Here is a 109,190-nt window from a genome sequence, read left to right as displayed (position 1 = left end):
ACTTATTTCAAGTAGTTAAAACAATTCTTGTCATAATCAGTAATCCTTGACTATAAAGTAGAATGAATAACGACTGTGGCTTCACTGGAATGCAGCACGAACAACAAATAGTTCTCAGCTCAGAGACTTTAAAGCTTCATGTGGTGATGTCACATCTGCAGAAACACAATTCTTCAGCTTCACAAACTCACACTCGGAACGAACTCGGACTCCAGCATATAGAGGCTGGGTGAACTTGGTCTGGACTCTGTGGAGGAGGGTCAAGTTCTCCGAGACGCTGTAGAAGGACAGAAGACCTGCAGAGTGATCCAGGTACACGCCCACTGTGGAGCCACAGGCACTGGAAACTCTAGATGTGATGCCGTTGTGCATGAATAAACAACCAGAGTCACCGTAGTATAAACCCCAAGATTTGTCATTTTGTCCAAATTCGCTTTGCATTCCTGATCGGCTGATGTTCTTGTATGAAACTGCTACTATGAGAGCTCCTGTCCTCTTCACCTCCCAGTAACAACGTCCAGTCAGAGACTCTTTGCTAAAGACCTGATATTGGAAGAATCGGTCAGGATGATGAGGAGGAGACTGATCTTCTCTCATGTTTGTCACTTTCCTGTTTCCTTCAGACAACATCAAGTGTCGGTCTGCAGTGTCTGGATTCAGAGTGATGTCCTGGGAGCATGTGAGGAACTGCTCTCTGGTCTCCGTCTCTGGATGGATCATCAGTGAGATGTTGGTGCATGTGTCCCTCAGAAGGTCCTGGAGTCTGTCTCTGCAGGAAGACACGGCTGCTGTCACTTCCTCAAAGCAGCGGTGAGTTTTGTCGTTGGTCGTGTAGGACGGCGTGTCTTCACTGACCTCTGACAGTGAGGACAAGTTCTGGAGGAAGACGGTGTGACTGTCTGTGTTTAACAGCTGCTGCAGCTCAGCATCTTTCTTCTTCAGCTCAGAGATCTCCTGCTCCAGCGGCTTCTGAAGTCCTCGGACTCGAGCAGCTTCAGTCTGCTGCTGAGATCTGATCAGCTGCTCCACATCAGACATTCTTCTCTGGAGGATCTGGATCAGCTGCTGGAGGGTCTCCTGACTGGTCTTCACTGCTTCATCAGCAGAGGCACTGAAGATCTTCTCCTCCTGCTGGAGCTTCTTCACGTCTTCCTCTCTCTTCTGGATCCTCTGCTGGATACTTCCTCGACTCTGGACCACGTCTTTCTCGCGCTCCCTCCTCTCTGCTGCGGCCGAGACGATGTCATGATGCTTGTGTTGGTCCAGAGCACAGAGGTGACAGATGAGCTGCTGATCCATGCGACAGAACATCTTCTTCTCCTCGTCGTGTTGAGGGCAGATGATCTCCTGGAGCTGCTTGGACGGGTGGACGAGCTTGTGTCTCCTGTAGACCGGGGCTTCTAAATGAGTCTGGAGATGTTCCTCACAGTAGGAGACCAGGCACATCAGACAGGACTTTTGGGCTTTAAGCTTATTCCCAGTGCAGACATCACAGGAGACATCTTCAGGTCCAGCATAGCAGATCTCATCAGCTGCTCCTGTCTTCTTCAGCTCCTCCACTAACTCTGCTAACACGGTTTTCTTCCGCAGGAGAGGTCTCTCGCTGAAGATCTGTCTGCACTGAGGACACTCATGGATGTTCTTGTCATGCCAGTAATCTTCAACACAGATCTTACAGTAAGTGTGTCCACAAGGAAGAGAGACGGGATCCTTCAGTAGATCCAGACAGATGGAACAAGAGGAAGATTCTCTGGACGGATCAACTCCGGTCTTCTCCATGTCTCTGCCGACTGAAACCCTTCCTTCTCAGGTGAACTCTTTTTAAAGTCTCCGTCACATGATGCTGCCACGATCTGGACCAACCTGCCGACTCACATACTTCCAACCGTCCTTGAAACCACGTGATGGTTCTTGACAATGACCTCGACACACCTTGATTCTCTCTCACAATAAACTCTAGTCATGGCGCCACGCCTCATTTTTGTGTTTCATTGTCCGCCATTGTTTCTTGTTCTTGTGCTGCAATTGTATCCTTTAAAGGGTCTTGTTTGATTGTGTGTTTGGACAGGTGTCTTTCATAAAGGTAACAGGTTCAAACAGCTGCAGGTATTACAGGTAATGAGAGGAGAAAGGGAGGCGTCTTGAAGAAAAATAAAATATCTCTGACAGCTTGCGCAAATGTGTTATTTAAAAATCAAACAATGTTATTGTAATTTTTTTTTATAATCCATCTCTCACGGTTGAAAAAATGACAGACCTCTACTTGCTTTGTAAGTGTGAAGACCTGCAAAATGGGCAGTTTAACAAATACATGTTTTCCCAAGACACATACATAAATAGACACATGCACAAATAAACACATAAGTACACAAATGCACACAGACACACACAAATACACATGCAAACATACAAACAGACATACATGCAAAAACACACACACACACACATTTTAAACAGATCCACATTCACGTCTACACAGGTTTTAATACACACACACGCAAAGATACATGCTCAGACATTTTTAAAACAGTCTCATACATGTACACACACATATGTACACACACATTTATGTACACAAACACGTCACACAAACATGTACATGTACACAGAGACAAAACATATGAACACACACAATCACACATCATACAGACATGTACATACAAACTTACACACACACAATTACACTCACACACATATAGACATGTGCACACAATCATCACTGTTGATGAATCTTGTGGGTGTGTTTGCGTGCTTGTGTGTGTTGGTGTGAGTGTGCATGTGTTTGTGTGTTTATAGGTGTGTGTGTGTGTTTGCACGTTGTGTAGATGTTGGTGTATTATTGTTCCACACATCTGTGACTGGATCAGCTGAGCCGGGTCACTGTGCATGAAGGCAGAGAAAATAAGGCGTGTGTTTCTAAACCTGCGTCTGAAGAGATCTTTGTTACCTGAGGACTGAAATAATGACTCATTTACAACACGACTGTGTGTTGTGCTTGATTAATTAATTGTCCACAGCATCAGGAGAAGAGAAGATTATCAAGTCATTTTCACACAAGAGAAATAACTTTGAGTTGAGCTGAGTTCATTTGATTGTTAAGTGGCTCTTAATAATATCTTTCTGTATCCAAGCTTATCAGATCTAAAGGGAGTCGCCAGCTTTACCGTCTTCTCTGTCATTATCTTTAAAGTTATTGTGGATCTATTTCTGGATCATTTTGTCTGAGAGGAAGCGTAGAACCTCTATTTCCAGGAGAATTAATGGCATGTCCAAGAAAAGGAGGGGAACATGTAGTTCAGACCAGGATGGGTTTCTTAGAAGAAATGGTTGTTAGCTAGTGAGCTAAAATGTGGCCGAGGGTCTCAAGATTGGAATGACTGAGATGGTGAAAACACTATTCTAGCAGTAGACGACTCTTTGTATGTATCTTTAGTCCGACACCGATCCTTCTATTTTTCTTACAGATGATTGTATTTCACACTTGAGGTAACGTGAGATTGGTGACCACTTCAAATGTAATGGTTTTATTGATAAAACGAGTTCATCCAAAGATAATTTACCTTTCTTGTGAATAATGAATCCATTTAAAAAAAAGAAACACTGAGCAAGCTCTGGAAGTCACGCTTGCCTCGGAACACAAGATGTTTTCATTATTGAGCAGATAAAATCGTTCATTGATTTGAACGTAGCAGCTGGCAGTTAGCGTGGCTGTGTCCTCCACATCCCTCACTCGAGATGCTGACATGTGTCTCGGTTCATGCTCTTTCGTTTCAGACGATAATCACCATGTGGCCATGTTGTTTCACACTGAGACCTCACCTCTGGCACCTTTAATGATCACGCTCGTGTCGCTGTAAGTGGCTGCAGCCTTTGTGTGTGATGGAAGCTCCTGTGTTATCAAACCCGGCGGAAGATTATTCTCTTAAACATCTTCCTATAGTTGTTGCTTTTGTTATTGATAGTTTTTGTACAAGACAATCACAAGAGGAAACGTATTTCTCTCAGGGACCAAATCAATCTTTTAATAATAAAAAGGGTCATTTTTCAGCAGATTGCAATAGATTCTGAAAAAGTACGGCTACAAGATGACTTTTAAAAGACTAAAGCTTGCTTGATATTTGAGCTACAGGGCAATAAGTTTCAAACGTTATGGGTTAATAACACAAAAAGGAGATATTAGGCTTTTCCAGACACAGAGAGGTATGTGGTGCCCATCGAGCCCAGGAAGAGCTCTCAAGGACACCTGTAGAACCCTAAGAGGGTGACTCAAGTGTTACCGTTTATTTAACAAAAGACTCGATTTCGGAAGAAAGTTAAATAACAACAGCTAGGTAATGATAAAATACACAGTTTAAAGTACAAACAACAAACGTTCACAAGATAAAAGTGGTACTCTAGAGTCCCATTTCTTAGTTCATAAATAGTTGTCCGTGAAGTCCAAAATGTCCGAAAAGAAAAGAAAGACAGTTCAGGGCTGACATGGCTGCAAGGCACGAGATCCACTAGGGGAGAGGAGAAACAAAATTGGAAGACAACTCAGCGAGGAGAACAAAAAACAACGACTCAAAAAGTAGTCACGAGAGGAACAAGAACAGAATAGTTATCCAGTAGTGATGGGTCCAGCAACACCAATGCGTCAAGCTCAGGGAGCAACACCTGTGTCGGTGCGCGTATCGCTTTAAGAAAGTCACGTGATCGATACACGGACTGTATCGTTCTGACCTCAACGAGCCATAATGTGTTTTAAGGAAGCGCATCTGTCAGTGCAATGCTTCTGACAAACTGATCGTGGATCGTTTGCATAGAAACAGATTGAATCATGGAGCAGCCCAACAATAAAATAAACCTTTCCACAGTGCGGGACCACTGGAAAATAAGGTATTTGTTTTCATTTTCGTGTCGTTTCGCCCTGTTCCTCTTAAAGTTTTCTTTGGTCTGTTTTAATTCAAATTCATTTAAAAAGTGGGTATTAACTATTCATATTTTTTCTGCAGGTTATGTGTCGAATCTGTTCGACAGAATTCGTATTTGAATAAATCCACCTCCTCAATGCTGAAGCATTATCAGGCCAGGCACGAAAATGAAGTCCCACAAACATCCAGGATGAACTCAGGTGTACTGCCACTTTACAAAACATTCAAGATTGCTTCATTCATAATTCATTTATATTACTTTATTGTCTCATTTTCACCATCAAGCTTCCAGGAAGCAGGTGCTGGATGAGGCTCTGCTGAGATTCATCCTGAAGGACTGCAGAAGAAGTTTCTTTTTTTGAATAGAATTTGTAAAACAAAACAAAAAAAACATGTCCACAAGCATCCTCATTCACAACACATTCACTTGGCTGTTTACATTATATACATATTTACTTTTTATTCACTGTATCAAAATGATTTAAAATGATGCAATATAAAATACAATGGCTTAAATTATATTATTTTATATACAGGGGTCATCTAATGATCTAATCTAATGATTTATAAGGGGAATGTGGCATCAAGTGCCATTTTTACATATAGATTTCAATATATAAAGTAAAATAATAATGAGAATTTACCTTTAACTGCAGGGTTATTTACTGTAAATGTCTGAAACTGAAAGCCTGGGCCAGATGTTACCCAGTTCTACATTAAGAATTCACCTGATCAACTCATCTATTGGTAGCAACAATACAAGAACAAGAATATCTCTTACTTTTATTTTGTTTTTAGCTCCTAACCTTCCCTTGTGACCCAAGACCAGAGTCAGCATTTCTGCAATAACTCAAACTACTTCACAAATCTCTAATCAATCCCAGTTATCTTTTGTTTTTTACATTGAAAGTAAAGACCCAGACATCCGAGCCTCATTGACTGTTGTTCTACTTCATGTTTGTTTATATTTGACATTCTGTTAGACAGCAGGTTAGAAGTTGCTCCAAAACACCAGCAGATAATCATAGAATGGACGTTGCACAGAAGTAGGCCTAGTGACAGATGATGGCACAACTCCAAGACTCTCAATGTTAAGGGTTTTCATCCTCTTCCTCAAAGTCAGGAGACCATTCTAGAATATTTTATTGCCATGATGTGTACACAGTCTCCTGGTCATCAGACCTGGAAGAGGGGGGGTTATTAAAAAGCATTTGTAATCTCTTCAAATTTAAAGTTTTGATGATTCCCAGAGAAAAATGTGTGGTTACAAATTTCAATCTAAAACATTACATTCTTTATAAATGGTTATTTTCCAGCTTACATATGCAGCACTTTAAAGCAAAGTTCACTTTAACATGTATTACAGTTTTCAGTATACCAAGTGAGGACATTTGATTTTTGTGTTAAAACTAAAGGAGTTTTCAGAGATTGAAGAAAGATGTGAAGGCCAATGCAGCTCTATCAATTTACTTTTTATGGTGATTAGAGTGTGACTCAAAGCCAAATATATCCTTTTGCTTCATGAAGTCGTTGCTGTTCTGTTGGAATACTATGGGACACACCAACACAGACGCAGAAACATGTTTTGAGGCAAAATAAGTCGTTGTTGATGATTATCTGATCTTGTTACATTCTTGCACGTGTTGCTTGGTCATTAGCGATATATTCTTTACATATGTCAGTCTAACCCAATATAAAATCTATATATGAGTAAAACACAGTTAAGTGAGACTCAAAACATTAATGAATCCCATAAGAGCCAAAGGATGACGTCACGTTAAAACCAGGCTTCTAAGGTGTTTTTCTATACTTCACCAAGTCTTATCTCCGGGGGCAGACTGTTCCAGAGTCGGGCCGCCCTGATGGAGGAGGCTTGACCACCTTTTGATTTTAGCCGGAACTTTGGAACAGCGAACTGTGACCTCCTGGACCAGTTGGTCTTCAAGACAGAAGAAGACGACGGTACGGGTGAGTTTTTCCAGGTTGGCTTCATTGACCATTGGTTGGATTTTTGAAATTATTTCTAGTTCCTGAAAACTAATGAGAAAGCAAAATGAGAGTTATGAGTATAGTAGAACACAGATATTCCTGGAAGGCATTGATTTTAATTTATTGAGATTAAGAACGTTTTAAGATATCTGACTGGTTATGTTGTCCAAACAAGCTAAAAGAGCAGCTAGGCCTTCAAAGTCTCTACGTGGAAGGTCTGTGTGTTCACCGCTTAAAAGTGATAAGAGACTTTATGTCCAAGAGGAAGCATATGAATAGAATTGGACCTAAAACTGACCCTTGCGGTATGCCAGAGGAGACACTGGCTATATAACTCGAGATGTCCCAAATGGCTACGTCAAATGATTAAAAGGTAGGACCAAAACAACCTCAGTGTTTGATGCCAACCTCTGATGCCAACCCAGGAGCTCAGATGTGCTATTAAATGTTTGTTTTCAACAGTGTTGAAGGTCTCTTATATAAAACCCTCACATGACCAACTGTGTGTTGTGGAAACTTCTCTATCTGGATAATCTCTTAGTGATCAAGCTCATCTGCAGATCCTCCACAAGAGCCTTTGTTCCCCACAAGCATCAATAAGGCTTGGGCCAAGACAACCCTGCTGTCACTGCCGCCCGGGAGCACTTCAAAAGATATGAAACAATATTGAGCTATTTGTCATCGTGCCATGGTTCAAGTGTGAATTTCTATGTGGGAACAATGAAGTCATTTGCAATATGTGCGTATTGAAATCCCTCAAACCTTTCCCCTTCAATCTACATTAGCCTCGACTGGCTTTGCCAGGATAGAAAAGCAACTGTTAGAAATCACTGTCGTCTTCTCTTGGCCGTCAACTTCAAGTTTACCGTCTGGCTTGTTCAAAATTACAAGCTTAATTAAAAATGTCTGTTGAATACCAATTGAATTCCATTTATTTTTAATTGAATATCAATCAAGGTTGCAAACACAAAGTGGAATTGGAATTAAAATTGACATTGCCAGTGAGTTCTTTACATTAAACAGTAGCTTAGTAGCTCAGAGTTTACATAAATGTAAAAATACGATTGAAAATAAAAACATCTACAAAACAGATTGTCCAATTTGACGAGAGATAAATTCAAGGCTTTTTCCTTATCTATTATTAGAAGGTTAGTCTTTCAAGACATTTGTTTGGAAGCATTTGATGGTCCCAGAAAAGTAGTTGAAAAATGTTTGATAGCGGCAACTAAGAAAGAGTAATAGAGGTAGGATGTGTAAACTTTACGTATTTAAGCCAAAACCTTTTTCTTAACGTGATCAAGTCAACCTTTGATTTGGCTCTATGGAATTCCTGTAATTCCAATTATTCTTTTTACCTACTGTTTGTGATTTTAAAAAGGCATACCTCTTTCAATGATCTAATCACACATGACCTCATAAAAACACAGCCTACAATGATATATATAAAAACGAAATCAAGACATAAACTCAATGAAAAAAACCACATGTTATCATTAGCTCCTTGTTATCGTTTTGGAATCTCTGTGCATGATTTGTTGGATATTTCCCAGCCAGTCAGGGCCAGTAAACAAACAAGTGGCCACAGGGATTCTTGGAGGAACCACTGAGGATGTTTAATTGGAGGGAATCAATTAACCGGTTGGTTGGTTGCTGCTGTAAACTCGCCTCTAATTATCTGTGTCTCGGTCGGTCTAATAGACTAGAGTTTAAATTGATTCCAATTAAATTCTCTTTGCACCTTTCATTAGATTTGAAGGTTTAATGAGGAGCTACAAAAACAAAACCTGGATTCTGCTCTTGAATACTGATGTGTCCTGGAGAAAAGTTGTCAAAATTATAATAATAGTAATAATCATTGTTGTTCTTGATTCAATGTGTTTATTTAAACAATCTCTAGGGCGTTTAAACTTTGAATATACATGCATGGAACACATATGGTTTGGGTGGCTCCAGCCACAGTGGGATTAAGTTTCACCTCAAAAACAGCAGCAATCCAATTCTAAATGACAATAATTTCTTGTATTATGATGTATTATTATGAAGGTGACATGGAGACACTAACACATCTGCACAGTCTATTTTCTGCTCTTCTGATAAGCTGCCACCAAATTTTACCTCATTTCATGTGGTCCAAGGGTCCACCTGGAAGGCACAGAAAAGGCTACAACTGTATCACTGTTAGTTTAATGACTGTGAACAAAAACCCTTCACTGACCTGCCAGTGACGTCTTAAACATCACCCACCAGCCGTACACTTCATCCTCGGATGAAAAATTGCCTCGAACAGCTTGTCACTTCAATCACAATCCAGTTGTAGATGTGCACTTCCTGGGTTTACAGCTCCTGGCTTCTGTCGTGCTGCTGCTGAAACATTGAACCACTATCAATGAGTGTTTCCATTCTGGAGGGAAATGATTGGAAATAAGAGTAAACCGTCATTTTTAACCCCATCCATAAAATAGCTTATAATGTATACGATATATAGTAAAAGTACATTTTGAAAATTCAATTTAATGATACTATTACATTTTATGTAAAGTGCAGTAGAAGGAGACATCAAACACTCACTTAATCTGAGGACAAAAATCCCAGAAGAATATAATAATCCTTCTTTTCATTTTGTTGGCGGGAGCTTGGACTCATTAAGTTTGTCTTTTATTCCCAGGATTAGCAGAGAGAATGTAATTAGACGGAGCCCAATAAGAAAAGAGACTGTTTGTTTCACCTCTGTTTTCAAGCCCTGGCGATGAAGTGGTGTTTGATATCTGAGATGGTCGTGAGGAGGGAGACCACGGGGGTTCTCCTCCCGGCTCTCGCATCATCAGTATGCAGCGGCAGAGAGTCGTGATGTGATTTATCTGCATCTATAGGCCCACACATTTATTCCTGGGAACATCTCCTGGCTGCTATTCAACATCATTATATCCTCCTCTAAATGTCACATCGGTCTGGTGGCAGAGGAGCAAATGCCGAGCTTTTACACTAATTGGCGTCTTTGTGAGCAAGACAGCGAGAGAGTGTTCCGATCTATGCTTGTCCTCCTGACTTCAGCCCCCCCGCCCCGTCCCCAGGACGCCAGCTGATCACCAACCTTGATCGTAGCCAGAAATAAAAGCTCTGCGTGACTCCAGCAACCACTCCATCCCAGCGAGGACAGTCTGTCTGATCGCACTGGTCGGCCATCAACAGACAAACATCCCAGATATTTATCTCTTGGTTCAAATGCTGCTAAAAATGCCATTTAAATGTGAAGCCCACGAGAGAGTGCTGAGAGGAGGTATTTGAAAGTTCAGAGAAATGTCGGCATGTCCGGAACATCAGAAAACAGATGGAAATATGGACACTCTATTTAATGTCTTCATAAGTTTAAGAAGTATAACTTTTCACTTTAACTTTTAGCAAATACTGAGCTTCAACATTGCATTTCACAGATATCCAGTACATCATCACTATTGAACATCATCTGAGGAATTCTATCATTGATGGCAGGTTACGATATGAGCAGTGAAATCCTAGAGAACGTAAATGTTTGAATCACATTTTAATTCTAGTTTATCTTAGGGGGCTAGAGTATTATGTGAGTTTCTTTTATCTTGATACTGTATAGAAAAAGTTTACCCCTTGTGTTGTCCCTGTGTCAAAGTGAACGACCTCCACCACTGCATTTGTATTTCTGGAAGCTCACCTTGACCCAGAGACACAAGGGAAAATGATATATTTTAATCAATGTATACGTTCATTGTAAACATTTTTTCCAGCTTTTTTTTCAGTTTATCATTTTATGGTCACACTATTTTAGCACCATATATTGTCTTTGCTTTTTTTTAGGGTGTATATTAAGTTTGGGACTTTGTGATGGACACATCTCAAGTATATTGTCATTATATACACTTTAACGTGATTATAAAAACAGTTTGTGCGTACTTAACCCTTTGATGAACCGGTTTCTCTTCACTAAAACTAATATTTTCAGTTTAAAAAAGGGCAAATAGTGTGTACAGATAAAACATTTTTCTGGAATGTGACAAAAGGATTGTAATAGGTTTATTTAGTGCTGAACTGTCAGTTTTGTGTGAAAAAAAATGATTTCAACTATCTCTGTGTTTGAGTGTTGTTAATAATGTTGATGTTTGGTTGCTCTGATTTTTTGTTCCAGTGACATATATTTAATTCATGTTGTTTTCATGACTGAAGAGTCGTCAAATAACTCTATGCTGCTGCACACAGGAAAACACTCTGCATCTGTTTTAGAATTAACATGGACAAAAACCTCTAGTCTGACCACTATTTCGCACAACAAAATAAATCAAGAAAAACATGTAAATCATTTTTATTTTTTCTATTTTGTTTGAAACTTACAAGTTATCAACAGATATTGTGCACATCTCTGCTGTGACAGTCACTCTACACACAGCTTCATCAGCCACGTGTTGCCTTCAGGGTTTTGAGATTTTCAATCCAACAAAAAAAGAATATCCTGGAATTGTAATGTCACACAGCACGGAAACTCTTAAAATTCAAACACATGAATAAAAACCGAATTTTTCAATTATCTCTGAAATTGTTTTCATCGTTCTTTTGCAGCGTCGACCTTCACGCATCTCAATGATGTCAGCTGAACACAAGGCCTCACACTGGGCTGTGGTTTGAAGTAAAAAAAAAAAGACTGCTTCAGATAGATTTGATTTTACGCCTCGTCCTCCTCAACGTAACTGTGGTCCTGAAACCTTTAAACCCCAGAACCAGCTTGAATCAAGGCACACACTGTGCTGAGGATGTTTGTAGCACGCTCGGGATCGTGGGAAAATTAACATTTACAAAATAACTGTATCAGAGCTTGTGCAGTACACAGGAAGTCTGCAAGTGTGGGTGACTACCATCTCGCTCTTTAGTTGGAAACATCGTTTATTTGAAAAAAGTGTTGCTGGTAAAGCAGCAACAAGTAAGATTGGAGCTCTTGTTGCTTTCTCCCCCTAGTGTCAGGACTGTTCAACTGCAATGTCATGGCTTCTATTGTCTTGTTAAGTCGATTTCTCATTTTATTTCCTAGTTAGTTAAAGTCTCCCAGTACTTCATGTGAAAACAATGTCTCTAACCCACTGTTAATATCTGTTCACATGACTCTCACAGACTCTCCAGGTTGGTCGCCCAGACAAAGTTACATAGTAAGTAAGAGAAATTATGAAATGTAATGAATATTTTTTTTTAATTTGCAGTGAACCAAGCAAGACCTTTAATGTTTGCTTTGGATCAATATATAAGTGAGAATAAAAGTCATGTCCCTATCTCTTCATTTATTTACTCAGTTCGATAAAGATTCACAACTTTTCTTTAAAAAGGTCAACTGCAAACACACACTTAATTAACTTCCTCTCCAAGATGCAGTAAATCTCTCATCTTGACCATGTTTTGAAATACTTTACTTGATAAAGTTCTCCCCCATCTGAAATCTAAGCGAACTAGAGGTTACGAGAGCGAAGCCCATAATGACATAATATTGGCTTCACTCCTCCTCCAGCCAGCTGTTATCACTTTGTTTATACAACAAGTTCTTTGGAGGTGGAGACTTCCTGGATTGATGACGCACTGTGACAAACCTTGATGTCTGACCAATCACAGCATAGTGGGTTTAGTTAAAACAAGGTTTCATCTCCAGAAAAACTGAATGTTTTCAGTGGGCGGGGCTTAATCACATTTTCTAATGTAAATATTTCAATGAAAAGAGAGTTTTGTAAAACAGAAACATACTGATGAGTACAATAGAGGTCCAACATCTATTTAAGACACACTTAAATCAAATCTTTAGTTTTCCTTTAAAATGAACGAAGCAGGACCTGATCCTTGTCTAATTATTTATCTTAACAAACATGAAAGGAAACATTTAACTTGGATTAAATGTGACATCATCGAGTCAAAATAAATATTTATATGTGCGATGATCAAACAGAACAATGTAGAATCCTAACAGATGTTGCGTCTTCATTCGCTTTCAAAAACATGATTGAAATCAAGTTGAGACTGGAGAACCATCTTTACAGATTCATATTCAGAAATAATTCGTCAACCAGAAGCCTGTGTTCGCCTATACCTTCTATTAATTTTACTCTGTTCTCAGGAGAAATTTGGGTTTGACATAAATCAAACTCAATTTCCCTGGAGAGTGGAAGTAGATTAGGAAGGATGTCAGATATTATCAAGAGAGAATTAGCAACTTATTAAGATCAATGCTGTCGATAAATAAACATGCAAAGCCACTTGAATTAATTCCATATTGCTATTCAAAAGAAAAGCAACTTTTTTTTTTTTTTCTTTTTTTTTATCAACATGCCTTAAACTGATAACACCGGGCAATTCCAAAGTAAGAAGATTTTCATTAAAAAATAAGTAAGTAAGTAAGTAATTGTTATTTATATAGCGCTTTTCCAGACCAGGGTCATAAAGCGCTTAAACAATCAAAACAATATCCAATAAAGTATATACTTTAATAAGAAACTTCATCAACAAAATAGATGCTTTTTAGACAGTGTCTCATTTTCATCACCCACAAATATAAATATAATGCTCACAGATCAGTTATTTGCCTTTGTTTTCAACCATAACCATATAAGTTTAATGTTTGTAAGAGTCTTATTTAGTTGGAGGCACACACTAATGAACCTCCACAAACTCTGTCACATTTCTATTGAGGCGAAAGGACTTTTAAAACTAAAGGACATTTTAATTTGAATCGTATAAAAAAAAATGGCTAAGACTAAGAAGAATATAAAGAATATTTTAAAATGACATTTTGGCCTTAATTAAAATATTATTTGTTTTTCATGCTCATATTGACCCATTTAATACTCAAAATGTATCTTTTCACCATAATAAACATTGTTTATAACAGGTTTATTAATCTATAAATCAATATTCATCCACAATCGATGACTGCCATAGATCTAGTGGATATAGACTAATATCCTACAACATATCAATTCAATATAGACTTGTTGAGAAATTATTAATTAAATCATATATTTTTTAAACTTCATATGCGTTTGAAGAATGCTGATGAGATATGAAATAACCTGTAGACAATTTAATAAGTTTCCATTTTGGGTTTATATACTTGTAAAACTAAAGGAGTCGGTGCCTCACCAACTATGAACTTCACCACACGTCAAATTAAATATAAATTAAAAAATCACTGAAAATCAACTTCATATCTTACAAATAAAATCAATTTGTTTGAGAAAGTAAAGATGGTCTTGGTTCCATAGTTAGTGGAAAGTGAAGTTACCAGGTAGACAGAATTGTAGCTTTTTTTCATCTCATTTGGGAATTCAATTATATAAATTGGTGGAAAAGGTCTTACAAACTCTATAGAAGTGTAAGAATAAATGTACAAACTCTGATATAAATGTACAAAATTATTTCAAATGCATTTACAATCCCTGAAAATATTTTCATTTTATTTTATTCTACAAACATATTTTTAAAAGTTTAAAACAGATTTACAAATGCTAAATCAAATGAACAAACTACAAACACTTATCTCAGGGTCAAGGTGACCCGAAGGCCCGAAAACAAATGGTTTTGTGGGTTTGTGGTGAGAGTACATCAAGGTGGAAACCTAGAGCAAAACAGGAAGAAAACAACAGGTTTTAATGCGGCTGTGTTTCACCTGACTGTCACCCCTCCTGCTCAACAACTGTGGAAAAGGACAAAATGATTTCCTGCCATTCATCTGGACCTGCAATTGTTCAGGTATTGTTGATCACAGACTGTCTGCAGAGACTCACAAAAGCTCGTCGACAAAAGGAAGGAAATCTCACTTAACGCCTGAAGTCACTTTGACTTATGGAGCTTGAACTTTGAAAAGCTTTTGTCTTTGAACGTCTGAAAAGTTTTTATTAACGTGATTTACTTCTGGACTTCTGGACTCAAATGACTGCTAATCTGCTGCCAGTTTGACCATAGAGCACTGGCAAAAAATTAAAATAAAGCAAGCACCCAAATGTGAAGTTTGTAGGTGATATCTTTTCCCAAGCATGAGGTAACGTCATCACCCAATTCTCAGTGGGGATATAGAGGGATTAATACAACCTGATCTAATGTTAACCTGCACACCTTCTTATCTAAAATTACTTTCGGTGTTGATTTTTTTTCCCATGACTTCAGCTATAACTCAGATTGTGTTCTACTTTTTACATTATAACATATTTTTTACGGCAAGGTTCGTATGTATTTAGAATTAAATGGAATTGCAAAAGCGCGTCTCCCGCCGACATCAGAGCAGTCACGTATCTGCTGTGACTCTATGACGGCACCTAGTGGCCATGTTAAGAACTGCAGGAAGACATACGTACATACCTGTATGTGGATGCCAAAGTATTCACAAACTTCACCACCATGTTTATCTTCGTTGATTATGACCATATGACTTTTCTACCACGTGTTTTTTATCAGCTATGTCACGCAAGAAAACAAAAAATATGTTGTATAATGAACGTCATCACTTTTCAGAGCTTGACTGTGATTTTCTTTCTGAGAAAACTTCAATTTCAGATCTTTCTAAAAAGCCTCTGATTGTCTCTGTGAGTTAAGTATTCGTGTAAATGTCCATCTGTGTATAATATATAACATTTTCAACATTGTCTGCCCCTATGTGTGATCCGTATTTTTTGTTGGTTTTAAATTAATGAATAAAAACTGTAGATCAAGTTCAAATAAATTAATTAATGTGGTGTACTCATTTCAATAAAGGTTTTTTAGTTCATGAGACCCCAGGTCCACAGTAAAGGTTGTTTCATGAAAGGATGTAAAACATAAAGATGCATCTAAAGCCATGTTCAGGGTGGATTTATAATTTTATATTGTCTCGGTGAAGAAGCGTATTCCTACCAGGGCAGACACTGCAGAAAATTGAATGTAAGCAAGTGTTTTTTTGAAGTAACAATGTCAAGATTTCCCAGGTGATTGTGTTCAGAAACTTCTGCAACATAGACAAATATTTCATCTTATTTATTTGAATACACTTTGTTTTGTTAATAAACTGTAGTCGTAGAATAGGGTTATTTGCTGCTTTAAGCAGATCTAAACAAAAAACTGCTGCAGAACAATATTCTAGTTATTTACATCATCTCATGTGAGGCAGCAAAGCACACGCTCGCTCTCCTGGAGCCTCGTGACTCTCAAGTGCCCTGTATGGACTCATCTGTGCATCACGGCTTCATTAAATCATCATTGTGGGAGAATAAACTGCTGCACAGATGCTGACTTTGCACTTTTACTTGTGTCTTGTTTTGGGACTTGAGAGTGAATTCAGAGTTCATGTCTGTGTTGGTTTCCTCACATTTCACTCATGATTGGAGCCTTGCAGAACAAAGAACAGCTCATTAATTGAACTTGGTCCGACTTGAACATGGTTGACCTTTTTAAAGGGCTTGTCACCAATTATCGTCTTGATTCTCACAGACAAGAAATGGAGATCTCGGTGTGAAAAAAGGGTATTTTGTCTGGATTATCATTTTTTTTTGTTCCATCTTAATGATAAAATGCAAAATCAGGTTTCTTTGTCCGAGAGCAATTAGCTATTAGGTAGCGGAATATCGTTTTACTGCTTGAGGTTGTTGAGTTTTGATTCGACACAGAGGAACCACTAATGTAAAGAACCAAAGTAAACAGATTTGACATGGACTCAATTCACTTCCAAACTTCTCTAATGAGTCTTTATAGAAGAAGAAACCAAGAGGTTGTCGACTGGAAATTAGTGAACCCAGACCAGGTCAACGGGATGATGGATTTTATTAACTGTGGGTCGAAGCCCAGCAGGTAATTCACAAAGCAACATATCGGCTGTATATATCTTGGACCAATAACCCTTTACGCCGCAACATCTTCAGCAGAGTTGAAAGATTTTTATTGAAAATCAGACACCTGATAACTTGGGTTGGGTGAAGGGCAGCGCCATCATTCACAATGTGGCCCAAATCAAAGGAGTTAAATAGTTTCTATGCTCTTCTTTGACAACATCATCCTATAAAACATTTCTCTGAAAATCATAACAAATAAAACTACACATATCAATGGATAAAAACTGATTTTACAGCAAAGAAAAATATTTACAAGCCAATTATACACCATGTTTTTAGAAGGATAAGTTCATAGATCGGTCAGCCCTCTGGTCAGTCTGGACTCGCGGCTACCCTGGTGTAGAACAGAGCTGCAGGCTGGGATGTCAGGTTCTCGATACTGTAGGCATGACCTGGTGGATCAAAGATAAGCAAGTCTGAGAGAGTGATGATGTTTTTTTTTCTGACCTTTCAGTCATATAAAGTACATGTGTTGCATCTATACATGTGTGAGTGTGTCTGTTGCAGTGATTCCTACCGCACGGTGCAACCAAGGAGTGACCCGGTGTGTTGCAGGTCTCTGTGAGGTCCACCATCACCTTCACAGAACTTGTTAACACGTGGAAAACCTAAACAATAACCAAGGAAACAAATCGTTATAGAGAAAAGTCAGGACGCATATGAATGAAGCAACTCACTGTGGTGGCGCTGTGATCCACCCACAGAGGTTTCTTCATATAGGAGCCCAGAATCATCTTTCCATTGGAGATGGTCCCATTGTTGTAGTCCTCAGCGATGCCCAGCGCTCGGTCTTGATAGAAGAACCACTCAAAGTCCTCCAAGGTCACATCCCAAGAACCTACACACGGAGAATGAATCCCACTAAACACTGATCTTTTAGCACCTGTTGAACCAACTCTCTCTTGGAATAAGAATCTTAAAAGGAACCCAACCTTCTGTGAAGTAGAAACGTGCGTCTCAACTGTAGCACTGCGACAGAATTCTACATCGTGTTTGCCACTTGTATGTTTATAAAAGATGGATGAGCTGAGAGTTTGATTTGGGGAAGTTGAGAACAAGTGGAAACGGCTGCTAAAAAAGATGAATTACTTGTCAAAGAGATCCAATGGAGCCATTCATCATCTTTTTATCTTAATTACAGCGCGGTCAAAATTTTCATTTCAATTAGTAAAAGATACATTTGCGCGATCAATCTCTTCTCCAGTGACAGAACAGAACAAAGTATCAGAAATATTTTGAGCATCTTGGAAATATTTCTAAGCAGTTGGTTTGTTCTTAACTCGTCAATGTTTTTATCCTTTGTTGTCAAAGGACTTTTCTCTCGCTTTTTTATTTATTTTTTATTTTATGAGTTGCTGTTTGCAGTACTTGTCTTAAATAAATGCCCATTTTCTCTTTGAAGGCTTCATTAATTTTGAACTAAAAAAATGTTTTACAACATGCGACACCTCTTGATTAATCGTGTGTGTTGCTTGCACAAGAAGAGAATCTGTGAGTGTAAAAAAAACTCAAATGTTTCTCCTACCGTTGGTTGGCGCCGGCCAAAGATCCCTAAGCCATTGTGTGAGGTTGCGTTTGTCGTTGGGCTGCAGCAACATAGGCTTGAGAGGCGGAGCACAGAGATCTGACACGGACAACACAGCAGCAGCCATTTGTGATAAAGGACCTACAGCAGACAGAGCAGGTTTTTAAAACCTAAAGATGCTGGGACAGGCTTTAGCCTCACAATTAAAATTAATTACACACATTTCTAATTATAACATTTTTAAGTAAAAGAAAATGCATGAGGATATTTATATAAGTATATAAAAGAGGATATACAGACATTTTCAGATTAATTAAAAGCTTTAAGAATCACTACTTAGGAGGCCAACTTGTCTATAAAACAGTAAATAGCGTTTAAGTCTAAATAAAAGTTTGGGTTTGTTTGTTTGTTTGACAACATACTTGCTTCCTCCAGCGCCTCCAGATCCATCTTGTTTGACGGTCCACTTATAAGAACATTAAACCTGGGCAACAGAAATGACAACTTGGAATCAATATTGAACATTCAAACCATCAGAGCGAGTGTTGCTCACGTGTTGTTTGAAGGACCATGTTTTTGGCCAACATCGTCAGAAATCTCGTCCTGCATGATTTCCTGTTCACTCCTGAAACTGTTCTCTCTGGAGGGAACTTTAGAGTCCGTTAAAGGCAACTGGCCTGCATTGTCCGCAAGTCTGTAACAAAATAACAGTAAATACAGGGACTACAAGAGAACAGAACAGGAGAATGTTGTCATCTTACTTTATGTTAGGCGTGGCTCTGGGAGTCTTGGGGTTTGATTTGAAAATGTCTTTCAATTTGTTCAAGGATTTCAATGTCTTTGCACTTAGAGGTGTCTGAGGAGCGCCCCCAAGTGGCCTCTGTGATTTCCGACCTCTTTTAAGAGTTTTTTTTTTCCTTCCTTCTGAAGGTTTCATTGTTTTTGTGTGAATCGGTTGTGGAGGCGAGAAGTTTGTTTCTGCCTCCTCTGAGATGCCAACCTTCCACCAGTCGCCAGGAGATTTTCTGCAGCGTGTCCCTCTGGTTATGGATGGAAGCGGATCACGGTTGGCCTGGTCCTGGATCGGTGTGCTGGTCTTTTGACCGAGCTGGTGTTTTTTGAGTTCTGGCGATAGTTGGTCTCCTGAGAAAATAAACAATTATTAGTATCTTGTTTTGCATGTTTTACTGCAGCAGAACCAGAGGGTACATGTGTAGTCCAACCCCAGGTCTTCAAAATAGTCTAACAGCTAGAAGCAACAAGAAAGAGACAGAATCAGAACACAGTTCAGCTTGACGAAAGGAGTCTTCAGTTGTCACCCTCCAACTCTGGGGTTAATACAATAAATAAATAATACAATAAAGCCTTGTAGCATACCAATAAATCGATAATTCAAGCTTGCTCTTAAACAAGCCCATTGCCTTCATCTTGGGTAAACACAAGTTTGAGTGTCAGAAAAGCTCTCACGTGTCATTATTTGGGCTACAGACGGATCAGCACTTTTTCAACTCATCAAGTTAGAAAAACAAAATCAAGCATAAACGAGAGACTACCTTCTATTAAAATAATCAACCTATTTTAAGCAAAGATACTATTGCAACATGAGTATTTAGTCGGAGCAAAACAAAGAAACTGTTCTTACCTGAAACAGCAGGTTGGTCTTCTTGATGATGCATTTCACTCCTTGGATCTTGAATATTTCCCTCAACATAATCTGAATTGTCTTTATCTTCATTAGTATGCTTTTGTTTGCTCGTCTTCTTTAGTGATTTCTTTGTTTCTTTCACTACTTTCACCGTTTTTGATCCTTTGGCTTGAGATGATTTGTTTGTTTGTTTGGATTTTAATTTCTCTCGCTTGCTTCCAACAGCAGTTTCAGGAGCGTCCTCTGCTGTGTTGGTCTCTTTAGAGGGTTGTTTGGGTTTTTTAGATGGTTTGTCACTGTTCACATTTTCCACTTGAGTAGTTTGCTTTTTTAACAATTTCCCCTTCTTTTTAGGACTTTTGTTGTCCGTGTCAAGGAACTCCTCATTTTGGGCAGGTTTTTGTGAACTCTTACTTTCCTTGGGGCTCGATGTTTTGCTCTTTTTCTTACTTGTTGCATTTCTTTTTGGGATAGTAATCCTAAGTGGAACATCGATATCCATAATCATGAAATCTTCATCAGGCTCAGGTGGAGGGACTTTTACTGGTGTCCACTGTTTCTTGGACCTGGGGGAAATGAAGAAAATGCTTACAAACCTTAATAACATATCTTTTCCATTTCCATCAACATATATGATCAGACTCAATTGGAAAGTAATAGTAAAACAAGAGCACAGAGAATTTTCAAATGTATTTGAAAATGGATGCTTGGAAGTATACACTTTAGGGAGGTGATAAATGCTGGTTTTTACTTTTAGGAAATTATGTTTAAATATGATTTAAATATAGTTACATTTCTCAACATTTCAATCAATATTTTTTTCAAGGTATACTGGAAAAAACATTGGTAAATAGTTTGCCATTTCTTAGCCTTACATTGTAGATTTGACTTGTCCAACTTCTTTAAGCTTCTGTAGGAATGAAGTCATCTCCTTTCCTGGATGTGAAACTTTTTCGGGTGTTTTCTCCAGGCACATGCTGTTAGAGCTTCCCGCAGACACAGGGTTGGACTCTTCTGAACTTGGCCCGCTGAAAAAAAAAAGAAAAAACGAGTTCAATACACTGGTGTCAATTTTAAATGACTCAGTAAAATATTCAGGAATACTAGCTCACAGAGATACAATAAAGGGAAAGAAATATACAAACAATTTTAAAGATAAATGACAACGGCAAAGGCAAAATAAATACAAAAGTGGGTATTACAAGGCATCTCATTAACTTCTTACTTTGTTGTTATTACTGATATCGATGTGTGTTGTTTTTTATGTGTTCCTCGATGGGCAGGAACTCCTTTGCTGCAAAAATAACCAAAAAAATAAAATTATACAGTAAAAAATAGAACATTTTAACTGGGATAGAAAATGGCCTTACCATGAAGAGACCTTGTTCTTTGGTGATAATGTGTTTTCGTGTTCTGGTTCACAAATTACAGCAATGATTCTTTCGATTGGGCTGGAGGTCTTTGCTGGACCGTGTTCTCTGAAAGGAACCTCTGGATCCAAGAACAACAGACACATTTAGAACCTTATAAAAGTGCACTTATATTGTGTTTATTTAAAGGATTATAGGATCTATGTGTTAAATAACTCACCAATATTTAGTTCATGACTTGGTAGAACAGACGCAACATCCTTTTTAGGAGCCTTAAATCGTAAGAAAAAGTTTTACATTTTAATGCACAGAAGATACAGGTACCAAATATATATATATATTTATTTTTTTTTAGCAAAAAATGACATTTATCATATATTTTTGTCTTGGCTTTCCAGGTGAACATTACTGATCTCATTTTATTTCATTCTTTAATTCTGTAATTTCACCACAAAAATTACTGTGTTGTGTTTTACAACATTGACAACAACAAAAAAAATCTGATTCTGATGCACACAGATCTTTGTACCGTTTTGCTGACTGAAGGCTGCCTCTTCTGTTTTGGTGTTTCTTTCTTTTCATTTGAGGCATCAAGAATCAATGATGGAAATTCATCTGAATCTTAAAAGAAAACAAACAAATAAATGAGTGAGCTACATGTGGGAAATATGAATGAACCAGTAGACTCACCAATGTCATCAAATATTTTTTCAACATCTTCAAATGACCCGTTTCTATCCCACTTTTCAGATGCGCTGATGATTGAAGACATGTTAGGTTGGAAACACAGTTAGCGTGCAGGAAAATATGTTTTGAAAAAAGAGGAGAAAACACTTACTGTCCCTTGTTTGTAAACAGTTTCCTTCTTGGTCTTTTCTGTGAACAGATCAAACTCTAAAATAAATGATTTGCCTCAAACATCAAAGTGACAAATTTCAGCAGAAAATACAAACGTGAAAGTGAATAAATGAGCAAATTAGATTAGCTTAAATATACGTTAAACGTTGACAACAACTGGCACAATTGTCACGTGTGAATAATGCAATATCATAATAATAACTACAAAATGCTAAAGACTACTTTGTAATACCCATTTTTACCCATTCACGACACCGTGGCGACTCAGATGAGTAACTATAGCAACTGGCTTCCCTCCATGCACTGCAGTACATAATATTTTAGGACATCCTTGTTCCTTCTGCCATTAGATTTTACAACAGATCTCACCCTCATGCTTCATGTGCACTTTTTACCTTTGTTGCCAACTTTTGAATTATTTATTTGTCTGTTTATATGTTTCGTGTATATGTATTTCATTGATTGTATTTATTTGTTTTAACGTGTATTTATTCTTGGATGTTTGTATGAATGGATGTGGGGTTTTTGTGCTGCTGGACAGAATAAATTCTCCTCCATGGATCAATAAAGTATCTTTCTGTCTCACTTAGATGTGACCAGAGATTGGTTGCATCTTCAGAGAACAAAAGCCGAAGAGGAAGTGGAATAACTCATCTCATATGTGAAAGAATAAGTAACACGTGAAAGAATAACTAACTTGTGACAGAATAACTAATATGTTATTCCACTGATACGATCATAGAACATGATATACGCGATGATCCCTGTTCAAATAATAAAAGACGCTGTTTCTTTTAACGCCAATACACACATTCACAGGTTTTAAACAGATTATTTAAAACTTACTCACCAGTGACTGATATCCAGAAGCCATTTTTGCAAAAAACGCCGTTAAGACTATTTTCTCAAACATAAACAGCAGGAAGCTAACGTTAGCCTAGCTCGCTACATCTCTCCAGGAACAACGCAGGACTCTTTTATTTAGTCTTAAGCGACAGTATACGTATTCCTCATAGCAAAAGAGTGATAATATGTTGTGTTTAATCATGTGCCGATTATAGATGCAAGGATATTGTATTTGAGTTTAATAACGCTAGAGGTTTGTGCAAACAAAACAATAGCGTCTGAAAACAACCCGCGTAGCGTTTGAATTCCAAGGGTCATGATGACCTGAGTTTTGCTTGAAAGGAACTTCGCCCGTTTCTTTGGCTTTGTGAAGAAAGCATTTATTTTTCTCTACCTTCATTATTATTTATTTGGAATTTAAAATATATTCGACTGTACTTAGTATACATTAAATTACTGTTTATGTAGAATTTGTAGACTGTAATTATTTTCCTGGAAGACTATGATTTGGGCAAAACCGAACCTTTTTTTAATAAAACGACAAGCTGGGAAGAGCACCCTCTGTTGGTTATATACAGTGCCTTGCGAAAGTATTCGGCCCCCTTGAACCTTTCAACATTTCGCCACATTTCAGGCTTCAAACATAAAGATATAACATTTTAATTTTTTGTCATGAATCAACAACAAGTGGGACACAATCGTGAAGTGGAACGAAATTTATTGGATAATTTAAACTTTTTTAACAAATAAAAAACTGAAAAGTGGGGCGTGCAATATTATTCGGCCCCCTTGCGCTAATACTTTGTAGCGCCACCTTTTGCTGCAATTACAGCTGCAAGTCGCTTGGGGTATGTCTCTATCAGTTTTGCACATCGAGAGACTGGAAATCTTGCCCATTCTTCCTTGCAAAACAGCTTGAGCTCAGTGAGGTTGGATGGAGAGCGTTTGTGAACAGCAGTCTTCAGCTCTTTCCACAGATTCTCGATTGGATTCAGGTCTGGACTTTGACTTGGCCATTCTAACACCTGGATACGTCTATTTGTGAACCATTCCATTGTAGATTTGGCTTTATGTTTTGGATCATTGTCCTGTTGGAAGATAAATCTCCATCCCAGTCTCAGGTCTTTTGCAGACTCCAACAGGTTTTCTTCCAGAATGGTCCTGTATTTGGCTCCATCCATCTTCCCATCAATTTTATCCATCTTCCCTGTCCCTGCTGAAGAAAAGCAGGCCCAAACCATGATGCTGCCACCACCATGTTTGACAGTGGGGATGGTGTGTTCAGGGTGATGAGCTGTGTTGCTTTTACGCCAAACATATCGTTTTGCATTGTGGCCAAAAAGTTCGATTTGGTTTCATCTGACCAGAGCACCTTCTTCCACATGTTTGGTGTGTCTCCCAGGTGGCAAACTTTAAACGAGACTTTTTATGGATATCTTTGAGAAATGGCTTTCTTCTTGCCACTCTTCCATAAAGGCCAGATTTGTGCAGTGCACGACTGATTGTTGTCCTATGGACAGACTCTCCCACCTCAGCTGTAGTTATCTGCAGTTCATCCAGAGTGATCATGGGCCTCTTGGCTGCATCTCTGATCAGTCTTCTCCTTGTTTGAGATGAAATTTTGGAGGGACGGCCGGGTCTTGGTAGATTTGCAGTGGTCTGATACTCCTTCCATTTCAATATAATTGCTTGCACAGTGCTCCTTGAGATATTTAAAGCTTGGGAAATCTTTTTGTATCCAAATCCGGCTTTAAACTTCTCCACAACAGTATCTCGGACCTGCCTGGTGTGTTCCTTTGTCTTCATGGTTCTCTCTGCGCTTTAAACAGAACCCTGAGACTATCAAAGAGCAGGTGCATTTATACGGAGACTTGATTACACACAGGTGCATTCTATTTATCATCATCAGTCATTTAGGACAACATTGGATCATTCAAAGATCCTCACTGAACTTCTGGAGTGAGTTTGCTGCACTGAAAGTAAAGGGGCCGAATAATATTGCACGCCCCACTTTTCAGTTTTTTATTTGTTAAAAAAGTTTAAATTATCCAATAAATTTCGTTCCACTTCACGATTGTGTCCCACTGTTGTTGATTCATGACAAAAAATTAAAATTTTATATCTTTATGTTTGAAGCCTGAAATGTGGCGAAATGTTGAAAGGTTCAAGGGGGCTGAATACTTTCGAAAAGCACTGTATAGTATTGTGTTAACATTTATAAATAGGTTAGGTAAGGTTGTTTAACATTTCACTTCTCATATTCTTTTTAAGTAGAATAAATGAATACGTTGAGAAAAAAATGGATAAAGGGATGAATGGCTTCATATACACACTGTTTAATTGATTGTGTGTTTTTGTTTTACAAATATAATTAGGTTCCTGAACAGACAATATACAATGCAATAAAACACACGCACGCACGCACACACAAACATACACGCACGCACACACAAACATACACGCACGCACACACGCACGCAAACACACATACGCACACAAACACACATACGCACTCCTACAAATCTTAACCACCATATCACTAAGCATTCAATTTCTTGAAAACACAGAGCTCAATTGGACAGGAAAACAAGTGCAGACAAAACATACCCTCAATGGGGAAGTAATAAATACATAAAATTTAATTAACACAAGATGTTTCCTGGTAATTGACAACATGTTTAGCGGAATAACTTTTTCTGATTCTTAACGATGTCCAAGGGCTCCAAGTCCTCTGCCTTGGCGTGAGTGTACAGAGGTTGTTTGATGTGTCTCCAGATCACCAAAATGATACGAAGGACAAACAGGGTAACAGCTGAAGCCAAGAGTGAAACTGCAGAGATAAAAGACAGTTTATATGTCTCATTTAAATAATTGTCAGTTAAACATTAAGGGTTGTGTAGAAATACTATCTTACCCAGGAGAATTCCATTCCGGTTTGGTGATACATCATCAAAGTTTTTAGCCATGTTACCAGCCAGTGCAAAGATCACGACAGGGTATGTGATGAGCACGTATCTCATGTGTTTTTCAAGTAAAGTGTTTTCCAAAACAGACCTACATCATAAGAAAACAGGAAATCAATAAAATACATTTTTCATGACAATCAATGATTTATGGATGAAGCTGCTCCTGAGAAAAAAAAAGGTGATGGATAAGGTCCAAGGTGCAGCCAAGGAGTGTTTTAAGTGTTGCATGATGTGAATTTTAACTTAATGTTACTCACCACACGAGCAACACGAAAACCAGCGTTGAGTATGAGACAGTGGCAGCGTCAAGTGAGGAAACATCTGCTTCATATCTCAGCACAATTGCAAGATTGATAAGAGTGGCAATGGTGGTCCAGGTTGTGTAAATCATTATTCCATTCTGAACCTGAAACATACATTAATGGTGCCCAGTCAATTTTTCAAATGCACTTGATTTTGTTGGTGAGCATACACACCCCGAGCTTCAGGGACACTCTTAGAAAATTGTTATTGAAACATTGTGAAAAAAGACATTTTTAACAACAATCCACATGTGGACTGAGACCCACTGTTGTAAAGCAGTTCGGTGGTCACATGGTGACTGACGGGCCGCTTAAGTAAAGTAGTAATGTAAGAAGACTGTTAAAATATTAGTTACAGTGTTGAACTGCACACAATTATGCCTGTTCAAAATTAAACAAATACCCAAACATTTATTCTTCAAAATTCTACAACGTGCTGCAGAAGTTTAGCAGAATCCAGTAGTCAGTCCAATGCTTTCAGTAATCAATGCCTCAAAACAAGTGAATTTAACGACATTAATGTGCATTTAGTTATTGTAATTCTTCAATTGTTCATATTAACCAACTCTCTGATCTAAACATGAAGCTGTGGCTCTTCCACGGCCTCTATGGGGAATACATTTCCTCACGGAAGGTCAGACTTACAATGATTCGGAGAAGCCACAGGTCCACCTTGTGGTATTTGTTGAGCCACGCTCCATAGGATTTAAGCCCGTAGCAGATAAAGAAGATCATTGAGTAGTTTGTGAGGATGACCAGGATGAGAAACACCATTGCAGCAATCATGTTCCTGTAGTGTGGAAGGAATCAACACAACAAAATGTGATAGGATGACAAAGTAGGAATGTCTTGTACCCTTTGAAGGATTCTCACCCTTTGTCCCAAACCAGCAGCCAGCCGATATTGAAACAGATGTTGATGCACCAGCTGATGAAGAAGCCGTACGGTAGTACAGCAGGGGCGCAGTAAACGTAGCCATAGCCGTTCCTGGTTCAACAAGAACTTTCATTTATTTTGTAATAGACCATCAATCTGTCCTGGATGTCCATTATCTAGTGAGGCTGGGACTGCCTTGATCCATCGCTAACCCTACCTAAGTTTAATAATAAAATAAATAACTAAACAATACATTTTACTCAGGTCATTGAACACATGTAACATAAACGCTACATAATATGCACTGATAATAAAGAAATCGTTTCAAAATGAGTATCTAAAGATGAACATAGTTGTGTAAGGTGTGAGACAAATGGTTAAGTAAGTTACTTACTTTCTACAAAGGCCTGCTACAATGTAGATATTCATCGCCAGAAGCCAGACATAGATGACACTCCAGATGTTGAAGGTCCATCCAATAGGTGTGATCTCGGTATCAAACTCCTGGGACACACTGGCCGTGGTCTTGTTGAATGGACCTGCAGAAAGAAATGTACCAATAGTAATCTTATCTTTATTTAAATCATCAGTTTAACATACCTTCTCCAACGACAGACAGTCCGTTGAACACCAGACTTACGGCGAAGGCCAAAAGAGACACCACGACTGCAGCCAGGCGGCCTGGGTTATGTTTCGCCATTTTTATGTGACAACTGTAACAAATGATCATTCCGAGAATGTCTTAGACAATAAACAGTTTTAAATATGCGTTAACTAAACAAATCTTAATGTCCACATACATTTCAACAAGATCAAATATGTCATGAATTGAACAAGAGCACTTGTCCTGACTATTGAGTACATTAACAGCATAAAGTCGCATATACAGTATATTATCACAAAATATAAATATATATATAAATAATAATTTCAGAATTGAGTATTTTTATATTTAAAAGAAAAGAAAAGTAGATAGATTGATAGATAAAACAAAAACATTATAATAACAAAATACACAAGCAGGTACAGATTCAGCTACATGAAAACACCTCACAATACACAAACATAATGTACATTAAAACATAATGTATATCATTTGACAAGTCGGAAATACCTTCAGAAATAGCGGAAGACTCGCACAACCTCAAACTCCGTCAGCTCTTCCTTCACGGTACCTGTCCTGGCCCTCCTCAGATCCAAGATGAAATAGAAAATACACCTGTGGACATTTCACAACCCTTTTATGGGTGTGTGAGTTGTGTAAAGGGAGTTTTTATGACCAGCAACACTGTCACGTGCATGTTGTTATCAGTGACGGAGCGCCATAAAGGGCTAACTCAGGGCAAAGACTGAGGTGTTGAGGAGTAAGTTTTGCACAATCAAATGTTGCAGATTGACATATTTAAAAAGCATTAAGTGTAATTAATTGGAAAAAGTTAATGAGTCTGTTTAACCAGAGTGACAAATGTTGAATAACAGAAACATGTGTTCCAGCCTTAGTCAAGGATCGATTCAGACATCAAACTTCTGGTCGGTTTAACATCTGGATACAATAAAATTACTAATTAATTTGAATAATACAACTTAAAGACATAGGTAGATTTAGGAAAATAATCAAATATCGAAAAGAGAGTGAAAGTGCCATACAATTGTCCAGACTTTAAAGAGTTATTAAGTATAAATAGGGTTTGCTTTAAAAAATCGTTCAATTTCTGTTCCTTTGTCAGTTCAAGAGCTATGGACTGTATTAAAATTACAGTTCTCTGTTTGTGTATTTATTGAGAGGGATTTACAAATGTTTCAGACTGAAATGTTTGGCTTACGTGTAATCACATGATGTAGAATAATGTAAAAATCACAAAGGCTTTTATTTTTATTATACATATTTAATAAACGTATTGTATAGTAAGTAAAGTAAAGTAAAGTAAAGTAAAGTAAAGTAAAGTAAAGTAAAGTAACGTGAAGTGAAGTAAAGTGAAGTAAAGTGAAGTAAAGTGAAGTAAAGTGAAGTAGAGTAAAGGTTATTTGTAAAGCCTTTCCAGAACAGGGTCACAACACAACACTCTTTAACAATCAAAAACAATATACAGCTTAAATACATGCTTTAAAAGATCAAGACAACATAGAGACACAGGAGTCCCAGAAAATTTGCCTGAACAAATAAAAGTGTCTTAAGATGTTTCTTGAAGGAGTCAGTAGATCATCAAACACAGAGAGAGGAAGATCGTTCCAAAGCTTAGGAGCAACAGCCTAAAAGGATTTCTCTCCTCTGGTCCGGAAGCGTCTAAACGAGTCTAACGAGAAGACAACGCATGGATTATATATATATTAAAATATAAATATATATTAGTATACACAAATTGGTTATCAACAGACAGACAGTTAATCCATTAGAGAGAAAAGCAGCTTGACATGGTGAATCCTTCTTCAATCAATTTACTTTTGCATTTTGGATCAAGCAACCAGTAATCTTGATCATAAAATACATCGTATTTATTGCAGACACTAACAGATCACGATCAAACATATTATAAATATAATTAGATTAGATTAGATTTCCTTTATTAGTCTCACAAGGAGAAATGTAAGTAACAGTAGCATCAGGGAATACAAAGCACAAAGCACACACACAAATAGAAAAGAAAGATTGAATAAAATACAATATAAATAAATTCTAGATTTAAAGACTTAAAAAATTCAAAAATATCCAAATTTTAATATTTTATTTAAATGAATTCAAAAACAGTTTTGTAGAAATATGATGAAACCACAATAACATGAAGAAAAATATATTTATTTACAAACTTAAATTGAAAACATAATTACATGTCATTCATTTCGAAACATATGTAAACAGTTAAACAGTAAAAATGTAGTTTCACGCGAGCAAGGGCTTATCCATCCTGTGGAAAGCTTGCAGGTAAACAAATGTCAATTTAGAAAAGTCACCCAATTGAGATATTTACACAAAATAACTGTCCCAACATTAAAAGGAGAATTATGTACAAAATGATTTACAAATACTATAACAAGGAGGTACAGTGTAAAAATAATAATAAGTACGGGCTTTTCCTTGATTTTCTGGAACTCCTGTGTTGTTAATAATAATAATAATAATAATAATGTCTATTTGTATAGCGCCTTTCTAGACTAGTCTGGAAAAGCGCTCTATAAATATAAATTACTTACTTAATAATATTTTATTTAAATATAGTTTTCTGGCTTGCAGCCATCTCTGTTGGCATCATAGTGGCTTCGAAATCTTCATGAAGAGGTGATTTAAAATGTCTCCAGATGACCAATCCGAACCGAGTGACGCACAAAGCGCACGCAGCAGCCAAGAGTGTAGCTGTTAGGAAGAACAAAAAACAGTTGTTAGAAAGGTGTGTAGGTAAAGGTGTGTAGGTAAAGGTGTGTCACTCGCAGATAGAGCAAACAATGGATGTTCTTGCTCATTGCTACAAGTTGTGTTCCGGAACACCACTGCTCCATGTTGTCCATTTAAGGTTTTTAGTAATATTCTAAACACTATTGTCTGGAGAAATAACAATATGTGTTAGGGGGAGGGGTTGGTGGAGGGCGATTCTCTCCTGAGATCTCTTTCGGTTTATTATTACTTTATAAAATATTATTTTATCGATCCTTTTTTTTTGTTTGGCATGTCTTAGCTAAAACATTATGAATGTTTTGTATGTGTGATGACATAATTACATGCTAAAAAAACAAAATCCAACCTGTGAGAACTGGAGGATACTTACCAATAAAGGCGTCGTTGTAAGTGGTATTCACAGAGTCAAAGTTATTGGTGAAAACCCCAGTCAGAGCCCAGATCACAGCAGGGTAGATGATGAGGATGTACCTCACATGTTTGTCAAGAACCAGGTTCTCCAGGAGAAACCTAAATTAAAGACGAGATTGGCATATGAGTGCACATATTGAGAGATATTTTCTCAGTGGCTGCCTCTCCTGTACTCACCACACCAGAAGCACTACAGACAGAACAGAGAGCGACACAGTGGCTGCATCCGTTTGAGACAATTTTGCGTCTTTGACTAGAACGATGGTCAGGTTGACTAGAGTTGCAATTGTTGTCCATGTTGCATATATGGCAATGCCGTTCTGAACCTGTTGAGCATATAAAAGAGGGACATTTAGAAGCTTCATCTACAAGGGATTCATTTTAATTCTCTTACAACAATTCGATGAAGCCACAGGTCAACTTTGCTGTGTTTGTTGAGCCACCCCCCGTAACTGCTGAGGCCATGGCAGGAGAAGAAGATCATCGTGTAGTTGGTCAGGACGATCAGGATTAGGAAGACCAGGGAGACGATCATCATTCTGAGGCGGAAAGACCAAAATAATCATTCATGTTTAGTACTGAAATTAAAAATATGATTCATGGTCTCTTGAATATGTATAACAAGTTCGTTTTAGATGGATGATGATATATTATAATTACCCTCTGTCCCAGAGTAACAGCCAGCCAACGTTCAAAGTCAGATTGAGACACCATATTACAAAAAACGCAAGTGGCAAAACAGCCGGGCTGCAGTAAACATAGCCGTAAGAATTTCTGCAAAGGAGAGTAGACAAAAGTTCATGAAAGTAAACAAAGAAGTCCAATGTTGATATTGGTGCCAACTATGGCTGAAGATATTTGCAAGGAAACTCACTTTCTACACAGTCCACTGAAGGCGTAGACTAGAATCGCTGCCATGAAAGCATAAATAATGGACCAGATAGCGAACGTCCATCCTGAAGGTGTGATCTGGGTGTTATACTCATCTGAAACGTTTCCAGTGCTTGCCAGGAATGGTGCTGTCAAGAACAAAATAAAAGTAAGTAAGTAATTTGTATTTATAGAGCGCTTTTCCAGACCAGGGTCACAAAGCGCTTAAACAATCAGAACAATACTCATAAAAATATATACTTTAAAAGTCAAGATAATACTGAGAACAACACAGGAGTTGTATATATAATACCAATGGTTTATCAACCTCTTCAAACTAAGTTGAATTAATGTAGCAGTGTGGCAAACATCTATGTAATCAAGGTATTGAGAAGAGAAAAGTAAATCTTACAGTAACCACTACTTACACAATCCTTGCGCTGCCAGAGCTGAAAACACCATTGCAGCTACAAAGAAGGCCAAAGCCAGTAAGATGGCCACCAAGTGAGAGATACTGTGCTCTGCCATCGTTGAAATGAATGTTGAGTAGCTCAGCTGCAGACTGAGTAAGAAAGAGTCATTTTAAAGGTTATAGACATCCAGACACTCCGCCCCCGTGTTCATGGAATCAATCTGTTCTTGAATGCTCACATTCTGATTATCCAAGGAGTGGCTTGAAGTTGTGTTGGTAAAAAAAAAAGCTTGAATAACATTTATAACCCTATGACACGTGTAGCACTTTCATAAGTATCTGAACGGTTACAAAACACACATCCCTGGAATCGCATTGGAATGACTACAAGACTGTAAACATACATAAAGGGTAGACTTTGACACAGGCAGGTGTTTGGTAAGTTATTTATCAGCCATTCACATAAGTGTGCGACCCCAGCAAGTGCAGTTAGAGATAATCCCTTAATGACAAGTGTTGATTATGTGGACATTAAACTGATTATAAAACATGTACTGCTGGAAAAAATTACAAACACTGTTTGAGATTAAAACATGAATCATAAAAAAGTATGTCATTATAATGGTTTATCTTGTATTTTTGATGTTACATCGATATCTTTACTTGATCTCAGTGACAAATTACACTCCAGGGGAATGAAATAATTAAAAAACAATTAAAATTTTTAACTTTTTGAATAAAAATGTTTTTGTCATCTATTGTCATAGGAAAGTTTAATTGAAACAGAATTAGAAACTTATCTGTGTTGTCTTGACCTTTTAAGTATTTATTTTATTGGGTATTTTTTTTTATTTTCTAAGCGCTTTGTGACCCTTTGTGTGGTCTTGAAAACTACACTATAAATACTAATTACTTACTTACTTATATATAGCATATAATTAAAGTGATCTGCGTGACGCGTTGTCACAGATTATTGTTACAGGAATGTCTCGCCTGCAGTAAATACAAAACTCTGCAGCGAGAATTCTGACCGGCTCTCGTAGAAGAACTCAAATTTCCCTGATCCTTAAAACTCTACATTGGCTGCCAGTTCTATCAGGATCAATTTTAAAATACTTTGGGCCTTATGTGCTAAGGGGCCTTAGGTATAAAAAACGTGGACCTACCTTTCCACGTCAAAGTCCATATGTATCAATAAGGAAAAGAGTGTTAAAAAGGTCGTGATTCCAGACACGTAGGTTGCATATGTACGGATCAGCTGCTCAGATGCATGTCAGCCTCACTAGTCATGTTGAGATGTTCACATCAGAGTAACATGAGAAAACAATATTGATCAAAAATAAACAAACACACAAGTGTTTGTAGTTACACATGTGAATATTAAATGATTCACAAATGTATAAATGTGTTCTCGTTCAACAAACTGATGACCTGTATTTGTTAAGACAAAAAAAACAAAAACTTTTTATACTGAATATTTTAATCCCCTATTTCACGCTATTCAGAAAAAATGTAAAGGAATTATGAGCTTTTTTAAAATAATATAACGAACAAAATGATCAGCGTCTGATCAATTCAAGTCTTTCTCTACAAGAGTCCCAGATGTTCTTGTGAAACAACATCACGTTTGATCAAAGTGAAGCTGCAGAAAAAAAGCCGTTAAAGTTTCCCTCATGTGATCACGTGATCACAGCGATCTACTTGAAAACCACAATCATATAAATACACAGTCACAGGATTTGTTCTTTTGTAATTTGTAAACAGCTGCACCACACATTCATATGAAGCTCAGACATCATCAATACTCAGTGCTTCAAGTTACTAATTTACCGTTTTATTCTTGTTAAACTCCAGTTTAAGATGTTTCAAATAAGCCCCTGATCGTCTTTTTTAATAAAGTATTTGCATTAATAACTGTGTATGTAAAATATAAACATTTACACCAGAGCTCGTCTGCACTAATTTAAATAAAAGTATGTGATCCATGTCAGAAATGTTTAAATGAATGAATATAAACTGTAAATCCAGTTTAAATTCATGTTTTCTTTTTAATTGTTTTTTTCTGATCGTGGAGAGAAAAATCAAAGACTTTCATTTAAATATGATTTAATGATGTAAATGAGGGCCTGGAAAGGGACGAACATGGCTGCGATGGATCTAAGTTGATTGGGATGTACAAAGGATAAGTGCTTTTATTTAGTGTGTACGTGCAGATTCATACATCTGAATATTTTTGTACGTGCAACATTTTTTAGTTTTTAGTGTCCGACCGTATTTAGTAGAAGTTCAATGAACTTCTTTGTACATGAGGCCCCTGGTTCTTAATTTCAGAGTTATTCATGGTCAGGCTCCTCCTTACATCACTGATCTGATCCAGCCTTACACCCCAGCTCGGGCTCTTAGGTCTGTGGATCAGAATCTACTGATGGTTCCACACACAATCTTCTGAACCAGAGGAGAGAAATCCTACCAGACTGTTGTTCCCAAGCTTTGGAACGATCTTCCTCTCTCTCTGTGTTTGATGGATCTACTGACTCCTTTAAGAAGCATCTTAAGACAATCTTATTTATGCAGGCTTTTCCCGGATTTTCTGGGACTCTTGCGTTTGTCTCTATGTTGTCTTGGCCTTTTAGTTTTTAAAATCTGTATGTATTTTTAACTGTGTATTGTTTGGATTATTCAAGTGCTTTGTGACTGTGGTCTAGAAAGGCGATTTACAAAAACTTATACTAACCGACTTACTTATATCTTACAAGAGAGAATTATGAAAAAAAAAAATAAAAAATAAGAAAGAAAATGGATGCAGTGGGAAGATAATTCTGGAGAAAAAGGTTTTTTTTTTAATTAATCACATTTTAAATGTATTTAAATGGAATGGAATTGAATTAATTACATTTTAAATGAGGTAATTCAAGTGGAAATCTTGGGCAGTTTTGATATATTTTATTGTGAAGCCAGTCTAGGACCCATTTTTTATTTGTATATTTTTCTTTCGCTATATAAACGATATGTTTACTGTTTAATAAACACATAGCTTTTCACGGAGGAGAGACATTTTTTTCCTATTACGCTTCCGGTCTGAGGGCGGAGTCTAAACGTATCTTGCGGACTTCGGGGCATGCGCACTAAAATACCGGCGACGGCAGAAGTGACTGTGGCCTAAAGATAAAGGATTACAGAGCCCGATTATTTCAGGTAAGATTTCGACAATTCACCTCTAAATGTATCATGTTGTGAATTAACTGTTATTAACAACACATGTGTATCATACTTGTATTAATCCGATACATTTTCTCGAATCTTCTGCGTTTTGTGAACGATGACAGCCGTCATGCTAACAGCGGAGCTAACAGTGTTTGTTTCATAACAGCTTTTTTTCCCCTCTAAATTGTGCTGGTAACGTATATTACATTCGCCGTTTTTCAAGGTTAAAATGGTTTAAATATAATGGAATAATTTACTTGTTTTATAACAGTCCAATAACAAGGCTGTGTTCTTAAGTGCCCTTATTCTGTTAATCACAATATATTACATCGATATATTATTCTGTTAGTTGTTGTGTAAGGTATGTCAAAATGTATTTAATTTGTTTATTTGTTTTGATATTGAGATATTCACAACGTAAATCATTTGCAGCAAGCAGTACTGACTACTGCGTATGTTGTATCTTCGTATTAAGGTATGCGTGTAGAATGTGGTTAATGGACAAAAAATGCACAAGTTAAATTATATTTGCACAGTTTTACGTATGTATGTAACGTGTTGTATGTATTTTTAATTATTTCAGGTTTTAAGTATTTATTTGGTTGATGCGATTTGACAATTCGCATCCATAATGTATTCAAAATGACACAATTCAAAATGCATCCTGACGTTCTTCATAGAGGCCATGGTTGTTGGGTCACCCTGTCTTTATTTGTCTAAAGTCATATGGTCCTAAGTTTCCCTGCTGAAGAAGTGCATTTTTTTTGTTTGATGCCAATCAGAAACATTGCAAGTTGAAGTTAGAAGTAGCTCCTGCTGTCACACACATCCTCTACATCTATTGCACAAACTACATATTTCTTTTGAATAACCAAGGGCAAAAGCCAAGGGCAGCCATTTATAGTTTGTATCAAAATTATCTTCCTTTTTTACAATACTTAAAACGGTCTTACCTTGTGTTTATGATGTTTTGATGTGGTCTAGTCTTCTTTTTTTTAACCGTTTCTTCGTTCGCACAGGCTGCACAATGAGTCAAAGTAAGGACAATGCGCGACTCAAAAGCTACAAAAACAAGTCCCTCAACACAGATGAAATGAGAAGAAGGAGGGAAGAGGAAGGCCTGCAGCTTCGTAAACAAAAGAAAGATGAACAGGTGAGGGTGGTCTGGTTCAGATGTCACAAAGTTATATGGGAACAAAACTGGTGACGCAACCATAGGGCAATTACATATATCAAATTGTCTGTATATGTCCCCCTAGAATACATACTCTCAGTCTGCTATCTACAGTCTCATATTTTTCTTCTTACTCCTTTTTCCACAGCTGTTCAAGAGAAGAAATGTTGACACAGCACAGGAGGATGGCAACTTGGATGAAGATGGGATGGCAGATAGTGGCTACCTGGAGTCCCAGGCCAACAATATGGACCCACTCATGGTAGAGGACATTAGTGGAGGCTCTTTTGTAGTCTCATAAGAAATAATTGCGAACTATTTAGGACATTAGAATTCAACTTTATCGTCATTGCATCCAACAAGAAGTGCTTGAGCAAGAATTTATAATAAATGTACAATTAAAAGGAGATATAAACATGAATATACAAGCTATGTACAGACTATCAGCAAGTTAGAATGATGTTAACAGCACTGCACTATAAATTAGTTTATGTTTCTTTTCTCTCTGAAGTTTCCTTATTCTTGTGGTGTCAAGTGAAAGAATGCAGTTAAAATATTGAAGATGATGTCATTCTTTGTCCAGGGTGGAGTCATCTCCGAAGACATGATTCAAATGATCTTCTCTGGTACTCCTGAGCAGCAGCTTATTGGGACCCAGCGATTTCGGAAACTACTTTCGAAAGGTGAGATATATATATATATATATAATATATATATTATATACAGTATATACTTTTTTTTTTCAGTGTTTTTGAGAGGTTTCCATAAATTGTTGCTGTCTTCATGAAATGTCACTTCTTTTCAATAGAGCCCAATCCTCCCATTGATGAAGTCATTGCTACTTCTGGGGTAGTTGAGTGCTTTGTGGAGTTCTTAAAGCGAAGAGAAAATTGCACACTGCAGGTAACTCAAGCAATTAAGAGTGAGCGTAGACATTTCCACACTAATGTGGACTATAGATTACTGTTATTTTTTTGAAAGGTGTATTTTTCCACTTTAAGTAAAAAAAAGAAAAGCTGAAGTTAGTGTTTCAGTATGCCAACATACATTTAATGTCGTCGTCCCCCCCCCCCCCCCCCCCCCCCTCTGTCTATAGTTCGAGGCAGCCTGGGTGTTGACGAACATTGCATCAGGGACTTCCCACCAGACGCGCGTAGTCATCCAGGCTGGTGCGGTTCCCATTTTCATTGAGATGCTCAGCTCGGACTTTGAGGACGTGCAGGAACAGGTGAGATCGACAATTGCAACTTAAAGCTAAATGAGACAAGCACCTTGGGCCTCATGTACTTAGAAGTATGTGAATTTCCTATAAAAACAGGCGTACACATAAACCCAGAAAGTGGTGTAATAAAATATTCATGTATATGAATATAAATCTGTGACTCAGAAACTTTAAGTAGTAGTGATGACGATGTGAAGGTCGTCTGATCATTTCTGTGCTTCATTAGAATTTGGGGCTCAGCTGAACAACACATGCCCGTGTACTCCTATTACCTTAATAGAAATGGAAGCTTTTTCTGTTTTAAGTACATGTTCGTCTTGGGCTACGATCACTTGATCACATGAGGGAAACCGGTTTTGAACTTGTGAACAAAGAGATTTTGACAGCCACATGCAGATTCTCTTCAGTGAAATGAAGTTTGTTTTATCTTAGTTGTTTCAAGACTGGAGGAGATGACAGCAGAGATCTATGACAGTCTATATTGATCTAATAATGGTAGATATCAGTAGTCTTGTCAGTACATATTTTTTTTATACATATCAAAAATACAGAGGATAAACTATTTTTTAAATTTCTTTTATATAAACTGTGTTCATGGAAGCTCTCGCTCTGTTTAACGACTTGTTTTCACTTCTTGAACAATTATCTTCTTGACAATATGTCCCTAGATGAAATCATTAGTTTATAGTTAAACCCAGCCTGTAACCTAGTGAATATGACCGATCTGATTTTGTTTTCATAAAATCATATATAATTAACTAATTGATGTAATTTCATAGTTGAGTTTCTCACTTGTTTGTTTTATCAGCTGGATGTTGATTTGACCTAAAGATTTTTTTTTTTGTGCCTCCAGGCTGTGTGGGCTTTGGGGAACATCGCAGGAGACAGTACTGAATGCAGGGACTTTGTCATTGACTGCAACATTCTGCCATCTTTGATTCAGTAAGTGTTATTGTAATTTCTTTCTGAATTTTAATATATGTTTTTTGCTATCTCTGCCTGTTAACATTTGAATAAAAATATATGTTTTTAAGTTGACGTCATATAGAGCCTCACATGTGTTCTTTGATTAAAGATATGACACAGATTTAAAATTAGTATATATCATCCTTAGCCCTTAGCCCCCATTTGGCATATATTTTCCCATTTTGGCTGATTAGGCTCCACAAATCTTTTGCAGACTGCTTGCCAAACAAAATCGTCTAACAATGATGAGGAACGCTGTGTGGGCACTTTCAAACCTGTGCAGAGGGAAAAACCCTCCTCCAGACTTTACAAAGGTACAATCACAGACTCTACCGAGAGTTGAGTCTTAACTCTGGTCCTCATCTGTCAACTTCCCAAACTAAAACTGTGTCTGCTGTTTAAAATCTCTCCATCCTCCCTACGTTGCAGGTTTCTCCGTGCTTGAACGTGTTATCCTGGCTCCTTTTCGTCAACGACATAGACATCATGGCTGATGCATGTTGGGCACTCTCCTATTTATCTGATGGTCCCAACGATAAGATCCAGGCTGTTATTGACTCTGGAGTCTGTCGCAGGCTGGTGGAGTTACTGATGTGAGTTGGTAGAATCCAGCAGACCTGACTTGTGCCATCTATTAACAAGACTTTGTGGTAAATGTTGTTCTTCAGGCACACTGATTATAAGGTGGTATCTCCAGCACTACGGGCAGTTGGTAACATTGTCACTGGTGATGATTTACAGACACAGGTAGATGCACAAATAACAAAAGTCAGCCCTTATTTAGGACATGCAGTCTGAAGTTTCTCTTTGTCGTTTAGGTGATCTTAAACTGCTCAGCACTTCAGTCTTTACAACACCTTCTGAGCAGCCCGAAAGAATCAATCAAGAAAGAAGCCTGCTGGACCATTTCCAACATCACAGCAGGAAACCGTGCACAGATACAGGCGAGTGTTAACATTAATGCCTTTAAAAAAACAACATTTTGATGATGTCATTCTGTCTCTGCAGTTGGTGATGGATGCTGGTCTGCTGCCTCCTCTCATCAACATCCTGCAAGTGGCAGAGTTTCGCACACGGAAAGAGGCAGCCTGGGCCATAACCAACGCCACGTCTGGAGGCTCGTCACAGCAGATCAGGTTTGACCTCTTAACAACAGTGCAAGTGTTTTAGTTACTGTGTGCACTAGAGACTGACATGAGTTCAGTAAGAGTGCTGTGCTGACTGGTAAAGGTGCAGTAGGCAACATTTTCTTGAGCAATTATTCAGTCATAATCAGTGGCTCAAAGTCACCTGAGGAACAATGAACCCAATGAGCACATCTCCTTGGTTGTTTTCAAGCTTTGAACATTTCACACCACAGTTATTTTGACCAAAATGAAGGCTATAATAATTATTCCAAATGTACTTGAATCATTTAACATTGTTAGATTTAGCAAAAAAGAACAATATCCAAGTGTTTAGAAAACAAAGTCAGATAAAAGCTTACTGTTTACTCATACAATCTTTTTGCAAATAAAGAAATACAAATCTAAACCTATTTCAGAACATAAATCATGTTGACAAATTAAGCTTCATATAAGACACACTGCTGAATTTATTTACTTGAGATGCAGGAGAAGTCTGGAGGATCTTCGTTCATCATCATCTTAAACATATTTTAACCGTTATATCCCTCGTCTTGTCACTGCAGTGAGCTGCATTTAAGAACTCTTCCTTCCAAACCAAACAAATTTCTCCATGCACACAAACTACCAAATGGAGCAACTGCTCTCTTGTGTCAGTCTTTTAGCAACTGTAGAGACGATAGTCAACCAGTGTTGGATTTTCAAAAGGAACTTTTCTTTGTCATCTACAGGCACCTCGTGGAACTGGGTTGCATCAAACCTCTGTGTGACTTGCTCACTCTGATGGACTCCAAAATTGTGCAGGTGGCTCTTAATGGGCTGGAGAACATCCTCAGACTGGGCGAACTGGAAGCCAAGAGAGGTGGTGGCATCAACCCCTATTGTGCACCCATTGAAGAGGCATATGGTCAGTGCATATGTTGGAATTTATATATGCTTGACATGCGTTAATCCTTTTGATTAAAATAGTGACAGTAGGGAAGATGCATATTACATTCACACTAGTTTGAAAAATGGCTCCTAACATTATCTATTTCCCATCATTCCCCCACTGAACGTGGTACAATATGTAAAGTAAGTTATAAATATAATTAAGGTGGAAAGAGGGGTAACATTAAAAAAGATGATGTTGTTACATTTTGTATTAATAACATTTCAATTTGTCTTTGTTTCCCCTGTCTTGACCCTGAAAAAGAAAAAGTCCATCTTTTAATCTGTTGTTATTATTCATATTTATTACTAGTTACATTATACATTATTTTTATGATGGCATAATAATTCAACTCTAAATATCTTTGAACATAGGATCTATTTTCTATACTCCTCTAATTTATTCCCCATTATAAATGTGTTTCTTCTTCATACAGAACATGTGTCCCCCCTCAGGAATTGTAATTACCAGCTCCTGTTCTAACATGTACTGTAGTATACAAGGTTTTGTACAATGTATAATAGGAAAAATATAATACAACAATGGTTAAAGATGAATCAATAAACTCATATTACATAATTATAATGGATCATCAAAGCGTCACAAGTGCCAGATATGAAAGTGTTATAGTCTTCAAAAGCTGTGTCAGGGTGATATGGTCTAATTCACTTTCTTAAGATTCAGTATTTGGCTCTAAATGTTGAGGTGAAACTGTGCAGCTTTAAAGGGGGTCACTAATCATGTGTTTGTCAACACAGGCCTGGACAAGCTGGAGTACCTGCAGGGCCATGAGAACCAGGATGTGTACCAGAAAGCGTACGACCTTGTGGAGCGCTACTTCAACACGGAGGAAGAAGATGCGTCCCTGGCTCCCGCCGTGGACTTGCAGCAGCAACAGTTCCTCTTCCAGCAGTGCGAGGCCCCGATGGAAGGCTTCCAGCTATAATCCTGAAAATGTTCTTCATCCGTGCTTCACCTTCGTCCTCTGCTCATCTCTCTCCCACCTGTGTGAGGGCACCAGACCCCCCGCCTCTCCCTGTCCCTCTCCAGAGAGAATGACTTTATCATTAACATGATTGAAACATAGAGGCGTGTGCGCGTCCATCGTGTGTGGATCAAGTTCTGCAGTTTTGTTGCCCAGTTTGAGGGCTTCACGTGTTCTGCCCCATGTCTGATGTTTCTCATCCTCCAATCCGGCCACCTAAAATAACTCCTTTGATTTCAGCCTAATCCGATGTCCCCCAATGATTGACCCCAGATTGTCAGAGTAAAGCACTAACGGCTCACAGGCAGAAATGGACAATCTAACACAACAACCGGAGAAAAGATGAATCCACTGGATGTACAACGCGACAGTGACACCACTTGGTCACTGCACTGAACCACCTACAGTTTACTGACCTCATAATAGCACTTAACTAAGATTGAAAGCCTTCAACAGTCTCCTGCACCATTAGACCACTTGTGGACAAATTAGAATGTCCGTGTGTCTTTAGAAGACGAGACTTATCCGAAACAATGCTGGCTGCTTCTGATCCCTCCTGGATCACATATCATGCATTCCCCTCATCTAGTTATTGCACCTCCGACCAGCACAGGCTCGTGGACAGCCTCCTGCCTCTGGTGTGATGCAAGTACCCCCATGGAACCATGGGTAAATGGCTGTCTTCCCTCGCACTGAGACGATTGGACAGACTTGGACAAGACTAAACCGACTTTGTAACTATGGAAACTGTCCGGTAGCAGACCAGCGGGGATTTTTATTCTCCACTTTTTTCATTTAATTTGCAGCACTTTAGTTCAGGACTGATGCCTGCACGTATTGGATAAACTTACGGGATGTGGACTCGGCTCTTCCTATCTCAGGATGCAACGTGTAAAGAGGAGTTTTCGGTTCTTCCCACCCGTCAGATATGACGAGGATTCACTTCAGTTCAGCTCCGTCCAGGGGAGTGAAGAGCGTCGTAGACTGGAACTGTTCGCACACTAATTACAATCAGACCTGGCTGCCTCAGCAAAGCTTCTCCCAACTCTCTCTGACCCCTATTCAGACTGAGAATTTGGCTACGGAGCAGTTTATTTCATTTTGGTTTCTAATTTGAAGCCAAGTCATCGACATATGAACCAGCATCTTTATTTTTATTCATTTAAAGAGGTTGCATCCTGATACGTCACTGACGGTGCCATAATACTGAACCCACAAAAAAACTTCCAGATAATTTCAAGGAAAAAAAATGGATCCAAATCAAACTTGAAATAGGAAATCTGAATGTTTACCAGGTTCTCTCTTAGCAGCTTAAATCTAATCTGTCAGCGTCTCTATGAGAGACCGCTAGCGCTACATGTTCATGACCCTCGGTGTTATTGAGTTTGTGCAACTGTTCCCGGTTATGTCATTTGCATAAAAGCCGTTTAATGAACAAATTGAATCTGATTATTTGTGATAATGGAGTTGATGTGTAGATAGAAGAACCTTTATGGGATCTATTCAATTGTTTCAACCATTTGTGAAGTTTATAAATGGTTTTAAGAGACATAGCTTGAGCTGCATGGTTACTCCACGTCAATCAAGAACTATTCAGCTCACTGGTATTTTTTACTTGGTCTTTGGCTTCCATCATTTATTTTCTGAGCTGAATGTCATGCTTTCTCATTTGAAACTGCTTGAGGTAGATTGGAATTCAAAAACTATAGTAAAAAGGTCTTTGTGGACGATTTGCACAAACAAACCTCCTTTGAATCTTTCATTTGTCTGAAGTGGTGCTTTGAATCATGTATTTCAGTCATTAAAATTGAGCGTGAAATGTTTAAGGATAGCAAATTGATCATTGAAATGATTGTCATTTACTTTTGTCCTTTTAATTTAAAGCGTCTGAGCTCACTGTCTGGATTTTTTTGTGGACACCTACTCAACACAAGAATCATTCAGATGCAAGATTTCAAATAGTATCCTTTATTTTAATTTTACACACAGGTCACATGATCTATAAACACATCCCTAAAATTCTTTTTTTCAAACTTAAATAATACAAGGGAATTGGATTCAAGTGAATATGTTGCAGTCATTTAAAGTTATGACACCTTGGTGTGTTAATATGTGAAGCCAAATTACATTCGACAACTGAGATTCACTGACGTTCCTCAATACTTGTAGTTTGTCAGACGACTGCGTTACACTGACGTGAGGCAGCAGCTGATGTTACAGGTAGGTTAAATGTCTGGGGTGTTGCTGTATAACACATTGTGATTATGAAGGCTCTTCTTTTGAGAAGACTACATATTTTCACATTATTAAACCTTTCTATTAAATCAATGAGCATTGCAACAGCTGGAAGAGAACTTCACCAAGAGAAGATGTTTTGTCACAAGAAATGGTTCTTCTTGTCTCTTCAAATTGCTTTCGTCATCGAACTCTCAGCGAGGAGGGCGTCATGTTTTCTTTTGTTCTGCAAAAGAAATATTAAACATTGATGTCAGCTCCTGCCATTATTATTGTTGACCATTGATGTACTTTTTTATTATTGTAAGTAGTTAGGGTATTGGCCAGAACCTCACAATACGATACATTACAACACTAAAATATCTGTACATGAATATAAAATTAGAACATGTTTGGTGCCAGTATTGTAAACACGACACAGGTTTTTTGTGGTATTGACAGTATAGAATAGAATGAATGAAATAAATATCATGAGATGATTAAAATACAATGAGACTTTTAAATTAAAGTGGACAAAGTATAATGAAGTAAAATGAAATAGGAGTGTTGCGCTATATCAAGAGACGAAACAAATCATGTATCAGGTCAAAACATTTCAATATATTTTACATGTGTATTAACTCATCAACAAATGCACTTGTGATGATATATTCCAATTTACTAGGTTATTTTTGGCCTGAGGCAGCACAAAGATTTGACAGAAAACAAACCCGTTCTTGAAGCACTAATCTGCTATGTGCAAGAGCAGATGATCAACAATAGAGCTACTAATGAAGTCACGAGTGCAACATTGATTCATCTCCACACTCACCCGTTTGCCAACGATCACCACCAAAATACAGCCTGCTATTGTCCCCGCCATCATTATGTAGCAGACTTTCACTCTTGCTTTGTCTTTTGCAGCAGCTATCATTGATATCCTGTGGCAGATAGACATGAGAACAAACATCAGCAAGGAGAGAACCTACAGTCATAAACAGAAGTTATTTTCCACTGGCTCCTCCAGGTGTTAACAGCATCTCTCCATCAAAGTCTGAAGAGACTTTTGAAGTCAACCATCACATGTGAGCAGACACTGTTGAGGGGCTCTCTGGAGTACTTATTAAATCAAATGTAGTGGCCTGAGAATCTGCAGTTGGGAATAAACTGCCAGACAGATTATCATGGCAGCAGATCAAAAGCTTCCTCCACCCTGATCTTCTCAACACCATCAAGCTTGTTGTGTTCCTTTTACTCAATTAAACAAACAAACAAACCAACGACCAATCAGATGGAAGCATCTTTGGCAGCCAAACAGGAAGATGCTACTCACGGCACTAGTTCTGGGATCTCCGCAACAGATTTGTAGCGGCCCGTCCAGACCAGAATCTTCTTGTCCATCTCGGAGGGGCTGTGGCCGGGGACCTTAAAGCCCAAAGGTGAAGTCCCTGCAGGAGAGCACAAAAAACAAGCAGAAAGAACTGTGAATCTTTCTCAAATAGTTCAGACTTCAAGAAGCCCCAGTGAGGCTCTGCTTCATCCCAAACAGTGACCCCACATCCTGTATGCAGGCTTCCTTTGGGACGGTAAGAAGATCTACAGTACAAACAATCATTTTCTATTGACATTTTGGTCAAAGAATACAAACAATATCCCAGGAAAGTTTAATGCATATTATTTGTCTGTAATTATTTTAAATTACTTTTTTATTTTGCGTTTGTTTTTTTCCAAACAGCTTTGTCATGACATCACTGTTACAGACAAGCTCTAAGCAACAACAAAAAAAATCAAACTTGATTATGTTTAGTTTTACCATTTCTCAATGTTTATTTTCCATCCGGTTGTTAAACATAGCAACAATAATGACTTTTGATTAAATATTTTGATTTAGACGCTGATGGAGTAAACTACCATTGGCAGGGACTGTTGGTGGGGCTGACGCTTTGACTTCCTGTGGTTTACTGCACATCCCTCTGTGTTGAGTCCATGCCATCGGCGTCATCGGAGTCAACCACCTGCACCTACGACCTGCGAAGAAGAAGCAGGAATCAGACCTCAAATTAGAGTTCTTTACAAGGTCCCGATCTCCCCTAAAAACAAGAGCTAAACAAATTACAAAATTATAACTTGCAATACAGGCTGTAAGTAACAAATGGCACATACAGTTAGGTGTGTATTGGCAAGAATCTGGCAATACGATACGCATCATGATACAGGGTCATTGATACGATACATTACCATGTGTAGGAACAAGGATATATATTTGTAGTATTGTAAAGTACTTGACACTAATGTTGCAGAATCCGCATGACTCTTTAAAAAGACGTAACTGCTTTCATTTGTTTTGAAACCAAAATAGGCCAAAACAAACATCAGCTTTAAAAAAAACAACTGCTGGAGTCAAATGTGTCCTCTCGTCCTTAGATATCGGTGGTATCTTTCAGGATTTCATTGATCCTTTAGCTGGAGAGGAAGTAATGACTGCTGCCACCTAGCGCCCGTTTGATTGCAACACAAAAATGAATAAACGCTGTGATTATGTGAATGTTAATTGTGAATAAAATGTTTAAAAATAAAAAATAAAATAAAAATATTAACCCTTTAAATATTTAGGGCAAAGAATAAAATTTGATTTGAAGCATTAGTCTCAAAATGATGTATAAGTGATATATCGACGTATGGATAGTTTCACACGCAATAAAACATAATCTTATTCTCAATTTCATTCTAATATTTATAAAAACAAATGACAGACTGTTGAACATATGCGTTTGGGAAAAAGGTACACACAAGTAATACAATACATTATTTAATAGTATTATCATTCTGCTCTCTTTTTGTTGCCAATAGAGATTAACTTATTCATTTGTATTGTTGAATGAATTTCATATTAAGGTTAACATTTCTGTAATGACTTTATTTTTCTATGATTCGGATCATTTATTATTATATTCACAAGAAACAATGCAAACGCAGGTGTCATGCGATGACGTGATATTACACAACATAATAAGGAAATAGTATCTATAATAATGCTCAGGTGCGGCCATAACGCCATGCATGGCACGTAAGTGACCACTTAGTTGCCGTTTTAATTCACAAATACTTGGAGTAGTTTAAACTAAAAGTAGGGAAAAGTCTACACGTACCTGTGAAGTTTCCGAGGGAAAGACAGGTCCTGGCGAAACTCATGGCTGGTCCTGAACTCTAGTTACTGAACTGATCCTGACTGCTGCTTCTGAAAGTCAACCCACCAGCACCAGCTGTTAGGGCCTCGCGCTGTTTATTTAGTACACTGACGTGAACGCCTGATTAAAAAGAAAAGTCTAACGCCAGGCACCTTCTTGGACAGCCTCGTTCCGTCAACAGGGTCCTGTCTGTCATGGCGGCGTCCGGAGGAACAACTTTAAACTGTGAGGACTTTGCAATGTTTCAGGTAACCTGCACATGTGTGGATTAAAAAAGATGTTAGGAATCAAAGTTGTATGCAGGCGTTGTGTCTTCTGTGCGCGCGAGGCCGTCTTGCTGTGCGCGTCACTCGCGGTGACCTCAGCGTGGAGTTTGAATCAACACAGAACACGAGTCGTCCATTAACAAATTCGCGTCAATCTTTTCAAGCATCGTGCACGTTAAAATAAGTTGAAATGGCGAGGGGAATCATTGGGTGAGCATTTTAGGAGGAAAGGGAAATTGACAAGTTACACTAAGCAAGTTACGGTTCATTATCGGAATGTTGAAGTTACACAAGTGTAGTTCAGTTTGTGTCCTGAGAATAGATAACAAAAGCAACTGAGTCAGATGATCTTGTTGCAGGGAACATCCTAAAACCTTTATTCAACGGTCTAAATTCGTATACATGAGTTTAGTTTTTAATGGAAAAACTGTGTGCTCTAATTTAAAGCAAGTGAATTACCTTCATTTTGTCTATTGTACAGTATATATCAGTTATTAAAGTCATATGTTTCACATTCCAGAGGTCTCACTTAATGTACTTATTTTTTAATAGAAACTGAATTACATTTGCGAGAAAAAAACGCATCTAATGAAGATTTTTAATAAAACAAAAACAATATGTATTACAGGAAAGACAAAAAACTGCATTACAAAACTTTTCCCATCCCCAAGCTTAAATGCATGTTGTTAATTCTAACGACCTGTTTTAAGATGATGTTCCTTCAGTCTCAATTTGTATGTCGGTCACATTTTTGTCTCTATTTTCCACGATGTTAATCCACTACTTCTCTGGTTCCACTTTGATCTTGTTTATCCCCTTTTTCCAGCTATAATGGGGATTTTATACAAACCTTTGTCCCCACAAATTCTTCACATGTCCGTGATGCATGAATAACAGACATGGGGGATTTTAAGAATGATGATTCATGGGGTTTACATGTTTTTAAAAAGTGTCTCCAACATAGTTTATTTTCTTTTAGCTATTTTTTCTAGATGACCATTAAGATGGGGGGGGGGGTTTGGTTTATTTCCTTAGATAAATTCTCTCCACCTCAGTAACAGAGTTGTTTTGTATCAGTTGTACCTGATTTAATTCACAAGTTTAAGTCATTTTATTTTCATCATTAAATAATATCTAAACTAAACAAATGACAAAATAAATGTAAGTTTCTTACCAACAAAAAGCTTCTAATTGCAGCTAAGGGAAATCAAAACACTATTTGGATGTGGTGCTAAAAAAAAGTGTTAGTTTGAACACAAGAATGAGGAAATTCAACACAAGATGGACGTTTCAGACGAGTGTTGATCAATGAATGCATAAGTCGAAGACCTGCTTCATTATCATTCTGGAATCTTGTTGCGAATTCCACTGTTGGACTTGCGAAATGATGGACTGACTTGATGTGTTGGTCAGGAGGTGCTGAAGGTGATGCGATCCATAGATGACCGAATTGTCCATGCACTGAACACAAGTGTTCCCACCGTCTCCTTCTCAGGCAAAGTGGACGCGGCGCAAACATGCAAACAGCTCTATGAGTCAGTGAGTGTGATTGTTCTCCTAAGGTTTGTAGTCCTGACTATGCTTAAATCACAACATCGCTATTTCTCCACAGATGGCAGAGGCTCATCTGAGCAGAGACACAGCCATCAAGAGCTGTATAGCACAGACATCAGATGTGGTTCAACAACTGCGAGAAAAGAGAACAAAAGATGAAGAAAACTTGACTCTTATCAAACTTCTTAGGAATGAACAGACCAAAGTAAGACTGGAAGTCAATAAAGCTACTGGTTAAAAATGGAGTTAAAATGGTATTTATCGTTCTACCTCTTGCAGCTAAAGCTAATGCGTTCGGAGCTGAACGTGGAGGAGGTCGTCAAAGACAGAAGTCTGAAGGTGAAATTATTACTTTAGTCACTTTACAACTTGTCTGACTGTTATGTTTCAGATTTTCAACGAAAGATGTCGAATCCACTACACGCCACCAAAAATGGATTTACACGGAATGTGAACAGAGTGAAGCATATATGCGTACGTGAGTTGAGGCGGATTTATTCTGGGACTCCAACAACACGTCTCCTTTTCATGTTCCATGTTCCATCCCTTGAAGCTTCCACTGTGTAAAGAGAAATGTAAAAGAAAAACATTTTTAAGAAAACTAGCTGTGTTAGGTTTGACGGTAAACTTTGTGTCTGAAAATAAAAATGCTTCCGAGTCAACATTGTCACTTTTTGTAAGTGGTAAATTTACAAAACTTGTAGAAACACGTTTCTCTTGCACTTATTAGTTGAACTGTAATGATAACCTGTAAGACTTCTTTTTTTTAACTCGTGTGGTGGGAAAAAAAGGTTTTTAGGTAAAGCTTTTTATCATAATGTAAAAGAACTGTATACATTCTTTTTGTTCCAATTGTCATTGTTTACATTATTTAACTATCTTTGTAGGTCAAAATTAGTTTATCAAAACAAAGTTTAATCGGGTTCTCTGCATCTTGTCTGATGCACTCTACAATTCTCACACCCAAATCTTTATTGCAGATCATAATTCAGTTGCAATGACATGCATAGAGCTCCAAGTCATGTTGACAGATGTGTAATTTTCATTTTCTCTCCATGGTCAGTCTCCAACCCTTACTCAGACGGTTCAAGGCTACAATTAAGTTGTTAGATCATGTAAAAGATGCAGAGGAGCTGATCTTTAGTTTCATGCTCACAGGAGACAAGAAATGGTTCTTTGTCAATACCCACTATTTTAAAGTAAAATGTCTGCCTTGAAAGTTTTTTGGTTTTCGTCGACTAGTTTGAGCCAAAAAAATGCACCGAATACACTGAGTCATGGGTGGTAATGACAATGTACGGAAAATAAGTGCATCAGTCATGTATAATAAAAGCAAACATTTTAATTTTTTTCGTTTAATAAAAACCACACAGACGTATAAAACTGTTAACTTCTCAAACAGTTAAAACTGTTAACATGGTTAGCAGGGAGCTGCGTTTCAATCTCTTTAGAAGTATTCCAGTTCATCCTCGGCTTTCTTGGAGTGGACTGCGTTAGAGAGCGACGGCGGTTCCCCGGTATAAGGGAGAGGCTTGTGGACGCGAATGTGGACATGGTCGCCTCCTCCCACGTGAACCTGTGGTGGGAGGCAGAAATATTTCAGTAACTGATCCATCATTTCAAACAAATATGGAGTTCACGGTCACCGTTAATTTTGAAAAATTGTAAATAAAAACTAACACTCATGGATTGGAATTTGTACAAATATAAACTCAACAAATGCATTCACAAGGCCATTTTTTATTTTTCATTAAGTTTCTATAACACATGTGCCTTTTATTGCTATTGTTTGTTGTTGGCACATGTAAACAGACACGTATGATCCTGGGTGTTGTCATCAGTGAGTCATTGACTTGTGTGTCTGGGTCAACTCATGATTGATGCTCGTGCACTGATGTTGTGTTGACTTAAATCTCATGCCAATGCAAGGTACTTTACTGCACCCTTTCTTGAGCCTCACACTACCATTAGATGGTCTCACGGTTCTCATGAGCACCTGGCCCCCCAATAATCGCGTCTGTCAACTTATTATTGTAAATAAAAACATGGACAAATATGAAGTACACGTGATCCTGCTTGTCATCGTATAACAAGTACGGTTTTGGTGGACATCAACACAGGAACACAACTATGCTGACACACTCGTGGACTGGAGCTGTACCTTCACGAAGTAGTTGGTTCCGGCCACGACCTGGGTCTTGAAGCTCTTGGCCGTGAACTCGCTGAAAGTCTTCCCAGTGAGTTTCTCGGTGTGCGGCTTCATCTGCAGGAAAAACAGTCCAGTCAGCGGCTTCCCTTTGTCTGGGCGGGTAAACCAGCCCCATATCTGATCTACTCACGTCATCACACATTTTCTGGATCTCGGCATCCGCCGGTTTGGCTTCTCCTGTTCCTCCGCAGCACTTCATCTTGTCTGTTGGACGTAGACAACAAGAAGAGTCAAATCAACTGCAGGGCGTCTGGAAACAGCAGCGCTTTATCAGAGCAGGTTCTTTTATCACGTGACGCACAGGGCCAGCTCAAACCATTAACCTGGGGGTAACCGGAAAAGACAATTTTATACAATGTATCAAATATTCGGAAGATATGTTATTTTTTCCATTCCAATCGTTCTTGAATAATTATTGAACAACTATTTAAAAAAAAAAATGTATGCTGCTTTGATGGGATAAGTTCCTTATTTTATCTACATGGTAGATGGTTCCCCCCCCTCTTATTCTATTGACGCTTATCCAGTATTGCCACACCTAAAACTTATGGTAAGTTACGTGATTTAGATCAGGAGGTTCGTGAGTCACTCGCTGCTGCTGACAAGTTCAACTTTATTCTTGCGCCTGAAATCTGGGAGGGACTGGTATTTTTTTTTAAAACATAAAAAAAAAGAAGCTGTTGATACATTTACCAGGATTGTGTCGTATCCGTTAACATGTAGGAAAACTGCAAGAAATATCAGATGTGTACGTTTAATCAAGCAGTATGAAAACTTTATTCGAGGAATAAAATCTAACCCAAGACATCTAACCATAAGTAATCTCACTTAGAAGTTCTAAATAAAAGCTCCTGTATCATTAACACATTCAACACAGCTTTTCTAACTTCTTAATGGAAAATAAGAACTATTTAGAAATTAGCATTGCTTTACTTTTTTCAATTTGACATGTTTGGCATTTAAAAGGTACTTTTTTTTTCAAACCAACCAAATCTGACTTTAATCTATGAACTTTTTCTTTACATACAATCTATATCGTCCCATAGAAAACACTGAAAAAACAATCCCACTGCAGACAGGGATCTGTCATCATGTGTATTTAACAGTATTCGGTTCTATCTGTATGGAAAAAAACAGACTTTCACACAAATGAAGAAGTCACATTCTTTTGCTGCCTTGACTAAGGTGTGGTCAATACTCCCTCACCAAAACCAAAAAACATGACATCTATGATAGATTACTGTTCCAACAACAACAACAAAAAATGCAAACCACACAGATACAACCTCAATATTGCATTACAACAATTATAAGGTGTTATTTTTTCGCTGTCTTAACATGGACAAAAAAGTATAGCCTGTGTGTTAAAGGCTCAATTTGTGATATTTAAAAAAGCGTTTATGTCCAAGGTTTCTGAATGGTGTGACTATAATGTCATAGATTCTAGAGTTTTTTCTGTGTACATATTTGTTTATAAAACGAGAAAAAGTCTCTTTTTGTATCATCAGGAAAAATATCATGAAATGCATATTCTTTGCTGCCCATCAGAAGCAATAGCAACATACAATTTACTAAAGAAAGCCTCTTATTGAGATGCAACTTGGTGGGACAATTAATTTGATTCCATTTGCACCTAATGTGAAATATTCTCAGGTGTAAAGTCTAATTGTGTAACAGTATTGTTAATGGCTCTTATTAATATATCACTTTCAATTTCCCCTCAGTAATTTTCTATAAGTCATGCATTCAACCATGTCTCGATCACACTGATGGAAGGAAGCTGCTACAAAGCACGCTCAAAAATCAAGGTTTAAGTGTCCTCGACAAAATGCCACACACAAATCTGGAGCTGGGATTCAACCGTCAACCTCTCACTCACAAGCCAACGAATCAAATGTTGCAGAACAAGGTTACAGAATTTTACAAGAGAATCAAATTTGACTTTCTGACATTTCAAGTATTTTTGGAAACCCACATTTGTTTTATTTAATCCATTATCATCTTTCCCGTGAATTCTGTTAAACTAGATAATCATTGAACATGGTCAACATTTTGTTGCAAGAAACTAAATGACTTCACTTGTTGAGAAGTCTTTGGCCCTGTTAACATTAAAATGTAATGATCTACATGGCTGTGAAATCAAAGTTTGTTTTAATCCACTGCTATTTCTGTAAGTCAGACCTTTTACTTTAAACCCAAAGCAAACACTCTCTACATCACGTGTATATTCAAGCATCAGTTTTCAGTTGTATCAGTGAGCAGAAGAAAGTGTTTTGACAGGTATTGATAGATGTCCGTACACCGCAGGAGAATTGCTTCTCTGTAAAGGACAGGGTGTTGTTACAGTTACAGTTTTATGATGGATTTCTAAACTTCCCTTTTGTTGGTCACCCCACAGCGCTCTGACAAAGAATCACAAGGCGTTCACTTGTCAAAAGGAACCTGCACAAACAGAGTAAGACTTCTGTTAGAAAAACATTTGCTGATTTAGGTTTTACTGTTGAAGTCCTAACATGCAGCAATGCTCACTTTAATGTATGGTCCTTGAAGTCAATGGGCCAGTTGCCAATCCCATTTTTGTCATCCAGGGTCAGGTCATCCGTATACTTTTATGAAAATGTATACATTAACAAATATATTTTGGAAATTTTCAAAAAGTCTTAAATGTCCGATAGTAAACAAAATAAAGATCAGTTTGCGCTTTTGCCAGTAGTATCTTTGTTTCTGCTCTTTCAGTTACTTAAGAGAAAGGCCTCGTTATCATTTGGCAAAGGACGCTTCAAGCCTCTTCTATACTCCAGTGAGTGGTGGCTCTACGAGGGAAAATTCAGGTTGTTCTTTGGTAATATGATGTTAATGATGTACCTGTTTTCTCTGAAGGCTTTTAAATGTATATACTGTACAGTGATGAAGGACAGACATGTTGAATAAATCATTGAATTTTATCGAACTCTTAGCTAAACTGGGGGTTTATATATCACGGGGACAAGATCAGTTAAACTTTATTTTATCTTTACTTTATAGAAAACTTTAATTACAATAATAGTTGAACACATCGAGTGCAAAATATGAACACAAGTATAAAAAGAAAATGATACAAATTGGTATTTTGACCAAAGTTTTGCTACATTTCTTTCCTGAAATCCACCTTGTAATACTACACGATGTAGGGAACAGGATAATTCAGTTTTTTAATCAAAGTTTTCCAGATCCTACAAAAATGTTTTGAACAACACAAACTGAAGATCCAGATTAAAACTAGGATTAGATTACACGATCCAATTTCAGAATTATTTTTCCCCTTAGAATCAGAATCAGAAAACTTTTGTTACCATTGCTGTAAACACTGAAATTTGTTTGTGGTGGTGACATAAAGTAGAATGACAAATAAATATTGAAAATATATATATGTTTAATACAAATAAATGAAACAAAATACATTCAATTTAATTAAGTAATATTCATGATTTGGACAGCAGATGGGTGGAAAGAATTCTTAACCCGGGATCTTGAAATGGTCCATATTAATCTCGGTCTCCTGCTGGACAGGAGCAGGTGGAACAGGGGTTGTCTCGGGTGAGAGAGTTCCTGCAGAGATGCAGGGCAGCCAAACACCTTCTCAGCAGAACAGATAATCCACTGAAGTCTCTTCTTGTCCGTAGCTGTTGCAGCAGAGTACCACACAGTGATGGAGGAGGTGATGATGGACTCTACATTTCAGTGTAAAACTGCACCAGCATCGTCCGTGGGAGGTGGAATTTCCTCGAATGACGCTTCTGGGCCTTCTTAATGATGAGACCGATGTTTAAACAACCCATTTTTAAGAATTGATCCAACCCAATAACCAAAATCCATTCAGCATACTAACTGGCTCAAAGTCATAAACTGCAGCAACACCTTCAAGTACCTGCAGATGTGAGAAGTTTGACAAGCAAATCAGTCGTTGTGTGCATATATCAGAGTCCTTTAACTTGATATGTGTAACTAAACTACTGTTGAGCCACTAGTCCTGGACTATAAGTCCTGCAGAGAAGACTTCTTTCAATCATTTAAGAAACATGTCAACCATGGCTGCCCCGAGTTCACGGCAATTATAAATCATCAATGCATGGATCAAATAGTGAAGGATCTTAAATTACTTTTTGATCATTTCATACAATAGCGCTGACTATAAGACCCCAAACATAATGCTTGTGTGTGTGTTGTAATGACAAATTTAACTCTAATTGAAACTATTTTGAACACAATAATGATATCGATCGTGATTAATCAAAATGAATCATCAGCAATTCATGTAAACACCTAAACTAATATGTTGACTAATTTGACACTATTTAAAATAGATATAAAATGATGATGTATTTCCACAACATGAATTATATTTAAACCTCTTTTTACTGACCTCAAAGAATAAGGAACGACTACAGCAGCCGAGCGATGCAAAGGTCATAATGTTATGCACTCTCACAGGCGCGTGTGTCTAACGTTTCTTCATTCCAATGAGGGATGACTCTCACGGAGGGGAAGAGCAGTGACGCCAGATTAAACTGTGGCTGGTGATGGAAGAGCTGTTTTCATGTTCCATTGCAATTCTGCACACTGGGGGGCTGTGAGAGAGATAAGAGTGTGAAATGACGGAGAGATGAATGGAGGAAGCTGGCGGAGCCAAAGTTCCCCGATCAGGGAATGAACAATCATCCACTTTGATATTGATTTGAAATGGGTCAGTGAAGTGATGGTGAGGCCGAGGCGTCAGGAATGAGGAATAACTGCTTTATAGAAAAATAATCTCTCCCACACTGACTTTAAAACCAGAATCAAGAGTTTTAAATTGTGGTCTCACAAGATCGGCAAGTTTAAGATGCTTTTAAATGTGTATATTTAGGCTTATTTGTCTTTCTACTTTGTTTTCCTATTTACCTTCAGCAGGATGTTCAATAGGGAGGTGATTGTCAAGTCGTCCACTAGATGGCAGTAAAACAGCATTATCCAATGCATGAATTCCCATCACGACGCTGATAAAACCTTTAGTGTCCTCTATCCCCCTTCACTCACCTCTCACGCGCTCCTCTGACACCATGGCTGCTCTTCTAGGTCGAGCTTTTCTTCAGGCTCGGTTCCGGTCTTACCCTGTCGTTTATTCCCTGAGCAGAGCGTGCACATCCTCCAAGGACGCACCGGACCAAGGTAATATTGGACATGTCTGTTCTCTAGTGTCACAGGTGCTGAAGGGTGTTCGTGAGAACATGTCAACTCTTCTGGAGCTCATTGAAGGGACACAAATAATTAATTTTCTCCTTGGTTAATTAATGGTTCTTCTTGCAAATGTTCTAAATATTTAGTTATTAGTTATTTTATTTTATCAAACGACATAGTAAGGTTGATGTATGTATTATTCACACTTAACACTGGATTCGTGTTAAAGTTTTAATTCTTGTCGATCGTTCAACTTTGATACAAGTTAATTTTCCGTGAATGTGATTGAAAAAGAAATCATTGAAGGTAGTGATTATCATCTCAACCAAGACAGAAATGTCAGGAATATTCTTCGTGTTCTATCAAAGTGTTTTAGAGTTTTGGAAAGTGCATAAGAAACACACTGGTTCACCTGGCAGTTCATCTGGCAAAGCAAGTTTCCAAAATAAACAAATGAGAAACAAACACTGAGGGACAGCTGTTAATACGTAATGTATTGTCAATATCGCCAACGTTAAAGGCTCACCAGGAGAAAAGTGAAAGACCAATTCAACATTAATGAGTAAAAACAATACAGGTAAATGCAAGAAGTGCAAAGGTCCAACAACCTTTACAGACGTGTCATAAGAAGTTTATGCTAGTTGGCCCACTTTTATCTAGATTTTATAATCAAGATATAATAATATAATAAAGTGTATCCCAACATTTGACCAAAAGCATACAAATGTTCCTCTATTGCATGAGAATCATCAGCTAAGTATGATAGAAGCTTTCTCTGGGCTCAAACGAAAATGTAATTCAATAAAAGAGGATTAAATATGGGCTTAAACCACCCAAAAACCACTAACCAGGGAAGACATAATTAATGTATTGTTGTTCACACAATCAAAGCTGAGCAGCGGCTTGTTATTAGTACAGAAGTATTGATATGGGAGGAGGCCCCAGGGCAGACCAAGATTAAGTAGGCCTGTGAATTCCACAGTGTGTATCACATGTCTAACTCAATTGTACATTTAATTTAAAATGTTTGTAATTAACAGTATAGATCGACATTATAAGTCCCGTTGTTATTGATTTATTTTAAGATGAAAACTTTTAGTTTCAGATAATTCATAAGTCATACTTTTTATTTCAATACCTACAGTCGTCAACTACACGCAGATGAAACAAATGTTGTCCTCACAAAACATCCAGCTCTTGGATGTGAGAGAACCTGATGAGTTTCAAGCTGGGAAGATTCCACATGCAGTCAACGTCCCATGTAAGAAGCAGCCGTACCTTTTTGTTTTACTCTTTTATTCAAACGTCTGCTTTGGTTTTGGTACAGTGGACAGCCTGGAGGAGAGCCTGCGGCTGACCCCAGAACAGTTTCTTCAAAGGTTTGGTGTGAAGGCTCCTCTTAGAGACGATGAAAACTTGGTGTTTCAGTGCAGGAGTGGTAAGAGAAGCCTCAAGGCTCTGGATATTGCTCATCAGTTGGGATATAGCAAGTGAGTAAAAATCTATTAAATGAAAATGTATATAAATTTACTGCTGAACAAAGGATGTCCTGAACACGGCAACATTCTCACAGGGCCCGACACTATGAAGGAGGCTTCAAGGAGTGGGAGGACCTGGATGGTGAAGGAGGAAATAAATGAAGATATTTAAATGAAACTTTAACTTGAGAACATTTATACAAATTCATTATAACAAACAATTAAAAACATTTCATCAGATGCTTTATAAGAAAGTATTTGACTTTACATTTTATTAAAAGAGATTGAGTGATTACAGTGATTGAGTGAAACTTTGTTTTGTTGAAAACAGATTCACATTAATACACTGTAATTTTCTTGCAAAAGAAATTCTGCACCATAGGTTAAAAACTAGGAAGACTTTTTCAGCTGCAATAGGCTCATTAATTCTGCACATTATGGGAAAATAAATAAATAAAATCCAGAACTTGTATTTATTAGATATATCCTAATAAATATTTTGTTAGTTCACTTTGTGAAAAAAAAAAAAAACTTGAAAATAAAAAACTAAAATGTGTTTTATTTTTGCTGATAAATGTTGGTTAAAGTTCCATCTGGATCCAGGAAGGTTTTGAAGGAATCAAATTGTGAAACATGATTTTATGAATAATACAAGATATTATCCAATTAATAAAATAAAACAACGTATACACGACTGTGACACAAAATGTGTTTTTATTGATCTTTTTACATTATCTAAGGTTTGCAAGATCATTTTTTAAATCTACGGTCCTTTTTTCACCTACAATTGTGTTTGTTCACATATTTGTTCTGTGTTAATCACGTGAATGATTATATAAATATTGAAATAGGAAAACATCATGACACTTGGACACTTCATGATCATGAAGATCATAGACGGGCCAATCTTCAAAACCGGTTTCTGGTTAATTTCTTGAGCTGAAGTGTAAAATGCGTCTGATTATGCTCATTGTTTTGAACTACAGTATATCATGCATGTTGCAGTGTCATTGTAAATATAAATGTAGACTCTGAGAATGTGAATAATTCTGTCATGTATTAAAAAAAAATCTCAAAATGAGTTTGCACCAAACCTCTTTTGAAAAATTTTATTTTTAAGAAATAAAAAATGATTCATTCCTGTCCGCTTTTTGTTTTTTATCTACATACCCAAAGACTTACATGTTACGGAATATTGCACGCCCTTATTTTAAGAGACATTAATGACAGTATTATAAATCTTTCTATTGTGCTAGTTACCTAGTCATAAACAGTGCCAACTGCAATCAATGTTTTACCATCTTAGAGTGGATAATGATTCTCAAAACACGAGGATCCAATAGAGCCAGAGATGAACTACTCATCTTCTTGTGTGACTGCAGAATTAGCCACCTTTAATTTAGTATTTTGTTTTTAACATCGGCATGCATTGTTGCTCTAACTTTTGAAAAAGTGCTCCACAATAGTCGCTAGGGGGCAGTCCAACCTCAACTTACTTCAATAAGCGAGTGGCTATTTTTACAAACCCAATCACCGGGTTGGCCCCTCAGGCCTGACCATCACACTGGTATTAGTCTAGACTGTTATAGATCCTGAGAGGAGCAGCTGCCAACACTCCCATCTTCGCAAGGTCCTGCCCCTATTGATGGAAGATGCTGCTCCACCCTCCCCTGCTGCTCCCTCTCATTGAAGACATCACCTGAGCATTAGTGCTGTGTACATGTTTGTCAGATACCCACGGTATGGACAGACCTCGCTGGGTTTACACAAGCAATTGAATCCGTCCTTGACCATGAGCCTGTTGATGTACAAAATGGGTTTCATCTGTAATCGATTTCATAAAAGATTTACCATATCAATTATCAGAGCATGAGATCAATTAATGCACGTCATCGCGCAGCGCTATGTTTATGTCAGGTTAAAGCTTTCATAAGTTCACTTTTTATTATTATATTTTAACAAGTTGTAACCCTGTTTTTTTTCTTCAAGAGGCGACAGACTGTAGAGGGCAGAGCATGCATGAAGTAGAACTGTTAAATGAGGAGGTAAATAAAGTACATTATAGTACAGTTAAACCGTTCTAATTATTCAAAAGCAGATTCTGTATCAAAACAAAATGAATCGATTAAGAATCGTATAAATCAAATTGATTTAGGAAACTGGTCATGATAGCCTATTCTTCAGACCATCAGTCAGCAGGGTTACAAGGTAGCATCCCTCCTTCAGAATGCGTTTGACAGCATGAACAGTTTGCATGATGGGATGGCTCGGAAATATTGACTGACTGGGAAAGAAGAAGTGACCACATCTTTCACGAGATATTTTCCAACCCTCCCGTGAATAAGAATTCATTGTCACACCGGAGAAGAAGAATGGGTCGCTCTTAAATTGAAAATCAAGGCCAAGTTAAAACATTCAATGACAGCAATTTCATGAAAAAATAGCCAGCGAGTGAATATTGTCTGCTGCTGCTGTTCAAGCACAGACCATCAGCCCCCTGCTGCTCGCTGCTTTGGAAAAAAAAGCCTGAATCAGAGGAGGATTCTGGATAACAACCTAAAGCTCCAACCAGTCTCTGTGTTTGCCATTCAATCAACGTGCAGTTTCTTAGTGGGAGTCCAATGAAGTGCATTAGCGTAAAAGTGAAGTGGGATCTGCGCTAATGAGAAATGTTAAATGTAACTATTGCTGCCTCCTGTGAGCTCTCTTAAGTCCAAACTTCATTTGTGAAATCAAGTTAAATCACTTAACCGACAGAGAAGTAACGTAAGATTTATCTACTCTGTGGGAATCAAACTACAGACCTAATATAATGGTGAATGTTACCTCTCTTATTACAAGCAATCATCATCTTTTCAACTGTTGTATTATGGGGTTGCCTACCTGTGGTGCAAAAAATGTTTCTCAATAAATGAATGAATAAAACATTATCAACTGAATCATTTTGAAAACGTAAGAAACTGATTTGGTATTGCACAAACGTGCTCCATTAGAGCAAAGCCGGAATTATAATCAGACTCCGACTCTTGAACAAAGACATGAGGTTAGAAGTGTTATTTAAATCTTGCCCTTGTGTACTTTTTTTTATCTTACAAGATTACGTATGTATAAACATTCACTGGCAGAGAAACTAATTTACATCATTTGCAAATGCCTTTCCCAGGGGACGACACTATTTTGGAAATAAAGAACAATATTTTCTAATAACAAGAGGTTTAAAGTCAGTAGTTTCATATTTATGGATTCATTTTTCCGATACTTGTGTTCCAGTGCCATTATGTTACTTGTCAAGGATGTTAAGTCCATCGGAGGAATTAACGTAAAGGTTTAAAACCTCGGTGATTCACGGCAAACAATGGGCCCTTTATTTACTTCTACCCCCATATGATTCTAGTCCCGCTGTGACGCTGCAATCAGTGGTGACTCATCTTCTGCTGCCATAATTGATCAGTAAACGTCAGTAATTACATGGCCATACACGGAGTGATTCACTATTAACCTTTCTATCAGAGAGAGAGAGAGAGAGAGAGAGAGAGAGTGATGTTGTTATCATCCGGCTTTCTTGAATGTGGACATTTGTTAATGGCGGCTGTTGATTGTTTTGCTTGCTCAAGTGGTGTTTGAACCAGAAAGGTTGATGGTGAGGGCGTCGAGGGAAGCTGCAGCAAGCAACACGTTTGAAAGCTCCCACATCATTCTAATTTATGGAGCTTTTAAAGTCACATTAGAGCTTGGTAACGCTTTAAATTAATCTTTTCATCTGTCTCTTTTAGAATTGGTTCAATCTGAGACAGTCCGCTCTTGATCATTCCTGCTATCCTCCGAAGGTTCAATACTATTGCATTTTAATACCTATAAATGCAGCAGCGGCCAACAGTCATTTTGCTACAGTTCCAGAATAACTTGATTTATTTAGGTGCCAAAGATCTTCTTTGCATTACGACAAACACTCCTCGCGGTCCTGAGTCAGGTGAGAGCTAAAATACAATCAACGTTAAGTTTGCTCTAAATGAAGTAGCGATGGTTGGGTAGTTGTTAGGGATTATTCCATCAAAGTGCCTTTAGACGATGAAAAATGTGTGTTTGGTTTTAGGGTTAGAGTTAGGGTTAGGTTTAGAATTAGGGTTAGGGTTAGGGTTAGGGTTAGGGTTGGGATTAGGGTTAGGGTTAGGGTTAGGGTTAGGGTTAGGGTTAGGGTTAGGGTTAGGGTTAGGGTTCGAGTTAGGGTTAGGGTTAGGGTTAGGGTTAGGGTTAGGGTTAAAAGTTATTTTGGCATAATATGGGACCTTTAAAGGAAAAGTAAATGCTACAAACATGGGCTTCTGGACACAGCTGGAACTACAACAACAAACACAATACTGTATTTTTTGAAGAATATTATAGATATAGTTTCTACTCCTTTAATATAGTTTTACCATTTTGGGGCATTTGATTTAAAACTAAAAAGGCTTCAATTGACAACATGTACAGCAATGGTCAGCAGTGCGGTATAAACTCTGTTTAGTCAATAATCCTGAGCATACTGTAGAGGGGGTAATGAATAAATAATGAATAAGAAAGAAATAAAAATCCACAATGACATTTCATATTATAGGCTTCCATATGTATACTCTTCCAACACACAGTAAACTCCCTGTAGTCCAAGATTTTGTGAATAAGATAAGATAGACATTATTGATCGCTCTATTTCAATTTCAGATTAGTAAACTGCAAGATGACGCAAACCAGCAGAAAAAACAATAAATGATGCATAACTTAAGTACCACATAGATAGAACAGGTAAATATTGCCCAGAGGATGTAGAGGACATTAGAGAATACAGTTAAAAAGGGTCTTTATCAGCATCTGTGATCAAACAATCTTGTTTTTTAGAAATGATGAATGACAAGTAGATTTTTGACTACCACTTTCTCAGTGTCCACTTTTAAAGTTGTTCTCTCAAAAAGTTTCATAGATGGGTCTTTGGGTTTTAAGAAAATGACATTAACATTTTACTGTAGAAAACAACTAAAGCATTGATCGTTCTTCTAGACTTGAAACAACTTTGAAACTCACTTACTTGGTTGTTACATTATTTTGACCAAACGAGAGGTAAAAAATTGTTTTTAGAAGAAAGACGATGTGCATTAATGTGCATGTGAGGTGGATCTGTAAGTTTCGTTTAGGATAGGAACGCCTCAGTATTCTCCCGGGCGAGAAAAGTCTGGGTCTCTTCGACCTGGCACTGCCCCTGCGACAAAGACCTTGTACAAGTGAAGGAAGATGGATGGATAAGTGAGATTTCAGACCAACAATGTAAATTAAATGAAAGGTTTCACAGGGAGTATATGCTTGAACATCATAAGCTGTCAAAATTTCTCCTTCACTCACTCCATAATGATTTCACTAAAAAAACAGGTGTAGGTCTCCAATTACCCCACAAGCAGCCAGATTTTTACACTGTAATAACAGTAGTTTTGGAGCCTTCAGGATACATTAGGATTCCCCTGAAAGATTGATGGAGTTTCACTTCATACTGAACTGCTGCTCTCTTTACATTTCGACCTGAAATGCCCACCAAGACAGAAAAACAAAGCTGGCACAGCAGCAGCTCACAGCTGGAGCGGGTACAGACCTAAAGGGTGGCAGGAATAGTAATATGTCAGCCTTTAGATTGTCTCCAGAACGACACTGACCTAATTTGTGGCACTTTTATGCCATCACTCCAGAGTCTGACCCGGACTCTGGTTCAGGGTCACAGTGAGAGATGGACTCGAGGGACTTCATTTAGTGACATCATTTTTAACGTCTCCCCTTCAGGTCCTCCTGTGGAATCACACTTTTGCGTCCTCCAGCTTGATATCAGGTCATTGGTCAGCGTGTCGTGCGCGGCTGCGCCTGACGTCTCCGCCGCGTGTGCGCGCGCTGCCGCTCGGTCCGGATCTGGTAAGTGTAAAAAGCTGCGCGCGTGTCTCCGTGCGCACCAGACCGACCGAGCTCCGTGTGTAAGAAGTACGAGTGTTTTTTTCCTCCGGTGCGCTCCACACTGGACACGCCGCTCCGCCGTGCGCAATGGCACCGCGTGGACCTCCTCTGCAGGACCCTCTGACCGGACCACTTCTAACTCCTGCTGGAGACGCTTTTCTTCCTGGGGTCTGATGAGTCCTTCATTGGAACACTATCACAGGTACTGGACCGGGAACGTTGACTAGTTTTATTTAGGGAACTCCACAGGAGCCCATGGAACAGGATTGATGGTGGTCTTGTGTGTCCCTCTGAGGACCATAAACGGGTAACGGTCTCTTGTCAGTGGATTTAATTGAATGTAGGACTTGAGCCTCTAAATCATATTGACATTGACAAATGTGTGTTTCCAAACAAGGCGTGAGGCAGGAGCACAAAAAGTAATTTGTGGTTCACTGCATGCCGAGATTTTGGTGGAACCAACCTTTTTGTTTCTTGTATTGGTCAAACCTAGAGGTTTAAACTAGTAGATGAAATATTGACTAGTTTCTTACACACTGTGCCATTAGTGAGACACGCGGTAATTGATGTCAGTTGTGCAATGAATGGCTTCACGTAGAGTCACGTGATTTGTCTTATGTGTGTGGAAAATCGAAATATGTGAAGCTGCGAGAGTTACTGCCGTGTTTCCAGTTGAAGGTGCCAGGGTTCTTTTGCGTCAAGAGCAGGGCGGCCAAATTTCAGCGAACGGGAATTTTTGATTTGAGAGTGTTATGATGCTCTTCTTAAATGTCGATTTATAGGAATAATAAGACTGATGATCTCACTTCCATGCCAGCTTATATATAAACCTGTCATCTTTGATAATGCCATACGACTCAAATATACTAAATATATGATCCCTCTACAATTCTAGATTTCAATTGTATAATATTTTTGGGTATAATACTCTCCTAAAGGAGATCTATGGCAGTCATTGATTGTAACTTGAGATATTTAAAGCATTCTTAAACCAGTCATCTTTGTCAATGTCACATGACTAAAATATGACGATTTAATCATGAGTTTCTCAAAAATTCTACATTTGATTTTCCTTATATTTTGTGGCATAGTAGTCCTTATTCTCTAGAGATAATATATGGCAACCGATGATTGAACTTGGGATAATTATTGATAAATAGCATCATAAACCCGCACTTTATAAAGAAGAAGATTTGTGGCAGTCAATAATTGTAACAATGATTGTAAAATATTAATTTATTACAACTCTATCTTGCTATTAGCTTGACTACAGTAACATTTCGGCAGTGTTGTGTTAAAATGTTCCAATTCTCAACAATGTGGTGTTTTCACTGTGTACTGGTGCTGAAAAATGAATGAATGAAAGATGGTTCTATGCCAAAACCCGCCTTATTTTGCTTTGGTTTGGTCTATATTGCGTGGTGCCTTTTCTGAGTGACCTGATTTAGGAAAAGAGAACCAAAGTTTATAAAAATGTTTTGAATGGGTAAATATAAGCGTGAGAAATGTCAAATGTGGTGTGAGAAAGGTTCAATTGTGTGGCTTTCTCACTCAATTTAGATGAAAGATGCATGAAAATGGAAAGATATTCAAGTGGAAGGAAGTTGAAAGCAAATATGCTTCTGACTTTATATTTATAATTGCACAGTTGTGACTAATAAAGAAAGTGTCATAAAATGATGTGAAACCCTAGTGAACGTGAACAGTCTCAAGCAGACACTGGAGCAATACGATATTCGCAGTCTACAATAGACACAAAATAAAACAAGTCTAAAGCCAAGACGTCCACCAAATTGGTGGAAAAAATGAGGAACAAACACAGGAATGGGAAATTAAAGAATAACTTCTGGCAGACTGGTCTGGAAGCCGAGGGGAGATATAGTGCAGATAATTTCTTTAAAAGGAAGCGTGATTATCACTCAGTAAAAGGAAAGTCTTGGTAATATAGTAAAGTCACTAATCAAAAGCTGATAGATGCAAATAAACAATATAAATGACAAAAACAACACTTATTATAGGGATCGATAATCCAGCATGGACGCTAGCTAGTCAGAACTGATAGGGAGTAGCTCTCTGATTGGCTAGTTAAGCGGGAGAATTCCAAGGGTGACATGTTAGCGAGTGTGAACAAGAGGTTAATGGTGCATTGACAGACCGCTGTGAAGGTCACACTTTTTGAAAAACGACATAATGGCCTGTCTCCTTTAAATGTCCGATTCCATCGCCTTTCCTTGGAAGTAAATAATGAAATAATGCTGTTTCTAGTTTATTGACAGATACATGGATGTAGCAATAATTGATAAAATAACATTTTTTTTGTAATACTCATTATGCTTGTTGTTTTCGTTTACAATCAGATCAAATACATTATAATGAATAACTCCGATAACTAAGAAGGTATGGCATTATTAAATAAATGTGTTGTTACCAGTTTTTACTAAACAAATCTGACATGATTCAAAACTTTTTTTTACAAATTTCTTCTCAATCCAGTATGTTTTTGACATCAAAATAAGAAAGAAATACCTGAAAGGCTTTGAATGTTTTTAAAGAGAAACTAATATGTTAATTGAAGTGTGTCTTAAAAATGTTCTATTTGTACTCATCAGTATGTGTCTGTTTGCACAAAACTATTTTTCATTGAAATATTCACATTTGAAAATGTGCTTAAGCCCCGCCCACTGAAAACACTGTTTTTATTCCATGCCTACTATGTCATGATTGGTCAAACGAAAAGTTTTCATCAGGTGTCATCAATCCCAGAAGTCTCCACCTCAAAGGGACTCGTTGTATCAACAAAGCAAGGCGCGATTCTTTATATTAGTTGCCCTTTAAATAACATTATCAGGAATGCGATGAGAGACAGACTTAATTTTACTGATGAATAATTTTCTCTCATTTTGCTTTTATGTGTCCATTTTTATTTTATAAACACAAAATATTTGGGTCTGTAGTGACGAAATGTAATTAAAGCAACTGAGAACCACAAAGCTATTCTGTGGCCTAGTTTTAGCTGCATGTTGTTTTATTGGTTTAGCCCGATGCAGTGTTTTTTTATGAAGTCATATAAAATGTGCTCCTTGGCAGAGTTATGCACTGACCTTCTGCTTTTGCAGTTTCATTCGTGCTCTTGCTTTCTTCCTTGAGCATCTGCAGAAGACAGGGATCTATTAAAACACCATCACATGTCACATCTTGAGTCCCTGTGCACTTGTTGTCTTGTTTGTCCCGTCCTCGCCCTTCAGGTTGAATTTTGTGATAAACCTGTAGCAGATAGGAGACTTGAAGGTGATTGGTATCACTCGCTCCTTTCCTTCGTCTCTGGTGGAGATCACATGACACCAGAGCTGTGGAGAAATCAGAGTAATGGAATTTCAGAAAAAATCTTTAAAAGCACATTCTCAGTGGTTTTTTTTTTTTCATGTGAGACGCCCAAGAAGATGTATCAGTTTGTTTACCACAAGTCACAAGTGAGAGCAGCCCCACCGCTATCTGGAGACCAGCCAGATAAGATTCAGTAATAAATGAGAGGAAGAACGGAGGGCAGGGAGCAGAGACCGGGACCAGAGCCAAGAAGTCAAACCTAAGATGGCGAAGTGGTCTTTATGAGCTAGCCTCTCTGATACCACTCATAAAGTTCATGTTAACAATCTTTACTGGAATCACTGGCCTTTAAAAGCTGACAGGAACTATCGTGGCAGCGTTATGAGCCATTAAGGTGTTGTGCTTAGTCTGAATCCATATTTTCTATATTAGCTTTTATAAAAAGAATAATCCCAGCCTTTGGGGTTCTGACCTGAAGGGAGCCCTTCATGCGATGACAGCAGACCTGTCATTGATGGGATGGGGTTATGAGATGATTGGGCCAACAATGCCTCACTGTGCCCTTTCTCTCCCCACAGGTCTGCCATACGTCTCACCTCCCATGTCAGTGGGACGTCTCCATGGCAACGTTTAGCAGTGCAGAGCCGCTCTGGAACCAATCCGACGGCCTCCGGTGGGATGAGAGGAATGAGAGTTTGGAGGCAACAGGCCAGGAGGGAACGGAGCGAAACTACTATGCAATGTTCTACTCCCTGCTCATTCTAGCCATCGTGTTCGGGAATGTTCTGGTGTGTATAGCCGTGCTGAGGGAGCGATCGCTGCAGACCACCACCAACTACCTTGTGGTCAGCCTGGCAGTGGCCGACCTGCTGGTGGCTTCGCTGGTCATGCCCTGGGTGGTGTATCTGGAGGTGAGTGTTTGAGATACTGTTCACCCACGACAGATCACTATAGTGTCACATTCCCCTTTTGGGATAGTAAGTGTTGCTCATTTTACCATCGCTATGAAGCTGCGTGTTAGGTGTGAGTGGCTGTCTGTCATCATACAACGAGCAAGCTCTTAGTAACTGATTCTACACACACTTGTGCTTCCGATGAAGTACAGTTAATAAAAAAAGCGTTTTAGATTTTGAATTCTCTTGATTTCCAAAGAGGCAGCATCATAATTAAGTAGGATGATTTAATCATGCACAGCAGAATGTGGTGTGGCTGTTAGAGGCGTCGCGTTGGGAATCATTTCTGACAGCGGCAGATATTTCTAGCTGCTTTTTTCCTGAGAATGAATTCATGGTGTGTCGCTGGATCATTTTTTAATTATACCTTTTAAATAGATGTCAGTACTCCTGGGTAAGTATACAAGACTTAAAACTCATTGAATACCAATTTATTTGTCTTTGTTCAAACACAGATTTAATTACAATAGACCCAAAAAAACAGGGTTTTAAAAAATTCTATCAAAAAGTGGGGGTTGCTGTGGAGCGTGTACCATGTAAGACCTCGACATCAGATGAATGTATTTAAAAATGTTCAGGTTTATAATAAGGGGAATATTATAACATTTAGATGGTTTTTCAATATAATTTACTTATTGTAGTGCATCAACGAGCATAATATATCTGTCCCTAATTGCAGGCATATTAGCCAAGAACTATTTTAATTATTATTAAATCGTTACTCATAAAACATTTCACATTTTTATTTCTGTGTTTTTACTGATGAAAAGACATATGGTAATATGTAGTGTGACAACCATCAAGATACGTAAGTGAGTGTTAGAACTCATACATAAAATATATAATCTGAGGATTAAGATTCTTTGAATATTTAGTGCAATGACAAGTTGAACTTACAGTAAAATTTAAGACTTGAAAAAAAAATTGTTGTGATTTGAGTACTTTTGGCCGACAGAACTTTGATAATAGTCAGGATAGATGTCTGTTGCAATTCATATAATAAGGAGATTGAAAGATTAGATTTTTGGGCAACAAAGTTGTCAGCAGTAGGTGCAGCTGAACCAGGAGATTTAAAGCTTTGCCCTTTAGCTCTGTTCTCATTTTGTCAGCAGAGATGGAGAACACTTACTGAGAGCCAAAGTTCAATTATAACTTTAACCTTTCTGTGAATTAAATCATGCTGTTCTCAATGTTTAAATGTTGTCGGACTGTATCGAATGTACTGCAGTTCCTTTATGTTCATGTTTTGTTATGTCTAACATAAGCTTCGCCAGCCAGACAACTTGAAGTGAGGTGGTCAAGATGATTAGTGTTTTCTTTAGTTTCTAACAGTGGGGGGGGCAGGAGTGTGAGGTTACGTTGAGCTGGACACCAACCGTGTAGACGTTTGCTGGTGGCAGAGGGACAACAGGGAGTGGGAAAAATAAAAGCGCTGCAGGAGAAGCAACAGAATACTAGTGAGTGATGGGTTGACTCTGGAGGGTGAAGGGAAAGAGAGCTGAACAAAAGTGTGAGGGCAGAAAAAGAATGAGGGTAGTTTGCAGCCTATTACGGGGTGGCAACTGACAGTAATGATGATGAAAGCTAGCCGCAAGTGAACTTCACTAATCATGCATATTATACATAATGGCTGAAGTATACCATGAATAAATACCAACGCAGACTTGATTAGCTGAAGGTGCTTGGCGGTTTTCCAAATTGAAAATAATTGCAACGCCTAATGGATGTAAAGCTTTTTCCCTATTTGCTCTTATTCACCTTTTCATGGTGTCATCTGCCAATTAAACCGCCATTATCAGGTGTCATCGGCAGCATTGATTATAGTTTCTGTTTTCTGCCTCCTGTTGCGTTTAAATGGATTTGATAAGACCTGATAATAGTGGCTGATGAGCCGATAACTACAGGTGACTCGGGATAATTGTTTCTCGTAGCCATTAACATTCTAGTTCATTTAAAAGGGTGACATGTTACATAATTATAATTTACTCCAGTGAGCCATAATATAAAGAGTAATACTATATGATCCATTTGATTTTATGTTGTTTTTTTTTTTCAAATTAATTCTATAGCATTTCTTTTAATAATATGACTTTTCAATAATCAATTATATACACAGTTCTCTTCACCTGGTTTGTTTCTTATGCTATTGAAGTGATGGAAACCACAGGTTGCAACTCTTGTTGAACCTGCTGCCATCATGTCTGAGTTTCTTATAGAAAGTTGAAACGGCTATAGGAACAATTGACCAAGTTCACCGTTTTTTTTTCATGATCATTTTCCACAGTAAAGCTGGGTTTGGGCCAGGTCTTCACCCTCAGTCGGATTGTGGCTCCTGGGACTGATGTAGGTCTAAGTTCAAGGGAGCAATTTTCTCCACCTCAGCTGGTGCTAAAGGCTCAGCAGAGTGTGTTTATACGTGGTCTTGTTCACCGGTGAGAAAAAGATGGAAATATCTGTGACACATTTGTTCATGTGCTTTAATCAGTGGAGGTGATGGTGTCAACAAACCTTTATGAAGTGAGGAAAATATATAGTTACAAAAAACAAAGACAAGACTATCACTGCATTCATTCAAAATAGAGGGCGAACAGTGTAACTGAGACCGCTGCCTCTGTGCTGCTATAAAGTGGAAAAAGTGGTTGAGTGGATGGATTTGGTCATTTCAGGTGCGTCAGCTGCAAGCAGAGGTTTCCACACGGATAGATCACGTTTCTGCTGTTGCTTTGTAAGGCATTGGAGACGGAGGATGGAAAAGAGCACCTTAAATATGGCAAAGAAGGCGATAAAGTGCTGCAAAGCAGAGAGGAACAGAGAATCATCAAGGCAGACACACGTCGCTCTAGTGTTGGAACAACAGTGTAATGAGCCTGATGAGCTTGATGAGCTAATTAAACACTCACTGGGATCAATAACCTAAAGGTTGCAAGATGGCCGCGCCTTGATTCTACTGTCACTTACTTTCAGGAACATTTTCTTCCTAATCATACCAACTCTCATTAAAGTCAATTGTATACAATTCAAGTTTCAATTGAAATACAAATCCCATAAATTGATGGAGTCTACTGACTCCTTCAAGAAACATCCCAAGACATTTTTATTCGTGCAGGCTTTTCCTTGATTCTCTGAGACTCCTGTGTTGTTCTCGTTGTTATCTTGACCTTTAAAGTATATATTTTATTGTGTATTGTTTTGATTGTTTTAGCGCTTTGTGACCCTGGTCTGGAAACGCGTTTACTTCCTTAATTACATTACATGTAATATGTATTGTTCATCCGTCAGTATCAAAAATCATAACGAGTTTATCAGTCAAATTAATTCTGAGGCTAATCCCTGGGTCAAAAAATATCTTAAGAGGTATTTCAAACGTTTTATCGCCTGGTGAGATGAGAGTGACTCTTTTGACAGAACACATGGATGGACCGCGGATGGATCAGTTATGGGCTCAGAGCTCCACTCCAACTCAGATGCCTGCCAGGTGGAGGTTTTTGCAGACCCTTGTTAAAAGGTAAAAAGGAAAAGTGTGAATCTCTAAAGAAGACTAAAGTTGTATGCAGAGAAACACTCCATCACATGCATCCAAGTACTCCACGGTTTGGCTGTAAAGCAAAGGACAAATATGAAATAATAATGACTCCCTTCCTCACCAAACTTCTTCCCTATTAAGGATCTTTTGGCTCGTCTTATGCGGGAGATTTTCTGTGAAGGGAAACTACAGTACTCTCTGGACAGTGTCTGGGAGGCTGTGGCTGTGGCACAAAACGTTGATTCTTAACAGATCTTTTGAGAAACATTTTGACGAGTTGAGGGTTTGTGACTGTTATTGAAAAGAAAGGTCTCAATCCCAAGCAATTATTTATTGTTGATTTATTTATTTATTTATTTATTTTTTTCATTTTATTGTTTATTATTCTCGCTATAATTTGGTTTAAAATATGCATATATATGAATATGTTTTTTTAGTTAGTTGCATAATAATTCTGTAGTTGCATAATGATTATGCACAAATAGATATTCACCTTAGAAAGCTAAAACCTCATTTTCCTTTAATATATGTTAAAGTTTATAACGGTTTAATAATATTTTGGACTGTAGTTGTCAAATAAGATAATTTATCCTTTTACTTGCCTGATAATTGTCCACACAATATCTACAGGCTACAGGATCTCAATTACTTCCTGACACATTTTTAATCAGCACTATATTTAGAATATAACACTGGGATATTAAGTGTTAATATAAAATCTTCATAAAATATAAAGAATATTCAAGTTGTTTAAGAATGGGACAAATTAAGAAATGATAGAGTTTCTGGTAGGGTTAAGAGCTGGGTGAAAGACTGGGTTAGGGACGTATACAAAACAAATGTATAGTATAACTCAAGTAGGATTTATCTCTATATATATATTTTCAGCATATTTCCTTGTTATTAATCATGGATTTGACATTCAATTCTGGTGCTCTAATAACAAGAGTAACAAGAGTTTTCTTTGGATTATAGCAGCAGTGATTTTCATTTTGTTTATCTGAGAGAGGATCAGACTTCACCTTCACACAAGTAAAATCGGTAAAAAAATAAATTAAACGACCTCCACTTCAAAACAGGTTTAAAGAACAAGAAGTGATTTATGGTCCATCCTGAGTTTGAGAATAAATATTGTGCTCATATGCTCACATTTCTTTCACAAGGCTTCTTGAGGTCAGGTTTCATGTGTGCAGTTTGTTGACCTGCAGATCCCTCTTCCCACCTGAGTGACTTCATGGATTTGTTTCAGCGCCTTAACATGCTGTTCAAGATAAGGAAAAATACTCTGCATGAACAATATCTTGGAGATAAGAAAAAGGAGACTAGCAAAAGTGTTTTTTTTATGCTGGGTCAATTGTTGAAGGATTACGTCAATGTACGTTTTATTATGGATTTGAAATTGGATACGAACAGCACAAAACGTATTGACTCACATTTAGCAAGTCCGTTCAACAAAGAAGATTATCAGCTTCTAACTTTCTGTATGTCTTTAATATGTTGGAGCCAAAGTTACTCCATGTTAACTCGTGTTTAGTAGGATTCACCAAATATTTACTCTGACTCTATTTTGACATGTCAACACTTTAACTTTGTTTTTGTACCTTAATCCCCCAATCGAGTCACTCGAGTCATTCAACTAATTTTCAGTTGATGTATCATCACAAGTTATTTTAGTACAAAAATATTAAGATACTCAAAACTACCCAGTGCTGCTTTAAGCTTCTCACACTTAATACACACCTGAAACAAAAACGACTCTGAGGGACGTATTTGTGCTAAAAATCTTAGACTCAAAAGGAAACAAAGGAGTCCTGCTTCGTTCTTCTTCACCTGAGCTTCTATGAACTTCGATGGTTGTCGTCTTCTTTTACCTGGCACTAACATTTTCAACATCCTTCGGTCTAAAAACCAAATCCCCATCATAACATGTCACTATTGTGAGGTCAGTCTCTAGCAAGCCAAGGTCGACAACAACCTGTAAACTTTAACTTAAAACATTCATGCATGAATTACTAGAAAAGTATATTTGCTCTTCGATGAGAAAAACAAAGTGTCTCTTGCTCTGAAGGCGGTGAATCAGTGAGTTGGAGATTATGTATGCTAAAATTAGCATATATATAATGGATAGGGAAATTGATCTTGCATTCTGTTATCTTTCTCTGCCAAAGGAGCGTTTAATAACTAAACATTCAGTTGGCCCATGTTTGGATCATGGGCTCTGGAGGCCCGGGCACTTACGGCAAACATTTTTTAATTTAAAATGAAACGCCAAGTTTGATCATAACCCCACACCCCCCTCCCCCATCTTGAGGGTCCTCCGACACAAGTTGTTTAGTGAAGGATCGTTTGATGTTGTAAGTCCTAGAATACTTAAAATATATACTGTATATATGCACAAAAAACACAATCCCTGCCTGGTTCATTACAAATCCAGTTCACACTATCAGAACAATAATCATGTGACCTGGTCAGCCCAAAAAACTCTTTAGTGAGTACTAACTGACAAATGACATTACATACATTTTTTTCTCAAGTGAAGCAAGTAGTTGAAATGTCCAATAAGATGCTCACGATCCCGCGAGGTACAGAACATTAAAGGCGGGATCATGGATTACAGTATTCATTAGAGGGGCACGGTTCACTCCAATGACAGGCTGCAGGCGCCATAACGCTGTAGCTTAACAAGTCATCCTGGCCACAGGCTGTTTATTCACTGCTCGGCTCCAATCTGAGAAGAAGACTGAGTGTCGCACTCCTGACCCTCAGCCAGTACTAATCACACGCCCTTGAGCAGACCGCTCAACTCTGGATGCAACAGCTGATCTACGACTTGTGGTTGTAGAAAACAGTTCATCGAAAATTGAAATGCTCTGTCACGGCAACTCACAAACAGCTTCATTCATCACAGAAACGGCATCGCAGGTGGTTCAACGCCTTATCAGGAATTCATTTATTTTCAAGAACACTGTGCTTATTCTTGAATTAAAATAATATATATATATATATATATATATATATATATATATTTTATTCCTGACATGACTCATGACTTTAAGGTTCCTTGAAAAAGGGCAAATCCATTCACTTTTTCCGAGATTTAATTTCCGGAATTGATTCAACAAATATGTTAGAAAACACATCCCCAACTCTCTTTTGCCACTCCACAGAGTGCATCAAACAACAGCTGAGCATTTCATGAATCGAGAAAATACGCTTCAATCGCTAGTAGTAACTGTGGTTGTCATAGTGAGGGTTTCAAGAGAAGGTGCATTACAATGACGGTTCTCCAGAGATGATGCAAGTCGTTTGACTTTATTGGCTCACAGCTTCTGTTGAGGAGGAAGCTGTAGAAATGAGTACTAGCACAAATAAACTGCCTCAGATCTCTGCATTAAACAAATACAACATTCTTTTCATGTTAAAAAAAAAAGTATTTGAATCCAGTGGTGTGGTTTGAATGAGTCACTATTTTCAGTTTTTGATCCTATTACTGTTGGCCCTCTCTTGAAGGATGGGATTATGTAAAGCTTTGAGAATAGTCAAAGGTTAACAGTTTGTGTGTAATTGTCCAACTCAAATGAACAAAAGAAGCTCAAGCACACAAATTAATTAAGCAAAAGTGCAGAGAGGCTTTTTTTCAATCCAGTGGGGGTTCCATTTTGTACTGCAGATTAATTTCACAGTTGCCAAGATAACAAGCATCAGGAGTGGCTTGTTTTTAGCTTTTACTTTTTATCCAAAAAATAACTACAACTTTGGTTCTGTCTCACTATGTTTTTAAAATGATACAAGCTTCAACTGTCGCATTACATTATGAGAAAAGTAGAGTTTTGGCTGTGACTTCTATTGGCGTAAACATGATAACGTTTATTTCAGGCCATATACTATAACCTGACACACACTAAAGACCATGAAACCTAATTCTAATTGCCAATAGCCATGATATATATTTATTACAGAATACACTCATGGTGTACAAATATACATTACGGAACAAACAGTCGGTATGTGACAGACATGGTTGTGAATAATGGTCTAATCTTATTGAAAAAAAGGTTGTTACAAAGTCTTTCTGTTTTTAATATACAACTCAAAAGTTGACATTTGTGTTTAATACCTTTGGTTTTGGTTCGCGGTCACAATTTTAAACAGCAGCTGCCTGCTTGTAATCGCTAGCAGGTAAATTGCTTCGTAGCTGCTGTTAAAAGATCACCAGAGGGAGTTACAACATCGACATTAAAAAAAAGTTGCTTTTTATGACAAAAAAGTGTGATTGGGTTGAGATGAGGTTAAGAACAATGAACAAGCCAAGACTGTGTCCTCACTGAGAGCAACTGTGTGAGTCTATATGTGAGCGGGTGCTTATATGCCGCGGTGTGAGGGCGATTTACAACCCATGCGCTTGTGTATATTCCCACACGCACCAGACACCTCAGTGAGAGTGTGGGTGTAAATTCCCACTAGGATTTAAAGATTCAGTAGTCGGAGCAATGGGGCTTGTTTTTCAGTTTATCTTTGTCCGACCGTTATTAAAGGTGATAGCAAGTGAATTGCTTCCTAACTGGATGAAGATCCTGTGGGTTGGGAGGCAGTTTGGTTTTATTTGGTGTTAACCAGGTTAATGTCCTCACTCCAAGCCTTTCTTTATTGATATGGAGGCGCAAAAATGATTTCATCTTAATTGTTTGACCTTGGTGGTATTTTGGTACGGTGTTGGACAATGTACTTGTGGTGCTGTGTGGCCTTATTTAAAGCAAACAGTCCAGGAGCTCATTCTTGTTTTTAAGGTGCTTTTTCAAGCCACATCCACAGCAGTGAAGAAATACAACCATAGATATTCATGGGTTCTAAAACGGCTCCACATATCAACTGCACAATCAATTTCACTGGGCAGTTTAAATTAATTCTCTGTCCGCTCTTTAGAGATTCATCAGCTGTTGACGGTCCCCTGGCGTTTGTTGGAAATGCAAATTGAGTTTGTCAATTCCCTTAATCTTTCTTTTCCACCAGGGAACAGGGAGATAATCTATTTACCGCTGTGCATTTTTTTAACATGTCAATTGAAAGACTTCAGGTTTGTCGAGGGTTCTTGAGACATAACAAGAGTTGAGGAGAAATCAGTGAAGATTTACACTAGGGGATCAATAGCTTAATAAATACATTTTCACCTTGATTAAATAAAACATACAAAACCTGAAACCCAAAGATTAGTTGGGGCATCATGAAAGAGCTCTCATTAACTTGTATTTATTTGTTTGGATCTTTCTTGAAGAGTTCACTGGAGCCTACTACGTCTTACTGTGTACCTTTTATAAGTTACTCTTATTAAATCCATATTTTATATTGCTGCCTTGGATTGCTTTATATTGTACTTCGCTTTCAAGTTAGCAATATAACCGATCACTTAAAAAAAAATGACTTCTAATTCACTTTTAAAATATGAAAATAATTCTGAACGATTCAGAGCTTCTTTCACATTTCTAAATCACCATGAATGCAGCACTACACAGATTCTTCCACTCTCACGTTGTTGTTGAAAATAGTTCTCCAATTGTACTGATTGGAGGAAACGCCTGAGTGCTCAGTGTAGAGAAATCATTCTGAAAGGTCCTTGGTTCAGACTGAGCCATTTATCTTTCCGTGTGGAGTTTACATGTTCTCCCTTTGCTTGATTCAGGGTCTCATACATTTTTCCCTCACATTCTAAATCTATATAAGAATGTTCAACATTTTTATTCATTTATTTATGATTACCATTCAAGTCTATTCCAAAAGCTATGTTCAATCCCACAACAACAACAACAATACATGTTGTCAATATCAGTTTTGATTTGCTTTAACTGACTAAATAGTGAGTTTTTAATCCATTATTTTGCTTTTCTGTTGCCTAAACAATGGACAATACTTATTCAGTCACTATATGTGTGTGCAAGCGTGCGTAAGAGTGTTGAGCGCTTGTCAATGCGTCACGCTTCACATTGGTGATGCTGAAGAGCAGCTCCAGCTTAATCTGTCCCTCTCTCCTGCGCAGGTGGTTGGCGGCGCCTGGCTTTTCAGCCGGCTCTACTGTAACATCTTTGTCACGCTGGATGTCATGATGTGCACGGCTAGTATCCTCAACCTGTGTGCCATCAGCATTGACAGGTGAGTGTGTGTCTTGTGTAACACAATGCCATGACATCACTGCTGTGAAAAATCACTCCAAAATATAGTTATTTTTCTACCTCATTGGGAATTAGGCGAATGTTTACTGTATAACGACAATTTTCCATCCTTGTCTCCAGTGTCGTTCTTGAAGGTTAAGAGTAAAGGTATCCAAGAGTAGTAGTGCAGAAGGGAATATGTTGTGTGTCTTTGAACCAATAATGTACTACTGTGTTATGCGTTACATTATTCATATTATGAGTTTCCTTTATGTGTCACAGTTAATATTTTATAAGTCTCCTGAGGCTTTGAACCTAAAACCCACAGGCAAGTTTAACCACACAGGATTTGTAAAAGGCAGAGGTCAAGGAGGGTCGACACAGTTGATTCGTGCTGCTCGTGATTTTGAGAATCTACTCTTAATTTGACAATATTTGTGTCTTGAAATTGTCTGGTAAATATTTTTTACTTGGCCAAGATTTCAATAGAGATGCAAAATATTTTCCTACAAACTTACGTACGTTGACCTTGATCCATTAGTTATAAAGATGATGCCCATGATATTTTACCAACATTTCCAAACACAAACATTCTTTCTATAGAGGTACCAATGATAACACATTAACCTTGTTCTATAAAGACTTCATATAAGAAGTCATGGTGGTTTTAATCACATAAGGCAAAGTATTACCAGCTTTATAAAGTATTTTAACTGGTGGACTTTAAGAACTTTACGTATTATATTATGTTATTACACGTAAGATTATAATTGAACTGAAGTTTGTCAAATTTTAATATACTTAAACATGATTTTATAAAAATTGTAACTGTAATTTTATGTCTTTGTAATTCTGTAAGTTAAACGTGCCATCTACTCTGTGACTCAGGTTGATCACTTTAACCACAATCGTCACTTTGGCGGGAATATTAAAACATGAACACCGGATTTATAATAAATCAAGTCCATCTTCTGAAGATCAACTAACGTGAAAAACCAACTTCCCTGACTCACATGTTTCAAATGTTGAAGTCTTCCTCCAAGATGCTGAAATTCCTCATCATGACCATGTTTTTGAAGCTATTACTTTATAAAGTTCTCCCTCGTCTGAGATCTCAGTGAACGAAAGGTTACAAAAAAGGAGTCCGTTATGATGTAAGAATGGTCTTCACTCTTCCTCCATACCATATTGATGTGAGCATATGATTCATTTATTTTTTCCTCTGCCAATAGGGCTCTTACTAAATATAAGGCACCTTGATAGGGGGAGCCGGATGATACCAGTAGACTCTCTCTTTAATGGCCCCCCTTTAGAAATGGGAACATTGATTTGTTTTTAAATACTCTATTGATATCCAATTCATGAGACCAAACCAATCTTGAATATGCATCTGCAGAGATAACATATCACACATGGTCACAGTTCCTTCACCGGTCTTGGTCTCACACCCTGGACAGCTTTTTCTCGCTACTATCTTGGTCTTGCCAATCGATGGTCCTGATCCTGGGTTCTCATGTTCTTGCACGGTCTCAGGCCAACATAGCAGTCCTGAGGAAAACAACATCCAACCACAGCTAATGCTGGTTGAATGGTTTAACTCATGAGCCAATAATGTCAATGGAACATCGATCACATCAAATTCTCCTGGTGGCACGTCTGCATCAACACTCTCTGCTTGTGCCTGATAAATTGGCAAAACATTTAGAGTAAGCTCACAAAAAGAACATGCACTTCCTCCATGTTATTGAAATAATACCAATGTATCATTGTATAATTGTGCAGGTGAACTCTGGAGTCTGTATGCTCATTCTAAAACTGTTCAAGTTATGGCGTGATTATTTTTCTTCCCGTTCTTGGTCTATTTCTTACAAATCCTCAGTCATGACTTGGACTGTCGTGGTTTTGTTACTGCTTTGGTTTGGTGTTTTTAAGACGCTATGCTTTTAATCAAGTGATTATTTGACCTGAATCATATCAAGACCACTGTCGTGATTTTGAGATCGGACATCAACATGTTTTTTGAGTTGATTTATGACTTTACATCAGTGCGGGCACATACATAATGAGTTTGTTGGATACAGAGATTTTTGTCAGCCGTGATCAAACACTGAGCACCTGGTTGTCAAATGCTTGTCATGCGTATCTGTCACAGTTTGAATTCATCGCTGCAGTGCCGACAATATCTTTCTCCCTGAGCTCCCTTTTGGCAAGTAAGGACACACACGAAATCAAATGAACAATAAAAGCACCAAAGCATTGGAAAATCCACAATCAAGACAGAAAGAGTGCCACCATCCTTTCTGAGTAATCTCTCCGCATCATCTCTTCAAGTCAACTGAGAAAAACAACCTGCTCCCTGCTGGTCCCGAGCGAACTCCCTTTGCCCCACACAAGAAGTCTTCATATGTTACGGGTCAGAGCATCAGCGCAAATCTTCTCCTGACTGTGTCGACGTGAAGCTGCATCTCTACACACCAGCAGTCAGGTGTTTGGCAGCTACAAGACCATGTCATTTAATTCCACAATCTGCCGAGGAACACGGAAAACAAACGGGTGTTAATATTCCAGGCAATGATTTCATTAAACCTGGTTCAAGATACCACTGGAGCAGTTCCCGTCAGGTCAACTCTGCTGGAGGGTCGAAGAAAATATATTCATGAGAACACAAAGGCACATAAGATATTTAAAGTCTAAATGTAAACAATAAAAGCAGGATAGGACATAACTACGCATATGAAAAATGGTCAAATCATATAACAAGCGCACTATCTTGAGTTTTTTTATCATAAATTCCATTTATAACCAGAGATCTTGAGATTATTTTTAATAATGTGTCTCCAGCGCGAACTTTAATGAAAAATATTTTCACAGATATTTGTCAGACCCAGCCAGGTATAGCGAGAACTTCCAGTCTACTGTCCACACTCCAGCCAATATTAACCCAAAGTACTTCCTGTTTGTGTACATATTAGCCAATAAGCTTCTGCTACAAACAAGCTCAAAACATAGACTCGTTCAAGTTTTTTCTAGAACATTCCTCTTGTGGAGGTGTGACAACAAGAGGAACGTTACAGACGAGCAGTATTGAGGTGTTTGGGTGTTTTTAAGTGTTTCTTTTTGGACGGCGATTTTAAGCACTAAAACTTTATTCTGAAAAGCTATTATATACTGCTTGTAGTTGTTTGTTGGAGGGACCCAAACAATTGAGGACAATTATATGAGGGGCCGTTTGAGACAAACTCTCTCACATCTATTATCAAACTCTCAAATATACCATAATACTTTCTCACATCTACTATCAAACTCTTACATCTTCCATCAAACTCTCTCACATCTTCCATCAAACTCTCTCACATCTACTATCAAATTCTCTCACATCTACCATCAAACTCTCTCACATCTACTATGAAACTCTCTCACATCTACTATCAAACTCTCTCACATCTGCTATCAAACTCTCTCAAATCTACCATAAAACTCTCTCACATCTACTATCAAATTCTCTCACACCTTCTATTAAACTCTCTCACATCTACCATCAAACTCTCTCACATCAACTATCAAACTCTCTCACATCAAACTCTCACATCTACCATCAAACTCTCTCACATCAAATATCAAACTATCTCAAATCTACCATCAAACTCTCTCACATCTACCATCAAACTCTCTCACACCTTCTATCAAACTCTCTCACATCTATTATCAAACTCTCACACATCTACTATCAAACTCTGTATGAGCACTTAATAGTACGTGTATGAGTACTTGATTGTATGTGTATAAGTATTTAATAGGACGTGTAAGAGATCTTGTATGTAAGTGAATGAGCACTTGATAGTGAGTGTGAGAGACATAAAAGGAAGCCAACTTGGTTACAAAGGAAGCCGCCCCCCTTTTACGTTACAGACGAGCAGTATTGGGGTGTTTGGGTGTTTTTAAGTGTTTCTTTTTGGACGGCGATTTTAAGCACAAGTCAGTGCATTAAAATGGACTTACGTTTTAACCTATAAGAAACAGATTACTCTGAAAATAATCCAAACCTTGACTCGAGTAGAAATTAATTTTGGCCAAACTATCACTTTAGAGCCTCGATCATTTTGTGTTATCTGCATGTTGAGAGAACAACACATGATGGGATTGCTGACAAGCGATTGCTGTTTCTTTGTTATTTTTTGCGATTTATCCACCTGCCTACAGGCATATGCATTTATCCTCCAGTGCCTCTTTGTCTTTTGTGGTTCAGGCCATCTGGAGGCCCGCCATTTACTTGATGGATTATTGTTCATGTAAACATCATCACAAACTCTGTGGGATACCAAATTAAAGTGAGGCACCGAGAGTGTTTACCTTTCAGGCAAGTTTACTTCTCCATAAACACGCAGCAACAATGGCTGTGATAAAGGATTATGGTTTGTTGTTGGTTATATTCAAGTTTATTCTCCGTCAGACTTCAAGGTCAAGTGTTATCCTTTGATTAAATGAAAGTATCCACACTTTGAATATCACGTTTTATTATGGTAATAAATCAAACCTTCACCTCTTACCCACCTTCAAAAAAAATAATTTTAGATTTTAAAGATATTTCCTGCTGGAGTTCTAGGATGGCTCCAGTTAGGATCAGTCTGAACAATGGTTAATATAATTAGATACATTTTTTTTCTTCTATTCTTTTTGTTTTTTTGGGGGTCCTTGGGGTGCTCTTTTCGATGGCATGCGATCTACTCACAATAGGTCTCATTCTTGAAGCGTCAGCAGAAATGAACTTGTGTATAAAACTTGAACAGCAGGAAATTTTGGCATTCATCAATATTTGAGTAGCTCCGATCTCGGCTGCGATACTTTGAAAATCTACACCTAATGCTCCAAATTCAAGAATCCACTAAAATAATGATTGTCATTATTGCTACACATTTTAATTCATAATGCTCTTGGTTATGGTGAACAATATGCTAATGCCTTTGAAAAACAGGATTTGAACATAAATAAAATAAAATAGTTCACATCTAGGCAAACGAGTTTGCATTAGCAGGTTTAAAAACCAGATTATGTCATGATCGTGAATTATTTAATTAAATTATTCAATTAACTCAATATATATTTCTACATAATGAATGTTTGTAAAATAGCAATAAATAATAATAAAATATACGAACAATAGGCTTGAATAAAAAAAATACTTATCTAAGTACTAATCTGGATTTACTCGATCTTTGCTATCTACAGGTTAATCACAAACCACATTCTTGGCAGTCGTAACCTTTTTATCTCCACTCAGTTGGTGATGTGATTGATGATGTTTATCTGTCCGTCTGTGAGGAATCATTATATATACTAAACTTTGGTGAATGATGAATTGACGATTCTGACTGTGGGCTGTGTTTTATGGTTTGATTTGGTACCCGAGCCTTCCACAGGTGATCTGGCTTGAGTTAAGAAATCTTATGAATCTCAACTGTCATGTCTCAATAAAAGAAACCAGAACCAGAAACCAAACTTCAGCTTCAATTTATACCATCAAACTCTCTCACATCTACTACCAAACTCTCTCACATCTACTATCAAACTCTCTCACATCAACTATCAAACTCTCAACTCTACCATCGAACTCTCTCACACCTTCTACCAAACTCTCTCACATCTACTATCAAACTCTCTCACATCTACTATCAAACTCTCTCACATCTACTATCAAACTCTCACACATCTATTATCAAACTCTGTATGAGCACTTAATAGTACGTGTATGAGTACTTGATTGTATGTGTATAAGTATTTGATAGGACGTGTAAGAGATCTTGTATGTAAGTGAATGAGCACTTGATAGTGAGTGTGAGAGACATAAAAGGAAGCCAACTTGGTTACAAAGGAAGCCGCCCCCTTTTTAAAAAGAAATTCAAAATAAAGTAGTTTAATCATTAATCTCCAGCACTTTAATACAATTATTTTGGATTGGTATCATGTTATTTTTGATATCATCCCGTTATTTAATGATATCATTGCATTAATAACGTAGTTAATAAACGTTTCTGCTGAAATACGCTATATCCACCTGAAGTGGGTCGAAGCGCTAGACTTTTTAGAAAGCTGTGGAGCATAAAGAATGAATTCAATGCTTGGAAGATGAGCATGTCGGTTGTTTTATTATTATAAGTTCTCGCTGTGCAAATTAACCTTACATTGTCTCTTTTTAAAATACTTGTATTGCAGCAATATTATTGCTATCACTAGAAACGTTTTTGCACGTTTTCGGACGGAACATTACTTGTGTTACAACATTTAAAAAAGTTTTACGGTCTATAAAAGTTTGTTCCTCCAGTTAATGATACAGAGTTGGATCTGAATTCGTGAAGAAGTAAGTTTCATACAGTACTACTGTGTGCTTGTTGAATGTTATCAGGGTTTTTATATTTATAAGAGTGTTTGTTTACGTATTCTCCGGTGAACTGAGTCTGCTGAATTTCCAAATCTATTATTCTTCGCCCAACACGACTCACTGTATGTCTATGATTTCATTTTGTTCAAACAATCTGAGTCTGGACCTTGTATTTCCAAACGTCTCCACTCTGAAATGTTCGTTTCTGATCTTTTACTTCCTCGTCTCTGCCTCTCATCCCTTTGGGGTCTCGTCATTCATCATGAGTCTAAAATAGTATCAATAATTTTAAGAATCTAAGCTTGTAAATACAGTATTAAAATGTGACTTCAACACGGAAAACTTACTTCTCATCCTTATTTTCATTCGTTACTCATATCAGTAGATGGTATAAGGATTGGCATGAGAACACTACAGAGAATATTAAAAATAGGGACTTCATAGAAGAAAAAATGAGTGATCCGCCCCCTTTTTAAAAAAAAAATCAAAATAAAGTGGATTATTTATTACGGAATCTCAGAGCTCCCAGCAGTGTTATACAAATGTTTGGATTGATATCACTGCGTTTAAACGTAGGTAGTTAACGCTTCTGTTTCAGTACGTCTCATCTCCGCCTGAAGTGTGTCTATATTTAGTAGTAGTAGCGCAAACACCGGATAAAACACAGCTGGACTTTTTACAAAAGTTCCAGAAGAATAAATTCAACGCTTGGAAGGTGAGCATGTAAGTACATCATTATAATTAGTCCTTGTTGTGCACTTTAACGTTATATTTTCTTGGTAATTCCACGTTGTGCGTCACCTTATATACACACGGAACTGCCTATTTTAAATCTAAATAATAATCAAAGCAAATAAGAATTGTTTTTTGAGAAAAGTATGAAAAAACGTTACAAAAATACTTTTTTCCCCCAGATTGACGCAAATTTCATCGAATTCATGTATGACGATTCTCTGGCTTTTCCTATTGACCGGGATAATTTCACATTGCTGCAACCACTGTTGTGTGAAGTGTCATGATTCAAACAATTGTGACAACTCAATCTCATAAAATTCCATGTTTTAATGTGGAGAAATAAATATATATAAAAACAATTGTGTCATGTTGTTTCTATGTCTGTACTATGAGTATTTTGCAGCTCTTCCTGTTTCATGTCCTGGTCATCCAATAAATAATGAAACTTTCAAGGATTCACTATTTTTTCCTTTTATGAATTCCCTTTTTTAAATATTCTCTGCAGTGTTCTCATGCCGATCCTTATACCATCTACTGAGATGAGTAACTGAAGTATCCATGTGTCACACCTCAGGAAAAATAGGACTGATCTAAACTTTCTACATTTGCCAGATCCCCCTTTAGTTAATGAATGATTTGGCTTCTTTGTTTTCGAATGACACCAATCTGAAAAAAAAAGAAAAAAAGGATGAGAAGTCAGTTTTCTGTGTTGAAGTCACATTTAAATACTGTATTTACAAGCTTAGATTCTTAAAATGATTGATACTAAAGGTATACTGCAAAGGGATGAGAGGCAGAGACGAGGAAGTGAAAGATAGGAAACGGACATTTCAGAGTGGAGACTTTGGAAATACAAGGTCCAGACTCAGATTGTTTGAACAAAATGAAATCAGACACAGACAGTGATTCATGTTGGGCGAAAAAGAATATATTTGGAAATTCAGCAGACTTTGAGAGAGAGTTTAATGGTAGATGTGAGAGAGTTTTATAGTAGATGTGAAAGTTTGATGGTAAATGTGAGAGTTTGACGGTAGATGTGAGAGTTTGATAGTAGATGTGAGAGAGTTTGATGGTAGACGTGAGTGAGTTTGATGGTAAATGTGAGAGAGTTTAATAGTAGATGTGAGAGAGTTTGATGGTAAATGTGAGAGAGTTTTATAATAGATTTAAGAGAGTTTGATGGTAGATGTGAGAGAGTTTGATAGTAGATGTGAGAGTTTGATAAAGGTGTGAGAGAGTTTGATGGTAGATGTGAGAGAGTTTGATAGAAGGTGTGAGAGTTTGATAGTAGATGTGAGAAAGTTTGATGGTAGATGTGAGAGAGTTTGATGGTAGATGGGAAATCATTTGATAGTAGATGTGAGAGAGTTTGATAGTAGATGTGAGAGAGTTTGATAGAAAGTGTGAGAGAGTTTGATAGTATATGTGAGATAGTTTGAAAGAAGGTGTGAGAAAGTTTCATAGAAGCTGTGCGAGTTTGATGGTAGATTTGAGAGAGTTTGATAGAAGGTGTGAGAGAATTTGATAGTAGATGTGAGAGAGTTTGATGGTAGATGTGAAATAATTTGATAGTAGATGTGAGAGAGTTTGATAGAAGGTGTGAGAGAGTTTGATAGTAGATGTGAGAGAGTTTAATAGAAAGTGTGAGAGAGTTTGATAGTAGATGTGAGAGAGTTTGATAGAAGGTGTGAGAGAGTTTGATGGTAGATGTGAGAGAGTTTGATAGAAGGTGTGAGAGAGTTTGATGGTAGATGTGAGAGAGTTTGATAGTAGATGTGAGAGAGTTTAATAGAAAGTGTGAGAGAGTTTGATAGTAGATGTGAGAGAGTTTGATAGAAGGTGTGAGAGAGTTTGATAGTAGATGTGAGAGAGTTTGATAGTAGATGTGAGAGAGTTTAATAGAAAGTGTGAGAGAGTTTGATAGAAGGTGTGAGAGAGTTTGATAGAAGGTGTGAGAGAGTTTGATAGAAGGTGTGAGAGAGTTTGATGGTAGATGTGAGAGAGTTTGATAGTAGATGTGAGAGAGTTTAATAGAAAGTGTGAGAGAGTTTGATAGTAGATGTGAGAGAGTTTGATAGAAGGTGTGAGAGAGTTTGATAGTAGATGTGAGAGAGTTTGATAGAAGGTGTGAGAGAGTTTGATGGTAGATGTGAGAGAGTTTGATAGTAGATGTGAGAGTTTAATAGAAAGAGTGAGAGAGTTTGATAGTAGATGTGAGAGAGTTTAATAGAAGGTGTGAGAGAGTTTGATGGTAAATGTGAGAGAGTTTAATAGAAGGTGTGAGAGAGTTTGATGGTAGATGTGAGAGAGATTGATAGTAGATGTGAGAGAGTTTGATTGAAGGTGTAAGAGAGTTTGATAGTAGATGCGAGCGAGTTTGATAGAAGGTATAAGAGAAAAAAATAAATCTTGGCTCAAACAGCCCCTCATAAAATTACACCAGTACTTGAACTCACCATCCGTGAACAATCCACATTGTTCTGATACTTCTGCCTTTGTTCTGCACAGCAGCGGCGATGTCAGAGAGTTATCGGAGCGGGGAGAGTATTTTTAGTGGATGTGTGTTTGGCTGCGGGTCCGTTCAGCCCACAGATATACCAGAGTAATTAGTCTGATGAGTATAAACAATCATGGCAGTTCTCTGGCTTTAAACCACAAAGCATCAAAGCTATTTTTTCAGGTTGGACCAAAATAATTGACCCTTCTCCTGCACTACCACACAACCTGCTTCTCCTGGCCTATTATACCTCAGCACTTTCCAATTAAGTAGGATGACTAAAAGTGCCTGGTTTGCATTGCTTAGGTTGTTTGCTTTCTCTCAGAGGTGTATTTATTCAAACCCCCTATACACACATCTATTCTGCAGAATCCACTAACTATTCCTGTTTACGCTAATAAATCAGCATTTCTTACCCACAGACTTTCCCCACTTAACATAAATAAAGCTGCATGTATTGTTTGTGTTTGTGTGCAGGTACACAGCCGTGGTGATGCCGGTACTGTACAACACCACCCATCGATCCAGAAAGAGAGTTTTCGCAATGATCGCCACAGTTTGGGTTCTGGCCTTCGCCGTCTCATGCCCCCTGCTGTTTGGCTTCAACACAACAGGTCGGTGATGCATCATTTTACACTAAAATTCCATCATGTTTGGTTTTAAATGAGTTTTTATTTCAGCATATGGTCAACAAAATGTCTGACATATTTCAGAATAATTATGTCTAAAGAAAAGTTTTCTTTTTAATTATCCAAAGGCGACAACAACAACAAAAACATGAATAACTTGAAGAAAATATTTTGATATACAGAGATACAGTACTTACAAGGGGCAGAGTCATATAATTAATCTATATAATTAAATTTTGATCGAAAAACTGACAAAATGAGATTGAAATAAAAAGAAAAACATTCGACAGCTATTCTGGGTTTAAATAACTGAAGGCATAAAAGCATAAAAGCCAAGATGAAATGATGTAAAGATAGATGAGAGGCAAAATAGAAAAGATGAATAATGGAGGTGGAAAAAAGAAGAGTTGGGTATCAAACTGAGACATGTGAAATGAATTGTATGAAATGGAATTTGTGAATAAGATGAAAGGAAAGGCGTACGAAACAAAGGCAAAGGGATGGCTGTACTGTACAGTATAATAGCTACAATGATATTCATCATTCTACTTTGGTTTGGAGTGGAATCGATTTGAAGAAGGATCAAAAATAGAAAGACGGAAAGAGGGAATGGTGACAAGTCTAGGAAGTCAGTGAGCATGCTCGAATGACATTTGGTTGAACTATGGTATATCTGATTTTCCGTGTGAGACATTTGACAGGTTTTTAAGACTTGTAATAGAAGAAAATATCTAAACCTCAGTAGACCCCATGTCCCCCACTCAGAGGCTCTCTACTCATTGGTTCTGGAACCAGTCTCAGCCGACGCTCATAGACTTGATGCTTCCCATTGAACCAGCCTGCATTCGTACAGGTTTTACCTGAACTGATGTAGGCAGACTTTGGCATTTTTCCTCATAAAACACTCGTTGTTTTAATTTAGTTTAATGATAGGTTTCATTTTAAAGACTGTGCTCTTTTTAACTGTTACTTTCTTTGACAACTTTGACCACCTGAGAGCTTTATGGTAATGAGACAGTGATTCCATTTATGTTCATCATCTCTGTCGTAATAAGAGGATGTTTGGAATATTCCAGGATCAGATGCTGCAGTTACATCATCAGTGACCGCAGAACTTACATTGTACTTACACCTTAATAACTACCAGTTCCTTGACCAACGTGAATTACAATGTCCCTGCATCTATCTTATCTACATAATTACAGATTTCTTTTGTTGAGCTTTTTACACACCATTGAATAGCATCACTTACAGCTTAATTCAATGAGCAGAGGGCAGGTGTAATCATCCCTTCCTTTTTCCCTTATCAAGATTTATTGAAAATGTAATTGAAAGGTCAACGGACATGATTTCATTTCCTCCTTGGCAGAGGTAATGAGCAGTTGAAATTTAAGTCAAAGTATCGGACAGAGGAGCAGGGATTTCTGTGGTATTTGTTTTGGTTTCAGCAAATGTATTCAGAAGAGTAAAAAAAATGTAAGTTGACCTTAATCAACCTGCGACATCCGTCCTCACTAACCGAGGGGACTTAACATTGTTCACTTATCTAGTCTTCAGAGAACCATTTACATGATTCAGTTTAATTGAGCTGCATTATGGGAATTAGAGAAGGATCACAGCAGATGGTTTTTTGCTGACAAGCATCTGTGAACTTCCTTAGAGAGGTTCCGGGAAAAGTGCTGCAACTTTTAAATGTCACAAAGAAGGTGATTGGCGGAACAATGTGCTTATCTGTTCGTTACGTACGGCAAAGTAAGAGTGACATTCTTTTGCTCTCGCTCTAATGTATTCTAGGAGCATTTAATCTCTGAAGAAGCAGTCCTCAGCTTTTATCTGTCATTACATTCAGAGCCAGCTGTCTTGAGTTCCCAGCAGGATGTAAATAGTCCAAACGGCTGTAATTTGATCAGAGACGGTCATGGAGACGTCAAATTGACATTTTTAACAGCTTCAGGGAGGTAGTTTTGTGTATTGAAGGAATACTTTCATAAACACATTGCATATTCATTTCTTAAATGATCACAATAATTATGTTTCTTTCTCTCTCAGATATCTTCTTTTTTTCTTTTCTTTTTTCTTGCCTCGTTCAAAAGCACAACAATTGAAAGATGAGAGTCAGAATGTGCATCTTTTCGGAAGTTTTCTCAGCGCAGGGACATGAAAGATGTTCCCAAACATCTGTGGACATAAACCAGAGGCTGCAACTTAATTACTCCCAGTAACTTCCATTATTGAGGTTATGGTTTCCACGGCCTTCTTCTACTCTATTAACAACTTCAAGCAAATATATGCGGATTAAAGACTTTATACGCTCTGCTCCACGGTGGTAGAAGAACATGTAATTACAGTTCAAGGAAATAAGCGTTTAATCAAGTACGCAGTATGAAACACCCACCATGTATGTACTCATATGTTCTGATTAAGAAAATTAAAAGTGCAACTGTGTGGAACAGAAACAAACGTTTATTCTTGATTTATGCTGCTTTAAATTATATATGCAGTCTTTGTCAATCTCATGTCGCACTATTTAGTACACAAATGGGGATAAATCAACCCTGTAGCTTTTCTGCTGTGGTTGTGATCGGTTTCCTTTAATGTTTGCAATAACTACATCTTCCCACTAGCTTTGCTCAAGGAATGTTTATTGTAAAAATGTATGTTGAGTTAATAAGATTTAGCACACGATAGTATAAAATGATTCATTTACAAAGTTGGACTCTTGTAAGTGCCTGTAAAAGTATTTGTATTGAAACATATTTTAAGATCACATTTTCATTTTTTAAAAGAAATAAAAAAGAAAGAAAAGAGGATGAAAGCAGAACACAGATGATAAAAGAGGGGAAAATATTTAATATAGTGAACTTAAATTAATCTAGTTCTGTGAATATGGACGTCAATGACAAGTTCCTAAACATAAAAAATTTAACAATATTGAATTGAATTCAAAATACTGAAGATAAATGTGAATCAATAAACTGCTTCTTAATTTGATCTAGTTGTAATCTAATAATAACAAAGTAGCAGTAGACATTTTAATTATTATGTATATATGTGTTCATTTACAAATATTGTCTCATATGTCTCATATTGTCTTATTGATCTGAATAAAATAAAAATGGCTAAAATACAGTAACTTTCTAAAAGTTCTCAAAGTGAGCTAAAAAAAACTCCGGCAGATACAGATTGGTTAGACAAAGATGTTTCCTCCGAAGACCAATTTTATCGACACAAAACTAGATCATGAAGCCCAGCAGGTTTCAAATCGGGTTTCATGAAATGCGACTTCATTCTTCTAAAGTGTTCCTCCAAAGCTCCACAGGGGTGTTTATTATTCATTGCTCACAAAACTGATCTCAGGCTGAGCTGAGAAAATCTAGTATGGCCACTGAATGACCCTCCAACAATACAAGAGAAAGTGGAGCGGCGGCACCAGCAGCTATTTTAATTCAGCAGCCAGCAGCACAGATGCATGACTGCACAGCATAATTAAGAGCATTACTCAGAAACAATGCAAAGATGCTCGCAGAGATGCAAGCTTTTTGGCAGACTCCATCTACAATCAATGTGCAACAATGGGAAGTGATTTCTGGAATCCAGCGCTTTGTCAGGAAGTAGCCGAGCATCAACAGCTCGCTGAGAAAGCACCAGGTTCACGTCAGGTCTAGGATCCTCCTCTTGTTATTAAGTCTGCCTCTGATTGTGGCACAACAAAGATGGATGATCTGAGTAGGAAATGATGATGGTGTGAAACAGACCTGTCCTTGTGTTCGTCGTTTGATTTATTTTCCCGCAGGAACAATCAGGGAGAGGAAAATGACTGGATGTTGTTCATGTTATCGACATGCAGTATGGTCACCGCATCTGTGACCCCTGTCTGATTTTTTTCTCACAGCACTCTTTATTTGCCTGATTGATGTTCGACAGAGTTGGAAATTTGACCCCTTGCTCCGTAATTATTACGTCAAACAGGCTCTTTGTGTAGATGTATGGCAGGATTATTGCAGAGTAAATCATGAAGCCGGACAAAAGATTCCGCGTGCAGGAAGTGTGTACAGGGAATACCAAGAAGATGTAGTTTGGGCCGAGCACTTACACAAGTCAATCAAACTAAAAAGTGTTTTTTGTCGCCGCAGATGACCCACTGGTGTGCTCTATCTCCAACCCCCACTTTGTGATCTACTCCTCCGTGGTGTCCTTCTACCTGCCTTTTATGGTCACCTTGCTGGTCTACATCCGCATCTATGTGTTCCTGAGGATGAGGAGAAAGAGGATCGCCTTCAGCCAGGCCAGCAGCAAAATCCCGCCGAGCTCAACCCCCCCGTCCGTGGTGAGAGTGATCACTTGCTAATGTATGTTCTTGTAGGAGAATACTTTCAATTAGAGCCCGTCAGTCACATGAGTGACAAGCATTCACACTCACCTTCACACACTCTTCTGAAAACTCAAGTGTTTTTCAAGGGTGACGGTTCCAGTTCTTACATCCCGAGCAGCTATCCTCAAGTCTGGAGTTTAAATTTGTAAAGATGGAGTGTATGTTGTTTTCATAACAACACAACAACACTGCTGAAGGACGATTATCCATGACTCTCAATCACACCTTCAGTAACCTTTAAGTCCACTGTGATCCTGCATTATAATATTATTCTAATGTTTATGTAATGTCATGCAAATTCTACACAGATTTAATTTATAAATCTTTCAGGGCCAGCACAAGTCCTTGAATTCACGTGGGAGAGCCATCTTGTAAAATTCTCCTGCAGTCGTGGATTGTCTAGTTGGGAGATTTATGATTCTTGGACTGATAATCCAACGTCTCGAGGGGGAAATCATGAGCAGCTCAACAGTCTGTCCAATCAAATAAATCTGTAATTTATTGTTGGTTTTCTACTTATTGATTCTTGCCTTCGTGGTCTGCCAACAATTCATCACATATGACTCATTAAAAGACTTATACATACATATCTAATTCACTTTAATATATTGCATTGATTGATTAAACAATAGCAATACAATTGCAGTTCATTAATGTGCAACTCTAGAAAAATGATGATTCAATAAGAAGGTGAAGAAGACCAAAAGATGGAGACAGTCTGAGGATTTCGATCTGCTGTAGCAACACTTGCATACCTCAGACATATTCTTCATATTTACTGTTGAAAAGCACTTTGTTTCTTCCTACTTTTCTCAGAACTTCACTTGTCACTGTTGGAAATCCATTCCATCATATAACTTTCAGTCTATACATAGTAAATTGTACACTTGTTTTCATGATATAATTATATTAACATTTTTAAAATTTGCCTCGATTTCTCTTCATATAAAAGGTTACAACTAACTCAGAGATATACATTTGTAAGGCAAGTAAAACCTTAACGCCCAATTGTATTTTCAGCCTGAAGCTTTTGCTTACATCGGCTGATGTAAAGTGTCTTGAAGTGTTCTGACTAGAAATAACTTTTTATCTATGGTTCCTAGAGTACATGAAAAATAACTTGCTGTCATAGTGGTAATACGTTTGCTATCTTGGCTCACAAAATAATCGAAACAATTTTGTGTTTGGGCGCATTAAAGTGGAAGTACTCCTGCTGGGACATCAAACGTCTGTTGTTACTCAAGACCTTGATTAATGGAGCAAAAAAAAGGTTTGGTTCCGACAATTAAAACTTAAAATATCAATAGCAGAGGAGAGAATTTAGAACACATGAGTCAGACATGTTCAACTTTTTGTAACTTATGCTCATTTGCTGCCTCTCAGAGTACACATTTTGCATCACTATAAGAGCTAAATGGTATATAATATTTGTTTGGTCCACGACTTGGATTGAACTTGACATCACTGGATTCAAATATCAAGTGCTTTTCCAAACTTGGCTGACAATTCAAAAGTTGGATCACTTCACAAACTCCACTTTAGTTCAAAAACAAAATATGACCTGATAGTACAGCTGTGAGCACCGTTTCTTACTGTGGGAGTGGAGATCAACAGGTTAGGTAAAGTCCATCTGTTGCGACAAAAAAACATCTTATCCTCCTATTTCTTTGGAAAAGGCAATATGTTAGCATAACTTTATTTTTCTCCTTTCTTAAAAGGAACAGATTACCCTGTGCTGATCCCTGCCATGTTAATTTCTTCAGAGAGCAACATATGTTAAACAGCACAATAAAAGAGCATACCTCTGCCAAGGAGGTCATTTTCTAACTTTATGAACACATTTTTTTTATATAATTGTGACAACAGCCAAAAACAGCATTTTCCCTGACTGATGCATAAAGTGACTGATCATGACGATGCTTCGATGCTCAGAAAAAAAAAAAGCATTTTCAGTGGACGGGGCTCAAGTACATTTTCTAATGTAAATATTTCAATTAAAGAGAGTTTTGTACAAACAGACACATTTTGATGTATACGATAGAGGTCCAACATCTATTTAAGACACACTTAAATCAACACTTTAGTTGCTCTGCAAAAAACTTATTAACATTATACCACCATTATTCACATTCGCCGGACTGTGTTATTGAAATACAAATTTTTAAGTAACAGAGAGACACCGGCAATAATCATAGATCCTGGTCGACTGAAGTTACTAGAAAATGACTCACTGCAGCTTTCTATACAGCTGCTCTTATTCCATACAATTAGATTCCTCTTAGCATTTGAAATATCATAGATATGATTCAAATGCAAACTCAAGTGAACTCGATGTGCATGAAGTAGTAACAGGTTTCATGACAAGGTCGATAAGGCAGAAAAAACCTTACATTTTTGTGCAGACTTTCAAAAAATACATTTTTAAATGCACGTCTGGACCGTGAACAGTTGCTACTGAAAACAGAATAGACGGCAGAAATGTCCCAATGTGAACCCTAGTTATTTACGGTTTAACATTTAATGTCTGGATCATAATTATTTCTGTTGTTTCATTTTTACATGCTCACTTTAATGTATAAATTGTATGTTTAATGGTTTTTTATTCATTTAGAATTATTTCATTTATTCTATTCAATACTGTATTCCACACACTCCTGTGTTGTTTTTACAATAGTCACAATAAATGTTTGCTGATTCTGACATGACAAAGAATTCTGACACATAAATGTAATGTAAAACTAATAAAATAAAGAAGAATAACTTGTAGCAACATATAGAAAAAAGTATGAACTGGTTCATTCTTAGAGCGGTGAACTTTTGAAAATCATGCACTATGAAGTGAACTTCTTCATTTTAAACTTGGTGAATTAAACTTTCGCTAAATCACATAGAAAGTAAACTTTCCCAACACTGGTCTACAGCATTTGTGTCAAACTCAAGAAATGGCCCGTCAAGTTATTTGAAACGGCCAGATGGTTGGCTCAGAATCTAAGTAGATGAACGCTCGTGTTAACCTATAAAGATGCCAGGGTTAAAGATAAGATGAGGATCTGTCAATGTAAACATTTATATAGAGACTTCAAATATTAATAATAATTACAATCAAGTTTGTCCCCTCATGTGATTGTTTTTCACCGATTTAACTTGAATTTTCCTCACTTTTACTGAGATTTTCATATTAATCTATTCATTAAAATCAAGTAATATTTGACACCAGACAGACAAACATATTGTTAGAGGTAATTCGTCTTCCTAAAATCACGCAAGTCATTTCCAGACCAACTCTACACACGCATGAAGGAATAGACTGTGTTGATGAATGTTTCTTAAATATATAAGTGTGGAGAATAGAAGACGACAACAAAAGCTGTCACAACACTTGTATGTACCTGCACTAAAATGTATGGCCGTAATTGAACTGCCTATTATTTAATTAGAAATAAGAATAACTGATTCATCAGGCAGCCAGCAACCATGAACAACCCATTTAATCTATTACAACCATTCAACTGATGGAACACAAACTGAGAGTAGAGCCGCATGTTTCTGGAGATAAGCTGATTCAGCTGTAGGGTTTTTTTTTTTACAATCTCGAGCCTCCAACCTCTCTGTTGTGCTGGCGACATTCTTTCAGGCGGTCGGATTCCTTTCATATGCATACATGTCAGCTGGAGTTAGAGGTTATTCAGGGTTTTTCGCCGTCCCAGGTAAATAGCTGTGGGAAAGAGAAGCGATGCGACTACAGAGCAGATTGAGGTCAACGAGGGTGAAATGTAAATGAATAGCAGGGGGCAGGCGTGGCTGACCTCAACAACACTTCTTGGAAACGGCTTCTTATTAAAGCCAGAGATGCAACAGGAAGGTCAAACTTCGGATTCCAGATCGATCAAAGCCAACAGAACCAGGTGTGTTCAATAAGCTCACTGGTGTTGCCAGTCAGTCCTCTTGAGATGAAATCAAGTGTCCGCTTCCAGGAAGTGAGAGAGACGCTGGTGATGATGAGCACATGTGCAATGATGTCCAAAATTAGCTCTTGTCAGACAAATTTAGTTCTGATAGCTGGTGTCTGTTACGTTACGGAAAGTCAGTTCAATTAGGATGACGTGGACTCACTGCAGGCTCTTCAAAGGTTGGATGGAATTCAATAGTCTTCCTACGGATTCAAAGGAGCGCCTTCACTCCTTGATGATGAGCAAAAGGATGTCCCACCGGTTTGGCAAAGAAATGTTTTTTTGTAAGTTTGTGTATCCTGGTCGCTTTTTCATAAGCGATGATTGAGCTGGACAATCATGTCAGTGTATTACCTTCACTCGTGAGACGGCTGTAAAGAGCTGAGCTGAAGTTCACAAGTCGTCCTTCGAAACAACTAAGATACAAATCACTGGTAAGGCTTGACTTAAAATGCTGATGGCATCACGAATAACAAATTAAACACAGCAATTTATACTTTGATAGGTTGTATTTGTCATGTTTTTGCAAATTTTAAACACTCCGGACTGGAACAATATATTGAGATACCATTAATACGCTCCATAGACTCTGATTTGTGACCTCCACTCCACAAGGTGTGACCCCGGCCCCTGACCCTGATCAATGAGGACTACTATTGCTACACGAGATTAGTCATGGTAGGCTTTCAAATTCACAGGCTAAATGATCAGTATGCTAGCGCAACACGGCAAACAGATGTCGACTGTATTCACACATTTAAACATCAGACGAGTGTTCTGAAAGAATGAGGGGTCTGGAGGGAAAGCTTGCTCATTCAAAACTGTCCAGCTGAAGAACATTTGTGAGTGCTTGGTCGACTGGATGGACGGGGGGCTAGAAAGAAGCTGAAAGGGGAGAACAAACAGGGAATTGAAGTATTTTTAGCTGGAATGATAATTGGAGGCATTAATGAATGAGTGAACTGATAGATTAATAAATAGAAGTAGGTCATTTCGTACTCCTGGGAAGAATAATCGTCTGTTTGTTGACTTAAGTTGAGAAAACAATTGAGATTCTTAAGGCGTTTTAAATGAAGCTAATAGATCATGAGTAACCAGACTTAGAACAGCGATTTGCTGTCATCAGTGATCCATGGCTGCAGCCTGGAGCTTGACATGAGATTGTTTCATGAAAGTCTCGCAGCCCAGCTCTGCTGACCTGAAGAATACGATTTAAAATAGGATAAAATGATCAGAGATGCAAACGTGTAATTGGATCCTAAAGTCTCACTAATGTGTCTTGTTCTTTATAGGTCACAGTTAGTGTGAGATTACTGCAAATTACAGCAAATGTCAACTAGAGTGTTGCAAGTGAACATTGATCTCTCTCTGTTATTGTATTCAACACTCATGTGAATCAACATGAAAGCAAAACATTATTGTTTATTACTTCAGGGGGAAATAGCAATGATTCAAGTCTCAGGAAATAATCTGTGAGTAATACAGGTCAAGTTAATATTAGAATGGTGTAAATTTAGTGACAATTACATCATTCAGATTATTCTACTTAAAGACAGTCAATGCTTGAAAGTGACTACTAAGTCATCTAAATCGCTAAATTCCAATCCACAGTTAATCCGTCTGACAGCAGTTTTGCTATAAGTGGCTGAGGCTGCAACTCGATATGAAGAAACATCCATAAATGCATGAACTGGTATATTTTAATTAGCATTAACACTGCTTAAATCGCCAACTGGAGTGCAAAAAAAAACAAATATGCAACTCAGAGTCCTGATAACATATATGATTTTCCCATACAATATATTGAAATTATATTTTTAAAGGGCAACTAATGTAAAAAACTAACTCTCCTGACATGTTTCTAATGTTGAAGTCTTCCTCTCCAATTTGTCTCTCATAATGTCAATGTTTTGAAGTTATTACTTTATGAAGTTCTACTCGGTCGGAAATCTCTGCAAACAAGAGCTTACATTATGACCTAATAATGGCTTCACTCCTCCTCCAGCCAGCTGTGATCACACCCGCTTTGTTGATACAACGAGTCTCTTGGAGGTGGAGACTTCTGGGATTGATGGCTTGCGACAACAAACCCTGATAAATGAGTGGACGTGGTTATGGTTAACAAGATTTGATCTCCAGAAAAACAAAGCGTTTCCAGTGGGCAAGGCTTAATCACGTTTTTTGATGTAATATTTCAATGAAAAGAGAGTTTTGTACACATAGACACATACTGATGAGTACAATAGAGGTCCAAGATTAATTTAAGACACACTTAAACCAACACTTAGTTGCCCTTCAAGGTTTTACAAAAAACAATATTTTCATGTTAATTGCTATATAAAGTCTGCACCAAGCGTCGTTCTCACTCCACCACCAGAACATGTAAGATAATTTCCGAGCAGAGTCGATGGTCCCACAGGCACTGAAGTTATTAAAACATTTTTTAAGGTCAAGAGCTTGAGGTCAATAACACAGTAATACGTAGCATTAAAAGATTAGGTCTAACTGGCGAGTAAAGAACAACAGGCCCGTAGCAAAAACCCTTAACTAAAATGACAAAAATAATAAATATCTGCTGCTGTGTCTATTTTTTTAACATGAGGTGATGGAATACGAGTGCAACACGCCGGAGCTTTTACCAAACGTAACACTTAAATGTAATCAATCAAATTTAACATTAGTAAACACATTCCTACACTTTAAAAAGCTACACAACTGTGAGTGCACACAGACAAAAACCTACATAGAGAATACACACAGATGTATAACTACAAACACATTTACACACATGAATACACAACACAAACAGAATCGTTACTTTCTATGGGGACAATTGTTAAGACTTGCAAACATTTTGGGATGTCAGTGTTTGTTTGGAGCGTCTGTGTCAGACAAAAAAAATGTTTGTAACAAATGAGGCAGAATTATGACTAGAATGTTTTTGGATTTACAACAGATTGATTCAACTTGAAGCTTGTTTGAAACAATTAAGATGCAGCCGAGAGTCTTCGAAGTGAAATGATGAATTAATTATTGCAGTCCTTCTAAAGTAGTTATCATCAGATCCAGCAGATGCACTCTCAGACTGTCCAAATCACTTTTATTGATTTCCCAAAGAACATGAATGTTTTAAATGATCCATCTTTGACGTCCACAGGAAACGTGTCTGCAAGAAGACGTTCCGAAGGCCAAACAAGATCTGTCACCAATCAGGATAAAAGTGGTAAGAGTTGTTTTTTTTTCATATTCAAGACCCTTTAAAGTCTATAAATGCTGCAGAGTGTTTTGCTTGGCAGAGCATCATATTAGCTCTGTTATTGTGTTATTGTGTTCTTCATGTGTGTGGGTACACTCGTGGGATCTCTCTGGGTGTCTTGGCTGTTTATGGCCAAAATAAGAAAACCTGGATTTCTCTACTCGGGAATTATGACTGGTGTATCTCTAGCAGCTATATAGACCATAAATACATCTGTCGTATTGTATTCATATTTTTGTTTTATTGTCTTTACGTGTATTTAAGGATGTTTGTATGAATGGATGCGTTATTTCTGCTGGACTACACTATTTTTCTTCAGGGGATCAATAAAGAATCAATCTATCAATCTATCCATCTATCTATCTATCACCTGGTACGAAATATGTGTACTATTTTATTTACATCACTTGTATCATAATGTTTTTCTGCTCACATTATTGAACGACACGATACAAATCTGTTTAAATGGTACATTTACTCAGGACAGGTTCTATTTTGGCAAACAAGGTGCCTACAAATGAATCGTAGACTGGTTCTACAAAACCTATTTTTGTCGTCAAAGAAATAAACAAAGTCTGCACAGTGTATTTCCTGCACTAGCTCTGTCCCTGACCCAATAACTGCAGTGTCAGGTCCACAGCGTTCTTTCAAATGACACAAACAAATGTGTGCACTGCCCAAGACTCACCTCACGGTCCAAACTGCAGAATAAAAAAAACACTTCAACCACTAGCTACAACAAACTCAAAAGAAAAAGTCTTTATCAAGATTGTAACTTCAATAAAGCAAAGGAATGATATATTTGTTTCAAATGTTTTTAGGTTTAGAAATGTTTTATTTAACCCTTGTGTTATCTCTGTGTCTGGGTTATTTCAAAGACTTTGAGATAACACAAGAGTGAAAGATTTTTAATATATTTTAATATACTCTATATTAAGGCTCTGCTGACACAACATAGCACCAAAAGAATTTGTGTATTTTCCAGTATTTATGAATGTTTTAATCATTCTTTTGGAAAGCAGATTAAAGGTATAATTTTGGTCGTGTGTTAAAGTTTAACATTCTAACATTTCCTAATGGTCTATTTGTGTTGGTGTCCATACTTCAAAAAGAAAAACAATCCCCCAGTGTCTCAAAGTACTTCATACTCAAACTTACAAACAAGCAGAAGGTTAAGGTTAAGGTTAAGGTAAAACTTTATTGATCCCTCAGGAGGTCTCCTTCGGGAAATTGTTTTTTTCCAATAGCCACAGAAAATACTGTTCAGATCCAGAATACTGTGCAGGATCCAGAAACCAAGTTAGAATAAGTAAGTAAGTAATTTGTATTTGTAAAGCAATTTTACAGACCATGGTAACAAAGCCATTAAACAACAGAACAATACACAGTTGAAAAATTGCATCAACAGGATTATATTATCACGCTGTCTTCCCGATGATTTAGAAATAATTCCCCCCCGACGATTGTTAATTTTACCTGATTTTCATCAAATACTAGCACTGTAATACAACTATTCACTGGATAAAAAGGCAATGATAATCTTAAATTATTTTTCCAACAGCAAAGCGTGGAACCTTTAGCTGATTCCAAACCCAACCTTCTATCAAGATGCCTATGGGGAAAACGCCCTAGAACAGGACCTGTTGAAAACTCTATGCTGCCTCCAGTGGACACACATAACTACTGCAGCATGAGCCACGCATCATGTGCTCCCACTGAGCTGGACCTGGACCATGAACGACGAGAAGAAGATCCAGGTAACGGGAGCAACGGAAATGCACAGCCACCAGTCCGAATGAGCTGCGAGGTGAAGGATCTTTCCAACGGTCGTACGCACACGGCCCTGCGGCCAGTACCTCACTCCTTCACCAGCAGCCAGCGGTTCCGAAGTATGCACGCCCGGGAGAAGAAGGCCACTCAGATGCTCGCAATCGTTCTTGGTGAGTGGACACTTAAGTAGGATGACAAGAAATGAAAATGGTAAATGTCATTGTTACATTCATTTCATGGAAATGTGGCTGCATTTGTTCCGCAAGGATCGGTTTTTCTAAAATAAATAGTTCATGCATTGGTCTCCTGCCAAACCGTGACAGTGCCAGCTAATATAGCTCAGGCCGCCACGGATACAAGCTAAAAGGTCAAAGGTCTGGCTGGCGTCTGGTTCTGGAACAGCGACGAGAGGCTCCTGACAGGGGCTTGCACACGCTCTAATTATCAACCAGGTTCCTTTAAGTCCGGTCCGGTGAGCATATGCAAATATCTTGCTGACAAAATCTAAGCACAGGTGTCTGATTTTATTACATAGCTGTTAGTTAAAACGCCCAAAATAATTTTTGACCTGTCCGCCCTCACCTGCTTTGCTGTCGGCTGCCTCGCAGCCCCAATTATAGAACTTGGATTTGTTGGGTCTCGTTCATGAAGCGCCAGTAAATCCCTGCACAGATATTGCACCAGAAACCTACTCCTGATTCATGAACGCGGCAGAACACTCGGATCTGATCGTAAACATGTGACGATTGAATCTAAAAAGGAGAGCAGCTCATGGTAAAATGATCCCAAATATCACCTGCTGACGAAAGCATTGGTTGCATTATACATTCTTGAATTAAAACAAACTCTTCACAAACTCAAGAGCAGGGCTAGATTTTTCTGAGTAAGAGATCTGATCTGAGCTACTAAAATATTAATGAATAACTAAATCTTGTAAATTCCCCGCAGCTCACGTTTAACAAAAACATTTGTTCAGCCATTCAGGAATGAGACCCAATGAGTGTAAAACAGATGTTATTGTGTGTGTTTATCATTCCTGGATTATTGCAGCAAATCTTTTTTATTGTAAATTAGACATTAGATTCATATCCAGAAATAATAGAAGGTGAGACGATTGTTTCTTACAGGTGAGAGCTTGTGACAGCAAATGAAAGAAAAGCACAATATTACAACTTTTTAAAAACAGATAAAAACACAATAAGAGATGCGTGTATGTTTTCCTGTGCTTGCAAAGATTTGTTCAGTTCACTCCAGTTTCACCTCACAAAATATTCTCCACCTTGAGACATGGATCCTGATCAACTATATCAGTTTTCTTGTGACTCGGGTGTCATTTGTCATAGAGCACTGTAATACATTTTTATCACAGCGTAACTTAAAGATCACTCAATTTGAGATATTATTTCAACCTGTTTGACACCTTGGCTCCTTCAAAGATTGAAGTAATGTCATTTTCTGTCAGATAAAGGACCAGATGCATGTACTGTATGTGTAACAGAGTATCAAGTAGTTGAATTGTTGTTTTTCAAATGATATTTACTATTTATGAAAAATATACTTTTACAATGCAATGAATCTATAAAATAAATAATGTTCTATTTAGGTACATTATGACATTTTTGACTGGCCATAAAACACTTCATAGAATTACCCTTTAGCTACTGTAGAGCTGTAGAGATAAGGGTCAAGGATAGTGTTCGTCCTCTTTGATGACTGGGAACATAAGAGCTCATCTTCCTCAGTACCTTTCTAAAAGGAAAATTAAAATCTGTCCGAGTAAAGATTTACATTTTAATGTGCTTACAAACAGATGAAAGAATTAGCTTTACTTTCAAAGGACTTCTCCAGTCACGGTAGAATGATTTCACAAGCCTGACAATGATGATGTAACTTGTGTGAAGTGTGGGAGATAGATGTTCACTTCAATTGACCAAAACTGTTTCGAACATAATTAACACAATGTTCCTTTTTTCCCTTTTCTGTTACACATTCTCTTCCTACTTTCTCCTCCTGTCAATCTAATCACATTCCACTTTGATTTCTCCCACTCACCATTTCCCATCTACATAAAACATCTCCTCTGTACTCCATGCTACCTACACCCGCTCCTCTCTGGCTCCTTCAGGGGTGTTTCTCATCTGCTGGCTGCCTTTCTTTGTGATTCACATTCTCAACACCCACTGCAGGACGTGCTACGTGCCTCCGGAGCTTTACAGCGCCTTCACCTGGCTGGGCTACGTCAACAGCGCCCTGAACCCCATCATCTACACCACCTTCAACATCGAGTTCAGGCGAGCTTTCATCAAGATCCTCAGCTGTTGAGATGAGTAAACGAACTACACAGGGACTGCACGAGACGACCAGTCACGGTCAAGACCAGCAGAGCCGCTTTAGTGAGGTCAAGCGTGAAATTGCAACAGTGCAATAAGTGCAAACAGAGGTGTATTTGGACTCCACGTGACTTTGTTTGTATAAAAAAGGACAGCACTTGAAAGTATTGCTCTCCTACTGAAGCACAAGCATGAGCGTCATGCTAGTATGTGACACATTCCATCATGACAGCATCTGTGCTGCGTTTGGATCTTTAGAATGGTCGTGAATTGATCTCAGCTGCTTCTGACCGAAGGACTCGTGCCACAGCGTGGACTCCCCCCCCCTCGTCCCCCGACATGAATAAAAAACCCATCAGGTAATCATCGGTGCATGTGAAAACTCAATGCCACTCACTGAGAGTGACGCTCTTTCTATCACTGGTTCAGAATCGCCATATATATGTGTCAACGTGAAGGTATTGTGGTTCATCCAGATATTTTAATGTGATTAACCGTGTTTCAGAAACCTGCACAAGTGATGGGGAAACATCAGGGAACACATCAGAGAGCACGGCCACAGACTCTAATGTGTGTTGTAAATAAAATCTCACTCATTCGTCGGCTTGTCGTCGTTCATGGATCCGGCTTCCTCAGGAGCACTTAATTATGTGTGCCATCCAACTGAGTGTGGGATTAGCTCCCGCCATTAGGGGGATTAATGAAAATATTTGTGAAAATCATAAGAGCTGAGGGAGAAGTATTTCCGAATTACCATCTAAATTGTTTTCCACATGACAGCAGATGGGAAAAGTCAAACAAAATTGGACATACTTGAAGGTAATGGTGGGACTAAAAACATCTCAGCATCCGAGGAAGATAATAAACGTGGCTTCATTTAAACATCCGGGTGCTGCCACACAATACTGGACTCAATAATGGATATTGTAGAAACTGATGGGTCGGTTCTGGTGATGAATCGGCCTTCACTCCAGCTGAAGTGGGAAATGGATGTTCAGAATTTATCAGTGGTTTGAGCGACCAGAGCAGAAATATATAAAAGTACATCAAGCTTTTGACACTTCAATTCAAATCACGTCTTTTTTTATCAGCAAATGTGTATGTGTATCACAGCAAGAAGGTTGCTGGTTTAAGTCCAGCCTGAAGCTTAGCTCTATTCTTATTTAAAATAGATCAGTTCAACGCCTACGGACGGCTCAAGCCATTCCAATCTGCCTCTCAATCTCAAGCCCCTTACTTAAACACCTCCACTTGGGGAAGGAAATTCATTTCCAACCCGGTAATGGATTCTTACCTTATTCTGACTACGAACTGTGTACTTTCATTTGCTGCTTCACACTCGGGCCACAAAACGCTTCAGTGAGAACTGAAGGTCATCGTCTGATCAACCAGAGGGACTCCAATGCCTTCTACAAATTGTCAAAACAAAAGTAGACAGGCAGTACACTCAAGGATCCTGCCAAGGGTATAGTACGGATCCACAGTTCCAAATCCTGGGCGAAAACCATGTTGCACGCTCTTTCCAGGACCCCTGAAGAAACCTCACTAGGGAGGCTGAGGAGTAATAACCCAGCCTGTGAGGGGAGAACAGCTGTGGATGACATGAACAATAAACATGGCTGACTAAAATGTGAAAAAGACCGTGTTTTTACACATAAACACTGAAAGCGTTTAAATGTCACTACGTAACGTGCCTGTTAAATAAAGCAGAGGAACTACTTTCCATGACCTCAGAGAGCAGGTAATGTTGTGGGGTTAAAAACAGCTTAATTTAAATATACATGTGAGTCTTCACTGTTTTATTTACACTACACCATGAGCAAAAAAAAGATACAAACAGATTTGAGGACTAAGAGTAATTTTTATCAAGTAAAAAAAAAACAACGAGATCAGATCATGAATAAAAAATTCTGAGCCACAAACACTGCGCTGTGTGTCATCACCACGACTTCTCACCAAAATTGTCACGACACCAATGATTCACATGCGTTAAGGTGTATTATGGAGGCGTGCGGAGAAGCATGAGGATCCCTCAAGCCCGTGATCATCGTGGATATTAAGTTCATTTTAAGCCACAGCAATAATCAATGGTTCCATTCTTCTATTTACCCTCCAGTCAGAATCCATTTTTCAAACGCTGCGGAGGCTGACATGAATAAATATAAGATATTATGTGAAACACTGTGTTGGAGCAGTGAGTGCGACATCAGTCATGTAAATGATGAGATAGAACTGACCTCACGAGAGAGTCGTTTAAATATGATCTACAGAGTTCAAACCTTTGTCTCCCGGTGAATTATGAAAAGGACTTATATGAAATGAGGTGTATATTCCACATGTTTGTTCACTTTCATACCAATTTGCTTTGAGTGTGCACCAGTTGACATTTCCTCTTGTAAGATCAGAGGTGCTAGAAAAATATTCACTTGATTCTGAGATCAATGCTATTTATATTGTTTACTATTGTGTTGTGCAAAACACTGCTACATATGTAAGGAATAAGAAAATATAAATTAAAATGTAAGATTAGATCTTTTGATTCGTTTGACGTGCGTTATATGAAAAAATATTTTAAAGATAAAGTAGAATTATATATTTGCTTAAAGAGCAGTTATAAGACCATCATTGTTGCATTAAACAGGCCTCCAAAATGAACTATAACATATGTGGTAAAAAACACTCAAATATCAAGCTTTACTTAAATACTTAGTTAGTAAATGAGGAATAAGTTTAACTTGTAAATTTATTAATGCTCTGTTAATATCTATAATGTACATTGATAATTATCAATAATCATCAATAACAGTTTACAAATGATCCTTTAACTATTTCTAATGGATAGCTATTTTGAAATCTAACAGTTGCATTCAGGTATTGACTGAATTGTTCAGGAAGGATTGAAATGTTGCATGATCTTGGTTTGACAAAGATGGCCGTCCACAATATTTTTCGGTTTTTCCTAGAAAAAATGTTGCCCAGCCCTGCCCTAGAGAGTTCTACGACATGATTTTTCAAAACAAAACTGTTCCTTATAATTTTTTTGTCAACCCAAGAATACGTCACATTAATATAGATTCATCAATTGTTTTATTTCAGGGTCAAGGTGACCCAAACGCCTGAAAACAAATGTGTTTTAGGTATCCCTTTTTGTTGTCTCTGGGTCAAAGTGAGCGACCTCCCTGGCTTCATGAAATAGATATGCAGTGATGGAGGTGAGTCACCTCAAGGGATAAAACAAATACATTTATTTCAGTCAACGAGTCACCTTGACCCTCAGATAACACAAGGGATAAATCTATATTAATGTAACGTATTCTTGCTTTAACTTTAACTTGGAGCACAAATTGTAAGTTAAAGGGATTTTGTTTGGATACTATGTGTTAAAATAAACAAAAGCTCTTTTTTTTCACCCCAAAAGAATTGCTGCTTGCTATCATGGGTCTGTTATATCAGCTTGTGCTACTCTTGTGACCCGTCTGACGGCTCATAGCAACCCTGAATATTTCCAGCAGGATAAAAAAAGAATGAAATGTGATTCATCTCTCTTGTCATCCCGCCTGTCATTGAACTCACTGTCAGGAGGTGTTGCCGTATACAGTGGTGGGGAGATGCGTGCGAGAGCAGTGGGACTAATAATCCTCAATGCTTTGATACTGCATGTATGAGGACTACCTGGACGTGTGCGAGGCTGTGTCTGATAGTGATGGGGTGCACGTCGGCAGGTCCAGGGGATTGTGGAGGTTCAACAAATGAAGGCGTCCATCCATGAGCGAGAGGCACGTGTGCATTAAGTGTCCAGCGGGAGATAAACTTGAAGGAGAGGATGAATGAATTCTGACGAGCCGCTCCGAAGGAAGAAAGGGATGTAATTAAAAGTTGAGGTCTAAGAGGAAGGAGGCGAATCAAAGACGCTTCCACTTCCTGGTAAATAACCAGCTCCTTCATATAACACGCTCTTTCTCCCAGGCAGATGTGATGTTTAGCACCTGATAGCACTGATGGATCCAGATGTTGATTGCAGAGGTGCTGCGAGCAACTTGCCCGACCATCGATCTCACTCATGGTCCTCTCTCTCTTTCTCTCTCTTTCTCTCTCTTTCTCTCTCTTTCTCTCTCTTTCTCTCTCTTTCTCTCTCTTTCTCTCTCTTTCTCTCTCTTTCTCTCTCTTTGCAGCTTCCCTGTTTTAAATGTGTGTGTGTGGTCATTGATGGAGGAAACATTTTGATGACTTCCTGCTCACCTGGAGACATAGTTACAGTGATGCAGCTGAATTTCAATTTCCTGATCAGATGTTGGACAAGAGTGTATGTACAGCCAGATACTGTCAGAATATATTGAAGCAGAGACGACTCATGATCAGACAGAATGTCAATAAACCTTTGCTTAACTGATGTATGTACAGAATGTATAATGTGTACTCACAAATAAGTCAAATTTTCCACAGTTGAGCCTCTTCCTGTGAACTCACGATCCGTTCCTGCAGACAACACTAAAGAAAGAAAATTCCTATTACTTACATTTTAAGACTGACTTTTTTTTAGAAGTCACTAACAAGGTTAAAGTGATAGATCACTTAAAATTCACCAATTTCTACTCACCCTCATTTTGACTGAGGTTTGGGATGAGAAATCCCTTCCTTTTGAGAGTTATAGACAAAAATGTTTGTTAATTTTAATGTAGCGACTCTCCGGAGTTCAGTTGTCTTTATCTTCATCCAAAAAGACCCTTAAAAACAACTTAATACTTTCATGGTTCTCGTCTGAAATGTAAATTTCACCACCTTTTTGACCATTGTATTTACCATTCACGTTCAATGGTTCATTTGGAAACCGAACCGTTGAACATGCATCTGATCATTATATCAAATGATGCAGAGCATCAGTGTTGCTCTGAACCTCCGATTCGTTCCTAGCAAAGCCACTGCCTTGACGCACACGTGATGTCAGCTGGAGAATACAAAAACAAATCCTGAAACGAAATGCAGTTTTGTAAAAATTGGGAAGCTGAGTTTTCTGTCCACAAATCTGGGATGTTTGTAGCAAACTCTCATGACCTACAAACCATATCCACAGATTAACACACAGCTGTGCAAGGGGAGAACTTTTCTACGTGAAGAAGAGAAACATTAACGTTAATCAATACTTCTCTTTTTCTTGTTGTTCAGTGTCGAGGCATTATTTATATTTTTATTAAGAGACACTAGTTTGAAAATTCATTCATTTTTCGTGCTGCTTAGTCCCTTATGTGGGATGCGGTTCATTTTGAAGATTGGAAACACTAAACATTGAAAAATAGGCAACCTCTTGTTTTTTTTAATCTTTTTGCTTTGGTGTTATATACCGATTTTAATTTTTCGTCAAAATTGTTCAACTAGAAGATACATTTTAATTTGTTAAAATCTGAATATTCATAGAGAACTTTAATAGACCATTC

At 37.9% G+C, this 109,190-nt stretch overlaps 10 protein-coding genes across 12 annotated transcripts in view; 4 read left to right on the top strand and 6 right to left on the bottom strand.

Annotated features, from left to right (window-relative positions):
* The window catches only part of LOC148082655 (tripartite motif-containing protein 16-like), a 2,711-nt gene extending 932 nt beyond the window's left edge, over positions 1–1,779 (bottom strand). The window contains exon 1 of the mRNA XM_087789886.1: positions 192–1,779. Within this exon, the coding sequence (XP_087646012.1) occupies positions 192–1,779 (1,588 nt within the window). The remainder of the gene's footprint in view (positions 1–191) is intronic.
* Positions 1,780–16,721: 14,942 nt separating this feature from the next.
* LOC148082654 (uncharacterized) lies at positions 16,722–23,280 on the bottom strand. Of its 3 annotated transcripts, none has more exons than XM_087788262.1 (16): positions 23,005–23,280; positions 22,135–22,172; positions 21,987–22,051; positions 21,826–21,917; positions 21,517–21,568; positions 21,297–21,417; positions 21,152–21,220; positions 20,802–20,954; positions 19,924–20,492; positions 19,043–19,424; positions 18,835–18,975; positions 18,704–18,765; positions 18,282–18,422; positions 17,434–17,594; positions 17,274–17,364; positions 16,722–17,148 (listed from the first exon to the last, which is right to left on the bottom strand). In XM_087788262.1, exons 1-16 carry the CDS (start codon positions 23,065–23,067, stop codon positions 17,069–17,071), a joined length of 2,280 nt encoding a protein of 759 aa, XP_087644388.1. In that variant the 5' UTR covers positions 23,068–23,280; the 3' UTR covers positions 16,722–17,068. The 3 variants fall into 3 exon arrangements, with proteins under 3 accessions (XP_087644388.1, XP_087644389.1, XP_087644390.1); XM_087788263.1 differs by having other exon boundaries at positions 18,282–18,380; XM_087788264.1 differs by lacking the exon at positions 21,152–21,220.
* Positions 23,281–25,678: 2,398 nt separating this feature from the next.
* Positions 25,679–27,844, bottom strand: LOC148082653 (uncharacterized). Its single transcript, XM_087788261.1, has 7 exons — positions 27,745–27,844; positions 27,539–27,683; positions 27,142–27,255; positions 26,914–27,058; positions 26,224–26,372; positions 25,915–26,054; positions 25,679–25,830 (listed from the first exon to the last, which is right to left on the bottom strand). The coding sequence occupies exons 1-7, from the start codon at positions 27,842–27,844 to the stop codon at positions 25,679–25,681; spliced, it is 945 nt and encodes a 314-aa protein (XP_087644387.1).
* A 2,500-nt stretch (positions 27,845–30,344) lies between these two features.
* Positions 30,345–32,341, bottom strand: LOC148082652 (uncharacterized). The gene is made up of 7 exons (XM_087790227.1): positions 32,242–32,341; positions 31,818–31,962; positions 31,604–31,717; positions 31,338–31,482; positions 31,121–31,269; positions 30,903–31,042; positions 30,345–30,493 (listed from the first exon to the last, which is right to left on the bottom strand). The coding sequence occupies exons 1-7, from the start codon at positions 32,339–32,341 to the stop codon at positions 30,345–30,347; spliced, it is 942 nt and encodes a 313-aa protein (XP_087646353.1).
* Positions 32,342–35,346: 3,005 nt separating this feature from the next.
* kpna1 (karyopherin alpha 1 (importin alpha 5)) lies at positions 35,347–43,270 on the top strand. The gene is made up of 14 exons (XM_087789884.1): positions 35,347–35,420; positions 36,449–36,582; positions 36,752–36,865; positions 37,187–37,286; positions 37,412–37,506; positions 37,700–37,831; positions 38,679–38,767; positions 39,006–39,105; positions 39,221–39,384; positions 39,460–39,538; positions 39,610–39,735; positions 39,800–39,927; positions 40,647–40,822; positions 41,605–43,270. The coding sequence occupies exons 2-14, from the start codon at positions 36,457–36,459 to the stop codon at positions 41,790–41,792; spliced, it is 1,617 nt and encodes a 538-aa protein (XP_087646010.1). The 5' UTR covers positions 35,347–35,420; positions 36,449–36,456; the 3' UTR covers positions 41,793–43,270.
* A 508-nt stretch (positions 43,271–43,778) lies between these two features.
* Positions 43,779–47,320, bottom strand: fam162a (family with sequence similarity 162 member A). The gene is made up of 5 exons (XM_087789885.1): positions 47,195–47,320; positions 45,957–46,073; positions 45,379–45,493; positions 44,878–44,986; positions 43,779–44,292 (listed from the first exon to the last, which is right to left on the bottom strand). The coding sequence occupies exons 1-5, from the start codon at positions 47,235–47,237 to the stop codon at positions 44,236–44,238; spliced, it is 441 nt and encodes a 146-aa protein (XP_087646011.1). The 5' UTR covers positions 47,238–47,320; the 3' UTR covers positions 43,779–44,235.
* A 67-nt stretch (positions 47,321–47,387) lies between these two features.
* On the top strand, positions 47,388–49,715 carry mix23 (mitochondrial matrix import factor 23). The gene is made up of 5 exons (XM_087788259.1): positions 47,388–47,481; positions 48,913–49,038; positions 49,112–49,258; positions 49,333–49,392; positions 49,445–49,715. The coding sequence occupies exons 1-5, from the start codon at positions 47,428–47,430 to the stop codon at positions 49,505–49,507; spliced, it is 450 nt and encodes a 149-aa protein (XP_087644385.1). The 5' UTR covers positions 47,388–47,427; the 3' UTR covers positions 49,508–49,715.
* A 662-nt stretch (positions 49,716–50,377) lies between these two features.
* Positions 50,378–51,545, bottom strand: cst14a.2 (cystatin 14a, tandem duplicate 2). Its single transcript, XM_087788260.1, has 3 exons — positions 51,393–51,545; positions 51,215–51,316; positions 50,378–50,629 (listed from the first exon to the last, which is right to left on the bottom strand). Exons 1-3 carry the CDS (start codon positions 51,459–51,461, stop codon positions 50,501–50,503), a joined length of 300 nt encoding a protein of 99 aa, XP_087644386.1. The 5' UTR covers positions 51,462–51,545; the 3' UTR covers positions 50,378–50,500.
* A 4,780-nt stretch (positions 51,546–56,325) lies between these two features.
* Positions 56,326–59,081, top strand: LOC148082647 (thiosulfate:glutathione sulfurtransferase). Its single transcript, XM_087788258.1, has 4 exons — positions 56,326–56,449; positions 57,603–57,719; positions 57,786–57,948; positions 58,032–59,081. The coding sequence occupies exons 1-4, from the start codon at positions 56,341–56,343 to the stop codon at positions 58,096–58,098; spliced, it is 456 nt and encodes a 151-aa protein (XP_087644384.1). The 5' UTR covers positions 56,326–56,340; the 3' UTR covers positions 58,099–59,081.
* An 8,688-nt stretch (positions 59,082–67,769) lies between these two features.
* drd3 (dopamine receptor D3) lies at positions 67,770–104,103 on the top strand. The gene is made up of 7 exons (XM_087788257.1): positions 67,770–68,135; positions 77,732–77,844; positions 87,929–88,065; positions 92,214–92,407; positions 99,560–99,625; positions 101,220–101,598; positions 103,554–104,103. Exons 1-7 carry the CDS (start codon positions 67,845–67,847, stop codon positions 103,748–103,750), a joined length of 1,377 nt encoding a protein of 458 aa, XP_087644383.1. The 5' UTR covers positions 67,770–67,844; the 3' UTR covers positions 103,751–104,103.
* The last annotated feature ends 5,087 nt before the right edge of the window (positions 104,104–109,190 follow it).

Source organism: Callionymus lyra, chromosome 4 (assembly GCF_982586985.1).
Source record: "Callionymus lyra chromosome 4, fCalLyr1.hap1.1, whole genome shotgun sequence".
Classification (NCBI taxonomy): domain Eukaryota; kingdom Metazoa; phylum Chordata; class Actinopteri; order Syngnathiformes; family Callionymidae; genus Callionymus; species Callionymus lyra.
The sequence above is the reverse complement of the archived record's forward strand: the minus strand, read 5'-3'. Positions and strand labels throughout refer to the sequence as shown.

Excerpts from the sequence above, each read along its gene's own strand:
- LOC148082654 (XM_087788262.1), bottom strand. The coding sequence starts at position 23,067 with ATGTTTGAGAAAATAGTCTTAACGGCGTTTTTTGCAAAAATGGCTTCT. Across the intron at positions 21,221-21,296 it reads AAGAACAAGGTCTCTTCATG|CAAAGGAGTTCCTGCCCATC; the intron begins GTAAGGCCATTT and ends TTATTTTTGCAG. Across the intron at positions 18,766-18,834 it reads CATGGTCCTTCAAACAACAC|GTTTAATGTTCTTATAAGTG; the intron begins GTGAGCAACACT and ends TCTGTTGCCCAG.
- LOC148082653 (XM_087788261.1), bottom strand. The coding sequence starts at position 27,844 with ATGGCGAAACATAACCCAGGCCGCCTGGCTGCAGTCGTGGTGTCTCTT. Across the intron at positions 27,684-27,744 it reads ACTGTCTGTCGTTGGAGAAG|GTCCATTCAACAAGACCACG; the intron begins GTATGTTAAACT and ends TTCTTTCTGCAG. Across the intron at positions 25,831-25,914 it reads CCGGAATGGAATTCTCCTGG|TTTCACTCTTGGCTTCAGCT; the intron begins GTAAGATAGTAT and ends TTATCTCTGCAG.
- LOC148082652 (XM_087790227.1), bottom strand. The coding sequence starts at position 32,341 with ATGGCAGAGCACAGTATCTCTCACTTGGTGGCCATCTTACTGGCTTTG. Across the intron at positions 31,718-31,817 it reads TTCAGTGGACTGTGTAGAAA|AAATTCTTACGGCTATGTTT; the intron begins GTGAGTTTCCTT and ends TCTCCTTTGCAG. Across the intron at positions 31,043-31,120 it reads TCTGTAGTGCTTCTGGTGTG|GTTTCTCCTGGAGAACCTGG; the intron begins GTGAGTACAGGA and ends TCTTTAATTTAG.
- kpna1 (XM_087789884.1), top strand. The coding sequence starts at position 36,457 with ATGAGTCAAAGTAAGGACAATGCGCGACTCAAAAGCTACAAAAACAAG. Across the intron at positions 39,928-40,646 it reads GGCTCGTCACAGCAGATCAG|GCACCTCGTGGAACTGGGTT; the intron begins GTTTGACCTCTT and ends TGTCATCTACAG. Across the intron at positions 40,823-41,604 it reads ACCCATTGAAGAGGCATATG|GCCTGGACAAGCTGGAGTAC; the intron begins GTCAGTGCATAT and ends TTGTCAACACAG.
- fam162a (XM_087789885.1), bottom strand. The coding sequence starts at position 47,237 with ATGAGTTTCGCCAGGACCTGTCTTTCCCTCGGAAACTTCACAG. Across the intron at positions 45,494-45,956 it reads ACCAACAGTCCCTGCCAATG|GGACTTCACCTTTGGGCTTT; the intron begins GTAGTTTACTCC and ends GCTCTCCTGCAG. Across the intron at positions 44,293-44,877 it reads TGGTGATCGTTGGCAAACGG|AACAAAAGAAAACATGACGC; the intron begins GTGAGTGTGGAG and ends TTTCTTTTGCAG.
- mix23 (XM_087788259.1), top strand. The coding sequence starts at position 47,428 with ATGGCGGCGTCCGGAGGAACAACTTTAAACTGTGAGGACTTTGCAATG. Across the intron at positions 47,482-48,912 it reads AGGACTTTGCAATGTTTCAG|GAGGTGCTGAAGGTGATGCG; the intron begins GTAACCTGCACA and ends TGTGTTGGTCAG. Across the intron at positions 49,039-49,111 it reads GCAAACAGCTCTATGAGTCA|ATGGCAGAGGCTCATCTGAG; the intron begins GTGAGTGTGATT and ends ATTTCTCCACAG.
- cst14a.2 (XM_087788260.1), bottom strand. The coding sequence starts at position 51,461 with ATGAAGTGCTGCGGAGGAACAGGAGAAGCCAAACCGGCGGATGCCGAG. Across the intron at positions 51,317-51,392 it reads TCCAGAAAATGTGTGATGAC|ATGAAGCCGCACACCGAGAA; the intron begins GTGAGTAGATCA and ends TTTTTCCTGCAG. Across the intron at positions 50,630-51,214 it reads GAACCAACTACTTCGTGAAG|GTTCACGTGGGAGGAGGCGA; the intron begins GTACAGCTCCAG and ends CTCCCACCACAG.
- LOC148082647 (XM_087788258.1), top strand. The coding sequence starts at position 56,341 with ATGGCTGCTCTTCTAGGTCGAGCTTTTCTTCAGGCTCGGTTCCGGTCT. Across the intron at positions 56,450-57,602 it reads CAAGGACGCACCGGACCAAG|TCGTCAACTACACGCAGATG; the intron begins GTAATATTGGAC and ends CAATACCTACAG. Across the intron at positions 57,949-58,031 it reads CATCAGTTGGGATATAGCAA|GGCCCGACACTATGAAGGAG; the intron begins GTGAGTAAAAAT and ends ACATTCTCACAG.
- drd3 (XM_087788257.1), top strand. The coding sequence starts at position 67,845 with ATGGCAACGTTTAGCAGTGCAGAGCCGCTCTGGAACCAATCCGACGGC. Across the intron at positions 68,136-77,731 it reads CCTGGGTGGTGTATCTGGAG|GTGGTTGGCGGCGCCTGGCT; the intron begins GTGAGTGTTTGA and ends TCTCCTGCGCAG. Across the intron at positions 88,066-92,213 it reads GTTTGGCTTCAACACAACAG|ATGACCCACTGGTGTGCTCT; the intron begins GTCGGTGATGCA and ends TTGTCGCCGCAG.